Genomic DNA, 119,114 nt, shown 5'->3' with positions numbered 1-119,114 from the left:
CCCGGAACCAAAACGGCACCCGCCGATCCTGAGTCAAAATGCTAGCCTCTCGGGTCAGGCGGACACCTTACCTCTGGCCTGGAAGGTGGCCAGATGTCTGAAACCTGAAAATGGCGCTGTCTCAGAAGCTCTGTGGCTCTCGCCTGTGCCAGAAGCTGTTAGCTTCTGTGGTCCACACTCTCGCCTGTGCAGACAACTTTCTGAGGAGTTCTGGAGCCAAGATGGCTACTGCAGATCCTGAAGCAAAACTTTCTGAGGAGTTCTGGAGCCAAGATGGCTACTGCAGATCCTGAAGCAAAAACCTCCCGAGCCAGGTGGACCCTTGTCCTCTGGCCGGGAGGTGGCCGGATGTCTGAAGCCCGAAAATGGCGCTGCCTCAGAAGCTCTGTGGCTCTTGCCTGTCCCTGAAGCTGTTAGCTTCTGTAGTCCACACTCTCACCTGTACAGGCTACTTTTTGCCGAGTCCAGGAACCAAGGTGGCTCCCGCTGATACTGGGTCAAAATCCTCACTGAGGTGAAATATTCTCAGTGTTGTTTTCTCAGAGCACTAAGTGTTCTTTTCTGGGAGCACTAAGAAGCTGTGTTCCAGAGATTGCGAAGACTGTAACCCATGCTGTAGCTGGAGTTGGTAATTGCTGAGAATAATCCAGGTGGTACTGGTTTTTAAGATATGAAGGGGTTGTGGAGAACAGCTGATCCTTGGCTCTCAGAGAGACCAGGGAAGGCCCTTTGTTGTTTTTGTTGTTGTTTTCTTTTTGTTTTGTAGTTTGTTTATTTTTAATTGTTTTTTCTTTTTCTTTCATATAAAATGCATCAATTTATTTTCATCCCAAAGGCTGGTCCCCTCCAAATCTCACCTTGATGACTGAGTGGGTGGACCCCTTGGGTGTTACCTCTAACCTGGTCCATAGAGTCTATGCAAATTTAGGATCATCCTCTCCATTTGAGGCTAGACAAGGCAGCCCTATGCTACTTATGACCCTGAGGCCTCATATCATTGAATGCATGCTCTTTGTTTGGTAGGTCACACTTTAGGTGTTCCCAGGTGTCCACGTTAGATGAGACTGTGGGGTTGCCATAGCCTTGCACACCTAGGGAAGGCTGTGTGAAGGTGCGCCCTACTTGCAGTTGATAACTTAGGACTGAAGTAGTCATGCAAAGATTTAGTGATTAGGTATATTGAAGGGTGCCATTGAAATGCTATTGGAGAAGCCTAAATGTAGTAGAAGTTCCCAGTCTGTTGGAGATGCCAATACCGAAGGATGAACAACAAAAATAGCAGCAAGGGAGTGTCATCCCCCAAAGTGTAGATTACTATAAAGGGCAGAGATGAAGAAGTGACACAAGCCCTATGGAGAGCCCAGATGATCATGTGTGGATCCCAGACATTGGAATAAGAAGCTTCAACTTATAGTTACCTTGGAGACTCGAAGATATTAGAGAGACCAGAGGCATAGATAAACGGCTCAGCAAAGCTGGTAACAAAGACCAGGATCATCGAAAGAAAAATATGTGGGTTGCAGTCAAGAAAGATGAAAGGGGTTGCAGATATGAAGAGCATTGAAAACAGACAAGGAGATACAGAGTTTGGAGTTTGCACAGATGAATTTATATCTTGCTTTGGTTCAGTATTTCTTCACTGTAACTTATTCAAGTAGGAATATTTATTCTGTGATGTTGGAGGTACATGATCTGCTTTGTGATTTTGATTTTATACAGCACTACACTTAAGTCATTGAATGAACATTAAACCACATATCCAAATTATGTCCTTTCAAATTTTTTGAGAGTGTTATAGGGTATGGGGACTTTGTCAGTTGGACTGCATATTTTAGCATTATGCTATAGCTAGGTATTGCCCATAGAATCATGTGTTTCAAAAAGGGGCCAGAGAGAGGAATGTGGTGGTTTGTGAATGCTTGGCTCACAGACTGGCCTTGGTACCCCTTTGGAAGCTTCATCAACTCAAAACACATCTCCCCCCAAAAACAGAAGGCCTCTGCTCTAACCTCAGTTAGTGCATACACTTCCTAGGGAGGGTGATACCATGCAGGCAATGGAGAACTTCCTTCTTTTCTGGCCTTCTTGTAGACCTCTATGTATGTCTCAGAAGGGAGCCTGGCATTCACACCAAAAGAGATTACGAAGGCTGGATTTTGTTCCTCAGATAACTAGGTCAGAAGTAGAACTTCCTGCTCCAAGGACTTTTGCTAAATTCATCAAAAGGGTGCCTAGACATTTGAAACTTTAGTTAATTCTACCTGGAATCAAGTTGAAGGCAATCACAGTGTTAACCTGACTGAGAGTTCTATCACACTATGTCATGATTCATTTAAAAATAAACACTTTATGGATCTTAATGAGACTTAGAGTGATATAAGTGTACAAGGTGGAATGTCAAATGCAACAAAAGATAGATAGTACATAGATAGATAGATAGATAGATAGATAGATAGATAGATAGATAGATAGATAGATAGATAGATAGATATAGGGAGATCGAGAGAGAGAGAGATCAAGATAGATAGTTGGTAGACAGATATATGTACCTGTGAATCACCAGGCCATGATTAGAACTAAAATAACAATCCTTTTCTACCTATATATGAGATAAAAAATGAGGTTGGTGGCAATGTCCCTTGACAGACATTCTCTTTAGAATCTGAAACTTAAATATTTAGATAAGTTTCATATCCTCTCAATTGATATTGCATCTACCAGCCACGTAGAACTCAAATTAAAACCCAATGTCCCTGTGTTCTCAAGAAATGGGAGTCTGTGGATCACTGATCAGGAATTCTCCATCGAGAGGGACAGAGAATGAAAGAGCTGCTGAGCTGCTGTCTAGGAAGTAGAGAGAGTTGCAGACTCAGGGTCAAGAATCTTATGAAAGTGGAGGGTAGACAACAGGTATCAGGTACCCACAAAATGAACCTCACCATGAACTACCACATCCCCCACACACACTCATGTCCCCTACTAAAGTGAGAAGAATTCAACATGAAAAGAGTTATGTCAAAATAATTTATTTGAATTCACATTTCCTTTACAATAAGATAGAGAAATCAAGTATCCATACAGTGTTTTATGATTCTGAGGGGTTTTTAGAGGAAAAGAAAAGTCCCCACATGTCTTCACTGAGGACTTGAGCTGTCATCAGGAGGTGACCTTGGCAGCAGAAGGTTGGTGTCTACAGGTATAGAGGCAGGAAGTACATGTTGAACTGGGAATGGATAGGTAGCATTCCAGACGACCGATCTGGGAACCAGGGAATCCTGACTGGACATCATTGTTGATGGGTTCCCAGGAAGCTGTCCAGAAGATGCAAACATGCCATAATCCCAAGGCTGGTATACTGGAGATGGCATCACCATTGGAGGTTGAGTGCTCCAGGAAGGCATGGGGTAACCAGACCAATCAAACAGAGCACCTGAGTAGGGAAGAAAAAGAGAGAGAGAGCATGAACATGGCACCCTCACTCTCCCTGAGTCACTCTAAGTAATTGCCTGTCCTCTGGGTCAGAGTCAACTATGAACAAGTCCAAATTCCATTGCCTTGAGGTGACAGAGGGAGTTAGACAGTGGAGGCCAGAATTTGTGTTGTGGGCAGCAACACAGCCCTGTGGGAATGGGGCTTCATTCCATAGTCTGTTCAGCTCTGACCTCAAGAAGGCCAGGCCATCTGATGCCACCACTTACAGTAGCCCAAGTGTCTATGCAGAAGAGACTCACCTGGAACATAGCCTCCAGGGGATATAGGGTGGCCTAAGATGTCATGTAGGATAAAATGAAAAGGAGAATACAAGGGGCCAGCCCGGGGCCTCTCATTACAAAGTTGTGTGTACAAGTGCTTCATCTTCACCATCACATCAAGGCAGCTCTTCTTTCTCTTCCTCAGACCCCGATTAGAGAGGCGCCTGCTAAGGGACTTGGCCTTCTCATCCATTTTATTGCCTGTGTCTCCGAGTTCATATTCAACCCTTGCCCACTCTTCCAGCATGATCTTGATTTCAGACTCAATCCACGGGCTATCACAAGGACCTGCGAGGCAAAGAGGGATGTGGTGAGGATATCAAAGGTAACACACAGGACCATGTCAACTTTGGTTAGGGGTTTTCTCTGCATACTAATGGGCCAACAATGGCTTCCCTCACTTATCAAGTGGTTATGAACACAGTCTTACCAGCCCTGTTACAGCACCTAGCCTGCTCTTCACAGCAAGAAGTGCACTCATCAGGAAAGCATAGGCTCTGCAGAGTTAGGGAAGGTTTGGTCCCAGAATACAATGGGATCCACAGCATTCGTGCTACCAGGGAATGATGGAGCTACAAAGATTCATAAAGACATCCACAACAGGGAAACACGCAGAGCCTTCTGGGACAAGATCATGAATCAGGGACCAGTGAGTGCCAGTCTATCCTTGCCACACATGTCCCATTCCGGGCTCTTTCATCTATTCCAAGTCACAGAGCAAGGGAATAGAAGAGCAGTGATTTCACTCTGAATACCTGAGGAACTTTGGCCTTCCTGCCTCAGCATAGTTCTCCTATTGGGTTCTTGGTCATTTTTCACACTTTGGACTTGGTTGTCTTCTCTCTGGGCACAAAGAAAAAAATTAAATATTAAAACAGGTTTCAAGGTACAGGAATCCCTGTTCCCCAGCTCTGAATGGACTCAGGTAGCAGCCTCCTGCTGCATAAGCTAAAACAATGGACCCTTCCTTCCTCATTCACAGATGCTGGTCCATTCTCCTCTAATGGGAAAGCTGACCTGTGAAGTTAATCCAAAGAGAATCGAGAGTGCCCAGGGCAGGAGCCCTTGATCAAGTGGAGGAAAGAAACTGAAGCACCTCTCCTTTGAGAAGACCAGAGCCACTCACTCTCTCCAGTTCACATTCTTACCATTTTCTGCAGGGGAAAAAATTCCCTTTCAAAATCTAATCAACACCAGCAGTGCTTCAGACACAATAAGATATCAGGAAAACGGTGTAAAACTCCATTTTTTCCATCCTATGTCACACAACATGGGTGTCAGACAGGTGGCCATAATGCCATTCACTCCTAAGAGGAACAGGGATTCCCAGAAACTTAGCATCATTCTTGGCTACATGGTTGGTTGTGGGCTAAAACCTAGAAACCCAAGGACAGAATAAATCTAGTTGATGTATCTCTGCAATTTACAGACATGGGTTCAAATTTGAGTTAACTAACAATATTTAGGTATATATCGAGGCACAAATATCCCAGTTGTCCTACAGAAAATAGTAGTAAAGTTAATTGCCCCCAACTCACCTGCATTTTCTCTCCTTAGCTTCCTTTCCTGAACACAATGAGGAAACTAGGGTCCACTGTTTCCCGGTGTTCAAAAGACTCTGGGGTGCATAGAGAGCTCTGCTTACTTCCCTGGACTATGGCAAGTCTGAGAATCCTGTGCAAATGTGGTCCTTTATAAAGCTCTTCAGTTTAAGTGAATCTGACCCACCCAACCTGTATGTTTAGGGTGGCTTTACCTGGCGCCTTTAATCTCAGCTCCCATGCTGAGGGAAGAAACAAGCTCATGAGTAGGATCTCCTAGGCTACATAGCAGGACCCCTCAGTCTCCACTGAAAATGACCAAAGAAACAAAGTGACAACTAGGCCAATTAGCTTAAGTTCTTTTTATGAGACAGAGTTTATTTACCTAGTCCTGGGCATTCTTCTTTTTCTTTTCCAAGACAGGGTTTCTCTGTATAGCCCTGGCTGTCCAGGAACTCACTCTGTAGACCAGGCTGGACTTGAAATCAGAAATCAGCCTGCCTCTGCCTCTGCCTCCCAAGTACTGGAATTAAAGGTGTGTGCCCCCACTGCCGGCCTGGGCATTCTTCAACTCACTAGAGAAAAGACCAAACTCTGGTGTCTGATACACCGATCTGTGGTACACTGCCTATAGCTTCCTATCTCTTGTACTGGGATCTAAAGTAAGGCCCAGACATTAACACATTTACTAAATACCTTCTTAGGTGTCTTGCCTTCTGCTTCTGGATGAAGGCATAGGATTCTCAGGTGCTGCACCACCATGTCTCCCTACAGGCTGCCATGATTGCTCCCTTATGATATGGGGCTGAACTTCAGAACCCCTATGTCATTCCCAATTGAATGTTGTCTTTCCTAAGAGTTGTTGGACATGGAGTCTCTAAAGCAATGGGAAACCAAGGTCAGGCAGAAGTTGGTACCAGGACTGACTTACTGCTGTCATAGACCTGAACACGTTTTGATTTAAAGGAATGTGGATTTGGGGACTTTGTGTCAGGAAAGCCATGAAAGGCCTTTAGTGGAGCTGGATGGGTCATTCTAGGAGGGACATGGGTGTCATTGATGCTGAGGGTGAATTGAACCGTGGGTGCAGGGCTCAAGAGGTTTGTTTCAGAGGAGAAGAATGTTAGTATGTGGCCTAGAGACAGGTTTTCCAATATTTGGTGGAAACTATGGCTGCTTTTTGCCCTTGTCTGAAGAGTCTGTGTGAGGCTAAGGTAAAAAGTCAGATTATTTGCAATGGCAACGGAAGTCTTTAAAAGTATTTCAAAGAATAGACTTTGTTTTTTGGTTTACAGTGATCAGGACCACAAGGACAAACATAACAATCATGAAACTGTAAATGAAACTGAAATTAAAACAAACAAACAAACTATATTTCAAAGCCAAACAGATCTTTGAGTTCATGATTAGCCTGGCTCATTCAAAGCTCTAGGTGAAAAATAGTTTAAGTGCAGGCGTGGTGGTGCACACCTTTAATCCCAAGACTCAGGGGACAGAGGCCTGTGTATAGCTCAATTTAAGGTTGTCTACAGATTAAGCTCCAGGAGAGCCAAGCATAGGCAATGAATGAAATCACTGAACACTGAAAGCTGGTAAAGTTGGAATAGAACATGGGATGCCATGTCCCAGTACACCAAGCAGTAGAACTCTGCAGGTTTGACCAAGTACAAATTAGGCATCAAGTATATTGCAACCAATTATTAAAATGGGTTCAAACTCGACTCTAACCTGCCATCCCCAAATGTACTTGAAGAGAAAAGTTATTAGTATATGGGGGAAATGGACTTGTTCATCCATACTTTTTGGGAGGCAAGCTCAATCTTTGAAAGCAGTTCAGTCCTATAGCAAACCACAAATAGGATACAGTTGTTTCAGACCAGTCCTCCAGGCAGGCAGATATCACATACGAACCAGCAGCTTCAGACCCTTCTATACTCAGACACAAAAGGCACAAACCAAAAGCTACAATCCAGTCAGGAAGAAACAGACAGATATGACAACTGGCCTGAGGAGAGCCCACAAAGCAGAAATCTGATGCAGGAATCTAGGCAGCATTTCTTGGATGAGAATTTCTCAATGGTAGCTTTACCACATGTAATAATAACTCAATGTCCCTAAGTAAGGCAAACCAATATTGTGTGTACTTAGGAAGAATAGTGATTCAGAGAAAACCAAACCACTGCTCAGTGCTCATCCCCCTAATACTTGTATGGTCATTTTATACAAGGACATAACAGGCCCTTTCATGTGTTTGCTATATCAAACATCCTTTCACCTGTGTCTGCTTCACCAAAACATCCTTTCACCTATGTCTCCTGGGGGAGACATCCTTTCACATCCATACCTAAAGAAAGCACCCTTGCACAGCACTAACTTTGCAAAGAAACTAGGAGTTTCTACTTCAATGTGGCTCTAGCTTTTGAATCAGGAATAGAAGAGGTTAGTGGGACAATTAATGCTGGTTAAATAGAGCATAGAAATTAGAGGGTATTATAAAGAGACCACCATCACTGAGGTGAAATGGTCTCAGTGTTGTTTTCTGGGAGCACGAAGTGTTGTTTTCTGGGAGCACTAAGAAGCTGTGTTCCAGAGATTGCTAAGATTGTAACCCATGCTGTAGCTGGACTTGGTAATCACTGAGAATCCTCCAGATTATACTGGATTTTAAGATATGAAGGGGTTGTGGAGAGCAGCTGAGCCTTGGCTCTCAGAAAGACCAGGGAAGGCCCTTTGTTGTTTTTGTTGTTGTTTTCTTTTTGTTTTGTAGTTTGTTTATTTTTAATTTTTTTCTTTTTCTTTCATATAAAATGCATCAATTTATTTTCACCCCAAAGGCTGGCCCTCTCCAAATCTCACCTTGATCTCTGAGTGGGTGTACCCCTTGGGTGTTACCTCTAACCTGGTCCATAGTGTCTTTGCAAGTTTAGGATCATCTGCTCCCACTGAGGCTAGACAAGGCAGCCCTATGCTACTTATGTGCCTGAGGCCTCAGATCGTTGCATGCATGCTCTTTGTTTGGTAGGTCAGACTTTAGGTGTTCCCAGGTGTCCAGGTTAGATGTGACTGTGGGGTTGCCACAGCCTTCCGCACCTAGGGAAGGCTGTGTGTGAAGGTGCAGCCCTACTGCAGTTGATAACTTAGGACTGAAGTAGTCATGCAAAGATTTAGTGATTAGGTATATTGAAGGGTGCCTTTGAAAGGTTATTGGTGAAGCCTCCATGTAGTAGAAGTTCCCAGTCTTTTGGAGATGCCAATACCGAGGGATGAACAACAAAAATAGCAGCAAGGGAGTGTCATCCCCCAAAGCGTAGATTACTATAAAGAGCAGCGATGAAGAAGTGACACAAGCCCTATGGAGAACCCAGATGATCATGTGTGGATCCCAGACATTGGAACAAGAAGCTTCAACTTATGGTTACCTTGGAGTTTCGAGGATATTAGAAAGACCAGAGGCATAGATAAATGGCTCAGCAAAGCTGGTAACAAAGACCAGGATCATCCAAAGAGGAATATGTGCGTGGCAGTCAAGAAAGATGAAAGGGGTTGCAGATATGAAGAGCATTGAAAACAGACATGGAGATAGAGTTTGGAGTTTGCACAGATGAATTTATATCTTGCTTTGGTTCAGTATTTCTTCACTATAACTTATTCAAGTTGAAATATTTATCCTGTGATGTTTGCGGTATATGATCTGCTTTGTGATTTTGATTTTATACAGCACTACACTTAAGTCATTGAATGAACATTAAACCACATATTCAAATTATGTCCTTTCAAATTTTTGAGTGTGTAATAGAGTATGGGGACTTTGTCAGTTGGACTGCATATTTTAGCATTATGCTATAGCTAGGTATTGCCTATAGAATCATGTGTTTCAACAAGGGGCCAGAGAGAGGAATGTGGTGGTTTGTGAATGCTTGGCTCACAGACTGGCCTTAGGTGACCCCTTTGGGAGCTTCAACAACTCAAAACACATCTCCCCCCAAAAACAGAGAGCCTCTGCTCTAACCTCAGTTAGTGCATGCACTTCATAGGGAGGATGATACCATGGAGGCAATTGAGAACTTCCTTCTTTTCTGGCCTTCTTGTAGACCTATAGCATATATGTATGTCTCAGAAGGGAGCCTGGCTTTCCCACCAAGAGAGATTACAAAAGCTGGATTTTGTTCCTTAGAGAACTAGGTCAGAAGGAAAACTTCCTGCTCCAAGAACTTATGCTAAACTCCTCAGGAGGGTGCCTAGACATTTGAGACTTTAGTTAATTCTACTTGGAGTAAAGTTGAAGGCAATCACAGTGTTAACCTGACTGAGAGTTTTATCACACTAGGTCATGATTCATTTAAAAATAAACACTTTATGGATATTAGAATTAGAGTGATGTAACTGTACAAAGTGAAATGTCAAATGCAATGAAAGATAGATAGATAGTAGATAGATAGAAAGATAGATAGATATAGGGAGATAGAGCAAGAGATAGAGAGATAGAGATCAAGATAGATAGTTGGTAGACAGATATATGTACCCTTGAATCACCAGGCCATGATTAGAACTAAAATAACAATCCTTTTCTACCTATATATGAGATAAAAAATGAGGTTGGTGGCAATGTCCCTTGACAGACACTCTCTTTAGTATCTGAAACTTAAATCTTTAGATAAGTTTTCATATTCTCTCAATTGATATTGCATCTACCACCCATGTAGAACTCAAATTTAAACCCATTGTCCCAGCGTTCTCAAGAAATGGGAGTCTGTGGATCACTGATCAGGACTCCTCCATCAAGAGGGCCAGAGAATAAAAGAGCTGCTGAGCTGCTGTCTGGGAAGTAGAGAGAGTTGCAGCCTCAGGGTCAGGAATCTTATGAAAGTGGAGGGTAGACAACAGTTATCCATTACCCACAAAATGAACCTCACCATGAACTACTGTGGTTTCCCTTCCCCCACCCTGGAACCTGCTTGCTCTCTGCTACCTGAAGAATGGCAGAGGGATGCTAAGAGAAACGGCTGCTGTTGTGGAGCTCCACAAGAAAGGATCTTCATATAGGGCATCGGAGCAACGGACAGGTACACATGATAGTGCTATCTTAAAATTTCAGTTTTGTAAAGTGTTGCTGAGGATGCAGTAGGATACGAATTAAGTTTGAATCAGTGCTAACCCAACACTGGTTCTGCTTGGGTCAGCAGCGTGTTAATCAGAACTAGATATGGAAATAGGTGGTGTGCCGCAGCTTTTTAGAAAGCTGCTTAGGTGGAAGAAGGAAGAGTTTAAAGTTATGAATCAGGCGGATTGCCCCAGTTTAAAAAAAAATGCATCATGAGGCAGGAAAATGTCCCAAAAAGCAGAGAGAAATTTCATGAGTGCCATGCTTTGTTCTCTCTGGGCTTTATAGCAAGAGTACTGTGTCCCCTTTTGTGTCTTGTTTAATGTCTGGTGTACCAATCTGTTCTCGTGTTCAATTCATGTATGTTCATGTCCAGTCTGTATGAATAAATGTTCTATGTTTTATGTTGGATAATAAAGACGGTATAAAAAACTTTATCTGCAAAGCCAAGAGCTGCCACGTGTTTCAGCCAGAAACCAGACACGTGGCAGGAGGGACCCTGCTGGAAAAACTATTCGTTTTAAGAAAAAGCAGCGAGTGCACAGCCTCTTAGTTTCGGAGTAAAAAGTCTGATAAATGGTTCATGATTAATGTGTTTGACAATGGTAAAGTGCTTTTTTATTCTATGATTGTAGCTACAAAAATTAATATTCTCTGATTGGTCTAAAATTAACTGCTTCATTTGGTTCTTTTTTATTGAAAATGTGCTCTACATGTTTTCACATTCAGCTCATAAGTTGTTGGTTAAGATTAATAATTGTTACATTGCTACAGATGGTTAATGTTAAATTTGATAACTCAAGTTTAGAGTCCTTCCGACACGTGGCCTAAGGCAGCCCTAGAGGCTGGGTCTCTAAAGATATTTCTAGTTTAAATAATAATTAATGTGATTCCTATCGTAAAAAGTAAAATTTAAGATAAGATTTAAAGCAATGCCTCTTTATTAAAGCATGAAAGCTTGCTTTAATAGATATTCATAGGTATTAATTGACATCCAAACTTCGTAATATGATAGTAATGCTTCTAATATTGATTTTAAAGGTGATAAATTGTTTTAAACTTAAGTTTTGCTTTCCCAAAGTTGTAGGTATTATCCTAACCTTGCACAAAAAAAAACTTTAGAATTATGGTTAAAACTGCCATTGTTCCATTGACTGCAGCTTGCAGTTTGATTGCAAATTTAAGATTGATGCTCAGATTAAAAAGTATTTTACGTTTGAGTCAATACAGGGCTCTGGGCAGCCCCAGAGCGGCTTGTGGCCTTTCTTTTGTTTTTCCCTGTGTTCAAGAAAATTTCTTTTTAACAGTATTGCAGATCTATTCAGATGTTTAGAATAATGCTTAAATTCAAAGATTTTTACTTCTAGTAAACTGGTAATCACTAGAAAATTTTGCCTCTAGGTATGGCTAATATAGCTTTACATTATGTAAGAAAAATTTTTATTGTCTCTGCTTCTATACAAGAAGCCAAAAGTTTTAATCTTTCAGTATATATTGTTTCCTAAGTGGAAAGTATTTTATTAACTAATGCTTCTCAGGGGAAGTTTACCTTAAATCCTTGCTCTCACCCAAAAGATTCAGAGACAGTATCCTTTTATTACTTAGTGTTTTAGTTTACTACAAAAAGTTTTACAGAAAGTAAAGAAAGCTTTTATAATTGTTATTAATTGGTAATTAAAAATTAGTTGTGCCCAAGACAATTCTTTGGCCAGAAAAAACATTATTGTAAAGTCATTTTTCTCATCCTCCCAGCCGATCGTTGGCCCACGTGGGCCCAACTAGCTGCTGTGGGGCGGAGTCTTAAGACACACAGTTGCCCCTGTTCCCAGCACAAATAATCTAGTTGTGTGCTGTAGATGGTGTTTTAAAATGCTGAACAATCAAACCTTAATTTGTATATTAATAGTCAATGCTATATCTCTGAGCTCATAATTGCTTGAAATTGTTCGTCCCTCAGATACTATTAATTCTCAAATTTACAATTGCTTATACATATTTCTAGTTAATAAATAAATAAATAATGCACGTGTGACTCTTAATAACTTTTCAAGCTTTCTAGTTACAACCGCTCCTTAAGAAAAATGATTAAAAGTACAATTAGTCACTGCCCCTTTACAGCCAAGTATTTAAAATGATTTGTCCAACAAGTTATTAATTCAAAAGGTTAAAATATTGTAAAATTTTAAACTTTAATTTCTTAAAGACAAAAAAGAGAGAAATTGAATCCCCATATATACTATTTAGTGCATTTCCATGCACACTATTTAAATCATACCTTTATTTTCAAAATTTGAGATTAAAATGTCAAATTTAATAAATGCTTTTTAGTATCTTAAAAGGACCTACTTATTGGCTTATAGATTGATCCTAAAACAGCTACCCTATTAGGAAAGGGAAAAACAGGTTCTCTCCACAGAATGCTACAGAAGCATATTAGTAATTTGTGTGCCAAGCTGACAAGTAAGTTAACTCAGTGTCCTGATTGAAATGACTAAAAAACTAAATTAAATTCATGTTTTAGATCCATCCTTGCTTGTCATTTTTCCAGTATAGACTAGCTTCTAGCCTTTTAATTTTATGGCAATAGTTCATCAAAGACTGTATATTCAGACTTAGTAAAATTAGTCATTTAATAGAGTCATAATGATTTTTCACTTTTCTTCAGTTTGACCAGCCATTCTAACTCAATCTTAGACTGGTCTAATATTCAGTCAAATATTAGAGATTCCTATATTCTAAATTACCTAACAAAGTTAATTCAGAGCATATCCCCCAAGGTCACCAAAGGCTCATCTTGCCTTCACCTTATTTGTCCTAAACTTTTTGCAAACTGATATTAAAGGTCAGTCTGCAGCAGATCGCCATTGGCATCCAGTTACTTCTAATTCTTATGCATTGGTAAAATGGAAGGACCCCCTGACTAACAAATGGAAGGGTCCAGATCCGGTTCTAATCTGGGGAAGAGGCTCGGTTTGTGTTTTTTAAAGAGATGAAGATGGAGCACGGTGGCTGCCAGAGAGATTAATTCGTCAGATAAACACAGATCCTGTCCCTTCTCGTAAGTATCATTCTAAAGACTAAAATTCCTCTTGTGCTTAGAATTCAGCTGGGAACGGAAGCTCCCAGAAATGCTGTTTTCCTCAGAGCCGGAGACTAGCTTTAGCTTTACAGTTTGCATCTGAATAAAGTACCTGGACTTCTCCAAAAAGAAAATTTGCATTGCTACTTTCTCATTGTCTAGATCTCTTTCTTTTTTCAAGCAGGTCAATCTACATTCTCCGGCCGGACCTGCAGGCGTACCTTCCCCTCCCCCAAGAGCACACAGGTGGCAACTGTTATCTTCCTTCCAAGGACATTCCAGCACGTGGCTTTCAGTCTGAGATAGAATTTAGATTTACCAAGAGAGCTAGGGAAGTAGAAATTTCATATAATAATAGAGATTGGATTTTATTTTGATAGACAGGCTTAGTCCCTTAGCTGGCCTCTGGCTTTTCACCCTTGCTGTTATTGCAAGGTGTCCTTAGTTCCTCAGGCTATGGGAATAACAGGGATGAGGAGGAAAGACTTCCAGCTCCTATTTTAGCCACAATTCGTGGTGTTACTAATGACATAATTCTTGTCTAGGCCTTGCTAAATCTGAGGTTGACAAGTCTCCTTTAGGGGCTGCGCAGCACTCAGAACTGCGCTTACTGGTTCGGGATCATACGAATACAGTATGGCTACCGCTTGGCGCAGGAGATTACTGTGGGGGAAGGTCCAGCCTGACCGTTTCTGAGTTCCCTGTGCGACACACCTGGTTTGAAGGAGGTTAGTATCCGATTCCAGCTAAAAAACAAAAAATATCTAAGGCTCTGCCTCCCCTCCCCAAAAGATACCAAGAGCCACAGATGTGGGTCGTGATAGCACCCACAGGAGGAATCGGGTCAATGTCCACCCAAGCCAAGGTTAAAGGCCCACTCATCTACAGATGAGAAAATCATTTGATCACCTCAGTTAAGCGTTGCCTATTTAAACTTAATTAATAGGGGGGAGAGAGGTTGGAGACCATACTGTCGAAAGGGCAAGCCCTTCACTGCCTCCCACCCAAATAAAAAAGCCAATTGGCCTTGTACTAAGGAGCCGGTCTTACCCCTTCTCCCTGTTTCCCCGCCTGTCATCCAAAATTGCGGAGGAATATCAACTCAGTGTTATTCTTAATAAAGCGTATTTCAAATTTGTTCAGTCAAACTTAGCCAGGGTTCCAAAGCCCTACTTAAAACGCAACCAGGAAGTTACCTATTCAGCACTAATTAGCATTATAAAGTCAGAGACTACAGCTCAGCTCTATTCTGTTAGTGGTTTACTAAGATAATAAGGACAGTCTTAGCCAGATACAGTTTACCATATGAAAAGTTAGGGAATCCCACGGAAACAGATTTTTTCTTTGACCCTAAGAACTCAGGCAGAACTATTGAGCATAGATAATTTTTCTGCCTCAGGCCAGCCTTTTCTTTTTTTATTTTTTGGTTAACAAATGAGAGGAGATGTGGTCTCCCTTCCCCCAGCCTGGAACCTGCTTGCTCAAGGGTGGAGTTTCCTGCTCATTCGTTCTGCCACGCCTACTGCTGGACCCTGTTGCTTTGCTGCTTGGAGACACATACACACGTGTTCACCCTGTAACTTGATCCCGAGATTGTTTGGGGGGAAATCGGGTTCCCTCCCCCTTCCTTTATACCTGGATGTCGGAACTAGTAAAAGGGGGCTTTGAACATGAAATCGTCTTGGCCTCGTTCTTTCTCCCTCCCCATCTAGCTTCCTCTCTTTTCAGCTCGAGCTGCCATCCTCAGTTGAACCGTTCACGTTGCGGACTGCTGGTCGGGCCGCAACAGTTGCCACCTAATTGGTACTGTAACTGTGTCTTCAAAAGGCCATTCCATCTTTCTATCAGACCAGCCGCTTCAGGATGATAGGAAACATGGTAAGTCCAGTGGATTCCATGATTACTGGCCCACTGTCACACTTCTCTGGCTGTGAAGTGAGTTCCTTGGCCAGAAGCAATACTGTGTGGAATACCATGACTATGGATAAGACATTCTGTGAGTCCACAGATGCTGGTTTTGGCAGAAGCATTACATGCAGGAAAGGCAAATCCATAACCAGAATAAGTATTTACTCCAGTAAGAACAAAACGCTGTCCTTTTCATGGAGGAAGTGGTCCAATGTAGTCAACCTACCACCAGGTTGCTGGCTAGTCACCTCGAAGAATGGTGCCATATCTAGGGCTCAGGGTTGGTTTCTGCTGTTGGCATATCTGGCATTCAGCAGGAGATGTAGCCAGGTCAGCCTTGGTGAGTGGAAGTCATGTTGTTGTGCCCAAGCATAAACTGCATCTCGGCCACCATGGCCACTTTGTTCATGTGCCCATTGAGCAATGACAGGGATGGCTGGGGAAAGAGGCTGACTGTCCACAGAACAGGTCATCCTATCTACTTGATTATTGAACTCCTCCTCAGCTGAAGTCACCTTTTGGTGAGCACTTACCTGGGTCACAAATATCTTCACATCCTTTGCCCATTTGGAGAGATCTATCCACAACTTCTTCCCCAGATGTCTTTCTCACCAATTTTCCAATCGTGATCTTTCCAAGTCCCTGACCATCCAGCCAATCCATTGGCTGACCCACGGGTCAGTGAATAATCGTACATCTGGCCATTTCTTCTTCCAAACAAATTGTAATACCATGTGTACTGCCCGAAGTTCTGCCCACTGTGAAGATTTTCCTTCACCTGTATCTTTCAGGGTTGTTCCGGAAAGGGGTTATAATGCTGCAACTGTCCACTTCTGGGTGGTGCCTGCATACTGTGCAGAGCCATCAGTAAACCAGGTCCTAGTCTTCTCTTCTTCAGTCAGCCAATCATAGGGAACACCCCATGAGGCTATAGGCACATGCTTGGCAGCAGATGGCATTGTAACAGGAGTAGAAACCATAGGCATTTGAGCAACTTCTTCATGTAACTTGCTTGTGCCTTCAGGACCTGTTCTGGTCCGATCACGTATATACCACTTCCATTTGATAATAGACTGCTGCAGTGCATGTCCTACTTTATGACTTGGAGGGTCTGATAGCACCCAGCTCATGATGGGTGTCCTATTGTTCAGTTTCCACTAAGGCCCAATAGCAGGCCAAGAGCTGTTTTTCAAAGGGAGAATAGTTGTCTGCAGATGATGTTCGGAGCTTTGCTCCAAAATCCCAAAGGTCTCTTCTGTGATTCACCTACAGGGGCCTGCCAGAGGCTCCAAACAGCATCTCTATCAGCCACAGACACCTCACATATCATCAGGTCTGCTGGATCGTATGGTCCAAGTGGTAGAACAGCCTTACAGCAGCCTGGACCTGTTGGAGGGCCTTCTCCTGTTCCAAGCCCCACACAAAACTAGCAGCTTTCTGAATCACTTGGTAAATAGGTCTGAGTAACACACCCAAGAAAGGAATGTGCTGTCTCCAGGATGCAAATAGACCCACTAAACGTTGTGCTTCTTTCGTGGTGGTGGGAGGGGCCAGGTGCAATAACTTATCTTTCACCTTAGATGGAATATCTCTGCATGCCCCATGCCACTGCACTCCTAAGAACTTCCCTGAGGTAGATGGTCCTTGAATTTTGGTTGGATTTATTTCCCATTCTCTAATAATGTATATGTTTTACCAACAAGTCCAAAGCGGTTGCTACTTGCTGCTCACTTGATCCAGTCAGCATAATGTCATAAATATAGTGCACCAATGTGATATTTTGTGGAAGAAACAAAAGATCAAGATCCCTTCTAACTAAGTTATGACATAGGGCAGGAGAGTTAATATATCCTTTGGGCAAAAACTGTGAGGGTATTCTGCTGGCCTTGCAAACTGAAAGCAAATTGCTTCTGGTGGTCCTTATGGACAGGTACTGAGAAGAAGGCATTTTCCAGATCAATAGCTGCATACCAGGAGATGTGTTAATTTACTCAAGTAAGGAAACTACACCTGGTATAACAGCTGCAATTGGAGTTACTACCAGATTTAGTTCTCGATAGTCAACTGTCATTCTCCATGATCCATCTGTCTTCTGTACTGGCCAGATAGGAGAATTAAAGGGAGATATGGTGGGAACCACCACCCCTGCATCTTTCAAGTCCTTGATAGTGGCAGTTATTTCCACAATTCCTCCAGGAATATGATACTGTTTTTGATTCACTATTTTCTTTGGCAGAGACAACTCTAAAGGCTTCCATTTAGCCTTTCCAACCATAATAGCCCTCACTCCACAGGTCAGGGAACTAATGTGAGAATTCTGCCAATTTCTGAGTATATCTATCCCAATTATACATTCTGGAACTGGGGAAATACCCACAGGATGTGTTTAGGAACCAACTGGACCTACTGTGAGTCAGACATCAGTCAAAATTCCATAATCACCTGTCCTTCATAAGCCCCTACTTTAACTGGAGGGCCACAATGTTTCTTGGGATCTCCTGGGATCAGTGTCAACTCAGGACCAGAATCCAATAGACCCCGGAAAGTCTGATTATTTCCTTTTCCCCAGTGTACAGTTACCCTTGTAAAAGGCTGTAAGTCCATCTGGGGAAGAACTGGAGAAAGGCTAATGGCAAAACTGTTAGGTGTCTTATCAAGATCCTTCCTCATGGGAACCTGGCCACCCCTTCATTCAAGGGGTTCTGGATCTGCAAACTGGCTCAAGTCCGGAAATTGATTCACTGGCTGAGATTGCCTTTTGCCACGATCCAATGTAACCTTACTTTCATTTGTTTGAGATTTTCTCTGCTTATACAGATCAAATAGATATGCAGTAGGCTTCCTATCTATTTCATGCCTGGAAACAACATTATTGATTAGCCACTACAAAAGGTCCAAACAAGGCATGCCATTATAAATTTCACCTCTCCTGTGCTGACCATTATAGGGTATGTCATTATAAACATGGCTTTGTCTACCCTGTCCATTATAACAACTACAATCACCAAGTCTCTGGTGATTGAATGCTATCACCTGGCCCTTGTTACCTTGTCCAATTAAACCCATTGTATTTAATTCATCCAATTGAGCAGCAGCATCTCCAACCCTAATGTCTGGCACAAGGAAAAGGACAAAAGCAAAACTCTTCAAATGTGCCTGTGTCCCCCTCACCAGTTTGCGTCTTATAGGGCTGGTGAAGGGCATGTCTTTTGGGCCTTCCCATTGTGGAGGATTAGGTTTTACACAACGAACCACTCTAGCATTGCAATTTCTCTAAGCCTTAAAAATCCCTTCCTTAACACTAAGCCAAGGGATATCAGGCATCTCCAACTCCTCTTCAGTAGGCCATCTTTTGATAAACACTTCAGCCAACCATTCAAACAAACTTCTGACATCTTTTTTAACTGTGTGAGCTTCCATGTTAAACCTAGAATCTCCACTCAGAGGGCCCATGTCAATAAACTCAGCCTGCTCTAGTTTTATGTTCCTTCCACCATTATCCCCCACCCTTAAAATCTATTTCCACACATATTCCCCAGACTTCTGCTTGAATGAATTAGCAAACTCATTAAGCTCCTTAGTAGTTTAGTGAATTTCCTCATGGATTATACTTTCTACCTCCCCTCTAGGAACCTGTTTTTTTTTTTTAAGGATATTTTTATTTTAAGTATATGAGTATACTGTAGCTGTCTTCAGACACACCAGAAGAAGGCATCAGACCCCATTCAGGTGGTTGTGAGCCACCATGTGGTTGCTGGGAATTGAACTTAGGACCTCTAGAAGAGCAGTCAGTGTTTTTAACCACTGAGCCATCTCTCCAGCACCCTAGGGGCCTGTTTTGCCTTGAGTCTGGTTATCAGTCTAGAAGAAACTGTTGGTGGGCCTTAAGAAACATCAGTATTGTCTTGTCTGGCATTTTCTTCAGTGAAAGTCACTGCTGGTTTATTAGACTCTGAGGGATTAATTTCCTCATTCGGGGAAGGCTTTATTTCAAGGGATGGGGCAGAGGGTACTACTTCCTCAGGTGGGGCAAACTCTTGAGAATCTGAAGGTTCAAAATTCTCAGCTTCAACAGGGTCTTCCCACACATCCCCATCCCAAGTTATAGGATCCCATTCTTTGCTACTTAGTGCCCTTACTTTAATTGCTACTTTATCTGCTGACACCCTCTAAGACTGAGACCTGAATTTTTGCTGTAGTTCAGCCATCCGTATAATGAGGGCTTCAGTTTGATTTTCTGCAACTTGAGCTCTAAGGCTGCTGGGAAGAAGATTCTCTTCAAGGACACACTTAGCAACTTTTAGTTTGTTTACTTGCATCTGGAGTCTTTCAATATTATCATACAACTCCTTCTTTCCTTCATCATTTTTTTCCCAAGATGCTAAGAGCAACCAGTCAGCAAAATAATTTCTTGATTTTCTCCCATCTTGTAGAAAGTTTTGTACACTGAATCACCTAATTCATCAAAATAATCAAGGGCATTAGCTTCTTTAAGCTTTTTAACCACGGGTCTTTAATATTCTCCGAGCTCCTAGGAGGGAGAGAATCTGGAGAGGTTTCAGTAGTTGAAGGTGCTAGTGAATTATCCAACCAACTCCAGATTTTTAAAAGATTTGTCCTTATATTTCTGCTCCTTTGGAATCACTCCCAGTACCAACTTCTGTATTAGGCAGGGTTCACTAGAGTCACAGAATTTATGGATAGTCTCTATATATTAAGGGAATTTGTTGATGATTTACAGTTTGTAGCTCAACTCCCAACAATGGTCAGCAGCAGCTGTGAATGGAAGTCCAAGGATCTAGCAGTTGCTCAGTCCCACAAGGCAGGCAGGTGAAGAAAGAGAGTAAATCTTCCTTCTTCCAATGTCCAAAGTAGGTCTCTAGCAGAAGGTGTGGCTCAGATTAAAGGTGTGGGCCATCATGCTTTTAATCCCAAATGACCTTGAACTCAGAGATCTCTCTGTCTTCTGGAATTCATAGCCACTACGCCTCAAGATCTCCATGCCAAGAGCCAGGTCAGAAACTTGTATCACCCTGCCTCCAAACTAGGATCACTTGTGAGCCTTCCAATTCGGGATTGTAATTCATTCCAGATATAGTCAAGTTGACAACCAGGAATAGCCACTACACACTACACTGAGTTTGCAGACAATGGTATATATGTATCCCAGGCTACTTCCACCCCATTCTGAAAGCCAGGATTAACACCCCTTTCAGTCATTTCTCCTTAGACCCCTGAATTTTCCTGCTTTATCCACACATTCAAGTCATGCCATAGTAGATGGAAAACCACTGGCTGATAGAACACAGCAGAGATAAAGTTTACTAAGATATTTCAGTGTGGATTTTAAGCACCAGGGTAGAAAAAAATCAACTGGAAGTCGTGGGTGTGAAGATTGGGTGCAGCTGTTTCTTTTCTTCCTTTAGAGACAGGTTTGGGATTCCATGGTGCTCTCTTAGCTCTCCCTGAATAGCATAGGATGACCTTGAAATCCTGGTGTACCCACACTGGATTAGGATCTTTGCCTTTCAATAGGCCCAGCATCTGAGCAATGTCCAATAAGGACTTATGACGTGAGCCCTATATCAGCACAACCTTCTTAGGTTGTCAATATCTCATGAATGCCAAGGAAAGCTGGAAACAAAGGGTAGAAACATTCAAAGAGAAATACATGTGTTGCAGTCAAGAAAGGTGAAAGGAGTTGCAGAACTTTATATGCCCCAGTACAGGGGAACGCCAGGGCCAAGAAGCAGGAGTGGGTGGGTAGGGGAGCAGGGTGGAGGGAGGGTATAGGGGACTTTGGGGATAGCATTTGAAATGTATATAAAGAAAATCTAATAAAAAAATAAAACTCCAAAAAAAAAAGAAAGAAAGGAGTTGCAGATGTGAAGAGTGTACTGACAACAGACATGGAGATACAGAGTTTGGAGTTTGCACAGGTGAATTTTGATCTTGCTTTGGTTCAGTATTTCTTCACTATAACATTTTGGAGTAGGAATATATATCCTGTGATGTTGGAGGTATATGATCTGCTTTGTGATTTTGATTATATACAGCACTATACTTAAGTCATTGAATGAACATTAAAACATGTTGAAATTATGGCTTTTCAAATTTTTGATAGTGCTATAGAGTATGGGGACTTTGTCAGTTGGACTGCATATTTTAGCATTATGCTATAGCTAGGTATTGCCCATAGAATCATGTGTTTGAACAAGGGGCTAGGGAGAGGAATGTGGTGATTTGAGTATGCTTGGCTCAGGGACTGGCCTCGGGTGACCCCTTTGGGAGCTTCATCAACTCAAAACACATCTCCACCCAAAACCAGACAACCTCTGCTCTAACCTCAGTCAGTGGATGCACTTCCTAGGGAGGATGATATAGTATCCAAAATAAATTCAAGACCACTCCGCCCCTTCCCCCTCTGAAGGGACTTTCCAAACTATACTAGCAGGCCAAGTGTACAGCCAGATAAGGTAGCTGGCCAAGTAAACAATGCTGAGAAAACCCATAAGAGTGGGCAGAGTGAGGGACTAGGCCAAAGGTAGTCACCCTATGCAAACCAGCCAATGCCTGAAAGGGTTACCTGCTATACCAATGAGAATAAGCCAGCTAGCCCTGTTGCCTAAATCTGCCCCTTACAAGGTATAAAAAGTGTGTTCTTTGTTTGTTCTGGGTCTCTCCTCTTGGCTGTGTGCTGAGAGGGGTCCCAACACGTTAGATCAATTTAAAAAAAAAAAAAAAAAAAAACTCTTGCGGTTTTCAGTGATGTCTTTCTCTGTGGTCTTTGTGAGTGAGAGTCTTTTTGCGGACTCCAACAGATGATACCAAGCAAGCAATATAGAACTTCCTTCTTTGTGGCTTTCGTGTAGACCTATAGCAGATGTGCCTCAGAAGAGAGCCTGGTTTTCTCACCTCTAAAAATTTCGGGAAGGTATATTTTGCACCTCAGAGAACTAGATCAGAAGTAGGACTTCCTGCTCCAAGTGATTATGCTAAACCCCTCAGAAGGGTGCCTAGACACTTGAGACTTTAGTTAATTCTAGCTGGAGTCAAGTTGAAGGCAATCACAGCGTTAACCTGACTGACAGAGTTATATCACCCAAGGTCATGATTGATTTCCAAAATAAACAATAGCTGGATCTTAATTAGACCTAAGGTGATGTTACAAATGGCAAATGAAATATATATACCACAACAACAGTTGTTATGTTAGACCTAACATAACAATCCCTCTTCTATCCCATTTGTAAATGGGTTACAAATTTAGAACTGTGGCAATGTCCCTTGACAGACATTCTTTCAGTATCTGAAACTTAAATAATTAGATAAGTTTTCATATTCTCTTCATTGATATTACATCCACCACCCATATACAACTCAATTTTGAACCCTTTCACCCAGTATTATGAAGACAAGAATAATCATGAACTTCTGCCCCTCCTCTCGTGACCTACCAGCTCCTGAGATTACAGCCAGGAGTCCACACACTGAGATCATTTCATAGTGGGGTGACAACCAGTGGCTCATGTAATGAATGCAGCAGAGATGGAGTTTAATATGAGATCTTCTTGTGGATTTTCATATGGAGAAGAAATAGTCACCTTAGGGGCATGGATGCGAAGCATAGGTGCATCTCTTTCTTTTCTTCTTCCTTTAGAGACAGGGTTGGGGTTCCCTAGGGCTGGCCTAGAAATTTCTCAGTACCATAGGATGACCTTGAACTCCTGATTTGCTTTCAGATCCAGGATTTCTGTCCAGCAGATGTGCAGAGCCCTATGTGAAGAAGTAAGATCCGTATGTTGTATCAGAACAGTGTGACAGTTTGTATATGCTTGGCCCAGGGAGTGGCACTCAGCTCCACCTGCATCGTGCCTACCTGAATGCTGCTATTATCATCAAGGCTCCTGCCTTGGTGATAATGGACTGAACCTCCAAACCTGTAAGCCAGACTCAATTAAATGTTGTCCTAAAAAGAGTTGCCTTGGTCATGGTGTCTGTTAACAGCAGTGAAGCCCTAAAACAAACAGCTTTTCTACATAGCCAATGTCCCATAAAAGCCCTGTCCTTTCTGATACCTCATCCCAGAGCTTCCTAGAAATCCTTAATTACTTTTTTGATAACTCAATATAGATATGCTTGGTGTATTAGTCAGAGTTCTCTAGAGTAACGGAGCTTATAGAATGAACGAATGTATGTAACTACAAAGGGGATGTATTAGAATGACTTACAGGCTGTGGCCCAGTCAATCCAAAAATGGTTGCCTATGAATGCACAGTCCATGAATCCAGTAGCTCTTTATTGCTGGATATTTCAGCTGGTCCTCAGTAGACTCTTAAATCCAGAAAGTGTAGGTCTAATTCCAGTGAGGTAATGGACTTGCTATCAAGGTGAAAGCAAGCAAGCAAATAGCTAAAGCTTTCTTCTTCCATGTCCTTACATAGTCTTCCAGCAGAAGGCATAACACAGATTAGATCTTGAGTAAAAGTGTGTCTTCTTTCCTCAAATATCTGGATTAGAAGCAAATCTTTTCTTAAACAGAAATCCCTCACAGGTATACCCTTCACTTTTGGGTTTTTGTTCATTTTAAAAGTAGTCAAGTTGACAGCCAAGAATAGCCAGTGACCTATCAGGAATTTATTTTTTAAAAAGCAAGTTAATAAGCTGAGGGAATTATCCTGAATAAACCACAAACTAGAAACAGAAGGTATAAATAGATGCCTCCTTTGGGTGTTCTGCGTGTCACTGATAAAGAAATCTAAGAATGGACTCAAGTGTAGTTCACAGACAATTTTATTAGAATTTAAAATTTTAGATTAATAAATACATAAAGCAACTTCAGAGAGGGCAGGTTGCTAACCTCATTAGTTGCCCAGAGGAGGTAGTGGAGAGGAGGAAAAGAAATTGCCATGCCATGTAAGTTGGCCAGGAGATCAGACACATGCCCACACATGGGGTGAGGGGAATGAGTTTAGAGAAATAGTAAAGAAACTCAAAATGTGGGGGCTTCAAAATGTTAGGGAGACCAGGATTTAAAAAGAGACAGATGGCTGGAGAGATTGCTCAGTGGTTAAGAGCACTGACTGCTCTTCTGAAGGTCCTGAGTTCAGATCCCAGAAACTACATGGTGGCTCACAACCATCCATAATAAGATCTGATGCCCACTTCTGGGGTGTCTAAAGACAGCTACAGTGTACTTGCATATAGTAAATAAATAAATAAATAAATATCCTTGTGAGAGAGAGAGAGAGAGAGAGAGAGAGAGAGAGAGAGAGAGAGAGAGAACTAGTCAGTGGTGGCCCATTTGTGGCCTACCTGGCCTACTGTGAGAGATCCATGATAGCCAAGGCTACATAAGGAAACCCTCTCTCAAAAAGAAAAAGAAAGGAGAAAAGGAAAAATTAATGCCAACTTACTTTCATGCCATATGGATGTCTGTAGCCTGCATGTATTTCCATAAGGGTGGCTATAGTACATTTCTTAGTAAAGGCTTAATAATTCTTCCTATCTCTTAGCTTGGCCTAAGGTAAGCCAGCTTCCTAGGGGTGGTCCTTTGGCTAAGTGAATGAACTACTCAACTAGAATGTTACGCCTCCACCCAGGCTAGAGATTGGATTCTCTTGACCAGGAGTCTCTTCTACTCTAGCAGCATGAGAAAGCAGCTCAAGGATCGAAAGTTTCCTGTTAAATCAACATGCTAGCCAGGTGACAGCACATGCCTTTAATGCCAGCACTCAGGAGTCAGGAGCAGGTGGATCTCTGTGAGTTTGAGGCCAGCCTGTCTACAGAGAGAATTCCAAGACAGCCAGGGGTACACAGAGAAACCCCATCTTGTAAAACAAAAATAAAACAAAACAAAATAAACAACAAATCAACATGCTTGAAGGGAAGGAGGCAGTTAGGGGCGGGGACAATATTTTAAAAGTTGATAATTATCAAGTCTTACGAAAGATCCCATTCATGGATTCAAAACCCAGTGAATTCCAAGTGTCCCTGCACCTCAAGTGGTAGAAGTACAAACACGTAGACTTGAAGGAGCCATGAAGGAGATGTATCTTAGTCCTCCTGGGTCATCTCTGCTTTCAGTTTGCGTTATCTTCTACCCATACTTTCACACAGAATCTGACTCATTCATATATATATATATATATATATATATGTGTGTGTGTGTGTGTGTGTGTGTGTGTGTGTGTGTGTGTGTGTGTATAAAATGAACAGTCTCTATGTTAGTACATTTCCTTTTTCAAATGTGTAATCTCTAAAGGCAGCTAAGGTCACATCACTTAGGTCATGTATACACTCATACCCAACATCCTGGTGCTTGACAGGCTGAGACAGCATCACCAAGATCTGGCCAGCCTGGGCTACAGAGTACTTCGAAGATAGCTCAGGCTACTACTCTGTGAGGCCCTGTCTCAAAACCCAGCCACAAGAAAGTAAATAAATAGATTCCACCATTTCACTGTATGACAATTTGTTTAATCAAAAGCCAATTCTGCACGCACATCTTTTTTCTTTTTCTCTTCATTTTTCGTGCTGTGAGTATGTGCATGCACATGTTTTGTTTTGTTTTGTTTTGTTTTTTGCATGTGTGAGCAGAGTGCATTCATGTGATCAGGGCCAAGGCTTAAAGACTTGATGTGGAAAATCAGCCTCAACCTCTCTTCCTCTTTATTCAGTGAGTCCTGGCCTCTTGATCAAATCAGGAGCTCACAGCCATGGCCAACCCTGCTGGCAGCTTACTCTGGGGATCTCTACCTTCAGAGGTAATCAATCCATTATGCCTGCCCCAGACATTTACATGGTTTTCTGGGGGTCCAAACTCCAATCCTGATACTTGGAGAAGCATCACCCCAGTCCCTATGGATTCATTCTTCAAGATTGATACATGGGAGTGAATTGCTGAAGTGAGGGAGAGGAAGTCTAAGATGTACCTTACAGATTGTTTTCCAGGTAGACTGTCCTTCACCTTGTCCCCTGAGGACCATGTCTCAGCTGTGGGGTAACCACTGTCTCCAACTTACATTAACTGACTTTCATGGATGCTCCTATGCAATAAGCCCCAGCCACGAATAGACTAGTAAAAGATGACCAAAGGAACCCAAGCCCCTTAGAAGCAGACAAATATGAAAATATGGAAATCCTTTCACTGTTTGTAAGCTTTGGCTCTGTTTTCCAAAACAATGGCACTTCGTTTACTTGAACAAAACACATTAAAGCGTGTCTGTCATTCTTTACCCCTGGGCACCAGGCAGTTTGTTTTATGACAAATGGTGGCCTTAGCTCAGACCACGTGGCAAAAGACATTCAGCACAGGTCCCAGCCTCTAATCACAGGCCATAATCTCGTTTTCACATTTCTCTCTGGTTATCCTGCTTGACCCTGCTGACCAAAGCACTTTTATTGTACTGCTTAAAAGGACCAGGGATTGAGCAGAAATAAAAGCGAGGGCTGAGAATTGTCACACCATATATCCGTCCAGCTCTGCCTTCACATGAATAGAACCGAGTTGGAGCCCAGCCAGCATCACTTGATGGAAAACTCTGACTTCCCAAAAAAAAAAAAAAAAAAAAAAAGTTCCTGGTGCTTTTGAAAATGCATCACTGTTAGCCCAGGTTCAGAGGAAGACCCATGTAGTCACCATAAGCACACAGCTGTCCATCATCCCTGGGAACCAGGGCTCCACAGACCTTTCCTGTATGGTGGGTACTTTAGACATGGGAGTCAAGTGGTCCCTTATGTAACCACTCAGTTCTGCCTCTGGCACAGGAAGTGACCGTGGACACTAGGCTGAGTATGGCAGTACCTACACAGCATCACCCAGTTTGGGTGGTAGCAAGAGTCAGTCTGAAAGACTTCCTGTTTATAACTGATAGCCCTTCGTGACCTCTCTAACTGTATGATCAGGCTCAGCCCTGTGGGGTAGGAGTGGCACTTTGGAGTTTGGTTGTCCAGTACTGGCTGGAGACAGGGATGAGAGTCGGAGTGCGCTGAAGAGCGAATGGCCAGTGTGAGGTAGCCTGCGCGGTTCCCACTGTTGCAGATTCTTATGAAAGAGGTAAGAGTCAGGATGAACTGCCCACTGATGAGTGGGCACAGCTTTCAGGACGGGCTTTTAAAAATGGCTCTGAGCTCTCCCTTTCACCAACACAATTCTCAGGAGCAGCATTGCTTCCTCAAGCTTCTGGGCAGCATTTTCAGCTCCACGTTCATGCTGACCCAGGGCCTCTGACATCAACCCCCTGCTTCCTCCTATGCTTCCCCATGGTCTCCCAAGGGTGGTACGGAGGACCACTCCCCCGAATCTTGTCTCTGTAAGTATGCTCCTTCTTGGTCTCACCTTCTTCTCAGCCCCTGTCTTTGTAACCAGCTCATCTCTTCTCTTACCTTCCCTAGAGCTTTGCCTTGCTACCAGGATTCTGAACCCTACATGCCCAGAAAGTGGACTGAGGGTCCCCACGCCACAACCTCTTCCTCCTGACCACTCTTGGAGTTTGTGGAAGTTTGTATCAAAACTTAAGTGATGCCAGGTGGTGGTGGCACACACCTTTAATCCTAATCAGAGGCAGAGGCAGACATATCTCTGGGTTTGAGACCAGCCTGGTCTACAGAGAGTGTTCCAGGACAACCAGGGCTATACAGAGAAACCTTGTCTCAATGGAAAACAAACAAAAAAAACTTAAGTTACACTGCTAAGTTTCCATTACTGTGACATTTCCAAGATAGGTTCCAAATAGGGTCTCATTCAAGGGTATGCTCTAAATGACCTGCCTAGGTCTTACCTCCTAAAAGTCCCTCCACCTTTCAACAGCACCACAGTTGGGAAAGCAAGCCTTTAGCACAAGGCTGTAATATACAAACTTACAGTCTGAAATTCTATCACACACACACACACCACTCAGTAACTTTTCCTGAGAGTTCCAGTTCTCTATTTCTGTCTCCTTAGTCTTTTACCTGTACTCTCTGTCTATGGACTGTCCTCTCTTCAGCCAATCTTGAGCAAACTGCCCAGGTTCATATTTTAAGGCCTCATTTTGAAGTTACTCACTGTTGTGGTTTCAATGTGAAAGTTCCCAAAAGGCTCTTGGTCCCCAGCTGGTGACACTACTTGGGAAAGCTTATTCTAACTCAGTCAAAGAGGATACTCATCAAGGTGGATAAGACACAGTAGCACAAAAAAAAAAAAAAAAAAAAAAAAAAAAAAAAAGACACAGTAGCAGTGGCCAGTAGCCACTGGTCACATTGTAGCCACTGGGCTGGGATACAAAATTTCAAGGTTCACTGTCAGTGGTCCACTTTCTCCCAGTAATCAAAAATAACCAGGATAATATGGCTTCACTAGAACCCAGCAATCCTACCAAAGCAAGCACTGAGTATTGCAACACTGATGAAGCACAGGAAAAATCTTTTAAATAGACTTTATGAATAAGATAGAGGTCCTCTTCTTGGCCCTGGCATTCCCCTGTACTGGGGCATATAAATTTTGCAATACCAAGGGGCCTCTCTTCCCAATGATGGCCGACTAGGCCATCTTCTGCTAGATATGCAGCTAGAGACACGAGCTACGGGGGTACTGGTTAGTTCATATTGTTGTTCCACCTATAGGGTTGCAGACCCCTTCAGCTCCTTGGGTACTTTCTCTAGCTCCTCCATTGGGGGCCCTGTGTTCTTTCCAATAGATGACTATGAGAATGCCAGGGCCAAGAAGTGGGAGTGGGTGGGTAGGGAAGCAGGGCTGAGGGGGAGGGTATAGGGGACTTTCGGGATAGCATTTGAAATGTAAATGAAGAAAATATCTAATAAAAAGATTTGAAAAAAAAAGAAAATTTAAGTAACATTTTTATTAGGAATTATACTACATAGTTGCATGTGATTTGAATATAAACTAAACTCCAAACTTAAGCACTGCAATAATCCTCACACTGTTTGTAGAGAAAATCTATTTCCCTTTGTCTTAGTCAGGGTTTCTATTCCTGCACAAACATCATGACCAAGAAGCAAGTTGGGGAGGAAAGGGTTTATTTGGCTTACACTTCCATGCTGCTGTTTATCACCAAAGGAAGTCAGGACTGGAACTCAAGCAGGTCAGGAAGTAGGAGCTGATGCAGAGATCATGGAGGGATACTCTTTATTGGCTTTTCCTCCTCTGGCTTGCTCAGCCTGCTCTCTTATAGAACCCAAGACTACCAGTCCAGAGATGGTCCCACCCACAAGGGGCCTTTCCCCCTTGATCACTAATTGAGAAAATGCCTTACAGTTGGATCTCATGGAGGCATTTCCTCAACTGAAGCTCCTTTCTCTGTGATAACTCCAGCTGTGTCAAGTTGACACAAAACTAGCCAGTGCACCCTTATAATATTTTATTTCACCATGCCCTCAAAATTCTCTGAATCTTTACTATCCTAGATCTTGATTTATTGATCCTTTAAGTAAAGAGAAAATGAGTAAATCCCTTAAAGAAATCTGTGAAAACATAAACAGTGGAAGGAAATGAATAAAACAGTTCAAACTTGAAACTGGAAATAGATTCAATAAAGAAAACCCAAACTGAGGGAAGCCTGAAAATGAAAAATTTAGGAACCTGAACAGGAACCTCAGAGGCAAACCTCACCAACAGAACACAAGAGATGGAAGAGAGAGTACTGGGCATTGAAGACACTATGAAAGGAATGTATACTTCAGTCAAAGAAAAGCTAAATCCAAAAACTCCTGGCACAAAACATCCAAGAAATCTGGGACACCATGAGAAAACTAAATCTAAGAATAATAGGTAGAGAAGGAAGGAGAAGAAACCCAGGTCAAAGACACAGAAAATACTTTCAACGAAATCATAGAAGAAAAATTCTACAATCTAAAGAAGATAATGCTTATTAAGGTACATGAAGCATACAGAACACCAAATAGACTAAACCAGAAAAGATGTTCTCCATAATACATAATAATCAAAACTCTAGATGTATAGGATAAACTATAAGGGGAAAAGACCAAGTAACAATGTGCAAAAGCATCCCTACTAGAATAACACCTGAATTGTCAAAGGAGACTCTAGAAGCCAGCAGTGCCTAGACAGATGTTCTTCAGACTCTATGAGACCATAGATGCTACCACAAAGTATTATACCCAGCAAAACATTTGCTCACAGTAGATGGAGAAAACAAGACGTTCCATGATTAAGTCATATTTAAGCAACATTTATCTACAAATCTAGCCCTAGAGAAGGGTGTGAAAAGGAAAACTCCAACCTCACAGGAATCAACAAACACTGTTCAGTGATATCTCTCAGCACCAATTGTCTCGATTTCCCAATAGAAACATAGGCTGTGTGGTTTGAAAAGGAGTGGCACACATAGACTTGTGTGTTTAAATGCTTGGCCCATAGGGAGTGGCACTATTAGGAGGTGTGGCCTTAAATTGGAGTAGACGTGGCCTTGTTGAAGGAAGTGTGTCACTGTGGAGGCTGGTTTTGAGGTTTCATATGTTCAAGCTAGACCTAGTGTGGCAGTCCCCTTCTACTGCCTGGAGATCAAGATGTAGGACGCTCAGCTCCTTCTCTAGCATTTTGTCTAACTGTACACTGCTGAGCTTATTGCTATAATGATAATGGACTAAACCTCTGAAACTGTAAGCCATCCCCAATTAAGTATGTTTTTCTTTATAAAAGTTGCCATAGTCAAGATAACTCTTCACATCAAAAAAAAAACAAAAAACAAAAACAAAAACAAACAAAAAAAAAAACCCTAACCAAGACAGGAGTTGATACCAGGAACTGGGTATTGCTGTGATGTGCCTGACCATGCTATTGTTTAAAGGAATGTGGACTAGAAAAGCAGTTGAACCCTTTAGTGGGAAGTAATGGACCATACTTGTAAGTGCATGGAAGACAGTGGTGCTGAGGGTGATTTGCACTGTGGGGACCTGACTCAAAGATTTCAGAGGAAAAGAATATTTGTATGTGGCCTAGAGATTGTTCTTGCAATATTTTGGCTAAGAATGGCTGCTTTTTTCCTTGTCTGAAAAGTCTGCCTGAGGTTAAAATGAAGGATTTTGGGTTAATCTTCTTAGCAGAAGGAATCTCAGAGCAGCATAGCATTGACTCCGTTGTGTGGTTCTTAGTATTCACTCTTCTGCAGATCTATAAGGAAAAGGAGCAAGCTGAACAAGGAAAACTACAAACTGTACAATTTGAGGAGAAAGAGGGCACTAGAAAGTAGAATGGAGCTAAGTCAATGATCAAGGAAATTTTTTTAAATTAATAAAAAGCCTGATATTAAATGAAATAAAAAGCAAGACCTTAGGATAAGACTCCACCCAGCTACCTCCAAATTGTGAAAAGGAATTAAAGAAAAGCTTAGATCTAAGCAAGGTGGTATGCCTTTAATCCCAGCACTCAGGAGACAGAGGCCAGCAGATCTCTGAGTTCGAGGCCAGCCTGATCTACAGAGCAAGTTCTAGGATAGCCATGCTTAGGCAGTGAAGGAACCCATAGAAAACAGAATGCTGGTGAATATGTAATTGAAAGAGGGAGTCATGTTCCATCTCCAGCAAGCAGCAAACAGCATCTTCAGCCACATGGTTTTGGCTTTAGAGTCAAGGATAGAAGAAAGGAGCTATGGAATCTCCCTCTGTTACTAAGAAAAGCCACTGATGTCAGGCATGTGTCAGGGATATCCCTGCATGGAGGCTTACAGAGGCCACTGTGTGAAGCTGTCAAAGTAAAGCCTGGATTGGCTTGGAGACTCCAAGATGTTAGAGATGCCAGTGTCATTGGATGCCTGCTGAGAAATGCTGCTAATGGGGCTAATGGAACCAGCCAGGAGAAAGAAGTGTGTTGCAGTCAGCAGAGCTGAAAAGAGCTGGAGATCTGTAGTGCTCTGACACCAGACATAGAGATGCAGAATTTGGGGTTTGCCCAGCTGGTTTTCAGCCTTGCTTTGGTTCAGTGTTTCCTCAGTATTCTCCCTTTCCTACAGTAATGTATATCCTGTGCTCTTGTATATTAGAAGTATGCGATCTGCTTTTTCAGTTTGATTTACAGGAGATTACTGTTAAGAGATTGCATGAGTCTCAGAAGAGACTTTGAACTTTTAAACAAGGCTGAAACTGTTAATAGACTATGAAGACTTTTGAAGATGATCTGAATGGATTTCTGCATTATGGTATGGCTACAAGCCTATAGGGCTAGAAAGTGGAATATGGTGGTTTGAATAGGAATTCCCTCCATAGACTCAAATGTTTGAGAGCTTGGTCCATAAGAGGTGGCACTACTAGAAGGTGTGGCCTTGTTGAAGAAAGTATGTCACTAGGCTTTGACGTTTCACCTCAAACACCTTAACATCAAGAATGGACATCACCTCAGGGTTAAAGGATGGAAGAAGATATTCCAAGCAAATAAATCTAAGAAGCAAGCTGGTGTAGACATTTTAATAGGCTTCAAGTCAAAACTAATCTGAAGAAATAGGGAAGGACACTACATACTCATCAAAGGGGAAAAAACACCAAGAGGACTTGAAATTCATAACATCTGTGCACCAAACACAAGGATACCCAAGCTTGTAAAAGAAACACTACTATATCTTAAACTACATATTGACCCTCACACACTGATAATGACACACAAAAAAAAAACTAAACAGAGAAACACTTGAGCTAATAAATGTTATAAACAAAATGGACCTAAAAGATATTTACAGAACTTTTCACCCAAATACAAAAGAATAAGCCTTCTTCTTAGAATTGTATGTAATTTTCTCCAAAATCGACTACAACCTGGATACAAGGCAAGTTTTATCAACAGATAAGTAGAAAACTGAATTAAGGCCTTGCATCCTATCTGACAACGATGGATTATAACTGGATATCAGAAACAATAGAAAACTGACAAACTCATGGAAACTGAATAATTCATTACTGAATAAAAATGGGTCAAGGCAAACATTAAATACTTTCTGTAATTAAATGGAAATGAATACACAATGTACCCAAGCTTATGTGGCACAGTGAAGGTAGTTCTGAGAGGCAAGTTCATAGCACTGAATATCTACACAGAACAAAAACAAAAATAGAGGGACCTCATACTAGTAATGTAATAAACAGTAGACCTGAAAGATCTAACGAAGGAGGGAGAGGAGGAGGAAAGGGACAAGAAAGAGGAGGAAAAGGGGGAAGAGGAATCAAACCCAAAAGGAGCAGACAGAAAGATACTGAAAAAAAAATAAATTGAAGAAAATATCAGAAGATTAGACAGATCTCCCCTACTCATGGGATCAGTAGAACTAATATAATAAAAATGGCCTCCCACCAAAATAAATCTACAGAATCAATGCAATCCCCATCAAAATTCTAACACAATTCTTCACAGATCTTGAAAGGGAAATTTTCAGCTTCATATGGACACACAGACATACACACTGCCTAAAACAATTCTGAATAATAAAAGAACTGCTGAAGACACTACCAGTTTCAATTTCAAGTTGTCCTACAAAGCTTTTTAATAAAGTATTTTATTAACACAAAAACAGACATGCTGATCAATGGAATTGAATTGAGACCCAGACATAAATCTACATGCTAATGGTCATTGATTTTTGATAAAGAAGTCAAAGACATATACTGTCTTTTTTTTTTTTTATAGTATCCTCAACAAATGGTCAAACTGGATGAATGCTTGTAGAAAAACTCAGTGGATCCATGCTACTCATGTACAAAACACAACTCCAAGTGCATCAAAGACCTCAACAATAAAACCAAATATGATGAACCTGACAGAAGAGGAAATGGGGAATAGTCTCGATCTCATATGCATAGGAAAAGACTTTCTGAACAGAACACCATTAGCACAGACACCGAGATCAACAATTATAAATGGCACCTCATGAAACTGCAAAGCCTCTGCACAGCAAAGAATAGCATCATTTGGACAAAGCAGCGGCCTACAGAATGGGGAAAGAATTTCCCAAACTACACATCTGATAATACCCAAAATATATAAAGAACTCAAGAAAATAATCCAATTTTAAAATGGGGTACAGATCTAAACAGAAAAGTCTTAAAAGAGGACTCTCAAATAGCCAAGAAATTTCTTAAAGAAATGTTCAACATCCTTAGCCATCAAGGAAATGCAAATCAAAACGACTTTGAGGTTTATCTGACACCTGTCAGAATGGCTAAGATCAATTAAACAAGTGACAGCTCGTGCTGGAGAAACTGTGGCATAAGGGGAACACTCCTCCATTACTGGTGTGGCAGTTCCTCTGGAAGATGGAACGTGGTGTTCTTTAAGACCCAGTTATTTCACATGAAGTATCTTGGGCATATACACAAAGGACACTTCATCCTACCACAGAGACAAATGTTGAACCATGTTCATAATAGCCAAAAATTGGAAACAGCCTAGAGGTCCATCAACAGAAGAATGGATTTTTAAAAAAGTGATACATTACATCATGGAGTGTTACTCAGATGTCTAAGAAAATGAAATCATAAAATTTGCAGGTACATGGATGGAACAAGAAAAAAAAAAATTCCTGAACGAGGTAACCCGGACCCCGAAAGACAAACAGGGTATATACTTACTTATAAGTGGATATTAGCTATTAAGTCAATGATAAGTGTCCATAGAACCACAGAGGCTAGTTATAGAGTAAGGAACAGGGCCAGATAGATGGGAGAAAAGGGAGATACAATGGATAGCTATGAATGGGTGGGGAACTGGAATGAGAGGATCAAGTGGGGAGGGGGAGAAAGAAGAGAGGGAGAGACCAGAAAGGGAATGCAGAGGAAAATGTTTTTCCTTGTGGTTCCAGTACAGATTCTTTCCTGCTTTAACAAAGTACTGACTCAGAACCCTTAAGATCTAAAGTAGAATGGTTTACTGATAATCTGAATGAGGACTATCTGGAATCGTTCCTGCTTTCCTCACCACCAGTCTCTGTGCCCTCCTTTTTGCCTCACTTCCCTGACGTACTGCAGTTCACCAGAATGTGTTTCTGTCAGCCTTTCATGACTGTGCCCATGTCTGGCTGCAGCCTCTTTATTGTGTTTCGTTGAAAGCTTGGCCACATGATGGTCTCAGACGTTTCATTCAACAGGATGGAGAAGCTTCCGGGCCAAATCATCAGACTCCAGGGAAAGAAGAAACAAGAAGACAGATATTTTAAAGTAACTACGTTTGAGCTCAGGTTTGGCTCCCAGTAGAAATGTGTGTGAGTAAAACTTATCTCGGTTTTGAGGGTTTCTAGAATGCACCACAGAGCTGGGATTTGGTAACAAAATAAAACCGCTTCCCTTTTCTTCTGTGCCCCTTCTGATCACATCACTCAGAAGAATCCATTATGAGCAAAGCAAAAGGTTTTCCTTCCTTCCACGTCGGGGTATGGAGAATATCGCTAAAGAATGCGTGGCAGATACTCACAGGCATCCACATGAAGGCACGAGCTGCTAAACCTCTGGTTCACCTTTGTGTTGGAACCATTTTCTTAGCCCAAAGAGCCAGCTCCAGCTGATTCAGAGTGCTCGGGGAAACAGCTGAGAAGAATACATCTCAAATTATAGAAAACTTCAGGTTTGGTAGAAAGGACAGTGTTGTTCTTGCGACGGTTCAGCCGCTGAATTCCCAAGCGGCTAGAGAATCCTGTTTCCGTAATAGTAACAGCTACAGCCTTGCCCTGAACCTGCTGCCTGATTCGGCCCCTGCTGCAGCACCCCATACAGAGCAATAGCCTGCCTTCACCAAGCCCGAGGGCATGATAGGGATAGGGATGAAATGCTTTTGCTGGTCCTCAGTTCAAAGCGGGAGAACTCAGTGCTAGCTAACACAGACCGATGTCCTAGACTCTATCTTCTGCGGAAGACAGGTCCTGCGCCTTTATTTGTTGTGTGGGCTGGGGTCCTGAGCCACCTCCCTTAAAGACCACCACGCAGAAGCTGAACTTGCCCTTCCCAGCCTCCCTTTCCACACCAAGCAATCCAGATTAGCTTGTTTAGTAAAACCTAAGTATATGCTGAGAAAAGTGGTTTTATACTTATTTATCTTTCATGTGGGGGATCAGAATGGGGTCACATGTGAATCATGAGAATGTGGAGGTCAGAGGATAACTTGGTTCTCCCTACCACGTGGGTCCAAGGGAACAAAGTCATGTCGACCACCACCTTTATTCCCTCAGCCTTCCTGCCTCCCCAGGAAAGTGACCTCAAGAGGTACCAACTACTGCAGCTACTTAGCCATCAACTCTACTCACGACCAGCCCGGCTCACAGATATTCCGAAATATTGTGCTGCTTCCTCACTGCTGGCTGCTGCTGAGTTTGGGCAGGAAGGACTCTTGTGGGAACCTGTACTTAAATTCCTTGTCCTCAATAGATGCCATGCTATCAGCCTCTCAAAATTCTAAATTGCTAAATGTTTTAATCCTACAAACTCCATCAGTGAGACCCAGAAAAGGAGTAGCCAAGGCCAGCCCTGTGAGGCTCACTCTCTAAAGCCACCTGCTGCCTCCGGTCCCTGAGAATGAGGCAGACCAGAACACCAAGCCCAAGGCACGCCAGGGAGCTCCCTTCCTTCTACAGGACTGGCAGTATGCTGCATTTAACAGGTAGAGAGCACCTTGCCTGACTTTGAGAGGCTGGGCTTGGCTCCATGCAGGGCTCTTGCAGGCTATAAGGTACCACTCTGAAAGAGCCCTTGACCAGGGAGAGGCTAAGGCCACTGGAAGCAACTGAACAGTCCTTCCTCACACACTCATCCATGCATCTTTAGTCAGCAGCTGTGAACTGCAGGCTTCTGATTATGGGATCATCAACCCCCCACGTCACTCTTCCCTCACCCTCACCCTCCCCTTGTTCTTTCCTTTTATTCTTGAGGGTGGTGGTGGTGGGGTATATGTGTAAGACAAAGATCGTAGTTTATAACCAAGGGTAGACTCAAACTCTCAATCCTCCTGCCTCAGATTCCCAAACACAGGGACAGGGGTCCAATCATCACATTTGGTGCTCTACTCACTCTTCATGAACTGTGATTTCACCATACACCACAGTTGCTTGTAAGGAGTTACCCAGACTGAAGTGACTGAAGACTCAGCTTTTTCTTTCCTCCTTTCTCACGGTGCTAAGCCAAGGTAGAACTCAAGCCTAGTATATGTGCTAGCACTCTACCACAGAGCTCCATCAGCCCCTCAAACTAAATGTCTATCTCTATCAATAAATCTATATGGGGGGAAAAATCCTCTAAAACCTAAAAGATAATGCTGAGATGGGTTTGTATGTATTTGGAGCAAGACTTAGCAGAGATTGAAACACTTGAAGCTGATGGTAGCTGGGGGCCCTCGGCAGGCCCCATTGTAGCATGCCTAAAGCTACCCATGACTAAACCCACAGTGACAAGGACCAGCACCATGCACTCTCTTGGACCCTGAATCCACAGACTTTTGTCAAGAGAAGTCACAATTTAATAGCCCCTTCCGGTCTTGCCACACTATTAAGCTTGGGGACTTAACAATGTAAACTTTTATTGTACTTTTGCATTCAAGGCCAAGCTGAAATTTCTTTCTCCCTGTGGTGTGTGTGTGTGTGTGTGTGTGTGTGTTCCCCATATTAGAAACTAGCTTTTGGGCTGGAGAGATGGCTCAGGGGTTAAGAGTACTGACTGTTCTTCCAAAGGTCCTGAGTTCAAATCCCAGCAACTACATGGTGGCTCACAACGATCTGTAAAGTCTGAAGACAGCTACAGTGTACTCACATTGATAAAATAAATAAATCTTAAAAAAAAAAAAGAAACTAGCATTTGTTACAGGGGTAGAGATGTTTCTTAAAGAGCAAGTCAAAAATCACAAGGCAAACAATGCTACAATAGAAAACATAGTTCAGGAGAGGGACTTCCAACAACTAACATTATTAACCCGACAGCTGATGGTGCAACCTCAGTCCATGCAACTCTGTATGGAAAGGGATCAATCTGCAAGATAAGGATATACTGAGAGGTAAATAAAAACAAGAGTATAAGTAAACAAGTAAACAAAGAAAGGAGGAAGAGAAAGAAAGAAACAAACAGAAAATTGTTACTATTGCCTTTCAAGAGAGGAATTCACTTGACTCCTAAATTGCCAGTAGTCAGTAACAGCTACCCATTCAAGAAGACATTTTTATTAAAGATGAGACCCGACAGATAAACATTTGCAACCAATCACTTCCGATAACAAAGTATTGGCTTTGACCCCCACTTAAACAGAATGAGCAGCCCTGTCACATAAAGGGCATTCCATTGGGGCTTTATTAGAATGTAGTGATTTTTCTGTAAATTTTCATCTTGCAGTAGAAACCTTGTGGGAATTCTATTAAGTACCTCATAATGTCATCATAAGTACCTTATATTTTTTTCCCCTGTTGTTTCTTTCCTAGAGCCTGGCATATTCTCTGGTCCTTTACAGATGCTTATAGATGAGAGCACTGTGCCTTGGTGCTAGCAGTGGTGGCAGTGACTGAGCCCTCCGTTTGTGGCTATCACTGGCTCTCCTGTGACCACTTGCCACCTGCCTCCCAGCTTCCAAGGCTTCTTGCACACCTATTATTTTTGACTTGGCAGACACTCACTTGCCATTTTGTATCAAGAAGAGTTCTGGGTTCTAGGTCACTTGGACTTCCTGCTTCACACCTGGCAGAACTGTACAGTGGCTCCAGAGCACACTTCTAAAGCCCCAGATGGCATTTCTGCCATCGGCTTGTGCGACACAGGCCTTTAAATTGTGAGTGATAGCACCACCTTGCAGGTGGTGTTACACTGGAATAATGATTGCTCTTAAACCCACAGGAATTTTTGCTGGTGTCAGGGAGCCTCACACTTTAGGGCAAACACTCTAGCTTTGGTGAAAAGCACAGTTGTAACAGCATAAATATGGCCCAGGTAGAGTTCAGGATAGTAATTTAAGTGGAATCTAAAAAAGAAACGTACAAAGCACTGCCTCTGTACTAGGGTTTCAGACTAACATCATAAAAAATAGTGTCACCCAGAACAGGAAGGGGTAGATGGGCTTTCCTTTAAGGATTTGTGGCTGATTTTGACTAGGTTTCTAACCAATGTTACAAACACAGCTCCTCCAAAGCCCGTGCAGACTACTAACTAACCAGGTGCCCACATCTGGCCCTAGACCCCAACTCCCATGTATGGACATGGAAGGCCTAGGAACTCAAAAGGCAGCAGGAGAGTAGCAGCATTCAGGATGAGTCAGCAGCAGAGACCCAGGTAAGACACAGATGCTCAGAGGCACATTCTTATACATCATTCCAGTCTACTTAAAAACCATTAATTCATTCAACAAACATTTTTATGTGCACTAGTGTTTTGCATACCTTTATGTCTGTAAGGTTGACAGATTCCCTGGAACTGTTGTTAAGACAGGTTTGAACTGTCACGTGTATTCTGGGAACTGAACCAGGATTCTCTGGAATAGCCAGTTCTCTTAACCACTGAGCCACCCCTACAGCCCTGCAACATGTATATTTACACCTAATATGTGCCAGAACTTTCCTAGGTCCTTACGATGGGGAGTGGGGGATGACTGTACCCCCATTACATTACATTCACACCAAATATACTCCGCTCTTGTAGCAAGGAGACATTTAAAAAGGAATGGGACAGATGTGTACAAATAAATCTCTCCAGACAGACATCTCACATCTGGGAGGTTTTTCTCTGCTATTTCCACCTTGTATTTCCTTCTGGATAGAACTGGACACATGTCAGTAGAGATGCCTGGCATTTCCGTCAGATAGAAAGAGCTGGTTTCACTGTGAGCTGGTACTAGGTATAGTGCTTTGCTTAAAGGCCCAGGTGCCCATCTTAGCTGACAGTCTCCCCAGCTACAGACCGTATCCTGGAGAGGAGGGGCCAGGCTCTATGTCCCATTCCATTCTTAGCATGTGACCAAGTCCCTGCAGAATGATCAGTTTGTTGAATAAATGATTGGATCCTGTGAAAATAGCTCTCCACAAAGGTATCCTGCTTACATACTTAGGCTACAAATGCTCAAAAGGGTGGAAAGTTATTGTTACATTTTAGTAATTCAGAATTCAATGGTGAATCTAAAATTATCACTTGTATATTTTATTCCTATTTTATGCACTCTTAAAGTCCAAGTGGGGCCAGGTGTAGTGGCATATTCCTTTAGTCCCAGCATTTGGGAGACTGGGGAAGGTGGATCTCTGAGTTAGACGACAGCCTTGTCTACATAGTGAGTTCTAGGACAGTCATAGGTACATAGTAGACTGTATAAACAAAACCCAAATGCAAATTTTACAAATTTATCTCTACTTCTCCCCCAACCAAAAAAAAAAAAAAAAAAAAAAAGCCTAAATATTTTACTAAAAATACCAATCTAAGCTGGGCGTGGTGGCGCACGCCTTTAATCCCAGCACTCGGGAGGCAGAGGCAGGCGGATTTCTGAGTTCGAGGCCAGCCTGGTCTACAAAGTGAGTTCCAGGACAGCCAGGGCTATACAGAGAAACCCTGTCTCGAAAAACCAAAAAAAAAAAAAAAAATACCAATCTATTACATTTATCACCAATCTCTTATTAGTAATACTTAAAAATTCTGAAAAAAAAACTGTTTTCCCCCAAGTCTATGACAGAGATGGACTTACACTGTGTACGAATAGCTTATGCCAGTCACATTCTTGGTTCCTTATTATTATTATTAGCTATTTTCTTTATATACATTTCAAATGCTATCCCAAAAGTTCCCTATACCCTTCCCCCACCCTGCTCCCCTAACCACCCACTCCCGCTTCTTGGCCCTGGCATTCCCCTGTACCGGGGCATATAAAGTTTGCAATACCAAGGGGCCTCTCTTCCCAGTGATGGCCGACTAGGCCATCTGCTACATATGCAGCTAGAGACACGAGCTCTGGGGGTACTGGTTAGTTCATATTGTTGTTCCACCTATAGGGTTGCAGACCCCTTCAGCTCCTTGGGTGCGCTCTCTAGCGTCTCCATTGGGGGCCCTGTGTTCCATCTTATAGATGACTGTGAGCATCCACTTCTGTATTTGCCAGGCACTGGCATAGCCTCATACGAGACAGCTATACCAGGGTCCCTAATAACAAGGTGCTGCCCCAACCCCATTAACATCAATCTACAGCATATAGTTCACCCTTAAAGAGTCTATATTACAAGATTCCCAAGGACTTTAAATATAGTACAAATACCACAAACACAAATCGATACCATGCTGTGCTTTACTGCCATCTTCTGACAGCAACTTAAAACTACAAAATTGTGCATTTGAGAGAGGCAAACCTTGTTTGAAGTAGTTCTGATAGATGAGACACTACCTCAAACGAGCAACAACAAAAACAAATATTAATATGTGATCAGTGTCTGAATGTTTTATATTATATAGAGCTAAGAACCCACTATGACTTAGTGAGCTGAGTTTATTCCAAAAGCAATTGCTGTGGAAATCCCTCTACCAGTGTAGAATAACCTGCAACATGTTGCACATTGTGTGTTCCACTTACTGTACAGAACTTAGAAACTGGATTGCTTTTGATTCACTGTAGCCAAGTCCTTATAGACATGGCTAACGCATGGTAAATATTACAGGTCTGTGGTTGGGAGCTACTTCATACTCATACACTGGGTTGGGCTGAAAGCTATAGACCAGGGCTGATACCATCACTGTCCAGAACTAATCTGACCATTTCTACTGGAGCACCTGCAGTCACAGGACAATCTACACCACATTCACAGGCAGTGATGGTCTCTTAAACAAATGTAGAGCGCAGCAGCAGCCTTTCGGAGCACTTCTATCGTAAGATGGAGAGTGCATCCATTATGTAGGTGTATCTTGTTTGGAAGTACTTTGACACACTTCTTTTCTACGTACCCTGGAGAGCAGCAATTCTATAGTACACACACATACAAAAAACCGTGTAAAATGCTGGGCCTAGTGGCGCACAGCTTTGATCCTACCACTCAGGAGGCAGAGGCAGGCCAGCAGCCTGGTCTATAGTGCAAGTTCCAAGACAGCCAGGGTCACACGAAGAAACCCTGTCTTGATAAATCAAGAGAAAAAAGGAAGTGTGTAGTAAACAGCTGTGTGTTAATATTACTGTGCAGTTTTGAGTCGGACTTTAAAAACTGATATGGTTTCTGTACTAGAGCTGTTTTAGACCTTCCCCATCTCCAAGAAAACATACTAAGTGAATCACAAGGATTGACTGTCAATCTGTGAGGTGCATTGTAACCAAGCTCAATTTGCTACTCAAGAATCAGAAACGCAAGCAGTACTGGGCTTTAGAAACCTCAAGCCCTGCCATTCTTATTGCCACTGTGCTGCAAGAGAGAGAGAACCTGGTCAGTTTGGAGTTCAGCTGTGATGCCATGGCCTGTGGCTCTCCAGTCCCACACAAGCTGAGATGTTTGGCAACACATGATCAATCTGGAGTCTGTAACACAAAGTGTGAGTGTGTTGTCATGATGGCCCTTCAACAGTTTCGGATTTTTAAGACCATCGCAGATCTCAGATTTTCAAACTAGGAATGTTCAGTTAGTCGCTACTGTCTACAAGTTAAATCTTAAACTTGTATTTTGGTCTAAATTCATCAGCTTGTGATTCAGCAATGAGGATGTCCCCTGCCTTTTATTATAGGACATTTTCCTATCCGATTCATTTCAGCATGCGGTAAGCACAGGGGTTTATGATCTTCCATCTTCCAAATGAAGATTCAGAGTAGCTGTCTCCACTCCCAGCCCCTTCACAAGACATTGACCTGTTAACTGGTGATACTCTGAAACTGGTGTGACCCCAAGGACACAGCAGAAAAGGATTAGTAAACTTGAGCAAACTTCAGTCCAAACATACATAATGGCTTGTCAGGGGTAAAATTGATAATTCTGCAATTAAGTTAGTGAAATTTATTCTTTAAAATGCTTTCACCCAGACACGAAAGTCCTGACTTTTCCTTTTTTGAGAGAAACTAAAGAAACTTACAATTAATGGTAGCTGAGAACAAAAGCAGAGCCGTGTAATGATACCCCTTGAAAATAGCTGACCAGATAAAATATTAATGTTTAGTAATTTGCAACTGTATTTAGGATATTTAAGACATTTAGGATCACAGACTAAGTGCTACCTATGGTAGAGAACTGCAAACTCAAACTTGCTATTTTCTGTCCTCTCCACCGGTACTGTCCTCTTTGCTCCATATAATGAGTTACCCCAGTTTGCAAATCACAACTGGCCAAGACAAAGGGAAGCCAGAAAAAGTAAATTAGAAAGCATAGGACAATATGCACCCTTCTCCTATTTCAGTATGAACACTCCAATAACCACTCCATTTCATGAAAGAAAAACATGAGTTACAATTTGAGTAAAAAGTACTTTTATGGGGAAAAAAAAAAGACTGAGCGTCTTGCCTAGAAAAATCCTTTAATATCTCTTGTTACCTAATACAGTAAAAGCCTTTTGAAATGCGTTAAGGATTCAGTTTGCATGGGAAATCCACCTGCCTCAGAATAGCTAGTCATCTTTTTCATTGAACGATTTTAAGTGGCAAAATCGTTCAGAACAGAAAAATATAGTATCTTCAATAGACATCTCAAGACAATAAAGTTATATTTACAGGATGCTGTCTATAATCAGAAGTCACCAAGAAATAAAAATAAACTATCATTTCAATGTCCTTTCTCTCAGCAGTTTGTTATGGCCACACACTAAAGACAGCCAAGAATCAAGGAAACGTGTTCCAGGTGAAATAAATTTCCCAGAACAATTCTCATAAAATAGTTTGTTTTTCTTTCCCCCTGAGAATCAAGTAGATCAATCATTGGATTGCATGAGACAAAGGCAGGCTCTAGATCTTCTATCATGTACGATCAAACTTCTGTAGGCATTTCTGCTTAGAAAAGCTAAAATGTACAAACAATAAAAACTAAATAGCTAGACACGGTGCTTAGTAGTACCACGGCAGAAATTTATGGTATTGGTAAAATATACATGTGACATTTGTGGGTAAATTTATTGCTTTTTTTGATGGGCTATAGCACCACTCTGAAGAATAGAAGATGGTTAGGATTAACCAGTCTTTAATCACAATATGCATTTCTAGTAAAAGTGCTTCAGAAGGCGTGCTGAAAAGCCAAGAAACATCTGCATTCTGTTGTTAAGTGTTTCCAGCTTCACTTAACAGGCAAGGGGCAGGTCTGTCTGAGTAAAGTAAGGAGTGGCTACTGTCAGTCTGATGATTCAAACAGAAAACCAAGGGACTGAAGTTATTCAAACTTATAAAAATTTAGAACACTATAAATTTTCATGCCAAAAACATTTCAGATAGTTATTGCTTAAACGAGCAGTCACTATACCTGTGAAACTTTCAAAATCATGATTGAGAAAATTTCTTTACTTGCTAAAATTTACGCTAAAGGAGAGAGAAACTGATAAGGGCTATATACTGTCTAGTCACTATGGAAAACAGGCCAATTTCCCTCAAAACTATTTTGAAAACTAGTATCACCATGGTGGTTTCAGGATTCAGAAATAAGAAGGAAACATCACACATGCTATATACAAGGTCAGCGAAATAACTGATAATTTTCGGATACCACTTTAGTCAGTCTTTAGAATGTATAATTTGAAGTAGATTTCCTTAATCTAAAAGTTATGAACAGATAAACTGCTATGCAGAAGCACAAAAGTATTTTAAATGTAATCTTCTATAAGAAGTAATTAAATTTCAAAGCCAAACAACCTCGTAGCAAGCCCGATTTCCTCTGACACTGGCACTGGCACCATCCACCAGCTTCTGTTTCTTCAGTCTCCTAGACTAGTCAGCATTCTCCATTGGTAATAGCCATAGAACAATGTGACACTGTCTCCCTTCAAGTAGCCTGACTTTCTAAAATGAATATTTCAAGAGTGGCATTTCTAAAAATAATTCTGCCCCACATATGCATGTCACTTCTGGAAGCAGCACAAGACCTCCAGTGAGAGCAGTGACACTCAAGAGTGCTATGCAGGCTGTAATGCACCTGGACAGGTGAGGGTCTCAGATGCTGATGGCTGCCGTGGGAAAGAAAAACAAGAGTCTTACACTGTCACCGGACATTTTACAAAGAAAAATGTCTTAATCTTGTTTTCAAGTTATAGTCACTCTCACTCTCTCTCTACTTACACATATATACATACTTTTTTCCTTAAATTGATGGGGTGATGCAGTAAGTCACAAGTGAGAAAAGGACACTAAGTTTTAATAAGGGGAACATAAAGTTGTTTTCACCAGCATAAGTTCACATTACAGAACACCAGTATCAACAGCATTCTCTTGTCTATTTTTGGTACAGAAGATGGTATCTCTCTACATAACCTGGTAAGGCTTCAGTAACTAAAACATAAAACAAACAAACAAAAAGCCCAAACAAACAAACCAAAAAAAAAAAAAACAAAAAAACAAAAAAACCCAGCCTATTAGTTTACAGTTTATTTTAAAAATTCTGAAAGACACCGCAAGTTCTAAACTTGAGTAGTGCTACCCATACACAACCATCTGGTCAGGAACGCAGTAGAGCACGCCCTCTGCAGGGAGCTTTGCAACAGCAGAGCAGTGCAACAAGAAAAACTTATACATGGCACATTCTCTTCTTATTTGTAATGTAAAAAGTTACAAACATACCTAATCAAATAAATAATAATAAAAAAGAATTTGATGTATTTGTTAAGTATCCTAAAACCACTACATAGAATAATGGCAACTTTCACACACAGATTATTTACATGGTAATACCCAGTGTGGGTACATTGCTACAAAACTCAGAACAGAAGGAGTAAACTTGAAATGTTTTCCTGTAAAGATCTAGCAGCATGACTATCTAATGCTGTGTTATCCCATTGCTTCTGAAATGGTCCTTTTTAGTCTGTGTCTTCATCCAGTTCATAATTGTCTTTATCATAAATATCTTTTACTAGAAGAACCCGTACAAGCATATTTTCCAAGGTGTTCCGGTCCAGGGAAGTAGATGTGTACCAGACAGGGCTATCTGTAGAACTAGAACATTCTGGTTGTAAATAAAAAACATCCATTCTCTGATTAAGGTTCTGTGGACTTTGGAGGAAAAAGAAAAAAAAAAGAAAAAGAAAAAAGGTCAATTTCACAAAACATAACAAAATTCCCAGCAAATTTACTTCTTTTAAGAATAACTCAGCCCTAAACAATAGATGTACTCAGAGCCTCTGCTTCATTAACTGCAATAACAATATATCAGTAAGCTGGTCTCTTAGGTTTTTATGACAAAGGATTAGTTCCCAAATATAATTGAAATTCTTATTTCATAAATCCAAGACTCCATTAATATGTATACTATCATTTTAGTCATTATTGTAATGGTGACAATTACAATCTCAATCACATTAAGTGTGTATGTCCATTCAGGAAAAAGGAAATGTGAAAAATGTGACCTAAAATGATGAAAATACTTAACACAAAAAAAGTCTTACTGCACTATACAATAGAAAAAAAAAAAAAAAAACATCAAATTCCAAAAAAGGAATTCACACATACCTGCAAATTGTTACCGGCACTGGAAATCCACAAAACTAAACTGTTGGTCCAGAATAGAGCTGAAGAAAGCTACCCTTATGCCACAGTTAGATACATGGTCATGCTAGAGGTGACATTCATGTTTTTACTAATTCATGAGAACCACCCTGAAAATCTCACTATGATTTGGAAAGTTGTACTACACAACATACTTTCTCTTTCTGAAAGTGAGAGTGCTTATTTAAAACAACACTCACAACACTTAAAATGAGACAGCCCTTGGGCCCTCAGCTCTTTAGCAGTTCCCAGTGTGTGCTGCTTTTAGACAGGGGAAGATGACAGTCATAACCCTGAAAATGTCTTCAAAGACTGTTTCCATTCACATCTAAGTATTTTATTTTCACCTCGACTCCTTCTACCTACTTACTTACGTATCTACATACGTATCTTTGCACTAGAAGCTGGCAGACAATGACCAGCAAACTGTCTGTGTAAGTCATGTGCCATGAACTACTTATTTAGAGTATGGGCCTCTTTCTAGTTTAGTAGGACAACTAAATAGATAGAGCAGAGACTAAACACCCCAAAAGCATAACATAGTTACTTCTCTACAAAAGTTTGTATCTCTGCTTGGCAATCAACAGACCTGCTTGCTTTTCTAATGTAAGGGGGACCGGACAGCACGAGTGATATTTTTTAGTACAGAGTGACTTGTTAATATGGACTCGAATCCTAAAGTACATGTGCTAGGTATTTCATAAAGGGACTCTAAAGTTAGAGCTAAATATAACTTTGGAACAAAAGACTCCATGAAAGCAAGGAGAAAAAAATTTTGAAAATTAATTAAATACTTTCATTTCTTAATAGTGTTAAAATCAACCAACTTATACAAACATCTTTTAAAAGTACCAGGCAAAGGATGTAGCTGGTAGTAGAGCACTTATATCTAGTAGGCAGGCGACCCCAAGTTAAACTCCCCAGTACTATATAATTTTAGTCAAATATCATTAATGTTCATTCACCTTTTAGACAAGTAGCATTCAAACATTTTCACAGGACATCTAGAAGGGTTGGCTGTGTTTTCAACTTGTTCAAATACTGGCTCATCATCTTCATGTTTTCGTTTTCCAGTAGCAATTTTATCTTTAACAACAACAACAAAAGTAAGGCTCCTACACCAATCGTTTTCCTCTCCTGTGAGTTTGTGTGTCTGTATGACATGTGTGTGAATATGGGTGTGTAAGTGCCACCTCTCCAAGGCATGTCTCTCTTTCTGTCTCTACTACTGCACTGGATACTCCAGGATAGCTGGCCTAGGAGCTTCCTGGTGATTCTGTCTCTCCTCTCCCCACTCTACTGCACCTGGTATTTTATCTGGGCTCCAAGAACTCCAATTCAGGTGGTCAGACTTGCACAGCAAATGGTTTTACCCAATGAGTTATCCCACAACCCCCTAAAACTAATTCTGAGGGAAGGCATTTACCCTTAGTACCTGTTTTAGCAACATAGGATTAGGTGCCCTTCAGGATTTTCTGTGTGGCAGCTTTTCGTAATGTACAATTTTTCCAAGAAAAGGATCCTAGAGGCTCAGCTTAAAAACGGGTCTAGTGAGTGGTTCATGCCTGTCGGCTCAGAATAGGGAGGATCACAGATTCAAGGTCGTGCTTTGCTCTACGGCTTAAGGCCAGTTTGGACTAGATATCTTATCTCAAAACAAACTACAACAATAAAACATTTGAAGGCAGCAAATGGATCTCTAGGAGTTTGAGGTGATCCGGGTCTACAGGGCGGTTCCAGACTAGCCAGCACAACATAGTAAGACCTCATCTCAAAAAGAAACAAACAAACTAAAACAACAACAACAAAACCCGGAAATACACTGTTGTGTTTTATTAAAGTAATTGTCTTTAGTCTCTTAATGAGTGGCAAAGGTGGACTTCAGTAAGGCAAGTTTGAATATTCCCACCACAGACAATCTCCAAATAAAAATGCTATACTATCAGAGCCAGTGATGGCTCAGAGTTTAAGAGCACTTACTGCTCTTGCAGACGTCCTAGGTTGAGTTCCCTGCATCTACATGGTGACTCACAATCATTCATACCCCAGTTCCAAGGGATCTGACACCCTCTTATGACACCAGCAAACACTGAAATGTATGATGCACACATATATTCATGCTGGAAAAATACATTCATGTATATAAAATAGAGATAAGTCTTGTTTTTATAAAAAGTTACACTACCTTCACTGTCCGTTCCACATAAGGAAGACACCTGATAGCGGAGACATGCTTTATTTTCCATTGTTAAAGGATTTTTTTTCCAGTGCCTAAACACAGTGCCAAAGGAAAGTCTTAAGTGTTGTTCCACTGTTTTCAGGCCAAAATATTTAGTGTTAAAGTAGAATAGGGTATTCAAAAGTGCTACTGGAGAGTGGGATCCTAGTTGTTTTATCCTCCAGAGATAGTCTTCTTCAACTCGAGAGAATATTGACCCTTAAATAGAAAAAACTACTTTAAAAGAATTGTAAATACCACAGTTTCGACTATCTAGAAATAAAGTGAGTTTAAAACAGCCCTAAGTCAATCTACTACTCACATAAGATCACTGTGAATGAGCCCGTAATTACATATTAGCTCTTTTAACAACACATAAGTTGAGAAACAGAGTATGAAATCGCCACCCCCAGAATAAGGTACAGGATGCTTATGCTTATTTCTGTCCCTCAGTAAGAAAAGGACATTATGATCAGAAAATAATTTTAAATCTGTACAAGTCTTTAAAAAAAAACATGACTCCCATAAACAAATATTATTTTATTCACATAAGAATCTACATTGTAGGTCTTAAGACAATCTAGCTTTGTACTACAAAGAAAGTAGGCCACAGGTTTTACTAAGTTCTTCACAAACATCAGTTACTATTTATCTGCATATGAGCTCACGTTCACAAGCTCTTCCATAGTAACTTAAATTACTTCCTAAATATACTTAACATACTTTCTGTAAAAATAACAATTCCATTATCAACTATCAACACATATTTAAAATAGCATTACCATCTGGAAGTATGCTTGGTTGCCAACTTCGGAGTATTTTATTCAGTTCTTGCTCAAACATCTGGTATCCTGGATCAATAAATATGTTGTCCTTTCGATTACTACCACATAAGTACTACAAAAAAATTATTGAAGGAAAACCAGCTAATTATAAACAGTGAATGTATCACACTTTGCATTTCTTAAGAAAAAAAAGCTTTATGTTTAGGAAAAGCAAGAATTCTAATACAGCGTAAGAGATGACTGCACTTGGGTGTGTGTGTACGAGTTAAAAAATCATAAATTCCCAATTAACCTGTTACTTAAAACATGCAAAGCTGGAAAGTATAACAGAGTCCTCAATGTAAAAACTGGGTAAGAAACATCAGTTTGGAACCAGTGAGATGGCTCTGCAGGTAAAGCACTTGTCGTGCAAGAGCCTGACAACCCAAGGTAGTGTTTTCCGAACCCACTCTACAAGACTGTCCTGACTACCATCTGTGCAGTGTGGTTCACACAGACCTTCATCAAACACACACATAACACACACACTCTCTCTCTTTATCAGTCTGTCAAGTAATATATAGAATGATATGTTTAGATCATACACGGAGAAAAGATATATACTTTAAAGATTAATGATTAAAGGAAAATAATAAAGAGCTGTCTGCCTATGTTCTTCCCTTCCTCTGCCAAAAAACCTGTGTGTAAGCATATACACGGTGTGCTTTTGAAAATGCTGAGAACCTAAACAGGGATGCAGCACAAGGGAGAGTACATACCTAGTATACTCAAGGCTTTTATTTCTAGTACAGCAGAAACCAAAACAGAAACAATCCTTATACCTGAAAATTAAACAATTTATAAACAAATCCAGACCCTTTCTGGTATGATTTCACACCTCATATTCTAGCCATGTTGAATAAACATGGCTCCTGGGAAACCTTGCCCTGACTCTGTCCTCTAAGGATGTCATTCGACTCTCATTCCTTCGAACTAGGAAATTTTCTACCTGTGTTTCAAAAAATTTAAGTCTTTCATATTATTACTCATTTGTGTGTGTGTGTGTGTGTGTGTGTGTGTGTGTGTGTGTGTGTGTGTGTGTGTCTAAGTGAGAGAGGGAGGGAGGGCGGTTCTCTTTGTTTTTGTGAGACGGGGTCCCTTACTAAACATGGAGCTCACTTGGTTCAGGAAGTCAGAGGCCTCCTGTCTCCACCTTCCCAGCCCTTGGATTACAAGCAGTCAGTACCACACCTGGCTTTTTATAAGGTGCTAGAGATCCACATTCTGGTCCTAATGCTTGTCCTGCAAGCAATTTACCAACTGAGTCATCTCCTCAGCCTGTTGTCACACCCTTCCCTGAGATACTTGGGTAAAATTAATTTGTTCCAAAACTGTACTACCAATACTCCTTAGTATAAATATTTCAAATACTTGAGTGAAGCTTATTATTGTGGCCTCCTTGCTATTCTCCTTCACTGCCCATACTCCACTGTCTCAAACTCACAACCCTCCTGGCTCACATAGGCTGGCATGTACATATTCCTAGTTTATAGAGATTTTTAAAGTCAAACTGCTCAGATTCTACTTGATTACTTTGAGACAGGGCTATGTAGCCCAGGCAAAGCTATAAACTCATTATGTAGTCAAGGCTGACCTCACATTCATGGGCCTACCTGCCTCAGCCTCCCAAGTATTAAGCTACTACATCTGATCTAGACGTACACATACAAATTGTGTATCTTAGATAAGCTACTATTCAACTCATCTCTCCTTATCAGAACAAACCAAAAACAGTTAACATTTAGCATGGGTACACAGAAAAACAATTAATAGCAGTCAGCAAATGTAATTTATCAACAGGAGTATGTTAATTTCCAAAGTTCAAGCAAATGTCCAGTGAACAGAAAAAAATTAAAATGAAGGATTAGTAAAATTCAAGTTCACAGCATAAATATTATAAATTTACTTATATTCTATAAATGTAGTCTTAGAGGCTCACAAAGCCTCTAAGTTGAATGTATTTTATAATTACTGAAAACTTCTCATTTGTATAGAATTTAAATTAACTACACGGGCCATTGTTTTACTGCTTCTTAAATTTAATAAACATTGTTTGCAGCTTTAAAACAGTATCTTTACTACATTCTTACCTATAGAATACTCAAGGATAAAATCCTAGAAGAAATTCTGAGATAATGTCAAGTTACTGAGCTGGAGTGACAGCTCAGTGGACAAGAACCACCCTACCATCCATCCTAAGGACCTGAGTTCAAATTCCCAGCACCCACAGAAAGCCAGCAATGGCTGTGTGCCTGTAACTTCCATCAGGCAGGGACAGAAGGATTCCTCTAAATTTGAGGTCTTTACAAGAGTTTCAGACCAACCTGGACTACATAGTAAAGTCCTTCCTCAACAAAAAGAACAGAGCTTTCCAACTGGCATATTTAAGCAGGTATTTATTTAAGAAATTGTATAATGGGGGATATGGAGACTGAGTGGCCACCTCCTATAGCCAGACAGAACTTCCAGCGGAGGGAGAAGGACATTAAACCCACCCACAAAACCATTAACCCAAAATCTGTCCTACCTACAAAATGCACAGGGATAAAGATGGAGATTGAAGGAATGCAATGACTGGCCCAACTTGAGACCTACCCCATGTAAAACATTCAACCCCTGACACTATTAATGATACTCTGCTACGCTTGCAGACAGGAGCCTATCATAACTGTCTCCTAAGTGCCTTCACTTAGCAACATATGGAAACAGATAGAGACCCACAGTCAAACATGAGGTGGAGCTTTGAATCTTATGGAAGAGTTGAGAGGTAGAATTGAGTGAACAGGAGGGGTCAAGGAAACCACAAGAAGACCTACAAAGTCAACTAACCTGGGCCCATAGGAGCTCACAAAGACTGAACCACCAACCAAAGAGCATGCCGGGTCTGGATCTAGGCCACCTACACATTTGTAGCAGATGAGCAGCTTGGTCTTCATGTGGGTCCCCTAACAAATGGAGTGGGTGTTGTCTCTGATTCTGTTGTCTGCCACTGGATCCCCTCCCCCTAACTGGACTGCCTGGCTGGGCCGCAATGGGCGAAGATGTGCCTAGTCCTACAGTGACTGGATATCCCAGGGTGGGGAGGTACCCTAGGAGGGGCTTCCCGTTGTCTAAGGAGAAGGGGTGGGGGTAATGGAGGAAGGGATCTGTAAGGGTGGGACTGGGGCGAGAGGGAGGCAACTGCAATCAGGATGAACAAACAAACAAATAAATAAATGGGAAAAAAAGAAATTGTATAATATCCTAGATTTTTCTTCTTGCACTGGAAACCTAAAGTATTTAGCATTTTGTCTTTTGTGGAAAAGTCTGATTCCTAACTATACTGTTCAAGAAACTACAAGGCATAAATTAACAATATTGGAAATAAAAGAACATACTCTTCCAAAATTAAAGGAAAATTAGAAAATGATTACCTTACAGTAGTAAACTCAATAATTTAACAACTAATTTCTTCTTTTTGAGACAGGACCTTACTATGTGGCCCAAGCTGGCCTTAAACTTACAATCCTTCCACTTGGCTGCCTCAGCATTGGGTTAAAAGTGTACACCATCATGCCCACCTTGCATAAATGTCTTCAAAGACAAAATTGCCAAAGTGATTCCGAATCAAAAGCAAAGGTCTCTAAATAAGCTAAAAGAATTAGTAACTTAAAGCCATTCTTCCCATCCATAATTAATCAATCCAGGTCCATATAGTTTTATCAGTGAACCTCACTACAAATTATAGAAGGAATAGCTAACAATCCTCATCAATTTTTTTCAGAAAGGAAGAAAAACACCCCTCAATTCACTTTATGAACGCTGCTACTCCAAAGCCAAATAAAGAGAAGAAACAATTGTGGATACTACCTATCATGAATGCTTACAAAAACTGTTACATCAGCCAATCTAATCTGGCAATGTATATTTTTTAAAAAGAGTAAGTAGAGTGTATGCTAGAAACATAATGTTGGTTTAATATCTGAATTGCTATAATAAAGGAAAAAAACAATAGGATTTTAAGATCATGTGAAAGATACAAAAAAGCAGCTGACAAAATTCAACAACTAATTATAATAGAAATAAATAAAGAAAAAAGTTTCAAAAAGGTTTTAGTCAACTAAGAAAAGTTCCTCAATCTGATGACAGGAAGTTTAATTAACAAAAGGGGTGGTAACATCACACTCAGCAGTAAAAGACTAAAGACTTCCTTTCCAAGACCATAAATGAACCAAAGGTTTCTTCTCTCACCACTTCCATTCTACAGTGTATTGGGGAAAAGAACATGTTATTTAAAACAATGCCGAAAAAAGAAAAAGAAAGGAACAGACAGACATGATTATACAAGCAGAAAGATTAGGAGGGAAAAACCTACTAAAACTAGTAGGTATAGAATATATAAGATGACTATCATAAGGTGAATATACAAAAAAGAAATGTATCTATGCATAAGCAATAACAGCTTACATAGCTTAAGGTATTTGAAAAAGGGATGAAAAAGTGGATGGATAAGCTACAAGAAGGACAAAGAGACCGCCATTTTGGTGTATGTCTTTGGAGGTCTTACTCTAACTTAAAATCAGCAAAAGCTGGGGATGGTGGTACATTAGGAGGTGAGTGAGTCTTGAATTTAGACAGCCGGTCTCAAAAGGCCAGTGCCTCTTTAAACAGAGTAGGGAGCTGGGGATGCATCCTAGAGGAGTAAATGGAGGGAGAATCTATCAAACTACACTGGCTGTCCTGGAACTCACTCTGTAGACCAGGCTGGCTTCGAACTCAGAAATCCGCCTGCCTCGGCCTCCCAAGTGCTAGGATTAAAGGCGTGCGCCACCACTGCCTGGCATGAGATTCTTAAAGAATGAAAGTATCATTAAAACAACAGCAGACAAACTCTTGACACTAACCAATCACGTAACCAAAAACCTAGAAGCTCATTTTTAGGATGTGTTTAGCAGGAAGTCCTTTTAAATAAAACTTTATATAGAACTCTAAAATACAACAAAAATATATCGCTGGGTAAAAATAACAAGTCTAAAATTTCCTCTCCTTTTCCCACTGACGTCTAGTGCTCTGCTTCATACAGAAAAGTACTTGATCTTTACATCTGCATGGTCAAAAATAATGTCTCCTTAACTAGACAGATAAAACAAGGAGCATGTACAGTTACTTAGCATTGCTAGTGTGGGTTAAGTGATACACTTATACGTATAGAAAAACATCAGTCACTCTAAAGAAAACTCTGTAGCTAGTCTATGTAGCATTTACTTGCAACTACTAAAAAGGGATGCCATGCCCAAATACACGATGCTATTAGACTCCTCACAAAACATGCATGAACCTGAGTGTGGTGGTGCACATGCTAATTTCAGCATGTGAGAGGCAGAGACAGTTGGGTTTCTGTGAGTCTCAAGTCAGCCAGCGCTACAACAGTGAAATCCTGTTAAAAGTGGGGAGGGGAGCACTCGACTTAAGTCAACTGTTGTTTGTTCTAAAGAACTTGAAGGTGTAAGCAACTGATACAGAAAAGCATAAAATATCTTAGAAAAATCCCTTAGAGATTATATTCTAGTTCTCCTGGTTAGCCAAACAGAAATCCCAGAAAACAGACTGGGGAGATGGCTCGGCTAAGAGCACTCACTGATTAACCATGAGGATAAGGATTCAGATGTTAGCACTCACATCAGACAGCTCACAAACACCTAGAAACACTACCTCCAAGGTATTTGACACTCTTCTGGCCTCTTTGGGCACCAAAACACACATTTGTACACATACAAACACACATGTAAGCTAAATAAAAAGCTTTCTAAAAGTCCCAGCAAACAAACCGTTACTACAACTTTTCTTAGTAACATCATATACAAAAGCTTACCTCCTGTATACCAAGGCATAGATAATAGATGCTGTCAGGTGCATAATTCTCTCCATTTGGTCGTCTGATCTCATTGACAAAATGGGCTAACCCATAGTTAAGCTCAGCTGTGGTATGAGAGAGTAGATCTTCTTTTAACTTTACTGATTTAGCTTAAAAAAAAAGAAATAAAAATAATCAGTAATCTACACTTATGTTGCACAGCTCATAACTGCCTTTAATTCTGCCTTTAACTATGGTGTTCTCTTTTGGCTTCCACTGGCGCTCACGCGCGCTCTCTCTCTCTCTCTCACTCACACGCACACGCACACACACGCACACGCACACACACACACACACACAAAAAGAGAATACATTGGTAGACATGCACACATATATATATAAATTAAAACTGAATCATGAGGTTGGAGTGATGACTCAGACGTTAAGTCAAGGGCTACTCTTCCATAGGACCCAGGTTGATTCTCAGCACCCACATGGCAGCTTACAACTTTCTGTAACTTCAGTTCTTGGAAATCTAACATCCTCTTCTGACCTTGGTAGATACCAGGCATGTAGTCAAAACACTCATGCACATTAAAAGGTAATTGAGTACAGAAACAGATTTTTAAACAGAACTTAGGATAATAAAACCAAAACACTTACAGGATTTTAGCTCATCTAATACCAGAAGATCTTCATCAAGTTGCCTAGTTTTGACCCAATGTTTCCACGCATTTACACCGTATGTATACTTGAAAGGAAAGCTGCATTCTGAATTGTCAGAACTATCATCATGAGACTGGTATCCTGAGACAGCCTTTCTCTTGGTTCCCTGGTAATAAAATAACACTGTAAATTCTTTCTCTGAGACTATATTTCATGACATCTATGCAAGTCATCTTTAAACAAAGGCAACTCAAAAAGAATTGTATTTGTGTTAGAATTGGCTGGTACTCTGAGAGCTAATGATAGTTATCTATACTGCTTCTTGAAATCCAAATCCATGAATGTTTGTATACAAATCACTTATATAATAAAATCAGAGTAAAAAGTATAAAATAAAAATAGGATTCTAAATGTCACTTTGGGACTGAAGAACTTTCTAACATCTTAAACATGTAAGAAATTTACTCTTAGCCAGCCATGGTAGCACACAACTTTAATCCTACCCCAGAAGGCAGAGGTAGGTATATCCCTGAGTTTAACAGACAGCATGGTATACAGAACAAGTTCTAGAACAGCCAGGACGACAGAGAAACCTTGTCTTAAAATAACAAAACAACAACAGAAAGGAAAAAGGAAGTTTCCTCTTTGTTTTCTTTTTAGTGCTGAGGATCAAGTCAGCACCATTCACATGCTAGGCAATCACACTGCCATGCAGTCAAAACCTCAGTGCCTTCTTTTAACGTTTGCTGGTAAGGTCGTTTGTCTGTTTTGGAAAAGGGTCTCATTATTTAGGCCAGGTAGTCTCCAACTCACTATGCTCTAACATTTATCACCTTCATCATACAGTTGACACTCCTTTATTTTCAGTTTTCTTTCCTGAGACAAATTTGTGAAAGCCATTTTCTTTGTCTTTTGCTCTTGTCTTATATTGGAAATCAGAAACAGAAAGTTATTGATAGAATACTAAACCAACTTAGATTCTGAATGATCAAACTATCTAGTGCATACCTGGTTTTTCTTTCTTCTTTTGCTGCGTTATTTTGGTGTGTGTGTGTGTGTGTGTGTGTGTGTGTGTGTGTGTGTGTTTGTGTGTGTGTGTAAAACGTTTATTTCAGGCTGGCCATAAACCACTGATCCTCTAGCCTCTCTTGCTAGAATTAAGAGGCATCACACCCAGTTTATAAAGTGCTGGGAATCAAACAAACATTCTACCAACTGAGCTATATCCCTAGTTCCCAAAATATCTTTCGCTCTGTGTTAGCATGCTTAAGAATAAACTATACCTCTCTTCATTAACTTCATCAAAACTGATAAAAAACTTAATCCACTGAAACCATCAATTCCTTCCCCCTTCTCCTTTCCTCTGAGACAAATGAAGTGCTTACAGATATGTGCCACCATGCTCTCTGTTATTATGAGACTTGAATTTCCTTTTTAAGTCAACTATTTTCTATTTTGACCTTGTATTAAGATAAATTTTAACATCTATCTTCCCATATTGTCAGGCACAAGAAATCACCAAAGTATCTTTCTCTGACATGCTGTTACAGAGATATTAAATGAATAAAAGACATAAAATCATTAACAAATTCTGTACCTTTTTTTTAGATCGAGGTCTGGGCTGCTCCTCGTATTCTTCTCCAAAAACAGGTGGTAATAAAAACTCATTTTCCATATCAAGCTCCTCCGCAGCTGACAAATTAGAAAATATTTTATTTCAAATGTAACAGTACAAGCTTATGCTACATAAACATTAAGGATCGATCATTCAGACACGAAGATAAGTTTCAGCTAGGATAGGCACAAGGAGACGCATACTTAACATGGTGTTGGGTTTTGAAAAACCCCTATTCATACTACTAAAAACAATGTGTAACAGGTATAAATACAGAAATACCATACAACTGTATGATACCAGAAAAAGGAAACAACAAAACTTAGTTAGAAGATCTAAAGTGCCAATCTAGTTTAATCTATTAAGCCTTTTTCATGGAATGCTTGACATTTCATTCAATGGGAACTCATAAATTAGGGGGAAATGAGAAAAGAAACACATTTTTACCTGTCTGCTTGTGGCCTGGGACTCATGTTACAGAGTCTACATCTTACAATCCTCCTAGCTTAGTAGTAGGACTACAGGTATGTACTATCTTTTCTTTTTTGAGACAGGCCCTTATTAAACCGGATTGACCTCACAGCTTGATAGTAGCTGCCCTTAACTCTAATTCAGCCTCTGTCGTCAAGTGCTGGGACTGTAGGAGCCAAGACACCCAGACGGAACACTTCACTTAATCTGCACTAAAGAGCAAGAAGCAGTTGAGCATATGTCTTTTTTTTTTTTAAGATTTATTTATTTTATTTATGTGAGTATACTGTCACTGTCTTCAGACACACCAGAAGAGGACATGAGATCCTACTACAGATGGTTGTAAGCCACCGGGACCTCTGGAAAAGTAGTCAGGACTCTTAACTGCTGAGCCATCTCTCCCCCAGGGCATATGTCTTTTAAAGAAGTAAATCTACTTTTCCCTTTAAATGTGAATTTAACTTTCAAGAACATTAAGAAAAATGCTTCCAAGCTACACAGTTGACACACACCTATAATCCCAGCAGCAGAGGCTGAAAGGAGTGCTTTGAGCTGGGGACCAGCCTGGACTATAGCAAAACCCTATTATGATCCCTACCTCTACCCTAATACTATCAATACCTCTGAATTGAAAAAATACAAGTATTGTATTCTTCTCTAGTTTCTAAAATTCCTGAAATTAATTCAGTTTTCTTTTTTCGTTTCTTTTTTCTTTTTTTAAATAAAAAACAAAGGAAGAAGAATGTAGCTAAGTGGAAAAGCAGACCCCCAGCATCCTCTACTGCAAAGGACACATGAAAAAAAGACACAAGGATGAGAACAAGAAGTGATGATATAAACACTGCTTATAAATTACCTTAAATACAAATATTTAACTTGATTTAATAGTGATAAAGTAGCATTTAAGTACCTCTGGGGAAATCTATTTCAATATCCAAATCTGGTTCATAGGGTACATCGGGCATGTTGGATTGTATATCTGGGTCAGAGTTCTTTGTAAGATCTGAGCCAATTATGTCTGTCTCAATAATTACACCTGTAACCAAGCAGTAATATCATTAGAAATCAAATTTTAAAAAACTCAACAGTATCTGTATTTAATTTCTCAAAGGAAAAAGTACATATCAAGATTAATATGTAACCTACTATAAAATTCATAACTATAATTGGAAACTCTTAATCCTATATATTCTGGCTATCCCCTTTCAAAAGTTAATGTAACAACAAAACAACTCCTATGTTAGAGTATCTGTGCATGCGCATGTGTATGTGTGTGTGTGTGTGTGTGTGCGCGCGCGCGTGCGTGTGTGTGAGAGAGAATGAGAGACACACACATTACTTGCCAGTTTGTCATAAGTACTTCCATGTAGACAGAAATGCAGGTGACACCAAAGGCTGATGTCCTGTGTTTTTCTTTGTTTACTGGGTGCACTTTCCCTCCTTACTCTATCCTGTCATCCACACCAAGGTTATGGGCAAAAGCCACTGTGCCTGATCTTTTAAATAGGTTCTGAGGATCCACATTCAGGTTTCCACGCTTGCATGGCAGGCACTTCACTGAGGGAGTCATTTCTCCAAGTCAATATTCATAAAAACAATTCTTTATCCAAAAAAAATAAAACTTACGAAGGTAAATAACTGATTTTCAAACAGTATTTTTGAATTCTGACCAAGTTTCCACAGACTCAGTCTATGCCTGTTAATAACTACCATGTTGTTTGGATGAAGTGCTGAACTTTTTTGCTGTACAGTTACATGCATTCTATCCAATATATACTGCAGTGACAATAGGTCTCCAGACAGAAAAATAAGACAAATGTATACAATTAGGAAATAAAGGTGTTCACAAGATAGCTTTTCTATGAAGGATTTCTGACATGGTTTCTCATTCTTTTTCCCATGGGGTATTATTTTGTAATATATTAGACACACCTAGAACTCACCCTCCAAAACCTGAGCACAGAGACCAAGTGGGTGTCTATATTCTATTTTAAATTAAAAGCAAACACCAAGCTGGGTGGTGGTAGCACACGCCTCTAATCCCAGCACTTGGGAAGTAGAAACAAGTGGATCCCTGTGAGTTCAAGGCCACCCTAGTCTACTACAACACTAGTTCCAGGATAGCTAAGGCTACACAAAGAAATCCTATCTAAAAAAAAAAAAACAACAAACAAACCCATAGCACTCATCACAATCCACTACAACCTCTGAGAACACTGTAAAACAACTACTACAATTGTCTTCTTGTATAAAGGGAATCAGGCATTTCAGGACTAAAAATGGATTCTAAGTATTACCAGAAGGCTACAGGTAGGAATAAATGTTCAAAGGGACATTTGTTTGTCGTCTAAAAAAAACACTCATATTAAATCATGCCACTATGTAGCAACAGTGTCCTAAGAGAAAATAGGATAAATCCTGGTTTAGATAAAGCAAATTATTTGATTAGTGTAAAAAATAATTACTGGGAGTATCTATCACAAAACAATATCTTAGAAATCTACTACTAAAAATAACTAAACTGAATTCAAATCCTATTACTATTTTTTAAAAAAAAAGGGAGGGGGGGTGAGTGAATTAGGAGCAATAGCTGCTCTTGCAAAGGACCTAAGTTCAGTTTCCAGGCCTTACAGGGTGGCTCACAATCATCTGTAACTCCACTTCCAATGGACATAACACTATCTTCTAAGCTCCACAAGTACCAGACATACACATGTGCAACTCTCAAACACATACATAAATCTTTAAAAAACAAAACAAAACAAACAAAAAAAAAAAACCCCTTTTGTTTGATTTTTTGAAACCACAAGTAAGTGTGGTAGGTGGCAACCGTACCTACTTCAGGGGAAGAGGCTAGAAGACCTCTTGAGGCCAAGAGTTTATTGCCCAGGACACATACAAAATCTCCATCTCAAAATAAAACAAATTATTCCACTAGAGATCAAGCTTAGCATTAGAGCATACATGACTCAAAGTGGAGTTTATATTTCTCTTTATAAAAATGTTTTTGTTGTTTTATGTGTACAAGAGTTGTACATGTATGTGTATTTGTGCACCACTTGCATGTCTCATGCCTGTGAATGCCAGAAGAGGACACTGGAGCCTCTGGAACTGGAATTAAAGGAAGATATAAACTTGTGGGTGTTGGGAGCCAAACCTAGGTCTTCTGCAAGATCTAGTACTCTTAACCCTGAGCCAAAGTGTGTATTTATTGATAAAAAATATTTCTGCTATAATCCTTTCTCCTACCGCTTTATTAAGTATTGCTACAGGATATGCCTTTACGTACCATAATAATGACAATACATAGGACCCATCCCCCCAAACCTCTTAGCGACAAACTGAATAGTATAGCTCACTATTGATGTTGGATGCCTCTGTTTTCCCCTCCTCTTCAGTCATCATATCTGTCATTGTAAGCAATTCTGAATCAAGAGGATCTGAAGAAACTTTGCTTTTGAGGTCCTCAACTGTGGCAGGAATCTTCTCACTGCTGTCCAATGGAGCAGGCAGAAACACAGGAACAGGCACCTAACCAAAGCATTTACTGTTAGGTATACTAAACAATACAAGCTATTTTCCCAAATTAAATGCATGACCTACTACTATATAAATACATTATCAAAGAAAGTCTTTAGCAAGACTAAATATCAAAACTAAGAAGTCTACCATGACAAGAAAATTCCAGAATACAAATACTTAAAAAGAAAGAAAGAAAAGAAAAGAAAAGAAAAGAAAAGAAAAGAAAAGAAAAGAAAAGAAAAGAAAAGAAAAGAAAAGATAGTATTGCCACAGTAGATATACCCATCCGGTCAACTTAACACTCTGCAATGCCCAAAAAAAAAATAAAAAAATAAAAAGCATCAACTTAGCAGGAAGCTGATAAAAATCTAACCATGGAAGAAAAGGACAGATGGCTTCTATATAAAGGGTATAAAGGGTGTCAACAACAGCTCATAGGCTGTGCATTTGAACACTTGGTCCCCAGCCGCTGGTGCCGTTTTGGAAGGCTGTGGAACCATTAGAAGGTAGAACCTCTTTGGAAGTTCTTAACCATGAACCAAAATGAAATTCCTCCTCGCATTGAATCCACTTTGTCACAGCAACTATAATTAGTACAGCTTTGCCAGTATTACCAAGCTAGTAACTACAGACAAGTTTCCCAAACTGCCTGCAAAAGCTTAGACTAAAAGGGTCAATCTCACGCACAGGAACAGGAACTGTGGTAGGAACAGGAATATTCTGGCTGTACATGTGCATAGGCACAGGGACATACACAGGGACAGGAATAGGCACTGGGACATACTCCGTCTTCCAATTCTCATCTGAAAAACAAGACATAGGGAAAGAACAACATGTGGTTTTATTTTTTAAAAAATCATTAAACATGTCAAAAAGGCTGGCCTTAACCTTGTGGCAATCCTCCTGCCTCAGTCTCCTACATCGTGAAATTACAGGTATGAGCCACCATAATAGGTTTGGTTTTTTTAAAGGGGGAGTGGGGTGGGGGGTGGGTTAAACTTGTTTTGTGACCAAGCTGGACTTATATTAATAGATGCCTCTGCTTCTGTCTTCCTAGGAGAGCAACTAAAAGCATATAACCACAAAGCATGACTTTTTCTTTTACACATGGCTTTTTGTGTCTTTAGCTAACTGATTTCAACAAACAATATTAACTGTATTAATATTAACAATAATAACTGGAAACTTAACAACAAAAGAAAATAACTTTGTACTCATTTAAAAGAAATTTCTAGTTTCTACAAGATTTGATAAAAAGATTTCTGCAACACCTATTCTAACTTAGAACAAACACTACATAACAACTTCTTTAAAAAATTAAAATATATCCTTTAAAAATATACCTCTATATCCAGCATACTGTCCTAACAATTCTCCTCAGTCTATTTATTTAAACTATTAAAATGCAGCAAACATTGAGCTGCACAATAGTCCATCCTGTAATCCCAGCATGCAAAAGGATTAAATTCAAGAAAAATCTGAGCTATACAGCAAGACAGAATCCCAAAAGAAAAAAAATCAAAATAAAATAAAGAACAGAAACAGTTAATGCTGCAATGTGAAACAAGTATCTAAATAAATTATTTAATATCTTTCTGAACAAACTATCATTGTTATAGACCACAAAAAAACCATTTTCTCAACAGGAAACATGCAAATGTAGCTATCAGTCCAGGAAAAGTTTTATAGGATTGTGTGATTTTTTTAACAAGTTAGACTCTAGACTTTTAATCATTGACTAACAGATCACAATTTAATCAATATTCTTTATTCTCAAGACAATATAAAACGAGAATCACATAGATGAAAAGAAGTCAAAAGAAAAAGATACAACACCCTAGCAACCCTACCCTGTATCCCTTCGCTCTAGGAAAGCATACGCTTTACATGAGATGGTCTAAGCAGGAAGAGGTACAATCCAACCGTTCTCAACTTACCTGTCTGACAAGATTTGGTCTGCATGTGAGGCTTACAGTAAGTTGCTTTTGTCATTGTTAAAGGTTTGCAAAGAATTGCTTTATTCTTCATCTCTTTGTTTGGTGTAGGAGAAGGGGGTGGTGCTGAGCCCTTCAGAGAAGCAAAGAGAAACATTTTATTTTTGTAATTTTAACATCTTCCTGGTACTGATCATGTTTTCTTTCCTCTATTCCTCTTTCTTCTTTTCTTTCTTGAGGCAGAGTCTTACTATATAGTTCTGACTGGCCTGGAACTCGGAACGCAGACCAAACTGTCCTCAAACTCATGGAGATTGACATGCCTTTGCCTCCAGAGTGCTGAAATGTGCCATCATGCCCAGCTCACTGTCTGCTTCCAACGCTCAAATGGACTTCCACAAAAAGTGGGAAAGTATAACCAAATATTATTACTCCTAATTACCAGTCATAATCTGGAGGATCAATGTGGATCTAAACACACTGGTTAGCAGCAAGAATTCACTCTACAGAGTAATGTCACTATAAATTAAAATCCTGAAAATACACAGAACAAAGACTTATAAGTTTAATTATAAATACACTAAGTTTTGCTCTGGTAGAGCTTGAGTTGAGGTTTATGATATAGAGGTATAGTGGTTAATTTTATCTTTCAACTTTGATGAAATTCATAAAACCAAGGGAGAGGTTAGTCGAACTAGAGTTTGTGACTTGGCAGCACCTGCTTTTTCCTCCCAAGCCAACTCTTTTAGTCTCCTATGGTTGGTTGATTTGCCTCCAATCCTTTAGGCACTATGATACAAAGTATATACACATGTGGTACTTAGCTCTGATGCCGTGTTTGAAGCATAGAGTCATATTTCTCCTTAACATTGACAGTTTTTTCAAGACATCCATTCTGTCTGTACTCATCAAAGCCGCTCCTACCCATTTACTGCACAACATAAACTATGTGGACTTAAAATTTTTTTATGTATCTTTATTTTATGTATATGAGTATTTGCCTGTGTGCATGTATGTACCATGTGTGTGCCTGGTGCCTGAAGAGGTCAGAAGTGGACATCAGATCCCTGAAACTGGAGTAATGGATGGTTGTGAGCTAGCTACCATGTGTGCTGGAAACCAAACCCAGGTCCTCTCCAAGGACTTTTAATTGCTGAGCTGTCTCTCCAGCCCCTAAATTATGTTTTAACATTTCTATTTCCAGTTACCAGAATTCAGAGCCCTCAAAACTCCTTATTCTGACAAACATTTCTCCATCAATTAGCTAATAGTAATTTGTTTGGTGTTGCCCCAGGCTGAATTAATGTAATAATATTGGGCAGTTGTCCACTGTGGGAGTTTCTTTGCTAACACTAAGATTTGCAGCTTCCTCATGCCTTCAAAGTTTGTAGAATGCAAATCGTTTAAAAAAAATATTTATATCCTGTCACACCTTAGGCAAATGCACTTCTTCTAGGCTGTATCATGTAACCTTATGTAATGCAACAAATTTTTTGAGTTGGGTCTCAGTTTCCTAGGTTAGCCTTAAGGTTTGAAGTTAACTCTGTAAACCACTTAGGTCTTGATGTTTTGATCCTCCTGCCTCCAACTCCTGAGTATCTGAGACTACAAGTCTTGGCCACATCAAGCCTTAATCTTCAAATTGATTACACTGAGTAGGAGAAAAGTGAAGTACACTCTGATTTTGTTTCCACAAATGACTAGAACCTAAGAATTCTAGCCTAATGAACAGATCAATTCTTCAACTCTGAAAGCCAGGTTCTCTCCCTTCTAGCATGATGCAGCTGTAGAACTCCAGACGATTTTAGACCCCTATGCTTCTCCCACAGAATGACATATAGACAGTTCACAGATTCTGAGCACTGTCAATATGAGCTTGTAAAGTTGTTCTGAGCATTGATACAATGGCAAGGCTGCAGAAACTGAGTAATTTAAAGCTAGATACTTGAGAACTATTAGTAAGTTTACCAATGCCCTTGAGAGCACCAGACACTCCTGTCAGCTCTAGAAAGCTGTTCTTCACATTCTCTTGTAAAACACTTGCCAGATTCTTCCAGTGTATATATATATATAACTTACGTCCAACTTTCTCAACATATCAAATGTGCAAACAGCCAGCACTAGCTGAGGTTTAATGTTCTAATTCTGATTATCATCCTATAAGCAGAAAGCTACAAAACCATGCTATTCATTACACTTTTTCTAAACAGGTCATAAGTTTCTGATCTAAAAATAAATTAGTACAATTTTGAAAAACTGTCAGCTTAAAAGCTTGGGAATTCTGATAATACTAAATACTACTTTATAGTTTATGGTAATTGTGGCTGTGCCTTTTTTATTACTCTAATCCATAGTTTTATATTGTGCATGCTATTATCACTTAAATCATACCTCAAATGAAATTCTATTATTAATAGTGTGTGTGTGTGTGTGTGTGTGTGTGTGTGTGTGTGTGTGTGTGTGTATATATATATATATATATATATATATATATATAATAGAATACATTTCAGCTTATTTAAAAAAAACAGCTAAGCTTCTCTTGACTATGGATACAGGGCTAAAAGATTACAATGTGGAAAAAAAAGATACAAGTCTTAATAGCCATGATGGCATCCTAACCCAAGGATATAAAGAATGTATGTCTGTAGGTTACTGTCACCTCTACTTTTATATTAGAACCACCTAAATAATTTTGTGAATCACAATTTCTGAGTTGCAGCATAGGTATCTCAGAGTTCTGAAAACCTGCTAGATGAGCTTTGTTGGAGATACAGATCTTTATTGATTTGTTTAACCATAGTATAAGCTGGTCCACAGGCTTTTTCTAATGCCAATGAACAATTCCTTTAGCACAGACCTTTTGAACAAGGGTGCTAGAAACTCCAAAAGAGGTGGCATACTAAAGGCAGACAGTGCCTCACTGTTCTTCATGGTATGGCCAACCACTACTTATGCCCCCTAGTAATCATTACAGGTAATTAAGGATTTGCTGCATTGTATCAAAAGAAAGGAAAAGGCTAAAAAAAAAAAAAATAGGATCAGAGACTATATTATATATTTTTCAGGTTTAAAAGATTCATAGATCCAGCCATCCACTAAGAGATCTTCATATCACACTACTTTCAACTTCACTTCCCTTGCTTCCCTCCAAGCGAGTTCCATGTCAGGTTGGTCTCTAGTGTGTAGCTTGTGTACTTTGTCCTTTGTTGCTTTCCTTGAAAACCTAACTGTTTACCACTGGCCCATCCATGCCCTCTAAATACAGAAAGGGACAGAGGAGCAATCCTGTCAAAGCTATTCCTATGTCAACTCACATACCATCTGGGTAGAGGCTATAATGATTCACATTATGCCTGACAGTCTCTGCTACTAGGAAGTAAGCTGAATGTTTCTACTGTTTCAACACAGTATTAAAAAAAAAAAAACTTTCATAGTGATCATATTAACTCAGCCTAATTACTTTCACTTATACTATAAACCATATCACAGCACTAAACTGAAAAATACTCACTGTCATTTTGGTTCGGGACGTCTGACAGCCCTGATCTAAAAAACATAAACATTTAAAAGTAAGACAAATACACTTTCTTGACATTTTTATGAATCCCTGTTTATCAGGGAGTTTTACCAATTTTGAAAAACTATTTTAAGAAACAATCCCAAATTTACAAACAGTATAAGAACTATGGAGGTAAGTGAATGATCAACTCATTTTTCCCTCTGCTCTCTCTGAATACAGCATGCTTTAGGGAAAATTCAATACTCTAAAAATTGCTGCTTAAATAAAATACAAGACCACAACTTCTAAAAAGTTCTGTTGTTCCTTCTAGGCCACAACTAGCACCCCATCTGTTCAGGAAACTTTTTATTTGAATTTGAAGTTAGCTGTCACAGGATAGATTATTTTTTAAAACAGTTCTTTTTAATTCTAATTTCTCTGTAATTTAGCTCAATGATACCCAATTCTTTTTTTCATCAAACATAATTTTAAATGGGAATAAAATAAGCAATGTATCTATAAAACATTATCATACAGGGAACTTCAGCCTAGGGAAAGTATGGAATTTATTTCAATTATTATTTCCATCTGTACATACACTATGAGAAAACTGATCTCTTTCGGGAGAAGCTTACTAGGGCTATAAACTATCATCCTTCCTCTGCCAGTGAGCCAGGCCCAGTCTTACTAACTACCTTCAAAATCAACCAATGTTTGAGAGTCTTTAAGAATATAAAAAGTTTTCAAGTGGCCACATGACATACCATAATGTAGGTTTTCAGGTCCTTTCTGAGTTGTCATGTTGGGCTCATTTTGCTGACAATAGAAACGTAGTAAGCAGTGTTGATCACAGAAATGTTTCATTTCGCCACGCCACTGCACTCGCTCTTTCAGAGTGCCTTGGGATTTACAGCAGTCACACCTCGCAGCCTTAATTAAAAGGGAAGAGTGCTCAGACATTTCAAATGAGAAGATTTAACATAGCACAAACAATAGCTGGCCAATGTGATGAGGAAATACTAAAATTATATCAAGGAAAAAATAAAATTGTAAGGCAAAAAAATAAAATTCTGAAACAAGCTCTTAAAATGGGAACTCAGAAATGACAGCTTAAAAAATTTTATTTTCTGACAGTTTAAAATTTAAAAAGAAGTTAATTTTAAGTACTTAGAAACTACATTTTAAAACAGTCAATATTTACTTAAAAATAAAATAACTTCGCAGCACATCCCTTAGAAGCTGGGCAATGGTGGCCTGTGCTCTTAAGCCCAACTGTTTGGGAGCAGAGGCAGCTGGACCAGCCTGATCTACAGAGTGAGTTCCAGGACAGCCCAGGCCATACAGAGAAACCTGGTCTTAGAATAAAAAATTATTAAATAAGTAATAAACACACAAAAGATATCCAATCAAATCTACAGCTAGGAATACAATCAGACCAAAGAAATCTATAACTTCACATATGTACATATACATATGTGTGTATATGTATATTTTTTATCTGACTCTAAAACTCATACTATTACACTTTAAAGTAGCAATTAAAGAAATAGTTTCACCAAAATCTTGCCCATACTTAAAAGACATTTTGATCATTGAATGAAACAAAAGATGTACTAAACTCCAATACAATAATAATTACGTGTTTGATCTAAAAATAATTACTTAATTTTTTAAAAACTAATCATCAGCTTAACAGCTCGGGAATCCTGGTAACACTAAGTATTATTTTACAGCTCGTAACTGTAGCTGTTACTTTTTCATTACTCTAATCCATAGTTTTATTGTGTGTGTTTATCTCACCTCCAATCTCAAGTGAAATTCTATTAATAAATACTGTAAAGGGTGTATATCTCTAAAGTACAGTACATTTGAACTTGTATTTTAAAAAAGTAAACTTCTGGTTGGGAGACATTAACAATAGATCATACCGTACACAGGACTTAAAGAACTAACAAAGATAGGCCATAATGCATTGTCTTTTTTTCTCTAGTTCAGCCCTCTTGCTGAATAAACATTCAACAAGTAAAGCTTCACTCTAGCAGTAGCTGATGCTAGTCTAAAATTGTGCACTGCTGATAGTATTATGTAGTAAGAGTATCACAGGGGCACTTAGTATTTAACCTAGGTCATTGTGATGGTTAACTGACTTGCTCTTTCAAGTGGAAAGACCCATCTTAAATGTGTACAACACCCTAGAGATAAAAGGAAAGCAAAGAAAGCAACTTTGACTTTGTCCATGTGCCTTTGCTCTCACTTAGCACGGTCATCTCCTCGCTGCTGCTGCTGCCGCCGCCGTCGCCATCGCCACCACCTTTTGCTGACATCAAAACCTAGATTTTGAGAGCTTCCAACAAGGCCTAGACACAGCTCTCCAGGCCTTGACTACCAAACCACAACTACATAAGCAACCAGCTCTATGAGAGAGAGACACTCTCACCAATTAAAGACTACTTTCAAATCACAGAAGTCTTTCAGGTTCATTTTCTTTCTGTCTTTGTTTTTATAATCAAATAGACAAAACACATATACACAAGGAAATGTAGGCTTCCCACCATTTACAAATGAGTCAGAACACTAGAAAAAAGCAAAGCTGTAGCCTGACCTCCCCACTTACTAAAAACCTGAGAAAAAGCCTAATGTCCTAATGTTGACTTACTATCTACAGTTCTTGCAACTGCCCTCCAAAATGAACACTGAAAACCAACACTCAAAATTTAAAGATCCAACATCAAATATTAAAATTGAAGTAGCAGGATTCCAGCATTCAAACCAAGTCAAAACCTGTACTTTATCTTGACCTCAAGATACAGACTGGCAAAGGAAAGACAAACTGAGTTTATGAATCACTAGAAAATAAAAGAATACAAGTAAAACACACAAAAAGGGTTCTCAATTTTTTAACATCTAAGCTAAAACTTGGTTCGTGTAAAAATTTATCTAAGTGCCATAGCATAGTACTATGTACTACACTGGTTTTTTAAAGGGCAAGGCATCATGATGCTCACCGTTGCCTCAAACCTTGCCTCCATATCATCTGTAGAGGTTGGATGAGAATGCTCCTAACACTTGACTGCTGGATTAAACAGTTTGAGGAGGTTAGGAGATGTAACCTTGCTTGAAGAAGTCAGTCAGGATGGGCAGGCTTTCAGAGGTAAAATTCTCCTGTCACTTTCCAGTACTTACGGTTCCTGTTGGGAGTTCTTAGCACCTTTCTCCAGCCACCATCCCAACCTGGTACCTCTCTCTACTCTGACATTATGAACTCTAACTTTCTGGAATTGTTAAGCCAAAGTAAATTTTTCTGTAAGTCATCTTAACCATGCTGTTTTATCAAGGTAATAGAAATGCAACTAATATTACATACTAACAGAAAATTTAAAAGCAAACTGTTAAATATTTCAATGAAATGTATTTTTGTGGGACTTAGCATCAAACACAGAGCCTTTTGCCTACAATAAGCACTGAGCTATACAGCTCTCATTATTAAATTTAAATGCTAAAAATACATAAATTTTTTTTTTTTTTTTTTGGTTTTTCGAGACAGGGTTTCTCGGTATAGCCCTGGCTGTCCTGGAACTCACTTTGTAGACCAGGCTGGCCTCGAACTCAGAAATCCGCCTGCCTCTGCCTCCGAGTGCTGGGATTAAAGGCGTGCGCCACCACGCCCGGCTATAAAATTATTTTAATTTGAGATAGTCTTTCAATACTATTATGTATATTGCACAAATTAAAAGAAAGAACAACTAGATACTGTCACAGTAACAGATATCAAGTGCTTTAGAAGTCAACCCAAAGTAGCTGCTCTGCTGAGAAGGTATTGTTACTTGCCTTGTAGTACCACTCCTGGAATTTCTTACAGCAGTCTTCACTGCAGAAGTCTCTGACAACTCCATCAAGTTCTTTAGTGGCTCCCTTCTTACACAGCTGAGAACAATAGTTGCAGGTAACACATCTTAATCCTAATCGTCTTGCAAAATCTTGTTTGTATAATAGCTTGCAGCCTGAAAAATGTTGTATTTTTTTAAAAAGAACACATAAAAAGACATATTTTAAACTTAGACAAATCTTATAAGTTAATTATCGGTTTCAGAACATATCGAATATATTCAAATATAAAGTCTTCTTCCCTTCTAACTAAAAACCTCCATGTTTTTATGTGTACGTTCAGGTGCATGTGGAGACCAAAGCTTGATGCCAGTTGCCTTCCTCAATTTCACTCAACAGAGTCTCTCATTGAACCTAAAGCTTGCCAATATAGCTGGACTGGCTAGCCAGCAAGCATCCAGAGCCTCCTGTCTCTGCCTCCACAGACTTCCATGTCCAATTTTTACATAGATGATAGGGACCAAGCTCAGGTATTCATGCCTCATGTTTGAATAGCAAGCACTGACTGACTGAACCTTTTTCCCCAGGCCCTCTGAAATACTAGGTCTATCATACAACACCAACCTGTGCAAATTAAAACAGAACATTATCATATTAGAAAACATATCATCTATCACATCTGGCAATGCTTCAGAACTATTTTCTATTTGAATAAAATCACAAAGATACAAGTGAGTGCATTGGAAAATGAATGCAGACTGCTGAAAAGTTCTAACTAAATTTAGATATTTTCTAGAGTCTTCCTAACAGCCTGTTTTCATATAGAAATTCGTCAAGAAAATAGGACTCTGACGTGACTAGAGAAAATACTTTGCTATCTACTCCTTTAAAAAAAATACCTTACTTTATCTTCTGCATAAATATATTTTCACATATCTAGTTTACTACCTCTGAAGTTAACCAGTAAGTAGACTAATCTACTAATATCTAGGAAACCTGATCTATCCTTTAATAAAAAGCTCAAATTATAATTCTACCATCTACAGTGTTTTCATGAAGCCGTGTTTTAAATGTTCTGACCTATCTGTGAATCTCAGAGTGGCTCTGAACCTACAATCCTCCTTCCTCAAATGCCTGAGGATTAAGAATGTAGGCAACTGCACCATACCTGACTGTACAGTTTAAAAAATAAAATATTTGCAAATCATTATGAAATATCCTACAATTTGTTATTGTGAACTATATTTTAGGTTTAAAATTACACTCACTTGCATATGTAAATATGTATGTGTCATGTCATCATGCTATAGCCTACACATGGCAGTCGAGACAACTTCTTTCTATTACATGAGTACTGGGAATCCAACTGAGGTCAGCTTTTCCCCACTGAACCATCACCAGTCTTTGAGCTATATTTAAAATATTTTTTAATATATATCTTCTTTAGTTTTTTGTTGTTGAGCGTTTTTTTGGTTTGGGTTTTTTTTTTTTTTTTTCTGTTTTGGTTTTGTTTTGGTTTGGTTTGGTTTTTTAAGAGTCTATGTAGCCCTGGCTGTCCATCAAGCTACTCTGAAACTCACAGGTTATCTACCTGCCTTTGCCTTCAGAGTGCTGGGATTAAAGGTATATGTCACCACACCTGGCCTTTGTAATTCACTGAATTTGACTGATAGTAAATAGTTTACCCATAAAACTAGGATGAGTAACAGAGTAACAGAGGACTTCAAAACAAAACCTCATTCAGTAGTAAAAAGTAAAAAGAAAAATTCATAGCCTTAACACTTTATACCCATTTGAAACTAAGTCCTTCCCAATGAAAATTATGTTTCTAAGTACCAACTATCTGAGATGCACTCTTCAATTTAATTAATCCATTTTAGAGTTATGAAAGTATAATTTCTGTAAGAACAGATACCTATATTAATAATCAATATTAGACTGTTTTGGCACAAAAAAGTAGGTGATAGAGTTAATCAACTCAGTATTAATCTTTTGTTGGCTTTTCAAGAAAGGGTTTCTCTGCCTATAATATATATATAATAGACCTGGCTGTCCTGCAACTTGCTTTGTAGACTAGGCTGGCTTCAAACTCAGAAATCTGCTTGCCTCTGCCTTCCAAGTGCTGGGATTAAAGGTGTGCGCCACCACACCGTACAACTGGTCATCTTTACTCTAACTCTGCCCTTAGATAAGAAGAGTAAAGCATGGCTCCAGGTGAGATGCACCAGTTACAGCTGAGTAGGAATGCTCTGCTTTGTCATTAATACCTTCTAACACGAATGCTGGATTGTTTGTGAGATGGATGGTGATACCATTGAACAAACATTTTTTTCTGCCATTGACTGTTGGCATTCAGGATTATCCAACTATCCTTTTGATCTAAATTTGTTACAGGAATTCACAGGAAAAGTAGAAGCAGAGGACAAATAGTCCTCGGTGGAAACATCAGATAGGTGAAAACACAGATAGGAAGCCTTATGTAATAGCATTTATCACTAATGACTCCAGACTCAGAGTTGAGAATGAGAGACATTGAAGGTTTCTGTGATTTCTAACTCCCCCCTAACAAAACGAAACTGTCTAGAGAGGAAGCCACTGAAGAGAGGCCTAAAAAACTGTGATAGGAAGGGGGTCCAGGGGTAGGGGTGGGTAAAGAGTCTTTAATCTTAGCACTTGAGTTAGGGAGAAGCAGGTGGCACTCTGAGTTCAAGGCCAGCCTGGTTTACACAATACAACTACACAGAGAAACCTTGTCTGAAAAAAAAAACAAAACAAACAAGCAAAAAAGTAATAGGGATATAGCTCCTCACAGTTGAAAGCTTCTAACGGAGGAGGGGAGGAGCTGTTTTCTTTAAGGGACTAGATAGATAGATAGATAGACAGACAGACATGAATGTGTGTGTATATATGTATATATCTATATACCTATTGCTATCTGTATGTATGTATATAGCTATATATCTATCTCTATATATAATATAATTGAGAAGAAAAGAAAAAAAGATACATCAGTGACCCCAACAAAAGACAAGATAGAGGCAGAGTAGAGCAAAAATGTGACCACTGGAAACACTAGCAACAATGAGCACCTAAGACCCAATCCTGTTTCTATTTCTGGAGAAGTAAATTTAGAACCAGAGTTCATGTCTACAATCTGATTTCTGGTATAAGACCAATGCAAGTTTAAATGAGGAGAAAGGACACTTGTGAATATTTGTAACAGAACCCAGTATATCTCAGACACCACAAACCACAATGCAGCCACTGTGCTTGTCACTGTGTGTAACTCCTCCCACCTCTACATCAATGACACTAAAATGCTTTAGGTCAGAGAAATTTCAGGTTTAGGGGCTTCTTGTAGGGTATTTATTTTCAGCAGTCACATGAACTTTAGTGACTTCCTTAACCTGAAAATCCAAAACCTGAAACTTCTGGAGTATCATGGGTTTCAGATTTTGAGATCAGTGACGATCAATCTAAATACTAAAAAACTCTATAGCTGCAAGCTGGTAGGGAACTGGAGTGAATGCAAAACACTCTTCCTGCTCCTGAAAAATCAACCTTCAGGCTACAATGTACAATTCTAGTAATAATGTGGGATGACAGTGCTTCCTTTCATTTTACCCCAAATTTCTAGAGGTGAAACCTTGAGGCCCAGAAGTCCAAAAATACATGTAAAACAACAAAAAAAGATTCAGTATAAAAGTAAGCTAAATTTTGTTAAATCAATATTAAAATTGTGTACCTATTCTGGACGTCTGTAATTATATACTCTTTAAATAATTTAGCAAAAAACATATATATATATTAAAAGTTATGAACAATGCTGTATACACACTTGCCTTCACTACAGAAAGGTCTCTTAACGCCAGAGAAATTGACTGTTTCATGCAGAGTCTTCTCCTCTTGGCAGTATTCGCAATATGTAACTATGCAATGCAACTTCTTATAGTCATCTGAGCAAGCTTTGCTGCAGAACTGATGCACTTTGTTCTAAATGCACAACGGGAACCTTGGTGAGTATGAGAGCCATCCCAAGACCAAGCTTAAGAAATAAACAAGCCACTTTTAAACAAAGTTAAATCATTTATCTACTTAATGTTATGATTCTTGGAGATACATTTGCTCACGGCCACAGACACCTAAGTTAACCAACTGAGCATTATTAACTACCCTGAGCGACTGAGCAACTAAGAGAACAATCACTAACATAAAGTCACAGCCTGGATATGCTAATGGATTGGAGAAACACAAAGAAAATAACAAAAAATACAATGTAAGCTACAGAAACACAAGATACAACATTTTTAGGCAATCAAACACATTCCTGTGACACTTTAATAAGAACGACTATTATGTCTCAAATTTTCAGTTTGGTGCTCTTATATGACACTGATGCAAAAGCATGAGACTGAGTTAATTAGTTCTCTTAAATAAACAGTTATTATTGTTTCTCCTGGCTTCAAGCCACAATTGTAAGGCCTACTTTTGAAACAGTGACCCAGGAGTTAAGAACTAAAACTCCAAGCAAAGCACCTTTTCTCCCAAAACTTATAGCAGATATAGATTAAATCTAAATAACTAACATAACACATAAAGATATCTAAAGACTAAAATAAAGAAAATAACTCAAGTAGAGCAACCATTAATGAAAACTTGCCCCATTATGAATAGATAACTCAGAAGAGAAAGGAAGGCTGGGAAGGAGCTCAAAAGTAAAGTATTGGCTAAGCACACTCAAGGTCCTGGGTTCAATAAGCCACATGTGCATACACACGCACACACTAAGAAAAAAAGAGAAAAAGTATCATGACTGCTAATTACGGAGTCCTAAGCTCACAGTCTCATAAGAGAAATGCTCACTTAATAAGGCACTATCTCTTAATGGCATCTAACACTAAAGTTCTGTGTAAGTAAAAGCAACACAGTACTACAAAATATGAACAGTGGGGAAATTCTCATTTTCATCTAAAAATTTATCAGACTTCAGCTTATTGTGGAATCTTTATTTCTATATGATACTATCGTATATGTTTACCTGTAGGTTTTCCTCACTCCCTGGCCATTCCTTTATTCTCATGTTGGGCATTCAATATTATTTCTGCTACTAGGTGGTTATTAGTCTAAAACTAATGACAAGATGCCATCAAGAGTCTCAAAAGCATGAATGGTTTAACTACTCTGGAGACAGCACCAAGCAAAATAATAAAAGTAAAGAATTTTACAGGCTGGGCTGGAGAGATGCCTCAGTGGTTTAGAGCACTGACTGCTCTTCCAGAGTTCTTGAGTTAAATTCCCAGCAACCACATGGTGGCTCACAACGATCTGTAATGGGATCGGATGCCCTCTTATGGTGTGTCTGAAGACAGCTACAGTGTACTCATATACATGAAAATAATCTTTAAAAACAAAAGCATTTTACAGGCTCTAAAATAATAAACCTCGGATTTCCAAATACTTTCAAATTCATGGAGTCTAATTCTAGGAACCAATTTTGACCTATGCATTACATTTTAAATAACATGTAAACAACCACAGAAAATAGTCTGATTTTAATTTCACATCTTATATAATTTTTTAAGCATATACTCTGTTCCAACCACCCAATCTACCCCCCAAAAAAGGTTAAAGGATGGCCAAAAGTAAACACAGCAATGGGCAGCCTAGATAATTCATCTTTCCATCTCTGTACTCTTAAAGAAACAAACTCACATGGCAACAGCAAAACAAGGAACATGACAAAGTAAATAAGTAAACTAAAAAAGGTTTGGTGCTAAGGAAAAAAAATAAACAAAATTCAGTCTCTACTCCCTTATTAAAATATATTTATTAAAATATAAGATATTAAATAACAGCATAGTATCAGCCTTACAAATTCTAATTCTACAAATATTGAGCTCATAAGATGATAATAATGACAAGGAGAGGACAGAGTAGGAGTCTGCAAAGATACTACGTGTGTGAATTGACTTTTATATTTTATTACAAACATACTACATTTGACTTCAATAAATTGCTTCCTTGAAATCTATCCTATTGGTTTCATTTCCACAAAGTAAACATACCAAGGACACAAAATACGAAGCTTATTATTGTCCACTAAAAAAAGAATAGAAATGCCACTTATTTTCTTAGATTCTTGTCTTAGCATTACATTACACATATAAGGAAACAAGACTTGCCTCCCATTCCAAGATTTCCGGTTTTGAACAAAAGGCATTTTTACAGTAGTTGCATTTCAGCTGAATGTCACTGGGTGCTACAAACTGGCCGTTTGGAGATGACTGTATGCTTAGAGCCTAAAATAAAGAACAAAGTACACTTAGTCTGACAAGTATTTTAGAACTTCTAGCTGTAAGAACTATCAAATGTCTACTACATGCAGAAAGCAAGTTTCTTTAGTTCACAAAACAACAATTCTTAATTTTGCCTTTAAAATGCATTGTGTCAAAGAACTGAAATAGAGTTCAATGAAAGGATGCTTGCTTAACAAGCACAAGGTCCTAGCTTCAATCCCAGTACTTTAAAAAAAAAAAAAAAAAAGCAAAAACAAAAACAAACCACTGTTAGCTTTAGGATTGAAATATTTACTGAGAGATCATCTAAATATGAAAAGGAAAAACTACAGCTCAATTATCTCAGCTGGAGAGAATGAGAACAGTAAGGTTAGTTCCGAGAGTTCTACACTGTAAATAAAATCAGGGAAGAGGAGGGAGGACAAGGTAGGAAGAAGATAGAAAAACACACAAAGGTCTCTCCAAGGTTCAGATATTAAGTAACAAATAGTTCACATCACTCTCGTAACTCTCACTCCAAGTTATTATCAAGAAAAACAGCATATATTGCTTTTTAAAAAGGTAATCAATTCTTCAGAGTTAGGTGAGAAATGAGTAAAAGCTGGGATTCATACCAGAAATAATTCACAGAATAAGATATGATATATAAGCATACGTGGACTTATAATGGTTTTTTGTTTTTCGTTTTTGTTTTCTGATTCTTCATAATGACAGGGTCTCCATACAGTCTCTGATGTCCTGGAACTAGCTATGTAAAACAGAGATCATCCTGTCTCCCGAATGCTAGGATTAAAGGCAAACACCACCACAAAAGAACTTTTCACCTTCTAATTCATTTTCTTTTCCTTTCTTTTCTATTCCTTTCTTTTATTTTCATATCTTTTCTTCTCTGTGTACTCCTGGCCGTCCTGGAACCTACTCTTTAGACCATGCTGGCCTCAAACTCAAGAGGTCCACTGTCTCTGCTTCTTGAGTGTGGGGATTAAAAGTGTAAGCCACTACCATACAAAGATATTTTCTCTGATTCTCAACCTGAATTACACTGGTATTTAGCTTTCTTTTGAAGTATATCACACATCACATAGATATGTGACACATAACCGTGTGCCTATATGAAGTAGCTAATAAAATTATTCTACAAACACTAGAGGAAGAAACAATCATTTTTAAATACCACACACTACCATAAAATTAAAGTTTGTTTTAAAAAAATTAACTATCAGGTGACTAAAATGTTACATGTCTTTTGGGCCGTCTGATGCAGCTTCATCTACTCAAAGGGCTTTGAGTCACAAACTTGCAAGAGCCATATTGGACGTTTTAACTTCTAAAACTGTGAACTTATGGCAACTTTTGTTTATATAGTAGCTTAAAGAGATAATACTACTATCTTTTTTTACATATTTATTTTTATGTGTGCTGGTGTTTTGACTGAGGGTGCCAGACCCTGGAAAAGGAATTACAGACAGTTATGAGCTGCCATCAGGGTGCTAGGAATTGAACACAGACCTTCTGAAAGAGAACAGCGTGCTCTTAACTGCTGATCTCTCCAGCCCTATTACGTTGCTTTTAAAAGGAAAATAACTAACACAGATATAAAGTTCAAATTATACAGCTTGAGAGATTAAAAAATATTGTCTATGTGTCAACTTTGTCTTATTTGTATATAAATGAGTCTACATAAGATTGGATACACACACACACACACACACTTATCCCTTACCTGGATGTGCTATTCAAAATTGTTACTTAAAAATATTTAATGTACCCAGGCATAGTGGCATACACCTTTAATCCCAGCACTCAGGAGGAAGAGGCAGGTTATCTCTCTGAGTACAAGCTCATCCTGGTCTACAAAGTGAGTCCAGGACAGCTAGGGCTCTGTTACACAGAAAAACCCTACCTCAAAAAATCAGAAGAGGGGGAAAAAAAATGTACATGTACAGTCTCATCAAACCAGAGCCAACAGAAGTTTCAAGTAAATAGTGATAGTAGTTAGGCTGGTCACAGTGGCTCAAATCTACACTCCCAGCACTTGCAAGTCTGAAACAGGGATGTGTACTTCCAGTTCTAGACTAGCCTAAGCTATAGTGTTAAACATTGAACAAAACAAAAACTTAACTAAGCTTATCATCCACCTTCAATGAGGATATAACTCAATAAAACAACAAGCCATTTAACTGAGCTTAAAGCCTCAATTTAAGTAGTAGTAAATGTTGTAGTAACTACTGTAGCATATTTAAAAGCACACTTAATAGTTTCAGTTTAAATAACTGACATGAGCACAGTACCTGGAATAAAGGAGAACTGTTGGATGAGTTAACTCATGAAGCATGGCTTTATGCACTGGTTTGCACCTTTGGGCAATACCCTGAAATTTTCACATACAATAGGTAAACCTACTAGTACTACCTAACTACTGCTTGAGTTCCCTCTAAACTATTCCCTTAGATCAGTCAGCCAAGCGAAGTTTCAACAGTACCTATAACCTTATCCTCTGGGGTTATCCATACTCCAACTCTGAAGAACTATGTCAGAAGGTTCAGAACATATACCAAATAAACACCATCTCCCTAAAATGGGTCCCATACTAAGCTGAGGTCTACTCTAAGTCTAATTCCCTTTTTACAAGGCTCATTTCTAATTTGGAAAGCATATATGCTTGGTGCTTACAGGCTAAAGACACTTTCATTCATTTATCACAGACCACAGCTATTCAAACTAACAAGAAAAGCACTGAATTAACTAAAACTCGTGTTCCTTCACGCTCTGTAGCACAGTAAAAATGTATGAAAGTACAGCCAGGCCTTCTGTGATTTATAATCTCTACCCTCTCATCAGGCACTCAACAAATTAAAAGTAACAGAAAAGATAAAGCTTATTACACTGATTGTTATCTGTGTGCATTTTATGGGGGTAGGGAAAAATAAGCAACAAACCTGAAATTTAGCCACACAACTGGAATTGCAAAAGTTATACAGTTTTCCATCAGGCATTGTGGCTTGGTATTGAGGTAAAGAGTTTCGCTTACAAAAATGGCAAATAATTCCCAAACCTATAAGAGAAAAGATACATACCTGATTTCTTTATAAAGTAAAAGAAGGTTTTCTAAAAATGTTAACTGATTTTTTTAAATTATCCTATTATTTGTAACAAGTTATTCAAGATTATTTCCATCTTTAAAAAACACTGCCAGGAGTTTGAGAGATAGCTCAGCAATAAGAACCACAGTTCAGCCAGGCGAGGTGGTGCACGCTTTTAATCCCAGCACTCGGGAGGCAGAGGCAGGTGGATTTCTGAGTTTGAGGTCAGCCTGGTCTACAAAATGAGTTCCAGGATAGCCAGGGCTATACAGAGAAACCCTGTCTTGAAAAAAACAAAAACAAAAACAAAAACAAAAACCAAAACCAAAACCAAAACCAAAACCAAAACCAAACAAACAAAAAAGAACCACAGTTCAGTTTCCAGCACCCACAGCAGCTAACAAACACCGGTAACTCCATTTCAGGAAGCTCCTTCACCCTCTTCTGACCTCTGTGGGCACTACATACACACAGGTGTACAGACACATGTGGGCAAAACACCCAGACTCATAAAATAAAAATAAATATTCAATAGAAAAGTACTGCCATAAAAATTAAAAATAACTGTCAAATTACCTAAAACAAACATAGATACATAAAAATATATTTTAGATATTTTTGGGTGTAGTCAGTTAACCTCACTAACTTTTAAAAATTAACAAGTATGGAAATCACCGAAGTTAGGTATGGGAAAACAAAAACGGTTAAAACTATATAAAAATAAGATCAGTTACCTTTGATAAACAAGTATGTCATTAAAGTCTTCAAACTTTCCAAATATCAGAAACTTACTTTGTGATTTTGCATATTTTGTCTTGTGACTGTTCATGCAAGCAGTTGAACAATACGGCTCCATATATCCATTAGGACCTATGCACTGAGTCATATCAAAAAACCTGCACTGTGTTCGGCAGCCAGTACAAGTTGTCAGTTTTCCATATTTCTGAAATTTGAACATAAAAAGATAATTTAAAAACACATAAATGTACACATATAATTCAACTAGATCCAATTTCATATCTCTTTTTCTTTTTTGAAACGCAAAGGACAGCTTTCTATGGAGCCCAGGCCAGCCTCAAAACCTAGGACCTCCTTTCCTTAGCCCCACAGGACTTGAGACTGCAGACACGTGCCATCACACATGGCTCAAAGCATTTGCTATCTATTCAAAGTGATATATTACTCTCTTTTATCTAGGTGCAAACTAATTGTGCCATTAACCAGATTAGCTATTAACAAACCAATCATCACCATCTAACCCTGCTTCAAAACACAAGGATTTTCTACAATGTAGTTGAGAATCTGGAGAGGGCTTAGTACCTTTCTTACATGTGTTCAATGATTCTGGCACTATCCTCAAGACTGAATCCCAAAGTAACGAGAGCCAGGCAAACACGGGGGCTACTAAATCTCCCGGCCTAGAGGTGGGTTGTGGGTTTTGGAGCCCAGAAACCTTACTAAGCTGAGGAACTAAATGAAAATTGTAAAGTACTCCAGCTTGGAAAACAAGCTAATGAAGGGAGCTGCACAAAAAGAACCCTGGCCACGGAAATGCCAGTATCTCAGAGGAGGCTCTGGCTGAGAACAGTATGCTCCTGTGTGAGAGACAGAGACATGAGGAAGCTGAGGCTTGACACTAGGCTACATAACGTGACCCCGTCTCAAAAAGATACAGCAGTTGCAACAGTAAAAACACTCCAAAACAGAGCATGGGTAAAAGAAATACATATATAGACAGACAGCCTCACTGGCTAAGAAACAATAAAACATGAAGTCAGAGATATCAGAAATATATTATTCATCTGGGTAAACAATACCAAAAAAAAAAAGGATTAGGAACACAAGTATTTTCTGACAAATAAAAGACATGTAAAATTTAGTGGAATTGAAAAGTCTATTTTTTAGAGATAACAAAAACACTCATCATCTGATATAATTTAAGAAAACAAACTTTAATATATTTATACAACTATTATGCTTAAAATACATTTTAATGCTTCAAACTGGGTGTGATTTTTTTCATATACACTTGACACCATGGACTCACATAGTATGAGGATATAACTAATTCACACAAGTTGTCATCTGACCTTCACACTCCCACCCAAGGCATACACACAAACACATATATGTATAGGTCCTGTGTGTGTGTGTGTGTGTGTGTGTGTGTGTGTGTAATTTTTTAAAAATATGTCTTAAATCTCACCAACATTTCTGCTCACCTCAGGCTGCATTAAGAAAGAGTCCTGCATGTGATCTCGAACCTCCTTCAGGAAACTTGGATGGCTACCTACCTAAAACATTTTAAAAGACTTTTTAAGTACATTAAGAAAAGCAGTTAGACTGAAAAGCAAATGAATTATCTATGAAAGCTGCTTCAATTATTGACTAATTTATAATCTCCTAACATTCAACAATGCATTTTCTGCTCTATGCCTATTGTTAATGGGGAAAAAAAATGATACAACAATAAAACATTACCTTAACAGCACAGGAAAGAAAGCAGTTTGATTGATTCCCTCTATATACTCTAGGTTTTAAGAACCAACACCCACTCTTTAATAAGCACACTAGCTAGTTGTTCTCTCCACACATACACCCCTCTCTCTCCCTCCCTCTCTCTCCCTCTCTCAGACACAAGAGAGACACTCCACACCCCAGTGGCCTTGGTTGGACTGGAACTTGGTATGCAGAATGAACTAGTCTCAACTCAGAGATCCTGCCCTTCCTCTACCACTGGAGTGTTGAGATTAAAGGTGTGTACTATCACAGCATATTTAATAAAGTCAACCATAGGTCAAGAGGTAGAACAAGCAGTATGTGTACACAGGATTATTAAGAAACAACCATAGATGGTAAGAGGAAGTCAGGAAGTGTATGGAGAAACACACAGGAGGCAGAAGGGAGGGACACTAAGTTTGTAGGAGATTTTTTTGAGACAGCCTGACAGGACTGCTTCTGGGCAAAGGCTGAAGAGGAATGTCAGCTGGGTGCTTTCTCTGCTTCTCTGAGCTAGCAGGCTTTTATCTCAGCAGCTGGCACCCCAGTCTTCATTGGTAAAATCAATTGGTAAAAACAGTAAAGACTGTTAAAAAAAACAATAGCGTACCACCACATCCAGCCTGGCCTTTTGATGTTTTTAATCACATGTAGAATGTGTGGGGGTCAGAGGACAGCCGTGGGAATCAGTTCTGATTTTTAACTCATTTAAGACAGGGTCTCCTGATTGTCAAGTGTATGCCAGAAATCTGGACCATAGGCTTCCAGGATCCTCAACACACACACTAAATAAAGAGAGAGAGAGAGAGAGAGAGAGAGAGAGAGAGAGAGAGAGAGAGAGAAAGAGAGAGGATGGGTGGATGGATAGATGGAAATATAGAAAGAAAAAGAGATGTGGCCACAACCCAGTGGAACAGCATCTGCCTAGAATGTGTGAGGCCCTAGGTACTGAAGGGGTGGGAGGGAGGAAGCAAAAATCAAACAAACAAACAAAAAAAATCTTTTGCTAAATTAACAAAAGACACAAAGGCTGGGGAAATAAACTCCTCCATACATAAACCTGAGGTCTTGGGCTCCACACTACTACCCACACTAAAATAAATAAATAAAAGCCAGGCATACTTGTAACAGAACCTAGTAGCTCCCCGGGCCTTTGCTCACTGGTCAGGCAGTCTAGAAAATTTGGTGAGCTCCAAGTCAGTAAGATACTATATCTCAAAACATAGGTATAGACATATACCAAGTGGCCAGCACCTAAAGAAAGACACCCCAAGGCTGACCTCTGGCCTACACACATGCACACACGAGCCCATACCCAAACATGTATGCAGATAAACACCAAAATAGACAGAAAGAACACTATACCTAAATGACATTAATGTTTTGAAAAAAAGTACAAGTGGTAGGAAAAGTTGTACAAAACAAGTTCAACCTAGATGAAATGACAATTTCCCAAAACAGACACAAAACTGCCCAAAATGTGTCAAGAGAATTCTATTAAGTAAAAAGACTTAACCAATCAATCAATGAGAACTCCCCGCCACTGGCATGATGGCACACAGCTGTAACCCTGGCACACAGAAGTCTGAGGCCAGCCTGGAGAACATAACAAGACTCTATTTCAAGACCAAAGCAAATTTTCATCAAAGAAAAGTCCAAGAATAGACAGTTTCACTATTAAATTCTATAAAACATGCATTCTCAATCTCTTCCAAAAAGCGAATGAGACATTTTAACCTACCTTTCCACCAGCCAGCACTACCATCACTAAAAAATATAACAGCAAAAGAAAATCAGAGTAGACATAAGCTTAGTTCTAAGTAGTGAAGATCAAATGGGATTTATCCCTACAAAGAACACTCAAAAAAGGAAATCAATCTACATGCTAACAATGAAGTTTTTCTAATTATCTCAAAGGAACAGAAACAGCATTAAGCCAAATTCAATACCCTTTTATGATAAAAAAGACCCAATACACTTAATATTACAAAAAAAAAAACAAAAACAAACAAACAAACAACAACAAAAAAAAAAAAACCCTACTACCTGAACCTTACAATGGCTATATGAACTACCAAAAGTAAGTACTGAATTGGTGAAAAACAAAAAGCTTTCCTGTGGGATCATGAATATTTCCTGGTTATTTTCATCTTTCCATTAGACGTAACATTAAGTTCTGTCAATTGCAATTGGCAAACAAAAAAACACATAAGGCATCCATCCATGTTAGAAAAGAATAAGTAAAACTCTAATTCACAGGTAGATGAAATGACTAAAAATTCAGAAAAATCCCAAGACATTAACAGTAAAATTAGAGGTAATAAATGCTTTCTGCAAAGCTGAAGGTCACAAAGGACAATAAGTCACCATATTCTATACATGGCCATGTGCAGTCTCAAAAGGAAATAAATGTACCAAGTAACAAGTCCAAGACGAAACATGTAGGAACAATAACCAAAGAAATGAAGACCTACACAGTGAAAACTACAAGACTCCTCAAGAAACAGGAAATGCAAACACAGATGTTTATAAATAAGAAGGCCTAATATTGTCAAAATGCCAACACTAAACAAAGCCACATGTAGATTCTATGCCACCATATCAAAGTTCTATTTCTGCAAACTTGAAAAGCAGCTTCTCAAATTCATATGAAATTAGAATGGGACCAAGATACCCAAACAATCAAGAACTGCATTGAGAATAGCTACACAAAATTGTTTCCTGACTTTAAAATACTATACTCAGGATAGATATGTAGCTCAGTGGTCCAATACCTAGTACCAAAAACAAAACAAAAACAAAAACGTAGAAAAGAAAAACACCATAGCAAAGCAGTAAAGCAGGTCCTTAAGACATAAGTCACACACACTTGCTCTCGCACAAAGATTAACATCTTCTCTACTGCAGACAATAAAAACAGGAAAGTCACACAAGTAATTCCAACAGGGAACATACTTAATGATGGGTAGAACCGTATGTCAACATCTACCAAATAATTCTAAAGCCAACATCAAATTATTTTTGAGGGTGTGTCTTACTATGGATAGTCCTCAAACAACCCTCCTGCTTCAACCTCCCAACTACTGAGATAATAGACACCGATTATCCCCAAATATGGGAGTAACTAAATATTCTGTTATTCATCATTCACTATTTTGTAATAGCAAAAGAAGGGCCATAGCTTAAATGCCATCAACAACAAAGCTACTACAATACAGTCTTATACTGTCTCTTATATATTCAATCTCCCAACATTATAGAAGGAATTATATAAGATATCCTGATTTACCGGTTAAAGAACACTGCCGCTATAGCTAATTAAGATTAACAGCATAGAACTGAGCATGGAATGAAGAGAGACAGAAGCACACTGTTATACATACTGTACTTCCAGCATACAAATATACTGAATGGAAATAACCTAAAAGCATAGAAATAAAAGATAATTAAAACGCAATAAACAATGTAGGGATGGTGATGTATGCCTACAATCACAGTACTTGAGTGGCTGAGGCAGGAGTTCAAGTTCAGGGCAACCTGGGCCACAGAGGTTCTGTCACAAAACAGAACAGAACAAAAGACAATGTAGTAAGAGTATTGTTGCTTTTATTATTATAGACTGAACTGTGTGTGCTCCCTTCAACCCAATTCCTACTTTGAAACTCTAGCCTCCAATTCAATTGTTATACGAAGACAAGTTCTTTTAGAGGCAATTAAGGTTAAAGAAGGTCATGAGGGTGGGGCACTAATCCAATAGGACTGGTTTCCTTTATGAGAAGAGGGAAATGTCATATACTAACAAGGCAAAAAGAGACAGCTGTAGGGAAGCAGGGAGTAGAGAAGAGCAGAGACCTATACTTGGACTTTCACCCTCAAGAACTGTGAAAATGTCAAGCACTATTAAGTCAGAGTCTATAATATATGATATATGGCAGCTCTAAAGAACTAATTAATACTAATCTAACCATCCATGCTTCAACTTGATTTTTAATAATGGATTCATAAAATTATGATGAAATAGACTATGCTACCATAAAGGCTCAGGTATTTTAAAGTTAATTTAATTACTTTGATTTTAATTGTGTTAGTGTTTGAAGGTGTCAGATTCCCTGGAACTAGAGTTGCAGACAGTTATCAGCCACCATGTGGTTGCTGGGAATTGAACTCAGGACCTCTAGAAGAGCAGCCACCACCCTTAACCACTAGGCCATCTCTCCAGCCCCTATGCTACCATAAAGAATGAGAAGGATCTATCCAGGTATCGATAGGGAATGAATTAAGAGACATATAGAACAATATATACCCTCTGTTTAAAACTAAAAGAAACTTGGAGTTAGATATTTTTTTCAAAAAGAATACAGAACAAAACTGTAGACTAAAAAAGTACTACTAACAAATAATGCATAAGAGTCAAGGAGAAAACAAAATAGCAGCTAAATGAAAGCTCATCTTATAATTCATGTTACTTCTAATGTATTTACAAACTCAAATGAGACCTAAAACTAGAAATCAATCTTACAGCTTAAATAGGAAGGCAACCATTCTCAGCCCAAGCCCTGACAGTGTGAAATCCCTCTCCAATTCCCCAAAGAGAAAACCCAAGAGAAACCTCATTAGTAACATTTACTATTACAGGGATAATTACTAGCTGATTTCCAATAATCTATACATATTTCCTATACAATCCATATCCTACACAACAATCTATACATATTTCATTTGAGGTAAGCCCTCTTCATATGAAGACAACCATAAAATTAAATGGGATTCCAAGATAAATGCAATTAAACCCTCCTACATTAGCACTACTGCAGTGCTTCCAAGTCTGCCCAAGAGAACCCCTCGTGGTTGGTATTCGGCACATCAATTACCTGTTTGTATTCAGCGACACAACTCTGACAGCAAAACCTCTTCTGCTGGCCATCAACCACCAGAACGTTATTCCCAGCACCTTTACTGGGCAAATACTCTCCACACTGCTCGCAGCAATTCATTATCAGACCATTGGCCATTCGGTATCTGTTAAAGCAGTGGTCACTGCACAGCTTATGAGTCATGTTTTTAAAACTAACTTCATGGCGAATCTAAAAGAAAAACAATCAGAACTTTTATGAGTTTATTTGTTTTCAAGTAGCTAAAAACGTAATTCAACAGGAACAAAGACACTACACCCGCAAGAAGACTAATTTGAGGAAAAGAAAAAAATCAAAATATATTTGTCTTTGAACTGTTTATATATGAAAGAATATATGCACACATGCATGTTACTGAAAAAGAATGAACGACCATAGTAATTATTACTATAAACCTCTTTAAAGATAAAATGGCAGAAAATCTACCATGTTTTACATCTGTAGACAAAAGAAATGACAAAGAAAGTACCCTGCACTGGCAAGGAAGAGAAAAAGACAACACTACAATCAATTCAAACAAGGTAAGTATATACACATTGCTTTAACATCACAGTTAATAATGTAAATTTTTGAACACGCTTCCACTTCTTTTTGCCTGCAAGTGTTCTGTCTTTCTTGTATAGTCAGTCTATTTGTATAAATAAACATATTATTAGACCAATAAAAAAGAAAAAGCAAGCCGGGCATGGTGGCGCATGCCTTTAATCACAGCATTCAGGAGGCAGAGGCAGGTGATTTCTGAGTTCAAGGCCAGCCTGGTCTACAAAGTGAGTTCCAGGACAGCCAGGGCTATACAGAGAAACCCTGTCTCAAAAAACAAAAAACAAAACACAACAACCAAAAAAAGCAATCATAGTACTACTTACTCTTTTGGGTGAATTATACAATCCTACTCTTATGAATCCTAGTCTTGAATATCGTCATTCTGAGAATATATGCATCAATATAGAGTACAGGAAAACTGTTAAAATCTGAACTCTTTTCTCATACAAGTAAATGAAAAGTACAGAAGTACAAACCTCAGTCAATTTGCCACAGATTGTGCATCTTGATTTATTTAGAGCTCCTTTAGCAGGACTCTGTTTGTCCTCATAGAGAGACAAACAAGATGTACTACAAAATTCTTGGAAGGACTCACTTGAGTCCACTTGAGCAACAATGGTTCCCTTCATTGTAGTTATATCTCTGAAAAACAAGAGGTACAATTTAAAGCTCCATTTCATAAGAAACCAAAAGTAAAGGTTATAACTGATATTTTAACCACAGATTAAATCATGGATATCAAACACCATTTTTAGATCCAGGAAATCACTTTTAGTATAAAATATGAACTCTCAGAAAAGATTAAAAGTCAAAATATTTGATCCTGTCACTAATAATTTATCTTCAAATGCATTAACATGGCTTTCAGATATTGGAAATATTAAAATAAAATTTCTCTAACAACATGGAATAAAAGAATAATTATTTATTTAAACTGACACTGCCTGTCAATTCCCCTTCCCAACTGATTAATAGGTAAACATGAGATTACTACACAAAACAGTCTACTTAAATGCACCACTTGCCAAGCATGGTGGCTCATAGCTATAAACTGAACACTCAGAAGGCGGAGGTTTGAAAAGACATTGAAATCTATTATCAAAGAAATAGTTTTACTTTTCCAGTAACCTAACACTTAGAAGGATCTCAGAGTTCAAGGTCGCAGTATACAGCCAACCTAGATTACAAAACATAAGATTATGTTTTAACATAAATGAATATATGAATGTATGATAATGAATGAATGAGCAAACAAATAAATACAAGGGGGGTCATGTACCTGTAATCCCAGCCCTTGGGAGAAGTAATGGGGCTACCACAGGTCTGCAGCCAGGATGACTTACATAAAGTTCTAAGACCCATCCCCCCAAAAATCTAAATAATCATGACAGTGTTGAAATTTCTTTGAAAGAACTAAACTTCTAAACTCTCTATTACAGTATTTAAAACCATGTAAACACTATAGAACAATTGTTTGTGTGCTTAGATTTACTGCAAGAATGAAGCACTAACTCCTTCCCAGAGGTCTAACGGCTACAACCAGCTTCAGACTGGGCTGCTCCAAGAGAGTACAGAAAATTCATCTGATTTAACCCTGTAATATATATCATCTATATTTGCTTGTAATCAGTGAAAACAGCCCCCCCCAAAAAAAAGGGCAGAAGCTGTAGTTCCAAGACTACAAAAAAAGGTACCTGGGTTATGAAACTATAAGCCTTTGATAATATTCAACACAATAAAATACCCAAAACCCAAAGCTTTACCCACTCAAAATAACCACATTCCAAAGATATTGTAAAATGTGGCTTATTATAATACAGAATGTACCATATATGCATTCTGTATCATATATATATGTGTGTGTGTGTATATATAAATATATATATATATAAAACTGTCTAGCATTCTTATATTTAATAATGAATTTAGTGGTAGAGTGCCTCTGTGAGGTGAGGCTCTAGACTTGCTCCCTAACACTGTAAAAACAAAAAATATAAAACTGTAAATATTTACATTTTTCCAAATTTAAGGGATCCATTGGAAATGACATTCAAAATAACTACAAGCACCTAAGACAATCAGACCCGACCATACAAATACGAAGCCCCATCTATAACCAACTTAGACTTGGGCTGCAAAGATTCAAAGTTGCTGACTGTTTTAAAACATGAATTCATCCCCCTCAAAAAAAATTCTAAAAACTTTTATGATCAATATTCAATGGCATGGGATTTGTGAAGGTTAATCTTACTTTTTACACATAACACAGAGTTTCTTTGGAGCAGGTTTATGGGAGAAAGAAGAAAGGCAGGTGGTTGAACAAAAGAGGTGAGCTGATCCTTTTCGTTGGTAAGCTGTCTGCCCCTTCTGTAGAGGTTTTTTGCAGTTTGCACAAGTGACTTTAACTGGTTTAGTGGGTTGTTGGTTCGAGGGCTGGAATATCTGCTTAGGAAGTGAGGCCACTGGTGATAGAGAATCCACCCCTTGTTGTTTCTGGTTACGAGGGAATGATGCTGACTGGGAGATCCAAGAATCTTAAAAACAAAATATATAGAAAAGAATAATCAAATAGGTATTTAAAGACACTGAAATCTATTATAAAAGAAATAGTTTTACACATGCCTGGAAAACTCAAACAGGAGGACTGCCATGAATTTAAGACCATCCTGAGCTCTGAAGTAAGAAACCTGTCTCAAATGTTAATGAATGAAGTAGCAACCTTGCAGAGAAAAAGTGTTTGGAAGTAAGATTGTCTGCTTTCTATAAACAATATATTGTAGTCTTAAAAACACCAAGAGAGGACTGGAGCGATGGCTCAGGAGCTAAGAGCACTGACTGCTCTTCTGAAGGTCCTGAGTTCAAATCCCAGCAACCACATGGTGGCTCACAACCATCTATAATGAAATCTGATGCCCTCTTCTGGCGCGCAGGTGTACATGCAGGCAGAATGCTGTATACATAGTTAATTAATTAAAAAAAACAGCAAGAGTATATAATGTATTATTAGTTTGATTTAGCCATTCTACCATGTATATATATTTCTAATCAACTTGTTCTCCAAGATAAAAATATATTATTTCTGTTTGTCAGTTAAAAAAAAAAAAAAACACAGCCGGGCGTGGTGGCACATGCCTTTAATCCCAGCACTCGGGAGGCAGAGGCAGGCGGATTTCTGAGTTCGAGGCCAGCCTGGTCTACAGAGTGAGTTCCAGGACAGCCAGGGCTACACAGAGAAACCCTGTCTCAAAAAACCAAAAAGAAAAAACAAAATAACAACAACAAAAAAAAAAAAAAAAAAAACCCACACAGGCTCTGAAAGATTGCTCAGATGTTAACTATTTGGCTGCACAACCATGAGGATCTGAGTTCAATCCCCAGAACTCACGTTTTTTTGTTGTTTTCTCTTAAAAGCAAGTCAAGTATGGTACACACACTCATAACCCCAAAACTGAGGAGGCAGAGACAGATCCTCAGGGTTCACTGACCAGCCAGCTCTAGGCAAATGAGAAGACTTTGTCTCAAGGAATAAGATAGACAACGCTTGCAGAACAATACTCAAGACTACCCTCTGACCCCACAGCAATGCACATGTACCTTACACAAACACCCAAGCACATACCACAAACACATACAAATTTAAAGTCATAGTTTGTATTATACTATTTCTAAGATTGGTATGCTACTATTAAAAATGTGTTTCACGAAGCCGGGCGTGGTGGCGCACGCCTTTAATCCCAGCACTCGGGAGGCAGAGGTAGGCGGATTTCTGAGTTCGAGGCCAGCCTGGTCTACAAAGTGAGTTCCAGGACAGCCAAGGCTACACAGAGAAACCCTGTCTCGAAAAACCAAAAAAAAAAAAAAAAATGTGTTTCACTCTTCTCAAAACTAGAAATAGCATAGAATATTAAATATTAAGTGTGCTAATACTGTAACAAAGCACAGTGACGGGCATACAGGAAGCACTAAAAAATGTCACTGGCATGAGACACAAAGTATAAATGTATTTACAAGGAACACATATATCAACATACGGGTAAGCCCTAGGCATGGTGGCACATGCTTTTAATCCCAGCATTTAAGAAACAGAAGCAGTGCCAGGTGGTGGTGGCACACGCCTTTAATCCCAGCACTCGGGAGGCAGAGGCAGGCGGATTTCTGAGTTCGAGGCCAGCCTGGTCTACAAAGTGAGTTCCAGGACTGCCAGGGCTACAGAGAAACCCTGTCTCGGAAAAAAAAGAAACAGAAGCAGTGAGTTTGAGGCCAGCCTAGTCTACTCCAAGACAGCCAGAACTTGTTACACAGAGAAACCCTGTCTCTAAAAACAAACAAAAGAATAAGATATTAGGGCCCTGAACAAATACATGTTTGAGAAGACATAAAACTATTTCCAAACATCTTTTTTAATTTTTTCTATCATATCTATTGTTTGACTCTGCATATGCACATACCATAATCCAAAAATGTCTTTTTCAGAAAAGCTTTCCAGGAGAGGTGAGAGGGAGGGACTGGGGAGGAAGGAGAGGGGAGGCTTTGATTGGGATGTATAAAGTAAATAAATAATTAATATTTTTTTTTAAAAAGGTTTCCAGAGAAAACCTTTCTCAAAGGTCAAATAAAGAAAGCTTTCCAGTGGTGGCACATGCCTTTAATCCCAGCAGTAGGGAGACAGAGACAGATGAATCTCTCGAATTCAAGGCCAGCATGGTACAGAGTGAGTTTCAGGACAGCTAAGACTACCTACACAGAGAAACCCGGTTTCAAAAAAAAAAAAAATTAGCTTAATGCCTGAAGAATAAGTAATATAGACTTTCCTTATATATCAGCTCTTACATCTCTTACATTTCCCCTTCTTCCAGGTTTTCACCTCCCCCAATATTTAAGAACATTTTTGGAATAGGTAGAATGGTGATTAATCATTTTTCTAAACCCTCAGCTTTATATAAAAAGATAATGAAACTACAGTAACATTTTTCCAAATAACACCAGTAGAATTGGTATAAATAGCAAGATCTTATAACTTTCTTTTTTGAGTCAGGGTAGCCTCAAATTCTCTATGTACCTGAGTATAACTCTGGGTTACTGATTGCTCTTGAGTTTAATTCCCAAATGCTAGGATTACAGATTAGCATCACAATGCTAATGTAAGTTTTCTAACTCTTAATCTATCCTCTATTACAAATGAAAACAGCCTAAAAATGTAAGAGCTAATTAAAAACTGTATCAGTCTAACTGCATTTTAGGTTTTGAGAGAAGGATTGGTTTGGGTTTTTTGTTGTTGTTCTTTTGTTTCTTAACAACTTGCAGAAGTCAGCTCTCACACTGGGAGACAGCTCTCCTCTTCCACCACATGAATTCCAGGGATGAGCCTCAAGTGACAAGGGCATTTATTCATTGACCTATTTTGCCAGGTTCTACATTTTTCTTACTTAAGTGAATTTTACATTCCTTTACATAATAAATAAGCAGTATGAGTAGTACATAATTTTATGACCCATCAATATTCCTAAAGAAATAAAACTAACAAATGCATATATTAAAAATAATTACATTTAAAAAAACAGAACTAAGAGAATCAAGAACTGCTGGGCATGGTGGTGCATGGCTTTAATCTCAGCACTTGGGAGGCAGAGGCAGGAGGATCTCTAAGTTCGAGGCCAGCCTGGTCTACAGAGTTCCAGGACAGCCAGGGCTACACAGAGAAACCCTGTCTCGAACCCCCCCACCACCACCAAGAAAAGAAAAAAGAAAAAAAAAAGAGAGAATCAAGAACTTTGATTTAAAAAAATAAATAAAAGAACTTTGATATCACATAAACTTGACATAGTCAAACTTTAGAAACTACTGTAGAGGCTGGAGGGATAGCTCAGCAGTCAAGAACAGTTGGTACGCTTCTAGGACTGGAGTTCAGTACCCAACACCCATGTCAGACAGCTCACAACTACCATTCACTTCACTTCCACTTCAGCTGTGAAAGCTCCGATGTCCCCTCTATCCTCTACAGGCACTTGCACATGTCCATGCACATAACAGACAGGCACATAAGGCCTGTAAAAATAAGATAAATCTTTTAGAAAGAAAAATCTGTTAGGTATTTAAAGGAATGGTATAGAGATTTCAAAACAGTATCTACACGATGTTCTCAGAATTATAGATATTATCAATTATTTTTTTTTAAGATTTATTTATTTATTATATGTAAGTACACTGTAGCTGTCTTCAGACACTCCAGAAGAGGGCGCCAGATCTCATTACGGATGGTTGTGAGCCACCATGTGGTTGCTGGGATTTGAACTTTGGACCTTCGGAAGAGCAGTCGGGTGCTCTTACCCACTGAGCCATCTCACCAGCCCCCTCAATTATTTTTTAGACAGGGTCTCACTATGTGGCCCTAGCTGAAGTGATTGATTCTTCCTAATGGTAACAATTAATGCTATTTGTCTTTTCATATTAATATTGTTAATATACTTATAATGATTAAAAAAAACAGCTATTCTAAAACTAACATTGAGGACAAACTAACTCTGACCACATTTATATCAACTAATAAAAAGCTACAATGAAAAACGTACTAATATATACCTGGTAGTAGCATACATTTGTAAAACTGTTCTGAAAAAACATATGGCAATATATGTCATAAGTCAAAAATGTTCAATCTGGGAATATGGCTCAGTAGTGTCTGTATAGCAAGCTGATCCTGAACACTGCAAAAACCTAAGCATGAAGAAGTGAGATGGCTCAGCAGGTAAGGGCACTTGTCAACAAGCCCCAGGACCTACAAGACAGGAGAGAACCTGACTCCCGCAGGGTTTTGTCTGTGTCCAGGGTAGCTTTATGTAAACTTGACACAACCTGGAGTTGAGAAAAGAGACCCTCAATGGAGAAAATGCCTCCATAAGATCTGCCTACAGGTTAGCCTTAACTACTGACCAATATGGGAGAGCCCAGCCCATTTTGTGAGTGGTGCCATCCTTGGGCAAGTAGTTCTGGGCTACTGAAAGGCAGGTTGAACGAGCCAGGAGAGAGCAAGCCAATAAGCAACCTACTGCATGGCCTCCACAGCAGCTTCTGCCTCCACATTCTAGGCTTAAGTTTCTGTCCTTCTATTCAATACGAAATGGTCAGGACATGTATGCTGAAATGAACCATTTCCTCCTGTTACTACTTTTTGTCTTGGTGTTTTATCACAGAAATATAAAAGTAATCAAGACAGCATGTATGCAAATACATATTTTTTTTCCTGAATCTGTCATGAAGAAGAAAAGTAAATATATATATATATATATATATATATATATATATATATATACATACATACACGGGCATGGTGGGATGTAGGCCTGTAATCCACTCAGAAGGTAAAAGCAAAAAAGATTGGTAATTCAAGGTCATTCTTAGTTACATACTGAACCTAAGTATGGGCTATATAAAACTCTGTCTCAAAAATAGCCGGGCATGGTGGTGCACGCCTTTAATCCCAGCACTCAGGAGGCAGAGGCAGGCGGATTTCTGAGTTCCAGACCAGCCTGGTCTACAAAGTGAGTTCCAGGACAGCCAGGGCTATACAGAGAAACCCTGTTTTGAAAAACAAAACAAAAAAAAAACCAAAAACAAACAAAAAAATAAATAATGTAAGTAATGTAAAAAATAAAAAATGTAAGCACTCTACATGGAAGAAGAACCAGAATTTCATCACCTCGAATGCACATTTAAAAAAAACAGAAACGGGGCAGTGGTGGCACACTCCTTTAGTCCCACCATTTGGCACTTGGGAGGCAGAGGCAGGCAGATTTCTGAGTTCAAGGCCATCCTGGTCTACAGAGTGAGTGACTTCCAGGACAGCCAGGGCTATACAGAGAAACCCTGTCTCGAAAAATCTCAAAAAAAAAAAAAAAAAAAAAACCCCAGGTAGAGTGAGGTGCATCCTTAATTCCAGCACTGAGGTGTACACAGGACGATCCTAGTGCTTGCTGGCCAAAGAGCCAAGTCAAATCCGCTGGCTTCAGGTTCATTTAGAAACCTTACCTAAACATAAAGAAGTGGTTGAGGAATGTAGCCAACAGTGAGCACTGGCCTGTACATGCACATGTATGTGAGAATGCACCCAAAAGGCTCAGAGATTTGAATGCTTAGTCACCAGAAGTGGCACTACTAGAGAAGGATTAGAAAAAGTAGTTAAGTGTGGCCCTGCTGGAGCAGGTGTGGCCCTACTGGAGTAAGTATGTTACTAGGGAGGCTTTGAGGTTTCAAAAGTGCACAAAGTCCAGTCTCTCTGTGTCTACAGATTAAGCAAAACATCCATAAAATAATAAAGTAAATCTAAATAATTTATTTTTAAAAACAAAAAACTATAGTATGTTTCAACTAGGTTAAATTAAAAGAAACAGAAACAGGACTTAAAGATAACTATACATATTCAATTAATAAAAATAAGGGATATTGACCCTTATTCTTTTTTTAGTTATTTATTTTTTTATTTTTTATTTTTTATTTTATGTGCATTGGTGTTCTGCCTGTATTTATATTTGTGTAAGGGTATGAGATACCCTAAAACTGGAGTTGCAGATAATTGTGAACTGCCATGTAGGTGCTGGGAACTGAATCAGGGTCCTCTGGAAGAGAAGCCATCTCTCGAGCCCCTGACACTCATTCTTTCTTAATTATGCATTTTGCAAAAGTTCTTCACTCATCAGATACTAATTTTGAAGTAAATAAACAAAAATAACAGGCTGGAAATATGGGTTCCAGGTTAAAAGTAATTGGCTGCGCTTTCAGAGGACTCATGTTCAATTTCCTAGCACCTACATGGAGGCTCATAGCCATCTATAATTCCAGTTCCAGGGGGGTTCCGGCCTCCTCAAACTCATGGTGTGGATACATACACACAGGCAAATTTTCATACACATTAAACTGATTTTTAAAAACTCATATATATCAAAGAGCACATCACCTACATTTTAGCTATCCCAAATTAATGTTACACAATTCCTAAGTGTTAAAAGTTAATAATAAGGACTGGAGAGATGGCTCAGCAGTTAAGAGCACTGACTGCTCTTCCGAAGATCCTGAGTTCAAATCCCAGCAACCACATGGTGACTCACAACCATTCGCAATGAGTTCTGAAGACAGCTACAGTGTACTTAGATATATATATAATAAAGAAACATTACTAATGAGACTAAATAATGAAGTGAAGATAAACACATAGAAATTGAGGTAGAAAGACATAACTTCATGCAGAAAAGAACAACATACAGTTATTTGTGAAAAGACCAGTTTTTTTTGGGGGGGGTTGTTTTTTTTGTTTGTTTGTTTTGTTTTTCGAGACAGGGTTTCTCTGTGTAGCCTTGGCTGTCCTGGAACTCACTTTGTAGACCAGGCTGTAGACCGAACTCAGAAATCGCCTGCCTCTGCCTCCCGAGTGCTGGGATTAAAGGCGTGCGCCAACACACCCGGCAAAGACCAATTTTGTATGTTGATTTGAGACCTTTTTGAGATAATATCTCACTATAGTATAAGATGCCCTCAAATGTAGCAGAGGATAGCTTTGAATTCCTGATCCTTCTGCCTTCATCTCTCAAGGGCTGAAACTACAGGCATGTGCCACTACAACCAGCTAAGACCAGTTATTATAATATTTATATTTTTCAAAGAGCAAAGCATCTCACAAAAAGGGACCTCCCAATAGTAAAGAAATATTCCAACTTAGCCAGGCAGTGGTGAGGCCTGCCTTTAGTTCCAGCACTTGAGAGGCAGAGGGAGACAGAAGTTGGCAGATCTCTGAGTTCCAGCAAAACCATGGATGCAGAGAAACCCTGACTCAGAAAAGTTTAAAAAACAAAAACAGAAAGAAAAGAAAAGAAAAGAAAAGAAAAGAAAAGAAAAGAAAAGAAAAGAAAAGAAAAGATAAGATACCAACTTTGATAAATAATAAATGAAGAGCTTTTTAAAAACACTGGAAAACATAAAATAAAAAACTAACACTAAATGAGCAATCAAAACAAACACAAGACATGTGTGCTGCCACAGGCCTTTAATCCCAGAGGAAAGTAAATCTCTGAGTCCAAGGTCACCCTGGATTAGGCACCAAGTTCCAGGCCAGCCAATGCTACAGAGTGAGACCCTATCTCAAAGAACAAAGATGGTAACAAGCACAAAGCACAAGGCCTCAAAGTCATCGACTTGACTAAGGTTATGGGGTACCGGGTACAGTTTTTGCACGTCAATCATCCCTTAGAATAATTTAAAAATGAAAACTGTGTTTTGCTTTCTTCAAAAGATAGGAAATAAGTCAATTCTTTAATAAAAACATGAAAAACATGCAGAAAAATAAGGGAATAAGTAGAATTTATTGTACAATGTTTTTAAGTATGTTATTAATCTTTTTGTTCTAATTTACATGACATTAATATTAGCAAAAAGCAATCTATAAAATATGTTAAATTTATACAGTATTTTTAATTCATTAAACAAAATTATACTGCTAATATTCTACTTCACAAATACTATACGCAACAAATTCAAACTTTAATGTTAACAAAATTAAAACATTTTCTATAGGACACCAAACAACAGTTTTATTTCAATGAAACAAGTATCCAACGAAATATTAAATACTTCATTTTTATGAAGTAAAATATGACTTCTTACCAGGATTGTGATGAGGTGCAGACTCCCCATTCTGAAATACATCTCCTGCAACATTCATCCTACCAGGATTAAAAGGTCCTACTCCAGCCTTGGTCTGTGAAGTTAGAGATGGGGTATACGTTTGTATATTCACACCAAAGTTACTGGACTGAAGTCCGTTAGAGCCATCTCCCAGGTTGGTGTTATGCAGTGATGTTACATGAGTAATCATTAAGTTCATGTCTCTCCCATCAGTACTTTCTAGCTGGCCATCACTCACAGAGCTTACGCCTGTTTCTAAGGTTGTAACGTTAGCAATCTGGATTTCCGAATCTGGTTCTGTGGTAATACCACTGTTACTCATTCCTGCATTTACTTTACTTCTTGAAAAAGTGGAACTGGAGAAATCCACATCATTAGTTCTGTTTTTAGTTTCAGAAGGTCTCCTTTCAATAAAATTTGAGGAACTCTTCTCTTGTCCTTGATTTGTTTCCATGTCCTCTTCATCGTCAATAACAATTGTCTCGCTTACACTGCCCTTTTGTGGGGCCAACTCTTTCGATGAAGGAAGAATTTTGGGATCGTTTCCTTGTAGTTCTTCATTTTTTGAAGATGTAAATGTTATGGGTCTTTGATCAGCAACCAAAGGTGCAGAAGATGGAGGAGGTTGTACAGGTTCAATAAAAACAACGTCATCATCATCGTCTACTGATGAGTTCTGAAACTTACTAGCTCTAGACACTAAAGGATTAGGTGGGCCACTGAATGAGTTGCCTACGTCCGTGAGACTGGTTGCCATGGCTGTGCTTCCTAGTAAGACGGGAGTTTGATCAGTCAGCTCTAACGTCCCCACTGAACTCGTGTCCATGCCAAAGAACCTGTTCAGGGAAACCAAACAACATAAACCTGAGTCTGTGATTTCATTTTTAAAGACGATTTTCAGTAATCATGCGTACCACACTTCCACTACCACTTTCTAGAGATACACTATTTACTCCACAAAGGTTACCCAAAATGTAAATCGTTAAGTGTCAACTGAAACTCCAAAACTAACATGATAATATGAAAGCAAGGGGTCCACATCAGGTATTCCCCCACCCCCTTGAGACAGAATCTTTACCTGGAACTGACTTTTTGGTCCTTGGACATTCAGAAATCTCTTACTAGTTTTTCACAACCACGCAGTTTAAAAAGGTTAGCAGGTGCTAGGGCTTCCAAACGAAGGTTGGTACTACTGAGACTTGATCTGATGCCAGGCCAGATTTTGCTTTACCTGATTTTTTTAAATTAACATTTATTTTTATTTTTATTTATGGTGTACTGAACGTATGCCACACGTGTGCATTTATCCACGGGGCCAAAAGAAGGCATCAGATGTCCTGGAGCTGGAGTGACAGGCAGTTGTAAGCTGTTCAACAAGTCCTCTGAAATATAGGAAACAATCTTAACCACTGAGTCATCAATACTTTTCACCTCAAGTTTTAAATCTCTCACTTAATAGAGTTCACCAATTTGATTAGATTGACTGGATAGCAAGTTCCAAAGATTCTGCTGTGTCTCTTTCCATTGCTAGGATGACAGATACACACAGCTTCTTATGTGGGTGCTTAAACTCAGGTCCTCATGCTTGCATGCTTCTACAGCAAGCATTTTCTCATCTAGGCCATCACCCCAATCCTGGTTATATAAATCCTAAAAGCCTGATTTAAAATCATAAAATACAAAAGCTAATAGGATAGAGGACATAATTGAAATTATCACTTCAACTAATGGGTGACAGGGGTAGAGAATGTGTTCACTGTTTATCATTTTCCTAATTTTTATATCACATGATTTTCATCTTTTAAGATGTATTTATTGGTGGGGAGGGGGACCCTTGGCTTTTATGATTGAGATAAGGAGGGACTTGCAGTTTGAGGTTACCCTGAGACCAGGCTAGTTCCATTGTGGCTAAGGCTACACAGAAAACCCAGTCTCAAAAATCAATCAGTAAAGATAGAGAACAATAAAAAAAATACACTTTATAGAAAAAAATGTATAATTGATAGTCAAAAACTTTACTCCAAAACACAGCTGAAAAGTATAAATTGAGTAACCATTAAGAAGAAATCAAAAGATTTACAATGAGAGCTGAATATAATAGAAGTGTTCAACAGTGCTAATATCTTTACAGTGGAATACACTGACAATTCACAGATAAGCTTGAACATTCCTACTAACTGGGAACTCATAAATCATCCCATGACTTTGTGAATGAAAGATCTTCATTCTAAATTTACTTTACCTCTTTGGTGTCAGAAGAAGCAAAGCTATATACCAGGTGCTATATACTATTTTTCCTTTAATTTAAATTTCTTTTAAAGACAATTCAGGTTTAAAAGATATATGAATGTTTTATTACTCTATGAACTATAATCAGGAGGAAATTTAATTATAGTTAATTTACTATCACTCATATTGAGCTAACAATTATCCATGACTTGCTTAACTTTATGAAATCCAAGTTCAAGCCCAGCATGAGCAACACAGAGACCCTGTCTCAAAATAAAAACAAATTATCATCATCTTCTCCCTTATAAGCTTACCAAAGTGAAAGCCTATCTCAAATGTAAAAAAAAAAAAAAAGAAAAACAAGAAAAAGAACACTTTCCCCTTTAGAAACCTACCTAAAAATTTTATAAGTACCATAAAGGAATCATAGAAGGCAAAGATAAATTTTTTACAACAAAAGAATACCAGCCAATGTGTTTGCTGTACCTGCTATAGTTCCCAATAATTATAAATTTAAAATTAGTAATTCCTAATAAAATAGAAAAATTAGTTGTAAAATATTAATGTATCAAAACAAAATATCAAATAGAATATATTTAAAACACCATTACAGAATTATGAGAATAATCGTTTATTATCACAGTATAGCACAATTCTGGAAATAATATCCAGTAAAAATATCAGGTAAAGGGGGCTGGTGAGATGGCTCAGTGGGTAGCACCCGAATGCTCTTCCGAAGGTCCGGAGTTCAAATCCCAGCAACCACATGGTGGCTCACAACCATCTGTAACAAGATCTGACGCCCTCTTCTGGAGTGTCTGAAGACAGCTACAATGTACTTACATATAATAAATAAATAAATCTTAAAAAAAAAAAATATCAGGTAAAGATGTAAGAGTGCTTGCTTATCTCAGGAAAACCCAGGCTCTATCCTCAGCACTACAAAAACCAGGCCCACTGTCAACATGCCTACGATCCAAGCATTGTAGAGCAGAAGTGGGGCTCCAAAGTCTTCTTGGCTATGCAGTGAGTTTGAGGAGTACATGAACGAACAAGAAGTGCTGGGCGTGGTGGCGCACGCCTTTAATCCCAGCACTCGGGAGACAGAGGCAGGTGGATTTCTGAGTTCGAGGCCAGCCTGGTCTACAAAGTGAGTTCCAGGACAGCCAGGGCTACACAGAGAAATCCTGTCTCGAAAAAACAAAAAAGAAAAAAGAAAAGAAAAATCTTCTCAAATCAATAAGGAACAAAGAAAAAATAACAAAAGCAGCACACTAAGCCTAAATTCATAATGGAAGAAAAGGAGGAGGAGGAGGACAATTACTAAAATGGAAAATAAAAATGGAGGTGTCATTACTAACTTTACAGAAATAGAATTTTTAAGAATAACACAAGCAAGTCATATACCAAACTGGATAACAAAGATAAAATTTCAAAAAAAAATCCTTAAAATTCACACAAAGGAAAAATATGAAATTTGAGTAGACAAAGTTAAGTCAGTAATCAGAAACATCTCAGCAAAAAATAAAAAGTAAAGTGAGGAGCAGGAGGGAGAGACTAAGAGATGGCTCAACAGTTAAAAGCACTGACAACCATCCATAAAGGGATCCGATGCCCTCTTCTGGTCTGGCTTGTCTGGTGTGTCTGAAGACAGCCACTGTGTACTCATATTCATAAAATAAATATATCTTAAAAATAAATAAGTAAATAAATTAGGACAGATAGCTTTACTTATAAATTCTATCAACATTTCAAAATAACCAACAACTCTTAAACCTCTCCTAAAAATAATGAAAATGGACCCAGGCTGTCTTGGCACAGGCCTTTAATCCCAACAGGGGCAGGCAGATCTCAGTTCTAGGTCAGCCTAGTCTACAGAACAAGTTCCAGGACAGCAAGGTCTACACAGAGAAACCTTGTCTCAAAAAACCAACAATGATGATGATGGTGAGGCTGGTGGTAGTGGTGATGGAGATGATGAAGAACAAGAACAAAAAGAAAAGGTGAACATTTCCAAACTCCCGTTTTGAATCCAGAATTACCTGGATATATATAATTCTAACAAGCACTTTATAGGTAACTTAAGTTACTTTGTCATCTTTGCACAACACTAGCCCTGAAAGGCTGAGTAAAGACACTAATCTGCATATCAAACTCCAGAATAGTCAGGACTACATACAGAGGGACCCCATGTCAAAAAACAAACATACAAACAACAAAAAGACAGATTCAGAAGTCCTTAACAGACAAGTGAGTAGGTAAATCATAAAGAATATGGTATACAAAGGATATTCCAGCATAAAAAAATTCACAGGAAAATGGATGAACTAGAGGAAATCATAGCCAGTGGTTACAGAATGTTCATCACACTGTGGACCTCAGAGTGTGCTATTTACTGGAAAAACCTGTCTCTGGCTGTGGTATGGCTCAGCCTTAGCACGCACCTTTAATTTCTCTAGCTTGAATACAGACAAGCCATTAGTACACACTTTTAATACCAAACAATGAAGTAAAGTTAGTTTGTAAAAGAAAGCACCCATGTTTGAAAGTGATGTCTAACTGAGTGGCAGACAAGGTTACAAATCAGAGAAAGATGTGACAGACTCGGATGTGCCCAACTCTCACGAGAGGAGACAGAAAAGGAAGCTCTTTTAGGAACAGTAGAGAGAGAGAACAGTTGTACAGAGATTACAGAGAGACAGAGAGAACAAGCTAGACACATGTGAAGACAGAATGAGAGGCAGAGAATGAGAAACCAGAAGATTAGAACATATTAACAAAGTTAGTATGAAGCCAAGCAGAGAAATTCAGGAGACACCAAAAGTAAAGCCAGATTAAATCAGTCAGTTTAGAAAAGAGTTTAGGAGCCGGGCGTGGTGGCACACGCCTGTAATCCCAGCACTGGGGACGCAGAAGCAGGCAGATTTCTGAGTTTTGAGGCCAGCCTGGTCTACAAAGTGAGTTCCAGAATAGCCAGGGCTAGCTAAACAGAGAAACCCTATCTCAAAAAACGAAAAAAGGAGAAAAAAAAAAAAAAACTAGAAAAGAGTTTAAGCAAAAACAGCTTAGTTAAACTAGCAAGCCAGAGTTCAGAAAGAGAAAGGGTGAACTTGTTCAGCAGTAATTCTCAGATACTGAAAACATTCTAGGCCAAGATTAGATTACACAGAGGCTGGAAGCTTCCAGGACTAAGCCCAAGTTAGCAGAGGGAGACAGCTTCCAAGACAACAACTATGGCAGGAGAATAAAAGTTACTTTTACAGCCAGTCCTGGGCTTTCTTTCATATATGGAAACTGGAAACAAAAAGCAGAAAGATGGCCTGAAGGGGGAAAAAACTCGAAAAATTGGTCTTTCATTTATACCATACACAATCTATAAATAAATCTCAAAAAGAAACAAGATCTAAATAGAAGTCAACTAAAAAACTCTGAGAGAAAATTTCATACCACTGGATTTGTCATTCTGGATACCACCAAACAGTTAAGGAAAAAACACACTTAACTGTTCAAGTTCACAATAGTGTGTGTGCAGAGTATTACCAAGGAAATGAAGACAAGGGAGAGAGAAAATACCTCCGAATCAAAAATCAACAAGGAAAGAGAGGGAGGTAGGTGTAGGAAGGTAAATAGGTGGAACTAAAAATGAACAGAGTACTTAAATAAAACATTTTGCCAAAGACACACAAATGACTCATAACCAAATCAAAAGATGGCCCATTATCAGTCATTAGGCAAATGTATATGAAGCCAAGAAATCTCAACTTGGTGGCCTACTATCTGTAATGTCAGAGCTCTGGAGATTGAGTGAGTGTTTCAGGCCAGCCTGGGCTACATTTTGACGTCTTAAAAAACTATCCAAGGCCGGGCGTGGTGGCGCACGCCTTTAGTCCCAGCACTCGGGAGGCAGAGGCAGGCGGATTTCTGAGTTCGAGGCCAGCCTGGTCTACAAAGTGAGTGCCAGGACAGCCAGGGCTACACAGAGAAACCCTGTCTCGAAAAAACCAAAAAAATAAATAAATAAATAAATAAATAAATAAATAAATAAATAAATAAAAATAAAAAACTATCCAAGATGCCGGGGCCTAGCAAACACAGGAGTGGATGTTCACAGTCAGCTATTGGATGTATCACAGGGCTCCCAATGGAGAAGCTAGAGAAAGTACCCAAGGAGCTAAAGGGATCTGCAACCCTATTGTTGGAACAACATGATGTACTAACCAGAACCCTGGAGCTCTTGTCTCTAGCTGCATATGTATCGAAAGATGGCCTAGTCGGCCATCATTGGAAAGAGAGGCCCATTGGACTTGCAAACTTTATATGCCCCAATATAGGGGAATGCCAGGGCCAAAAGAATGGGAATGGGTGGGTAGGGAAGTGGGGGGCGCTATGGGGGACTTTTGGGATAGCATTGGAAATGTAATTGAGGAAAATATGTAATAAAAATATTAAAAATCAAAAAAAAAAAAAAAAACATTTGGCAACTGTTACTTTGCATTCCGTTAGAAGAGTTTATCCCATTAAACATTGTATAAATGGAAAAAAAAAAAAAAAACTATCCAAAAGTCAGGCATGGTGGTGCACACCTTTAATCCCAGCACTCGGGAGGCAGAGGTAGGTGGATTTCTGAGCCCGAGGTCAGCCTGGTCTACAAAGTGAGTTCCAAGACAGTCAGGGCTATACAGAGAAACCCTGTCTCGAAAAACTAAAAGAAAAAAAAAAAACTATCCAAAGGACCAGCAAAATGGCACTTGCTAGTGCTTGGTGACAAGCCTGACCACCTGAAACACACAGAAGGAGACAATCATGGAAGGAGAGAATCAGATCCATTACAAGTCAGCTGTCATTTCTTTGAAAAACTACCATTAATTAAATGTGCAAGCTTTCTACTCTACTCAAGAGTATGTCCTTCAAAATATTCCATAATGTTTGCCACATATGCAAATACATGTTTGTTTGTCTGTTTGTTTTGCGGTTTTTTTGTTTGTTTGGTTGGTTTGGTTTTGGTTTGGTTTTGGTTTTTTTGAGACAGGGTTTCTCTGTGTAGCCCTGGCTGTCCTGGAACTTACTCTGTAGACCAGGCTGGCCTCGAACTCAGAAATCCAACTGCCTCTGCCTCCCGAGTGCTGGGATTAAAAGGCGTGCGCCACCACCGCCTGGCTGTAACTTTTTTAATTACTGAAAAGAATGAGGGGGCTGAAGAGATGGCTCAGCGGTTAAGAGCACTGACTGCTCTTCCAAAGGTCCTGAGTTCAAATCCCAGCAACCACATGGTGGCTCACAACCATCTGTAATAAGTAAGATCTGACGCCCTCTTCTGGGGTGTCTTAAGACAGCTACAGTGTACTTAGATGTAATAAATAAAACTTGAAAAAATTTAACAAAAAAAAAAAAGAATGAAAAAAAATCCAATCTCCTTAGCACTGTTGAAAATGTAAAATAACGTAGCTATTTTTTACCAAAGGAAAAAAGATATATAGTTCAGCTGGTAAAATCCTCACATAGTATAGATAAAACCCTGAATCTAATCGCAGCATAAACCTGGTGTGGTGTTCCACACATGTAGTTCACCCTGAGATAGCAGAAGCCACAAGATCAGAAGCTTCAGTAATCTCAGAGGCAGAGGCTGCCGGATCTCTGAGTTCAGGGCCAGCCTGGTCTACAGAGCAAGTTCCAAGCCAGAAAAGCTCTACATTGAAATTCTGTCCAAAAAGAAAAAAGAAGCCAGGCATGGTGGCGCACGCCTTTAATCCCAGCACTCGGGAGGCAGAGGCAGGTAGATTGCTGAGTAGGCCAGCCTGGTCTACAGAGTGAGAACCAGGACAGCCAGGGTTACACAGAGAAACCCTGTCAAAAGAGAGAAAGAAAGAAAGAAAGAAAGAAAGAAAGAAAGAAAGAAAGAAAGAAAGAAAGAAAGAAAGAAAGACACAGAGAGAGAGAGAGAAAGAGGAAGGGGAAGGGGAGGAAGGGGAGGACAGAGGAAAAGGGGGAGAGAGGAGAAAAACAATCCAGCGAGCAACATTCCTTCTTGGTTCCTGCTCTGACTTCCTTCAATGATAAACTGCGACCTACAAGTATAAAATAAATGAATCCTTTCCTCCTCTAAGTTGTTTTTTGATCTGTGTTTTAATCACAGCAAGAGAAGAAAGATAGAAACTGTGTCTGAAAAAAATAATAAAATACAAACAAACCACAAATCACACCATGTGATCAAGTATTTTTGGTACCTGATCAACTTTCTAACACTAAAATGGAATTTTTTGTTGTTGTTGTTGTTGTTTGTTTGTTTTCTAGACAGGGTTTCTCTGTGTAGCCCTGGCTGTCTGGAACTCACTCTGTAGACCAGGCTGGCCTGGAACTCAGAAATCCGCCTGCCTCTGCCTCCCAAGTGCTGGGATAAAAGGCATGCGCCACCACTGCCTGGCTAAAATGGATTTTTAATGGTGAACAAAAAGTATTTTAACTTCATTTTAAAACTAATTAAGTTTTTTTAAACAATTTATTTATTTTGATGTACATTGGTGTTTTGCTGAATTATATAGTATTTCTTACATTTTTTTTTTTTGTCTGTGTGAGGATGCCAGATCCTCTAGAAGCAAGTTATAGACAGTTGTGAGCTACCATGTGAGTGCTGGAAATTGAACCCAGGTCCTCTGGAAAAATGGTCAGTGCTCTTAATCGCTGAGCCACCTCTCCAGTTGCTAAACTGATATGCTTTTAAACAAAATAAAAGGTGTGCTATAATTCACCCTTTAAGATGATCAACTGTCTTTTTACCATGAATTTAGCACAGGCACCAATGAAGATGCACTTGCTATTTCTATGTTCAAAAAAAAAGTCAATTATTTTAAAACTAAAATATCCAACCAGGTACAACAAAATTGTCTAGATTATACACAAAAAAATACATGTAATGTTACTCTGTACCTCATTCTTCAAACTTATGCATTTATCCAGCAGCAATTGTTTTCTCACTGGCAACTTTATAAGTTGCATGTACTTAGATCTTCACAGTTTTTGGATCTGAGTATGTTCAGTCTAAAATCCTTGTTGTATACTGTTGCAGGGAGTGCAGGCAATCTATTTCCTAATGAGAGATGGTCCAGAGAGACAGTCTCTCTCACTCTCTCTGACTCTCTCTCTCTCTCTCTGTTTCTGTCTCTCTCTCTTTCTCTCTCTCTCTCTCTCTCTCTCTCTCTCTCTCTCTCTCTCTCTCTCTCTCTTAGGGTATCAAGATACCACTAAGGTGCATCGCACATAAAATTCCAGCAGGATAAGAAATTAGTTTGAGCTTTCCTTACAATACCTAAAGACATACAGATTCTTAAGATTTCTTATAAGTGCCATTTAACATAATAAACTATATGTTGATGTTATCAGTGAACTGGGGACAGATATCTAAGCATAAAGAAACTATACCACATCTTTTGACAACAAAGAATTATATAGTATTTCTTACATTTTTTCCTATCACAGTAATACCAGTGCATGTTATATGAGCCAAAGATTCATTTTGTCACAAGAGCACTGTTTGTATACTTCTGTACCTCAAACAAGCAAAACAGAGTAAAAGTCTACAAAATAAATCCAATTATACAAATTTACGGTCTGACAAGCTCATATTCATGCAAGCTGGAAATGTTCTATATCAGCTTCTGTGGAGGACCAAAGTGACTGACAAAGGACTGACAGAGTCAGGCCATGTCCGGGGGCACATACCTATAATCCTAGCACCAAGACTCAAGCAGGAGAACTGCTGTAAAGTCTAGGCCAGCCTGAGCAACATTTACACACACACGCTCACGCACGCACACGCACACATACACACACTCACACCCCTCAAGACTGTCTCAAAAAACAATCAAAAAAACACCACTATGAAAGAGAAAGGCTGGAGGGAGGCTCAGCTATTAAAGGCTAGGCTTACAATCAAAAATCTAAGAAGAGGGAGGGAAGATAAGTTAATCATTCATGAAAAAATAACAACATCCATATGAAAGGTCCTGAAATGCAATATAAGAATGACTTAATTCCTAAAAGGACTTCACACTCATTTGAGGTTTATTTTGTTTTTTTTTTTTTTTTTTTTTGGTTTTTCGAGACAGGGTTTCTCTGTGTAGCCCTGGCTGTCCTGGAACTCACTTTGTAGACCAGGCTGGCCTCGAACTCAGAAATCCGCCTGCCTCTGCCTCCCGAGTGCTGGGATTAAAGGCGTGCGCCACCACGCCCGGCTTTCATTTGAGGTTTATAGTCGAGCTAGGCATTGAGGCGGACACCTGCAATCCCAGTACTTGGAAGGCCGAGGCAGGTGTATCTCTCTGAGTTTGGGCCACCTTGGTCCACAAAGTGAGTTCCAGAACTATATGGTAAAACCTCATCTCCAATAATAATAAAGTTCCTTCAGACATATACTGAAAAAAATTATACTGATACAAACAGCCTATACTGGTGTTGAAATAAGGTGGTAAAAAATCTAAATGAAGCAGGTCATAGTGGCACATTCCTGTAATCCACCAACTAGAAAAAGAGGCAAAAAGAATACCCCCAAAGAAGGCTGGAGAGATGGCTCAGTGGTTAAGAGCACCAACTGCTCTTCCGAAGGTCCTGAATTCAAATCCCAGCAACCACATGGTGGCTCACAACCATCCATAATGAGATCTGATGTCCTCTTCTGGTGCATCTGAAGACAGCTACAGTGTACCTAGATATAATAATAAATAAATCTTTTTTTTTTCCTTAAAAAAAAGAAGACGACCCCCAAAGACATCATGTGCTACATAGTGAACTCAAGACCAGCCTGGACCATAATCCTAGTCTAAATTAAATAAATAAATAAATACCAACTGTTAACTATTCACCCACCCCTCAGAGAGTTCCTCTATGTCGCCCAGGCGATGCTGGAACTCACTCTATAGACCAGGCTGGCCTCAAACTCACAGATTTGCTTCTGCCTCCTGAGTGCTGGGATTAAAGGTGTGCACCACCACCATCTAGCACTTTCTATTTTTTTAAAAAAAGAACTGAACAGGATTCAAGCACTTTTTATGCTTCCACTTCCAAGCAAGAAAAGGTTATTCTGACTACTCAGTTTAAACTTGAGATCTCCAACATGAGAATCATCAAGTACAGTCCAGCTGCTGATGGTGGGCTCTGTCGTCACATTGCTTTGTGTTCAGAACCTGCTTCACTAGATACTTCCCCTTATCCTTCTACGCCTAATTCTTCCTCTGCAAATTCAGAGTAAAAACAGTGTTCAGAAGGGAAAAATATTAGCTATACTACCAAGTTCTCCTGTGGATTAAATTACTTAATACAAGTTTAAAACGTTTAACACTGGGTTGGAGAGATGGCTCAACAGTTATAAAGTACTTGTTCTTACAAGGTTCAGTTTCCAGTACCCACACAGTGGCTCACAACATCCAATACCTTTTTCTGACATCCTTGGCCACGAAGTACATGTATGTCACACATACATTCACACAGGTAAAACAATCATACACATTAAAAATAAATCCAAGCCGGGCGTGGTGGCGCACGCCTTTAATCCCAGCACTCCAGAGGCAGAGGCAGGCAGATTTCTGAGTTCGAGGCCAGCCTGGTCTACAGAGTGAATTCCAGGACAGCCAGGGCTATACAGAGAAACCCTGTCCCAAAAAAACCAAAATAAATAAATAAATCCAAAGAAACCATAAGCATCTATACTTATAACACACCTTTAAAAGTTTACAAGTAGCCTGGTCTACAAAGTGAGTTCCAGGATAGCCAGGGCTACACAGAAAAACCCTGTCTCGGAAAAAAAACAAAAAACAAAAAAGTATACAAGTAACAACAGGAGCTGTACTGGGCTCAAGAGTAATATTTGGGACTAGAACTGTAGCATAGTTGGTGAAGTGCTTGCTAGCGTGCAGGAAGCTGGGTTTGATTCCCAGCACCACATAAATATAACAAGAGGACACAAGTCATAGCACTTGGGAAGTTGAGACAGAGGGATCACAAGTTCAAAGTCATTCTAGGCTACGCAACAAAAGTTCAAGGTCAACCTGGGATACATTAGATGCCATCTCAAAATAAGTGATAGGGCCTGCGAGATGGCTGAGTGGATAGAGGCGCCTGCTACATGAGCCTCACAACCTGAGTTGGATCCACCGAGCCGATTAGACAGTGAAGGGTAGAACCAACGCCAAAAGTTGTCCTGACCTACACACTGGTGCTCTGGCATGTGCACCAACACAAACACACCATGCACTCACACACTATAAAAATTTTTAGAAATCTATAAAAAGCGTGACATAATAGAGAACTGGTCAACACCAGAGATGAAAGACTAAGTAGAGGACTGCACAGGTCTAAGCAGCATCTACTTGGTAAGATGAAAACAACAGATGCAAAGAACATGAAAGATCTAGAAACACATCCACCTTCATGGTCAGATTCTGTCACTCAGATCAGGCATAAAAAGTTAAGCAGCTCTCCATAGTTGTCCATTACCAGAGGTCCATTAACCATGATGACAAGAAAAATGTCAAAAATGGTTGCATGCACTTCAAACCAAGTAACATTAATTCCCACTCTGTAACTCTAGAGGGCACCAGAAATATGCCCTCCTTCCCAACACCCCTCCTCCCCACCGGTAACGTGAGCAGCTGCAGAAGCCCGTCGTCTGGTTGCTGAGGTTGGTATTGCAGCAGCAGAAGCGATGTCTGCAGCGGTGCAAACAGCAGCGCCCACTCCCAGCTGCCTCACCAGGCATCACTGGAGTTTCTCCCCGACAGCAGCTGCCACCCAAGAGAAGGCTCCTCCCCTTAAGAACAACCAGGAGGGCCAAATCCTATAGCTGAACCCCTATAATCCAACCATGTCCTCTGTTAATAAGCAACAAATTAGAAGAAAAGGACTCACAATGGTGTTTTCCTCACTTTCTGCCAAAGATGCACCAGATAGGGTTGAACGAAATTTCTGGTCCTGGGATAAAAGAGAAGAGAGAGAAAGAGAGAGAGAGAGAGAGAGAGAGAGAGAGAGAGAGAGAAGAGGAGAGAGAAATGGATGAACACCCAATCTGGTAGGAGCACCAAGCCGATTTCACCAGGAGGAGGCAGAGAAGGGACTAAGGGGTCAAGGAGGTTTGGCCCTTCTATTATTACCCCAAAGCCCACGCAAAACGGCCTACTACTTACTACCCAAGTGGAGTGAAATATTTTATTTGGAGCCAAAACCCATGTGTAAGCCTCAATCTGCAGGGAAAGGGACCTGAGGGCACCAAGCCTGCTATGGGGTAGGGAGGGGGAAGGGCAAACATTGCCCCGACGCCAGCAAGGGACTTGTACTCCCTCGCAAGTATTACCACCACCGTTATTCCAGTCAAACTCAGCACCAATTTACAGGTAAAAACCAGTTTATGTCAACGATGGGCTGATATTGCCCATATTTGCCCCAAGCAGTTGCCCTAGGCCCGAGGTTTGCCCCCCCCTGCAGTCCGAGACCGGCAGCGCTGCCTCCCCGTCCGCCATTAGAGACCCAGCCAAACAATACGTGAGGAGCAAGAGCCGCGCAGCACAGCGCCGGGGAGGAGACCAGCGACGAAGAGGACGCCGCAAGACTCAAAAGGCACCCCTTGCCATCGAAAACTTGGGGTCTCGGTTGGACGGACAGGGTGGGAGTGCGGCCCACGGGCGGGAGGGCCAAAGAGCCCCTCCCCGACCCGCCCGCCCGCCCGCCCGCAGCACAGAAAGGAAAACACCCCGCGACCTCCGGCCGCTGCCGCCCGCACCTCGAGGCCCCCGCGCCTCTCGCCCCCGGCGACCGCCTCACCCAGGCAGCCCTGCCGCGCCCGCGCTCCCTCACCCCTCGGGCCGCACGCGAAGCCGCCCTGGACATCAGCGCGGCCCCCAGCGCACCCTCAGGCCCCGACGCAGCGGCGGCGACACCGGCCGCCGCGGGCTGCTAAGCCCGGCTCGGTGGGAGGCTCCCGACGCTGCCCTCACCCATCTCCGCCTCCCCAGTCGCCCCCGCCTCCGCCTCCTCCTCCCGAGGCTGCGCTGCTCCCAGCCACCCCCACTCTCCGCGGCCCTCGACAGGGAAGACGGCGGGGAGAAGCCTCACCCGGTTCTGGCTGCGGCTCCGCGGAACGAACCTCCCCTCCCCCGGCCCACCCCCCTTCGGCGACACGCACAACTCCGCTCGGTCCAGTCCCGGCTTTAGCGCTGGTGAGGAGGAGGCAGAGGAGGCGGCCGCACGGCGGGGCCCGGGGAGGCCCCGCCCTCCGCACGCTCATTGGCTGCTGGCGTGGGCGGCACGGAATGCCTCGGGCAGGTTCCATTGGCCCAGTCGGCCTTCTTTCAGGACCCTCCTCGGTGAGGTAGTCACGGCGGCTGTCCATCAGATCTGGGCCACGCCCTCAGGCCTGCCGGCCCTCCCCCGTGCCGCCAGCCGCGGGCTGGGCCGGCCCTCCCTCCCTCCCTCCCTCCCTCCCTTCCTCCCTCCCTCCCTCCCTCCGTGCCCCCGCCCCGCCCCCACTCGCGGGGTCCGCCCGGGTCAGGAGCCCGAGTGGCGCGGCCCGCAGTTCGGCTCGCACTTCGGCCCTGGGGGCGGGCGGTCTTCGTCGAGGCTTCCCGTGGGCCCGGGATCAGGACACTGGGTCTCGGCTTCCAGACGGTCGCCGCGGCCCCTTGCGACTCTGCTCGAGGAGAGACGCGGCCTCGATGTCCGGGCGTCCTCCCTGTCCAGGCCCCCAAGACCCCGGCGACTGGCGAGCCCGGCAGTGCCTGCGACGGACCGAGGGGGCGAGCCCGGCCGCGGCCGCAAGGGGACTGGTGCGCTGGCGGCCGTGCAGGCGCTTCCACCTTGCCTGGCCCGTGGGAAGGGTGTCCCACCTCCGCCATGGCTGCGGCGGGAGGAGACGTCGGCCTCCATTTTGTGGGATCTGTTGGGAGAACTTGGGGCCCATCAGAACCGAACCCGTGGGGACGAAAAACTTGGCCCGGAACGAGCCCGATCGCGCTCTACCATAGGCCTTGTCCTCGGCCGCCAAGAGTTTGCGTGCCGAGATTGCGGCGGGGCCACACGACAGTGGTGACCCCAGACTGCCGCCGGGCAAGATGGAGCCCCGGGCTCCCTTAGCGGGCTCGCGCCCCTGGGACCTGGGCTGTCTGGCCTCGGCCGTCGGTGCCTGGCCGAGCACGCGCTCTCCGGCCTGCCCGGCGCCTGTCCTCCACTCCACGTTGGCGGGGCCTCGGGCCATCGCGTGCCCTTCGCTTCAGTCCTGGCTCCGTGGGCAGTGACCCTCTCATGGGAGTCCCACCGGGCGCATTCGGAGCCGAGCCGCTGGAGGGCGGCACGAGGGTCTTTTGTTCCTCGTCTACACCCACGTCTTTGGCAGAAGACTTGGTGCCGGATTTCCAGGACTCCCTGGAACCTAAGAAATGCACCTCGCCCTGGTGGTTGTTAGCGGGATTACAACTGATGTTGGTTACTTCCCCAACCAAATGGATGGATTAAATTAGATCTCTGAATTTACCGAAATGACAATACCGCCTATTAATGAGTCATATGGCGTTACATTGTAAAGTTCTTCAAGATGATAATGAACATGAAAATTTTAATGAAGTGAATTATTGATTAAGGTCTCAGGCTAGTATGTAGACTGCAGTAGATACCATTTAACAAAGGACAACCTGGTAGAAACAATCATTTTCAATTAAAAAAAAAAAGTGCTTTCATCCTCGTTTAAATTCCATACATACACTGCTCTCCTTTACCATTTGAAGAAAAAAACACATATGAATCAGCTTTTCAAAAAGTATTTTTCAGAAAACTTTTGTAAAAAAATTATTTTTGTTTTCAATACACTAAAATATTCTTAAATTTCATATTTCACAATACCATTTGACTTTGACATGTTTGATGTCACTATCACAACAGGAACATCTTAATAAAATTTGCTGACAACACGGAAGTATTATATGAAAATATGACACCTAGGGCCATATTCTCTTTAACTTTTTTTTCCATACAATATATTTTCACCATATTTTCCCCTCCCCCAGTTTCTCGAACCCTCCTCCTCACCGTCCTACCCCGGCTTCCTGTTCCTTCAAAAGAAGAAAAAAGTCAAAACAAATAGGAAATTGGTAAGACCAAGGGAAAAAAAAGAAGCCAAAATGTGCCAGGCATTGGTGGCACACCCCTTTGATCTCAACACTTGGGAGCAGATACAGACAGATCTCCAAGCTCAAGGCCAGCCTGTTCTACAGAACGAGTTCCAGGACAGCCAGTGCTGTTACACAGAGAAACCTTATCTTGAAAAATCAAATAATACCAAAAGGGAAAAAAAAAAAAAGTCCACAAAGAAAAGCATGGAGTTGGTTTGTGTTGGCCAATACTCCTGGGCACCTGGCCTACCATAAAGTGTGGTTGATATACTCTATGACACTCCATTGGAAAAAACTTGAGTTTCTGTTTGCCAGCAGATACTAGTTGCAGATAGCTTCTTGATTAGGAGTGGAACCCCAAGTCCACTTCCCCCTTACAGTGCTGAGATTTGAACCCCAGCAGGTCCATGAGTTCTGTGTCAGGCTCTCTAAAAAGTCAGTCAGTCCTGGTGTTCCCGTGGAGTCATTCCCATCTCTGGCTCTTAAAGTCTGTCCTCCTACTGAATACTTCCCTGAACCTTGATGGACAACGGATCTAATGAAGATATTAGGGTCCTATCTTAAATCAACTCGCTGAATTTATTGTTAGAAGTGGTTTTAGGTGGTAAGCATTGATTGGTTTGCCACAAGCTCTTTACATAGGAGCAGCTTTATACTGCTACCAATTTCCTGATGTTATTGCTATCTTATACTTCGTAATTCTCTGGTGACCTGAGTTCAATCTCTGGAACCCACATGGTTCCACAAGTGTGCATCACCTTTCCTGGAAATTGTTCAAGTGCTTATTTGATTAGTTAAAACAGATTCTTACACTCTAGGATGGCCTAGAACTCAAATATGTAGCTAAGGGGGGCCTTGACTTCTTGGTCCTTCCACCCCTACCTCCCAAAACCTGGGATAAGCATGTGCCACCAAGCACTGCTCAGATGAATCATATACTCCAGGCTGGCCTGAAATGTACCCTGTAGCTGAGGATGGTGTCTTAGTTATGGTTTTACTGCTATGAACAGATACCATGACCAAGGCAACTCTTATAAGGACAATATTTAATTGGGGTTGGCTTACAGGTCTAGAGGTTCAGTCCATTATCAAGGCAGAAGCAAGACAAAAGTCCAGGCAGGCATGGTGCAGGAGCTGAGAGTTCTACGTCTTCAGCTGAAGGCTGCTAGAAGTCTGACTTTTAGGCAGCTACAACTAAGTCTTAAAGACCACACTCACAGTGACACACCTACCCCAACAAGGCCATACCTCCAAATTTGTGCAACTTCCTGGGCCAAACATATACAAACCATCACAGATAGTTTTGAACTTTTTTTTTTAAAGATTTATTTTTTTATTTTCTGTATAGGAGTACACCATTGTTCTCTTCAGACACAGGAGAGGAGGGCATCAGATCCCATTACTGATGTTTTTTTTTTTTGTTTTTTTGTTTTTTTTTGGTTTTTCGAGACAGGGTTTCTCTGTGTAGCCCTGGCTGTCCTGGCACTCACTTTGTAGACCAGGCTGGCCTCGAACTCAGAAATCCGCCTGCCTCTGCCTCCCGAGTGCTGGGATTAAAGGCGTGCGCCACCACGCCCGGCTTATTACTGATGTTTATGAGCCACCATGTGGTTGCTGGGAATTGAACTCAGGACCTCTGGAAGAGCAGTCAGTGCTCTTAACCCTGAGCCATCTCTCCAGACCCCAACTTTGAACTCTTTTTTGTTTTTGTTTTTTGTTTGTTTTTTGTTTTTTCAAGACAGGGTTTCTCTGTGTAGCCCTGGCTGTCCTGGAACTCACTCTGTAGACCATGCTGGCCTTGAACTCAGAAATCTGCCTGCCTCAGCCTCCCGAGTGCTGGGATTAAAAGGCGTGTGCCACCAACGCCTGGCTTTCATCATTTTCTTTTGTCCATAAAACATAACAATAATTTATTAGAGTTTTGTTTCATTTTGTTTTAAGAAAATCTTTCACTATGTAGCCTGACTAGCCTAAAACTTAATATATAGACTAAGTTGCCTGAAACTTACAGAGATTCTCCTATCTAAACCTGCTAAGTGCAGCAGAGCTTAAAGGCTTGTACTAGCCGGGCAGTGGTGGCACATGTCTTTAATCCCAGCACTTGGGAGGCAGAGGCAGGCAGATTTCTGAATTCAAGACCAGGCTGGTCTAGAGAGTGAGTTCCAGGACAGCCAGGGCTATACAGAGAAACCCTGTCTCAAAAAAAAAAAAACAAAAAACAAACAAACAAACAAAAAAAAACGCGCGCACACACACACACACATGGCCAGTTATAAGAATTTTGAACCACATGTGATATGGACTTCTCCTAGAAGAGGAAAAAATACCCATTCACCCAAAGTAGGGTACCAAAGTCAAACCAAAATGAGTCCACATAAGTAGAGCTTTGTAAAGGATGCATTTAATTATGACTACTTACAAGAACATAGGCAATAAGCCAGGCGTGGTGGCGCACGCCTTTAATCCCAGCACTCGGGAGGCAGAGGCAGGTGGATTTCTGAGTTCGAGGCCCGCCTGGTCTACAAAGTGAGTGCCAGGACAGCCAGGGCTACACAGAGAAACCCTGTCTCGAAAAAAAACCAAAAAAAAAAAACCAAAAAAAAAAAAAAAGAACATAGGCAATATACATTGAAGAAAAGTCTTCCCAGAAACTATTACAATATTTTCTATAACCCTGGATGGAGCACCTCTGGAACCCCCTCAACCCCAGCAAGTATTAACTACCTACTTACTCTTAGGAAGCCACAGGGCCTTGGAAACCCCTCCCCCACCAGCTGTTAACTGCCTATATATAGCCCTTCCCCCATCCAACAGTTAACTGCCTATACATCTACAAGGGGAGGAGATTATGAACCCCTTACCCTTACCACCAATATGATAAACAGTAATATGCCAAATCTTACAAATCTTAGGTCTTGCATAAGTAATTACAATTGCTCAGAGTTCAAGAGTGCAAGGACTAAGTCATGCTAAGAGGACATCATTCTACAACATTAGGGGGGGAAGTTAGAACATGATAATCTAAACACATATTACACTCAATTTTGTTTGTAAGTTCATTTTAAATTATCTAACAGAGCACCAGACCTCAGCACAACTGACTCCATGATGGAAGTGCCATTCAGACATAAAATTCAGCATGTAGACAGCACCACCAGCCAAAACAAAAACAAAGGTGCAATCTATTAAAGTCCATAGTTCTGAGAAAGTCTCTAAATGTACTAAGCTTGCCTTTTGGCTTCTGTAGTTCTACTTCTAGCTAACAGTTCTTGTTAACAAAAGTCTGTCAACCCAGAACATGGTTTTGTGCTTAAAAGCTCACCCTGAGAAAGGCTACACTGGAATCCTGAACACCCAATGTATTCACTA

The 119,114-nt window shown here is 39.9% G+C and overlaps 2 protein-coding genes across 4 annotated transcripts; both read right to left on the bottom strand.

The window, feature by feature from the left end:
- Window positions 1-3,134: 3,134 nt before the first annotated feature.
- Window positions 3,135-6,055, bottom strand: LOC147001881 (uncharacterized). Its single transcript, XM_085828860.1, has 4 exons — window positions 5,990-6,055; window positions 4,508-4,595; window positions 3,732-4,040; window positions 3,135-3,430 (listed from the first exon to the last, which is right to left on the bottom strand). The coding sequence occupies exons 1-4, from the start codon at window positions 6,053-6,055 to the stop codon at window positions 3,135-3,137; spliced, it is 759 nt and encodes a 252-aa protein (XP_085684986.1).
- Window positions 6,056-45,586: 39,531 nt separating this feature from the next.
- Window positions 45,587-113,750, bottom strand: Zmym2 (zinc finger MYM-type containing 2). 3 transcript variants are annotated; one of them, XM_085828683.1, is made up of 26 exons: window positions 113,440-113,595; window positions 112,498-112,560; window positions 100,451-100,754; window positions 99,352-100,208; window positions 90,953-91,235; window positions 89,178-89,343; window positions 88,117-88,329; window positions 82,969-83,040; window positions 81,539-81,689; window positions 80,603-80,718; window positions 77,550-77,666; window positions 75,210-75,360; window positions 71,371-71,543; window positions 68,307-68,472; window positions 67,555-67,589; window positions 64,044-64,173; window positions 62,794-62,909; window positions 61,944-62,115; window positions 59,495-59,620; window positions 58,096-58,190; window positions 56,496-56,664; window positions 55,851-56,002; window positions 49,958-50,072; window positions 49,143-49,394; window positions 47,923-48,043; window positions 45,587-46,465 (listed from the first exon to the last, which is right to left on the bottom strand). In XM_085828683.1, the coding sequence occupies exons 3-26, from the start codon at window positions 100,477-100,479 to the stop codon at window positions 46,273-46,275; spliced, it is 4,170 nt and encodes a 1,389-aa protein (XP_085684809.1). In that variant the 5' UTR covers window positions 100,480-100,754; window positions 112,498-112,560; window positions 113,440-113,595; the 3' UTR covers window positions 45,587-46,272. The 3 variants fall into 3 exon arrangements, with proteins under 3 accessions (XP_085684809.1, XP_021037416.1, XP_029324600.1); XM_021181757.3 differs by lacking the exons at window positions 100,451-100,754; window positions 113,440-113,595 and adding an exon at window positions 113,698-113,750; XM_029468740.2 differs by lacking the exon at window positions 100,451-100,754 and having other exon boundaries at window positions 113,440-113,594.
- Window positions 113,751-119,114: the final 5,364 nt, after the last annotated feature.

Source organism: Mus caroli, unplaced genomic scaffold (assembly GCF_978045245.1).
Source record: "Mus caroli unplaced genomic scaffold, Mus_caroli_1 scaffold_12, whole genome shotgun sequence".
NCBI classification, from domain to species: domain Eukaryota; kingdom Metazoa; phylum Chordata; class Mammalia; order Rodentia; family Muridae; genus Mus; species Mus caroli.
This window is presented reverse-complemented; position numbering and strand designations above follow the sequence as displayed.

What these genes read in the sequence shown, in the direction of transcription:
- LOC147001881 (XM_085828860.1), bottom strand. Translation starts at nt 6,055, where the DNA reads ATGGTGGTGCAGCACCTGAGAATCCTATGCCTTCATCCAGAAGCAGAA. An exon ending in AAGGCAAGACACCTAAGAAG is followed by an intron (nt 4,596 to 5,989) that starts GTATTTAGTAAA and finishes CTTTGTGCCCAG; the next exon opens with AGAGAAGACAACCAAGTCCA. An exon ending in GGAAGGCCAAAGTTCCTCAG is followed by an intron (nt 4,041 to 4,507) that starts GTATTCAGAGTG and finishes TTTGCCTCGCAG; the next exon opens with GTCCTTGTGATAGCCCGTGG.
- Zmym2 (XM_085828683.1), bottom strand. Translation starts at nt 100,479, where the DNA reads ATGTCCAAGGACCAAAAAGTCAGTTCCAG. An exon ending in GACCAAAAAGTCAGTTCCAG is followed by an intron (nt 100,209 to 100,450) that starts GTAAAGATTCTG and finishes TTCCCTGAACAG; the next exon opens with GTTCTTTGGCATGGACACGA. An exon ending in TGAAATAGATTTCCCCAGAG is followed by an intron (nt 58,191 to 59,494) that starts GTACTTAAATGC and finishes CTAATTTGTCAG; the next exon opens with CTGCGGAGGAGCTTGATATG.